Source organism: Polypterus senegalus, chromosome 13, assembly GCF_016835505.1.
Source record: "Polypterus senegalus isolate Bchr_013 chromosome 13, ASM1683550v1, whole genome shotgun sequence".
Taxonomy (NCBI): Eukaryota; Metazoa; Chordata; class Cladistia; order Polypteriformes; family Polypteridae; genus Polypterus; species Polypterus senegalus.
Window position 1 is genome coordinate 20,513,791 of NC_053166.1, and position 144,179 is coordinate 20,657,969.

The window sequence follows — 144,179 nt, forward strand, 5'->3', positions numbered from 1 at the left end:
CTGGAATCTGCTGCCTAAGGCAACTTCAGCCACGTTATATTATAAAACGGCATCAAAGGCAAATTTAATGTACATTACTAATACATGGAAATTACATTATATTATTAGAGTTATTTTTGAATAGGACTTAATGTTACAAACATATGAAATATGATAACAAAATTTTTGATGAAGTGACTAGAAAACTGAAAACTTTTAAATCAGAAAACAAAGTGTAAAAATACACCTGAATGTTATGGCTCGTGTACATACTCTTTATGTGTATGTGTATATATAATATGTGCACTACCTTTTAAATTTTAAAACACCCCCTCTTTTCCAGTTTAACCAGTTCAGTTCAGGTTTAGTGAATAACCTGACATGGTACAAAGCAAGTGACTTCTTGTTTTCTAGTGTTTTGGCCAATCTGCTATTAGAAGTTGAATTGAATTCAGTTCACACTATAGCCTTCCTGCTCCAGAGACCTGGTTGTGTGAAGTATGCTTGCTCTCTTAGTGTGCAGTGGATTTTCTCCAGGTACTCCAAAGATGCATCCATTAAGTGATGATACTACACAAGAATGCACTGGCACCATGTTTAGAACTGGTTCCTACTTTGTGTGTAATAATGCCTGTATTATCATTTAGTTTTTGAGACTTACCAAGAATGTTTATTGGGCTCATCCACTCTGTCCACTGAAGATTAACGCACACATAGTGAATCTATCTCAACAACGTCTCGACCAAACAGTGTCTTACCTTTAACACAATTGTTCTAATTATTGAGGAGTGACCTCAATCGCCTTGAAAACTCCGTGAATGAGAACATAGCAATACTAACTCACACTTTTACATTTACTTATTAAGCTGATGCCTTTATCCAGGGCAACTTACAAAATTTATGATACAATTATTTCAGTCATTCTACGTAAAAACAAAGGATTGAAAATATAAAAATAATATGGTATTTAATAATGTATAACAATTTACATTTACTTATTTGGCTGACGCCTTTATTCAAGGTGACTTGCAACATTTCTGATACAATTGGTTACATTTCTTTTGGTTTTCCAAATGGAGTACTGGCAGGTCATGTGACTAGTTTCAGGTCACTTAGTGTCAGTAGCGAGATTTGAAGCCATATCCTTTGGGTTTGAAGTCCAAAGCCTTAACTACTACACTGCACTGCCTGAATAATTCCAAACAGTACCAAATAGATGAAAATATAATAGGAAATAAACCATATAGCAAAGTCTGGATATAAACAGTCTTAGAAAAGCCTACTGAAAATCAGAATTGTCAAGGGGTGGATTTTGTCCTGGGCAGCTTTTGGTTTAGTGATCAGTTATTCACAGATTACATTTTCTGACTTTCAAATCAGATGGTCTCATGTCTCTTGATCGCTTATGTTACTTCCTATGTCACCCTCCTGCTGTTGTTTTTCTTTTTCTTTTTTGGTCCCTTAGACGAGCAACAATATACAAACCGGATTCCAAAAAAGTTGGGACACTATACAAATCGTGAATAAAAACTGAATGCAATGATGTGGAGGTGCCAACTTCTAATATTTTATTCAGAATAGAACATAAATCACGGAACAAAAGTTTAAACTGAGAAAATGTATCATTTTAAGGGAAAAATATGTTGATTCAGAATTTCATGGTGTCAACAAATCCCAAAAAAGTTGGGACAAGGCCATTTTCACCACTGTGTGGCATCTCCCCTTCTTCTTACAACACTCAACAGACGTCTGGGGACCGAGGAGACCAGTTTCTCAAGTTTAGAAATAGGAATGCTCTCCCATTCTTGTCTAATACAGGCCTCTAACTGTTCAATCATCTTGGGCCTTCTTTGTCGCACCTTCTTCTTTATGATGCGCCAAATGTTCTCTATAGGTGAAAGATCTGGACTGCAGACTGGCCATTTCAGTACCCGGATCCTTCTCCTACGCAGCCATGATGTTGTGATTGATGCAGAATGTGGTCTGGCATTATCTTGTTGAAAAATGCAGGGTCTTCCCTGAAAGAGATGACGTCTGGATGGGAGCATATGTTGTTCTAGAACCTGAATATATTTTTCTGCATTGATGGTGCCTTTCCAGACATGCAAGCTGCCCATGCCACACGCACTCATGCAACCCCATACCATCAGAGATGCAGGCTTCTGAACTGAGCGTTGATAACAACTTGGGTTGTCCTTGTCCTCTTTGGTCCGGATGACATGGCGTCCCAGATTTCCAAAAGAACTTCGAATCGTGACTCGTCTGACCACAGAACAGTCTTCCATTTTGCCACACTCCATTTTAAATGATCCCTGGCCCAGTGACAACGCCTGAGCTTGTGGATCTTGCTTAGAAATGGCTTCTTCTTTGCACTGTAGAGTTTCAGCTGGCAACGCGGATGGCACGGTGGATTGTGTTCACTGACAATGGTTTCTGGAAGTATTCCTGAGCCCATTCTGTGATTTCCTTTACAGTAGCATTCCTGTTTGTGGTGCAGTGTCGTTTAAGGGCCCGGAGATCACGGGCATCCAGTATGGTTTTACGGCCTTGACCCTTACGCACAGAGATTGTTCCAGATTCTCTGAATCTTCGGATGATGTTATGCACAGTTGATGATGATAGATGCAAAGTCTTTGCAATTTTTCGCTGGGTAACACCTTTCTGATATTGCTCCACTATCTTTCTGCAACATTGTGGGAATTGGTGATCCTCTACCCATCTTGGCTTCTGAGGGACACTGCCACTCTGAGAAGCTCTTTTTATACCCAATCATGTTGCCAATTTACCTAATTAGTGTTTATTGGTCTTCCAGCTCTTCGTTATTTTCAAATTTACTTTTTCCAGCCTCTAATTGTTACTTGTCCCAACTTTTTTTGGGATTTGTTGACACCGTGAAATTTTGAATCAACATATTTTTCCTTTAAAAGGATTAAACGTTTGATCTGTCATCTACGTTCTATTACAAATAAAATATTGACATTTGCCATCTCCACATCATTGCATTCAGTTTTTATTCACAATTTGTTTAGTGTTCCTACTTTTTTGGAATCTGGTTTGTATTTATGATAAATGCATACAGGACGTTGCAGGACATGTGACATTGCACACATTTGATTGACTATCTTGTTCTGATGATGAATGACTCTGATCAAAGTGTTTGATCTTTTAAGTACATCCACACTTTCTCAAGCTGTAACCTAATTCTGTAATTCTTAGCCCTAAGCCATCCATCTGTTCCCAGGATATACATTAAATAAAACAGGTTCTGTGGCATCTCTACTAATTTCCCATTCCCACATCATAAAATAATTGGAAGAGAAAACTACTGGACGAAATGTATGCATTTCTGGTACAATACAAAGGGACACTTGCAATGCCTGTTATCGAAGACCTGTAAATTCAGTTCATCCTGGTACGTACTGTGTGAGCAGAATAGATAGATAGATAGATACTTTATTAATATCCATCCATCCATCAATTTTCCAACCCACTGAATCCAAACACAGGGTCAATCCCAGCCAACACAGGGCACAAGGCAGGAGCCAATCCCAGGCGGGGTGCCAACCCACTGCAGGACACACACAAACGCACCCACACACCAAGCACACATTAGGGCCAATTTAGAATCGCCAATCCACCTAACCTGCATGTCTTTGGACTGTGGGAAAAACCCACGCAGACACGGGGAGAACATGCAAACACCACACAGGTAGAACCTGGGAAGCGAACCCAGGTCTCCTAACTGCGAGACAGCAGCGCTACCACTGCGCCACCGTGCCTCCCATATGAGCAGAATAATTAAAGTTTTAATATAAACAGTCTGCAGTGCAAAAACTGAAGATATTCCACACCAGCAAAGATCTCCTATGTCAAAATAAGAGGTTTCATAAAATTAATAAAATAATTCCTTTACTTTTTCTGAGAAATGTTAAATGCCATTTGCATTGATGTCATTGATTACTTTCCGCAGACAGCACATGCATGTTCTGATGGAAATTCACTTAATGGTATACCGCTGAAAAAGAAAAGAGTTTTTGTTAATACTTTATTCTTGCCGGTGAGTTTAATTGCTCATTTTATTAGAATTTTACACATAATCTTATATATTACATTTACAATAATAAAACACAATTATGTCGACTGTAAAGAACATTTTATTCTGTCGTGCTCTTAGTCAAGGCACTTTGCATGATTCTGAGAGGATACATTGAGATTAGACCGGAGTTGCATTTGTTATTTGAGTTTTCCAACTCCATGAGTGTATTTGAACTTGACTGCCATTTTGATTGAACTAATGCAGGCCTGACATGTTGTTTTGGTATTTGTGTTCTAACATGAAATATAACGGTGTCCACATTAATTTTGTTCTTCACTTTTCCAAATATCCTTTGACAGGTTATCCATCATATTTCAAATATTTCAGAAATGAACCAGCATTGTTTTATTGGTCACAAAGATGAACAGCATCCCATGTGCGGGTATCCATACAGTGCTTATTGGAATCGCTGCTGTCAGTTCTCGGCAGAAGGTAATCATTTAAAATTCTTTGGTTCTGTGTTTTAGCTGAAGATGAGGTCTCGTAAATAAATACAGTAAAAATCCGGTGATCAGTTGGCATATGTTTCATAACTCAATAAATGCAAGTCCTATTCCTCTTGAGTCCAGCATAATTTAGCTATGAAAGAGTTACTGCTCTCTTTAATATTATAGGATCCTTGGCAGTTAACAGGCACAGCCTCTTTATTTCCAAGACAAATCTAGACATCGTTATCATAATTAAGAGCTTTGTCTCAAATGTCATAAGCTAAGGAACAAATCACCTTCTGTCTGAATTTTTCGCTGCCATCATTCTTCAAGTGTCCTTGGGTGGCATGTCTTTGCTGTCGTTTCAGAATTTTCACAATTACTTAGCTTGTCGATGAAAACCCACAATCCATTCAGTTAACTTCGTATACCTTCATGTATTCTGGTAGGCACTGACAGACATAGTGGCTAAAATAATCCCCAGGCTTGCATTTTTTGTTTGGAGTTCGGCAGGGCAATCTATAACAACTGAGAAAAATGAAGAGAAAAGAAAAACAAGTTAATTTTCCAATTGTTTCTAAATATTCACCTTTTTTGGTTTTAGAGTATTTTAGGTTTATGGTCTAACAGAACAATTTAAAATCAAATTCATTCTCTAAGAAAGTTTGCTGTATAGCATTTATGCAGACTCCACCCCTTGAAAGTTTTTTACATTTTATTGTTATACAACATTGAATCACATTGGATTTTTAACAATGATCAACAAAAAGACTCTTTAATGTCAATGTGAAAGCACATCTCTGCAAAGTGGTCTAAATTTGCCAGTAGCCCTACAACAGGCACTTCAGAAGATGTCATCCACCTGAAGCTAAGCCTGTTCAGGCCCGGCCAGTTCTTTGATGAGAGACCATCTAGGAAAAGCTTGGGATGCTGCTAGAAGAGATGTTGGTGAGGCCAGCAGGGGTCGCTTACCCTGTGGTCTGTGTGTGGATCCCAATGCCACAGTGCAGTGACGGGGACATTGTGCTGTAAACATGGAGATGTCCTTCGGATGAGACGTAAAACCAAGGTCCTGACTCTCTGTGGTCAAATAGAGTGCAAAGAGTAGGGTGTTTCCCGATGTTCTGGACAAAATGCCCATCACTACCTGGTCACTCTGGTCTCTTAATCACCCTCCCCACTAGCTAACTATCTCGTTCACCCCTTCACCACCTAATAACAAATGTATGGAGAGCGTACTGGTGCAAAATGGCCACCATCGCACTATCTTGGTGGATACTGCAGATTGGTGGTGGTTGAAGAGGCTCCCCACCCCTTGTGTAAAGCACTTCGACTGTCTTAAAAAGTGGTTTATAAATGCAACGACTTCTAAATGAATTACAAATAGCCGATAAGAACAGTGGGCTCCAATATTATTCACATTTCCTCTTTCCATCATTTTTATTATGAATTTTGCACACACTATCTCCTGGAATGGAAAATCCAATGCATTTTATTAGTCCATGCGACGGACACCTTGGAACAGACATGTTGCCAGTGATGAGCGTGATGTAGACTGCACGTACACTCTGTTGAATTAATTTTGCTTAGACATTTCTACATTTTGATTTAAATGTAGCCCAGATAACATTTTACTGTCAATTGATTGTACACCTGACCATTTTCATACAAAAAAACATGATGTAAAAACTCTTTGGGTGAGTTGAAGTGCACCCTGAGCTTCGAGAGGCTCAGTGCTCATCTGCGCTTGGTACGTATTTACAATAACCAGACTAACTTTTGGGTTTAGCTCCATTGTAGTGTTCCTCAGAGCTGCAAACTAACAGCAGACAAAGATTAAGTGCAGTTGTTGTGTTTTTCTTGGAGTCGGAGAACGGGAACAAAGTTGCATACTAATTTAAACCACTATCTCATGAGCAGGTTTAACACACTTGGTAACGGTGAGTAATGTTGAAATCCGCATGCTCCAGACAGACTGTTCTAAGGCAGTATAGCTACGAAAACAGCTTAGACATTAATGAATATCTAAAAGTGACAATTGCATTGATATAAAATTATTCTTGTAGAAAAGAACCAAGAATTTGTATTCTGCTAAATTGCTAAGTTGTCTTGCTTTTTATATCCAGTTAAATATTTTTGTGCTGTCAGATTTTTCCCACACTTGTGCACGTCACTGTCCTGGCACAGAGTTTCAGCTTGGCTCATTTCATCTTCTTGGTGACAGTAGGGTCAAGGCCCTCGGTTTTACTGAGGGACATTCATGTCGCTTTAGAAAGTGCGTCTGTTGTAGGTGTTGCCTTGGAAATCACTAATATGGTGAGTTATTGCATTTTTAAGGTCTCTTTGGAAAATACAAGTTGCAATTGAGCAGCTGTTTTGTTTTGACCCCGAGTTTAAATGATCACGTTATCCACCATTTATCTCCTGCCATGCTGCCTTAAAAGGAGTCTCACTGAAAAAGGAACTCGGTCATAACATTGGTGACATACGAGGCGGTGGTCATACTGGGAGTAAAAAAAAAAAAAATAAACATGCCAGTTGAATTCTAAGAAAAGGGGGGCCACTGCTGAGTTCATGAAAGTTGGTATCAAAAGCTGCAGCTTGAAACATCTCATTCTTTCTACATAATACAGCTTGAGCAAACCGATGACTGAAGATGGTGGCTAAAGCATGGAGCCGATGGCCATAGTGAAAAATGAATTGTTGTCTTCTGGAGGACTCAAGCAGTTGAACAGATTAATTAATTTATAAGATGGTATTCAGATCCGGCAGCCGAAAAGTGAACATAATATGCCATGCTGGCACTGCAATTATTTCTTTCATTTGCTTTTTCAAGCCGTTGGTGACAGCTTTTGCAAACACTTTTACACTCTGGAGAAAAGGGGAATGTGGTTCAGTAGGAGTACAAAAGCGTAAATGAGAGGGAAGGTGGTGGAAGGGTGCGACTGCAAGGAGAAGAGGTGGTGAAGGTAGACAAGTAGACAAATTTAAATACTTGGGTTCAACAGTCTGAAACAATGGCGAGTGCAGCAGAGAGGTGAAGAAGAGAGTGCAGGCAGGTTGAACTGGGTGGAGAAGATTAGTAATAGAAGAGTAACAGCAAGAATGAAAGGGAACGTCTATAAAACAGTAGTGAGGCCAGCTATGTTGCATGGATTGGAGGCGGTGGTAATGACCAGGAGACAGAGCTGGAAGTGGCAGAGTTGAAGCTGTTACGATTTTCGCTCAGAGTAATGAGGTTAGACAGGATTAGGAATGAGTATATCAGAGGGACAACACAGGTGAGACAGATTGATGATCAAGTCAGAGAGGCTGAATTGAGATGGTTTGGGCACATGCAGAGGAGAGAAAAGAATGTTAAGGATGGAACCGTCAGGCAAGAGGAAAAGAGGAAAGCCAAAGACGAGGTTTATGAATGTGTTGAGGGAGGACATGAAGGCATGCAGTGTGGCTGAAAAAGATGTAAAAGACAGGAAGAGATGGAGATGGATCATCTTCTGTAGCAACCCCTGAAGTGGAGGAGCTGACGGGATTTACAATGAGACTTGTTATACAAGATGGCTTCCATAGCTGCTCTGTAAAGCTCTTTATAATACTGCTAACGTTAAGTGCTATGTGTGTGTGTGTGTATATATATATAGTGTAATCCAACGTCCGTCTGTCTGTATGTCTGTCCCTTTTTCACGAGATAACTACTTAACAAATTTAGACCTGTTTTTTTCTATAATTTGCTTGAACATTCTAGTTGATTTTGTGATTTCTCTCACCGAGCTAAGTATCATAGTTCGCTTGCGGCACCAATTTATTTGTGCAAATCTGAGAGACATGCAGCGGGCCGAGGTGGTATGCTTCTAAGCCCTCCTCAGTCACATGCCAGCCTCCATTCGAGTCGCTGTACCTCTTGCCACGTGTTGCAGTGTGCTTTGCCTCCACTTAGCTAGCGATACCTGACCGTTTGACGTTTTGGAGAGAGATCAGAGCGATGTGTGTTTTAGAGGGTTCCTGCTCATTGCCAGAGATATCACGGTCAACCGCTCTTCTCCCCATGCAGAGGGCGCTCTCCCATCAGAGCTGAACACATTCAGATACAGTGGCAACGTTTGACATTGGACTGTACCTACCTCCTGCTTGGCCAGAATTACATTTTTATTTTTTAATTGATTTTTAAAGTTTGTCCTGTCTCACCACTATGTGGGCGGAACTGCAGGGGACAGCTAGTAAAAATGAAAATAAAGTGCTTTAAAAATAGTTGGAGCATTTGAAGAGTGCAGTTATAATTCCATAATAATTGATTATTGTTATGCAAAGTCTCTTATGCAAGTGTTCAAAAATGAAAGACATAATCAGATATATTGCCTGGCAGGGTCATGTTAAAATTTGTTTTTTAAGTGTGCTGGTGGTCTTAACAGAAGACACACTATGTAAATAAATGAGGGGTTGGCTGAATCAATTTCAGAATCAATCGACATTCCATCCTCTTTAACAGTTCTTTAAAACTCTTTTCTTTACTTTCCCTCTGCTTTCAGAAGTTCTTCAATGGCAAGAAAAAGTCTGAACCCTTTAGAAATAACCTCATTTACATATGTATAATTTATCTTAAAAGATTGTCTGATCTTCATCTAAGTTACAAAAATAAACAAGTGCAATCTTTTTTAACTGATAACGTATAAAGTATTGCATTGTTCTTGAACATATTGAATAAATCATTCACAGGCATAGGTTGGAAAAATTACATCAACCCCTAGGCTGAAGACTTAAGCAGACGCTAACTGGAGTCTGGTGTTAGCAAACATGGAGTCCATTCAATGAATCAAGACTGGAGGTGTAGTTTAGAGCTTCTTTGACAAATACAAAAAGACTCAAAACATTTGAGTTTGCTAAACACAAGAAACATCCGCTGATATGAAGGACTCCTTGCAAAAAACAGATCTCAGAAGGTATACAATCAAGAATGGTGGATTTGTTACAAAATCATTTAAATGAGTTTAGATAGTCATCAGTCCACCATTAGACAACCTGTTGTAAGAGACGGCTGGCACACCCCTAAGATGGAAGGACGGGGGAAGGCAGCCTTTCTAGGATACTGCCTTCCCCAAGATGCTAGATGGCAGCTCACCTGGACTGCAGTGGTACCCCGGATTCCTGCAGGGCACTATCTATGGGACATGGAGTTTGGACACACAGCCCTGCTGGGTGCCACCAGGAGGAGTTGTCAAAGGACCTGGGAACGTATTCTTTCCCTATAGGTACTTCCAGGCTGAAGAAAATCCCGGTTCTTTATTAGACCTGGAAGTGCCAGCCATTCACTTTGGTCAGAAGGACAGAAGCACTTCTGGGTCATAGACTGTTTAAAGGACTGATAGGAACCCAAGCCGAGCCTGAGTCGGGAGGAGATGGACAACGCTTGCTGGGATTTGTGGAGGAGAGAGAATATTGTGTTTGTTGCTGAGTTGTGTGTTTATTGTGGCTGTAGTGCTTTGGAGGCACCGGAAAGGAAGAAAATAATTTTAAAATATCTTCTTGGTGCTTTTACCCTGTGTCGTGCATGTGTGTCTGCTGGGTTTAAGGGGCAACAGCGACCCCTAGTGTCCACACTGTATATAAATGGAGATGACTTAGTGCTGTGGCTGCTCTCGTTAGAAGTGGCCACACTATCAAGATTGACTTGAAGGGCACAATGCAGAATGCTCTGTAATGTTAAAAGGAACCCCAGGATTATCAGCTAAATGCTTGACAAAGGCATGGTGTCCGTAGCAAGACAGCAAGGAGGAAGGCACTGCTCTCCACAAAAAAAAAATCACTGCATGCCCGAAGCTTACCAAAGATCATCTTGATACTCCACAGTGCTATTAGGAAAAACGTTTTGTGGACTGATGGAATTAAAGTTGAATTGCTCAGGGAGAATACGCAGTAGTATGTAAGGGCATACCAGCAGGAAAACACCATCCCAAAGGCAAAGTATGGTGGAGGAAGCAACATGATTTGGGGCCTGGGTGGTTTGCCATTAATTGAGAGGAACGTGATTTCCCAAGCTTATCAAGGAATCCTACAGAATAATGGCAGGGTGTCGGTGCAACCATGCTGAAGCCGAACCACTATGGGATAGGTTCCCTGAAGTTAAAATGTAATACTAGTACCCTAATCCTAAAAAGATTTTTAATAGATATTCCTAACCCTTACCCTTATCCTAACCCTTAGAATTATGGGCCCTGATGTTAAGATTTTACTTTTGGGATCAAATATTCATTGTTAGATATTTTATTATTTATTAATTTTCATATTTTAGGGCCAGTGAAAAAAATATATATTATTATCCTTTGTTGTTACTCTCATTTTAATTTTTAAACTTTAAAATTTTGATTGCCTGCCTTTGAAATTTTTTTGTACCTTTTCCTGGTGGTGTACCTTAGTTAATTAGGTTTTATTTATTTAACTTTATTACTAGAGAGACAAGTCAAAATATAAATATATTTAATAATTAACTGGGATTTAGTGAGCCAAGGCCACCCTGTCCAGCATGTTGTTCCCCTAACCCTAAAATCTTACCCCAATTTGACAAAATGGCTTCAAAAAAAGACAATCCAGCCAGCTGGAGCCCAGACCTCAACCTAATGGAGATACTGTGGAATGACCTCAAGAGAGCAAATAAATATTTCTGTAACAAAGAATGGTCCAAAATTCCTCCTGAATGTTGTGCAGCTACTAAAAACTCATGTTGGCAGTTATTGCTACAAAAGGATCAAACAGTTATTTAATTCAAACGTTCAGCTACTTTTTCCACAGCACACTTTGAGTGTTCAATAAAGACATGGAAGATTATAATTTTTTGTGTGTTATTAGTGTAAGAAAATTGCTTTTGTCTATATTTGCAACTTAGATGAAGATCAAGTGACATTTTATGACCAATTAATTCGGAAAACCAAAGTGTTCATATACCCTTTCTTACCACTGTTCCAGAATTGTTAGAATAGAGAATATCTCAAATATTGATAAATCTAAAAAATGAAAACAAAAAGACAGCATGGATGGTAGCATAGAACTATCTCAGGTGTCCATCTCCAACAATGGATGATACTCAACTTCCATCACAGTGAAATTACACTGTGAAGATGAAAAACGCTATAACGCCTCATGACTGTTTGTGACCATGTTTTTTTATAAAAAAAAATTCAGAATAAAAATGAAAAACTTTGTATCATCTACTGAAACATTGATTTATTCATGTTAAATGTTTCTGCTCCTTCTAAAGTCCAAGTGTGGTGGAACGTACCTGCAGTTTTTGTGGTTGAATTTCTTCCCTTGTAACCTACAGCTGTCACTGTTTTCTTGACACTCACACTGACACGTCTCTGCATTGGATTTCCAACCCTTTGGACAGCTGCTCCTGCAGACACACTCGCAATTTTCCTCATCCCATCTCTGACCCGCTGGGCAGCCTTCGGGTCCTGGAGTCTCCAGGCACACACACTTGCACAAGGACTCGTCAAAGTGTCGTTGCCGGCCTTCGCACATGGCTTGTGTCACTCCATTTTCACATACACACTCGCAGTTCTCTTCATCAAATATCATATTGTGCCCACAGAAGTTATACCCGAGTGTGTTCTTGATACCTGCAGGAAAGGGAAAGGTACATCATGTGTGTAGTGTCAGAATTAATTGATGATGGTACAAGAAGTCAGGATCCACATCTATTTTTGTGATCATTTTCTAATGAAACAATAAATATGAAGGCAAGTCAGTTAAGAAGAGGACAGTGACCATTTGGCACTCCTGCCACCCCAACCTTCCCTGCCTCTGACAACCATACCCAATCCCACTAGTTAGAACCTAGGAGCAAAAAAACACTGAAGACTGATGTATAGGTAAAAGGGGAAAAAGCAATAGTGGGGAACTAATGGCGCTTTTCCACTGCATAGTATGGCACAGCACGGTTCAGTACAGCTCAGCTTGGTTCGGCTCAGTTTGCGTTTCGACTGCAGTTTAGTACCGCTTTAGAGTGGGCGGGATTATTCACGTGTCGTTATAGTTGCGCTGCCTCTACTGCTCGCTCTTCATTTTTTTTTAACTTGTCCCTACACTGTTTGTAAGTCCGATGGTAGCAATGTGCGCCCAAGAGCTTAGCGACCTCCTGAAAAACTTTTTCATTCCGCGTCGCCACATCCAGCTCTCGCTGGATCCGCTCCTCGGCTACCAACGAGAGGAACGTCTGTACTTCCTCAATAGACCACGAAACAGCCATTTTTGGTTAAAACAAAATGGTGCGTCCGAACCTTCGCTGGCCGTGCTAAAAATCTAGCGGGTCTGTTGTGTCTCGTGTCGCAAGTTCAGTGACGCAGTAATGACGATTTTCTCAGGCCAATCAGTGACCAGCTGAGTTTACAAGTCACGTTTTGGTAACGGTTCGGTGCACTTGGAACCTCGGTTGAGGTGGTACTAAAAAAAGGACCAGGTACTGTTCCCAGTGGAAAACCCCCCAAAAGTGAGCTGAACTGAACCGTGTCGTGCCGTACTATGCAGTGGAAAAGCGCCTTAATAGGGAACTAATCCCACTGCTCAAGCAGGCTAGAAGAATGTAAAGAACAATCTCAATGGGACCCAGCCAACCAGGTTGTAGTTGTCTGATCCAAAGCTGATCAATTCTCAGTGTATTTTCCTGAGGCATGATTGATTCGGCATGAGGTGAGGTCAGGGACTTTGAGTCTGAATGCACCCTGCTCATGACCTCAGTTGTGGAAATGGCTGCTAAAAGCTGTGGTCTTAAAGTGGTCAAGTCATCTCATGATGGTAACCTGAGGACCCAGTGGAGGAAACCAGAGATGAGGGAAGCTGTCAGCCTGAAGAGAATCTCATTGGGACTTTGACAACTAGGTTCTAGTTGACTAAGCCAAGGCAGACCAATTCTCAATGGATTTAATTGAAGCACGATTGATTCGGCATGAGTGAGATCAGGGACCTTGATTCCGAGTAGACCCTGCTCAAGACAGGTGTGTTTTTTTTTTTTTTGTTTTTTCTGTCCACCCTGGCCATCGGACCTTACACTTATTCTATGTTAATTAATGTTGACTTATTTTATTTTCTTACTATTTCTTTTATTTTTCTATTCTTCATTATGTAAAACACTTTGAGCTACTTTTTGTATGAAAATCCATCCATCCATTTTCCAACCCGCTGAATCTGAACACAGGGTCACGGGGGTCTGCTGGAGCCAATCCCAGCCAACACAGGGCACAAGGCAGGAACCAATCCCGGTTCAGGACACACACACGCCCACACACCAAGCACACACTAGGGCCAATTTAGAATTGCCAATCCACCTAACTTGCATGTCTTTGGACTGTGGGAGAAAACCGGAGCACCCGGAGGAAACCCACAAAGACACGGGGAGAACATGCAAACTCCACGCAGGCGAGGCAGCAGCACTACCACTGCGCCACATGCCACCCTTGTATGAAAATCTGCTATATAAATAAATGTTGTTATTGTTGTTAAAAGCTGTGCTCTTAAAGTGGTTAAGACAGCTCACAGAAGTAACCCAAGGATCTGATGGAGGAAACCAGAGGTGGGGGAACCTGTTAGACTGAAGAAGGTGACCTTCAGGGAAGTGCTGTTTGTGGGATCTCCTAACTCTGTTGAGAGGTACCAACAGGCTAAGAAGACTGCTGCAAAAGTGGTTGTGGAAGCAAAAGAACAAGCATAGGAGGAGTTTGGAGAGGCCATGTAGAAAGACTATCAGGTGGCCTTAAGGTTGTTCTGGCCATCAGTTTGATACCTCAGGAGAGGAAGGTGTGACCTTGCCCAGACTGTGTTAAGTAGGTATGGGAAGGTGCTGAACTTCTCAGGAGAAATTGTACATCTGTGGATGGAACTCCTCAACATAGTGGGCATGCCCTTCTATCAGGAAGCAACATTGGATACGTGCAATGGAGGGGATCCCATCACCATTGGCGAAGTCACTGTGGTAGTAAGGCAGCTGGGGTGGGATGAAATCCGAGTGGAGATGTTGAAAACACTGGAAATTGTTGGGATAGTGTGGTTAACGCATCTATTCAATGTTGCACGGAAGGCAGGTAAAGAACCCTTGGGAAGGCAAAATGGTGTGGGAGTCCCCATATTTGAGAAAGGGGGCCAGAGGGTTCATAGTCCTCACCCTCCCAGGTAAGGTATTTACAAGGATGCTGGAGGGAAGAATCTGTCAAATGATTGAGCCAAAAATATAGAAGGAACAACGTAGATTCCATCCTAGCCATGGAAGAGTAGACCAGCTCTTCTCACCGGCACAGTTGCTGAAGGGTGCATGGAAGTATGATAGCCCAGTCTACATGTGTTTTGTAGATTTGGAAAAAGCATACAACTGTGCCTCTCTACCTGCATTGTGGGGGGGTTGCAGGAATATGTGGTAACAGGGCTGCTCTTGTGTGTTGTTCATTATTTATATGAATTTATATCAGCTACTAGATGTCAAGTTTAAAAAACAATATACAAACAGGTATCACTAGCTAAGCGGAGGCAAGGAGCTCTCCAAAATATTGCCAGAGGTAAACTGATTTGAACGGAGGCTGGCGCATGAGTGAGGAGGGCCCTGCCTAGCACCCCACTCCAGATGTCACGCTTCACCTTCCCCTTAGCCCACAGCCTGTCTCTTGGATTAACACAAATAAATCACTCCTGCAAGCAAAATTATGATACTTAGTGCAATCAGAGAAGTTGCAAAATCAACCGGAATGTTCAAGCAAATTATAGAAAAAAACACGATCTAAATCTGTTAAATAATTCTCTTATGACACATGAGGACAAAGATCTTACCTTCTGGAGAAGCATCCTCTTGGTCTGATGAATCCAAGATCGAAATGTTTGGCCTTAATGAACATTGTTATGTTTGGAGGAAAAATGGGGAGGCTTGCAAGCCAAAGAACACCATCCCAACCATAAAGCATTGGGGTGGGAGCATCACGTTGTGGGGGTGCTTTGCTGCATGAGGGACAGGTGCACTCTACAAAATAGATGGCTTCATGAGAAAGGAAAATGATAGAGATGTACTGCAGCAACATTTCAAGAGCTCAGCAAGGAAGATGAAGCTCAGTCTCTCAGTGGGTCTTCCAAATGGACAAGGACCGCAAGCAGACCTCCAATGTTGTGGCAAAATGGCTTAAGGACAACAAGGTCAAAGTATTGGAGTAGCCATCACAAAGCCCTGACCTCAATGGGATTGAAAACTTGTGGGCAGAACTGAAAAAGCGTGTATGAGCAAGGAGGCCTATGAACCTGTACCAGTTACAGCAGTTCTGTCTGGAGGAATGGGCCAAAATTCCAGCAGCTTTTTGTAAGAAGCTTGTGGAAGGATACCTAAAATGTTTGGCTCAAGTTAAACAATTTAAAGGCAATGCAACCATATATTAACAAAGTGAATGTAAACATGTGATCCACGGGAATTGTGATATCATCAAGAAAATGTAAATACTCTGTGAACATTGTTGGAAGATATTACTGTTTCCCTGCACAAAGTAGACATCTTAAACAATATGCCCGTGTTATCGGCCTCACAGTCTAGGGGAAATGGACCAGGTACAAGCCACTGTAGCTACAGGGTATAGCCACAGCAATATGGTGAAAAGCATAAAAGAAACAGGCCGCAGTCCCGAGTCTCAGACCATACTTCTCTGTTCTGCTTTATTCTCCTTTTACCAGAAATATATAAATTCTTCAGTTTCTGCATAGATCAGCATGGCAATCAGTGAAACAATGGTGCAAGCCAATTTCCGCCTCTAGAACAAATGGTGTAAACGCATTTACTTTGGTTCAACAATGGTATTGTGGCCAGCTGCCAGAAAGTACTTGATTAGAAACCAGAACTCACTAATTTTCAAAGGAAGCAGACAGTTCTGTTATCACCACATTGTGTGTGGATGAGATACGTAATCAAATTACACTAAGCAACACACAGAAATGTCATTTTCTTTAGAATACTGAATTCTAGCCCATTACACTCGCTTTATAATTTGTTAATATAAAATCTGTGGAGTTGGTTATAAAGTGAGTTTGAAATAATTCATCCTAAGTGTATGACATCAACTGTATTTGATCTTGAGCAACTCAGAAGGGGTAAGGAGTGGGAAGGAAGGATAATATGGGGCAGCTATACTGTACCGTTCGTGGGGGTGTGACAGCAAAGTGATCAGCCACAGATACCATAGGACTGCCTGTAGTGGACAGCATGAGTACAGAGCAGTAGCAGAAGCCACACTCACCTGTTTTCATAGCTGGCAAGGCAGGTTCACCATCTGACACACACTTACAGACACTAGTATCCCAAAGCTGACCGTCAGGGCAGGACGCATCCGTCTCACTGCACCTAGGAAAAGAGAGAAAGACAGAGACGTACAGAGTCTTACACAACAGAACTAATGGAGATGTTCTATCTGTATAGTTTTGCGGGGCCAGATTTGATTCTTAAACAAGAACGCACATCTGGGTACAATCCTTTAAAAAAGTTGTAGTTAACTGTGGCAAAATCCTGTGCTGCAAAGGCTCCACTCACAGGGCTTCTTCCTAAAACACTTGTGCCCCCAGTTTCTCTAGTCCATGTGTTTTAAACCGCTGCCAGGGTTTCACTGAACAAAAGACTTGATGCTGAGAGAAAATAAAAAGCTGAAAATTGCTGTTATCCATTCATGAGCTCAGTAGCACAAGGTATCTTAGTAATTAATTTGTATGTTTTATGGAACTCTGCAACAGTAGAGAGAGCTACTTGGATGCAGGGTTTTTTGTTCTTTATTTTGCCTTATACAATTTCTTGTATTAAGAATTTGTTTGTTTTCGCACAGCCCTTGGGGTCAGAGCACAGGGTCAGCCATTGTACAGCGTCCCTGGAGAAACTGCAGTTTAAGGGCCTTGCTCAAGGGCCCAGCAGAGCAGAATCTCATCCATCCATCCATCCATCCTCTTCCGCTTATCCGAGGTCAGGTCGCGTGGGCAGCAGCTTAAGCAGAGAGGCCCAGACTTCCCTCTCCCCGGCCACTTCTTCCAGCTCTACTCCTCCTTGAACCGTCACCTTATCGTGGTGGAGGGGTTTGCGTGTCCCAATGATCCTAGGAGCTATGTTGCCTGGGGCGTTATGCCCCTGGTAGGGCCACCCAAGGCAAACTGGTCCTTGGTGAGGGATGAGACAAAGAGCGGTTCAATAAACCTCTGATGAAGAATAAAAACCTTGGACGACGTTTTCCCTTGCCCGGACGTGGGTCACCAGGGCCCCCCTCTGGAGCCAGGCCTGGAGGTGGGGCTCGATGGCGAGCGCCTGGTGGCCGGGCCTGCACCCATGGGCTCAGCCGGGCACAGCCCGAAGAGGTAACGTGGGTCCTCCTCCCCATGGGCTCACCACCTATGGGAGGGGCCAAGGAGGTTGGGTGCAGTGTGAGTTGGGTGGTGACCGAAGGCGGTCTGATCCTCGGCTACAGAAACTGGCTCTTGAGCAGAATCTCTTCTGGCAGTAATGGGGACTCGAACCGGCAACCTTTCAGATGTGTTTGAGACATTCTTCTGCCTGCTATGATATCATTTTGTCATTTCGACTATTGACTACTGATTATGGATACACAACGTGTTTAAACACTGGCTATTTTGTTGTGGCATGTTTGCATTTCCTGTTAGACAGTAATGTTAATTTCTTCAGTTATTTGTTTAGTCGTGCAGTCTGAAGGTGGATGTTGTGCAGCATCATCTGTGCATTTACTTGGCGTCGTTAGGCAGATTTATTGATTCCGGTGTTTTGAGTCCTGAATTCTGCACCTCCTGTGACTCTTCATTATCAGCTCTCTTAACGACATTCCCTTTTGACGGAGTATGATGCACCATTTACTTCAAATGCATATTTCGCACTTCATATTTTCATGCATATAGCGGCCAATTCTTTCAGGCTTACATGGACTCCAACACTATCGCTGTAATGTTGAACAACAGAGAGCATAAACAGCACCTGCCACAAGGTATTGTTCACGTTTGATGCCAGTGAATGCCAATAAATAACCTGATACCACAGAAATGCTTTTCTCTTGCATTTGTTTATGTTTATTTTTAACATGCTTTCCACACAAACACAACACACGTATGTTTAATGGGGGTCTTTTTAGGAGTCTTTTTGGCTGTACAGATTGTGTTGTAATCAAACGCTTGGTCTTTTTTGGATCAGGTTAATGAGAGCACTTCTGCTGTTTGTAGTTCAAAATCCCACCCCTACTTTGAGTGCCACTTTCATGAGGCATGGGATTGGTTTAGGAATGCGACACTCAGAGAGCCATTGAAATGGTCCCACCAAGTTTTAAGCAAAATTCACTCATGGGTTGTCTCCAAACCTATATGGTATACGTCTGGCTTCAGCGACACTACTATCTGTATGAAGTGCCATCACTGGCAACGTTTATATCTCGTGGATGTTCTACGGTGTAGCGGTGCCACATAGTTAGTGTTTAAATGTCAGTTCTGTGCGTGTCTCGTTTCATTGTCCCATTGACTGTGTGTATGTGTATCAGTTAATGTTGTCCCCGTAAAGGAGGACGGATGATGGGAGGAGTTCACAACCGCTAATCTGGAAAGCACCTGTGTGTCAGATCAATCAATTACTGCCGTCACTGACTATTTAAGGAGAAAAGAAGGAGACGAAGGGAGAGAGAGAGAGAGAGAGAAGGAGGAGAACCAATACCGCATTCACGAATACAACCTGCCTGCCTGCCGGCCGATTCATTTTCATTGCGCTTTGATCCAGTTTGTTTTTCATTCATCCGGACTGGCTTTCAACCTGCTTGCCGCTAAAGACCCCGGGGTCGAATCATCATTCGCCACACGCCGAGGAATCACGGTGAGGTTGTTCCAAACGCCGGGAAATACAAACACTACAATTGCCGCTAATCAGTACCCGTATTCAGGACATTTATTCACGTTCGGACTCAAGTTCACGATCATTCTGTTTGCTAGTCATTTGTCGTTTGTGTGGTGTGTGTTATATGTTACGTGGACAAGGGAGGGGATTTGTATATATATTTTCGGTGTTGCTTTGGGTTTGTTGGGGTGGAGGAATAATTGGGTGTGCTTTTGTCTTGTGGCGTGTCTTGTCTCATTTAATACATTTATTCCTGTTTAATTTTACATTCTGCCTATTGTGTCTTTGCATTACAAACCGTCGATTGTGGGGAAAGTTTATCTGTGTAGGAGTACGGCTTGACAGGAAAGGCTTCTCAGTAAATTATCCAGGCCACAGGTCTTGGAGGTGTAGCTGCCGGCTGGGAATAAGGGGTCGGCCGTTACAACGGTATGTCCCTGTTCATTTTTCTTCATCCACTTTTCCTCTCCTTTTGCCTTTACTGACCCAGCCTGTTAACCCTTAGGGGTCGTGAACTAGGAGTCCCAAAGCAAAAACCCCAGCTAGACACAAAAGGAGCCTTGTAGGATCTTTATACATTAAACCAGGGGTGCCTAACTCCGATCCTGGAGAGCCACAGTGGCTACGGGTTTTCATTCAAACCATTTTCTTAATCTCTGGCTACTTTTTGCTACTAATTAACTTCATTTAAGTTATTTGCTATTTAAAACTCAGACCCTTTAAATCAGGGCTGAGCAACGTCGGCGCTGGAGGGCCATAGTGGCTTCAGGTTTTGGTTTCAGCCCAGTTGCTTCATGGAAAACTATTCATTGCTGATGAAGCTCTTATTGCTTTGCTGAAATGACATTTTAATACTTCATTTTAGTTGTCTTGCTTGTTAAGATTTTGAGCACTTAATTGCTTATTTTAGCCATAAACAGCTGTATTCTTTGTTTTAACTGCTCCTTATTAGCAATAAGATGCAAATGACAGCAGTTCTCCATCGAGCTTATCTCCATTTCCACCCGTGTGTATTTGTCATTCACTATTTGGTTTAATTAAGTACTCAGAAGGAAACTGAAGAGAAAGTGAAGAACTTTAAATTTACTCATTCGTTTTTAGGCTTCAAATGACTTGGATGATACATGCATCATTAGAAAGAAAAAATATCTATGATTTAATAATGAACTGACGATGAGATCTGTTATTGGTGCTTCTAATTAAGCAACTGGGTTGGAACAAAAACCTGCAGCCACTGCGGCCCTGCAATAAAAGATTTATTCCATCCATCCCCTAACCAGCTATATCCTAACTACAGGGTCACGGGTGTCTGCTGGAGCCAATCCCAGCCAACAAGGCAGGAAACAAACCCAGGGCAGGGTGCCAGCCAACCACAGGGCACACACACACCAAGCACACACTAGGGACAATTTAGAATCACCAATGCACCTAACCTGCATGTCTTTGGACCGTGGGAGGAAACTGGGGCACCAGGAGGAAACCCACGCAGACACGGGGTGAACATGCAAACTCCACACAGGGAGGACCTGGGAAGCGAACCCGGGTCTCCTAACTGCGAGGCAGCAATGCTACCCACTGCGCCACCATGCTGCCCAAAAGATTTATTATTCAGCAAAATAAAACAAAACTGTTCAATACCAATGACACTACATGGAGCACAATGACACAAAATGGAGTTGTCTAAAACAATAAGGCAATCCAATGTAAACAACGTCCCAAAACAAGAATTCAAGTCAGAAATCCAATAATTCACAACAAGCACAGAAAAAGGCAGAACTCAGCATCTCCACAGTGTGTTCATATTGGACCACCAGAAAGGGTGGGAGACCCTCCAGATTTACAGGGTGGAGGATAGTTCTTGGTAGTGGTTGGCAGGTGGCCTCACTTCTTGGACGAAAATGCAGCACATAATTAATAAAAGAACCATTAATATAAAAAACTGGCTCTGCATAGAGCAAAAAGGACAAAACAAGAGACAAAACTCTGGCTGAGATATAAAATAAGGCTGTCTTTCTTAGATTGTATTTTTTTTATCACGACTCAATCTTGCCCATCTTATAATAAGTGAAACCGTGGGAATAGAATCCATGGATAGTGAGAATTTATGGTACATCAATAATACATAATATATAGATTAACTGCTTGATGACAGTCTCATTTTATAAACAGGATATCAATTTGAAAAAAAGAGAGACTGATGCAATTCTTAAAATACAGATCACTGAAATCCCAAACTGATTTTTATAACTTTATCTTTATGAACTTAGAAACAATTTCTTTTAAATCCATTGTTAGGGTTAGTTCACTCTCTACTGATAGGGTTCTCAAATTGACATGAATTGCGTAGATATGTTAGTGGCAACGTTTGAAAAGAAGGTGTTGTGTAAAATGCCTAGGAAATCTATGGAATGCGTGACGTTTTTAGGCAAAGCGTGAAATGTCTGTGTAGCGGACTAAAAAACCCAGCTAAGATTCACACCGTCGTTATGACGATGATTTATTTATTTTTTCTGTGGGGATCCCAGAAACACACCCAGCCTTGGCCCGACTCACACACACTACCTCACAGAGACAAAAAAGCAACTGCTAATAAAACAGAAATTAAAAAATGTATTCAACAATAATAGCACTGTGGTGGGCTGGAGCCCTGCCCGGGGTTTGTTTCCTGCCTTGCGCCCTTTGTTGGCTGGGATTGGCTCCAGCAGACCCCTGTGACCCTTTAGTTAGGATATAGCAGGTTGGATAATGGAGGGATGGATTAAACAATAATAAATTAAATATATGCAAAATACAATGATCCCACACCAATTCCCCTTATGGCAACTTACAATAAACACAAATTCAACCATAACAAACCACTAACAACAACCACACACTATAAAGTCCATGAAAATGGCAACACATGAAATGATCATCACGCTGTATGTGAATGTAAAGGTAAGTTCTAACAGTATTTCCTGATGAGATGATGACGTGTGAATGGGATCAGGAGCATTCCTTTCTTCGTGGGGCAACAAGAAATCCTCAGACAGTCAGCAGGAAGACACCAGACAGTCCATACTCCCAAAACAGGAGAGAATCCGGGACAAGACAAGAATCCATAGGTAGAAAAACGGGAAGGCAAACAGACAGGCAACTCCAGACACAAAACACAAAAGACTTCCCCCTCTGTAGAACTGGCTCCGCCTCCTTGTCCCCAGCAGCCCCTGCACCCTCAGCAGATGACCAGTCAGAGTCACTGCAGGGACTGTTGGGAGTTGAAGTTTCATTCCCCAGTAGCACCGCTACACTTTAATATGCTATAGACTTTCCCTAGAGATTGTAGAGAATTCCTAGGCATTATACAGAATGACAAATACTATTTAGGTAAATTATGAAATCAGCTGACAAACTAGTATTAACTACTGATAGAACATAGATATTGCAAATATTTAATTTTGTCATAAAATATTTTGCAAAATTGCATAATTATACAGCGCACCTATGAAAATAATTAGAAGAAACATTGGTCACTAGTGGAACTGTTTTATTCTTTGTCAGTTTGCCTTTTGGAATTGCATAGAATTCCTAGGAAACGTTTGAAATTTTAATTGTTTCATATTTTTTTTTTGATCGTTTCATATTTTGACGTCCCATTTTCATCATTTTATAGATTTCCTAGCCATTCTACACAATGCTTTATTTCACACATTGACGGTAACAGATACAATATGTACAGCATATAGGCTCAGTTATGGGTTGAAATCTGGACATGCTGGAGGTGGCAGAGGAGGAGAGAATGAAGACAAAAATGATGGCCATTATGAGAATTGCCGCACATTGAAGACTTTGAAGACTTTCAGCCAACTAATTATTCAACAGAAGTGCACCAAGTAATACTATTGATGCTCCTTCATGCTTACGTTGTGTGAAAGCTGACCCAGACACACACAGACGGACATCTTAAGTTCACCCAACACACCGTTTATTTACAATATTTACAAGTTTGTAGTGCATCAACCCCAGTGCCTCTTGCACCTATTCCCCCAAAGTCCAGGGCTCACAGTCTCTGTGCCTTCTCTTCCTGGCCACCTCCAGTCCTCTCCCCAGCTCTGTCTCGCTACCTCCCGACATCCACCCATGACTGGAGGGAGACGGCCCCTCTTATGGGAACCCGGATGGGTTCCAGCTGCCTCCCGGCAATTAGAGTTGGCCACACCCCTGTGTGGCAGAAGTGCCGCCTGCGCACCCGGAAGCCGTCCGGGTGTCCCCTGTCGTCTTCCCCCGGCACTTCCTGGTGTGGCGGAAGTGCCGGGCTTTCGGGATAAATAGGCACTGGGGCGCCGCCAGGCGGTGCCCACGGGTCCCTACAGGGCTGGGCTTCCAAGCCCTCTACCCGCGGCCCCCAACATAACCAGGACGGATGCCCCCTCGCGGTCTGGAGGAGGCAGAAGCCCTCCTCTCGTCCTCCACAGTTGGCAATATACCTTAATAATGCCTCACCTGGACTCCTCTTTTATCTTTAACTCTTTTGTGTTTTTTAGGGGCACCAGGAGTTTGGATTATTGTTTTTTGTTATATTGTTTTTGTGAAAAGCTAAATTGGGTTGAAATTCTGGCTTGGTCAGGTCACTCTCTATGTGGGCTTTTACATTTATATTTTATTTCTTAACAGATGCTTTTATTGAGTTTCAGAATGTATGTACTTTATGTATATATGGTAATTGTTTGATTCTTTGCATGGAGCTAACCTGTAGTAAGGAGCACTGTGAGAAGCTGTGTAGAAGTTAGGGTCTTCACTTCTGGGACTCACGACTGTGTTTATCAAGGGAAGTCAATCCACATTCTCCTTGTCATCTGCTATATCCTGGAATCCATTGGAGAAGCATTTACAAAACAGAAAATTAAGTGAAATATGCAGATGCTTACGATAAGCAATCTAGTGCAATTATCTGCATTACTTCTCAAACCAACTTAAACCAATCCAAGGTCACAGAGAGTTTGTTTTTTTTTTTTTATTGGGAGCGTCGGATGGAAGGCAGGGATCTGCCACGGACATTGCAACTCCCACATGTGCACATTCCCATAATTACACTCACACCGGACTGATTGACCTGTATGTGTTTGTAGATGTGGGAGGAAAACCCCCAAAAGACTCCTTCAGGCAAAGGGAGAGCATGCAGACTCCACAGGGACAGTGGCAGGGCAGAAAAATAAAACCCAGGACACATGATCCATGAATCAGAAGAGGTAACCTCACCATTAAGCTACCTGGGTATACATATTTTGAAAGGGTGAAAGTTAAACAAAATTAATGCCTTTTTTTCCACAGACATTAACTGCAGCCTGTGTAATTATGCTCTAAAGCTCTTAAATCCCTGGGCATTAGCTCGGAAGTGAGAGAAATCAAATGTGGCAATGAGTAGGAGCTTCCTGGATTTAAAGGCTCAGTGAATGTCTTCATCAAATCGTTTAGGAAAGACAGCTCTTTGTGACATCAGAGACCTTCTCCCTAATGTGCTGTTTATTAAATTTCCATCAGATGAGTTCTATAGAAGAGTTTAAGTGTGGTGAGTATAGCGGTTTTCACTTTTGAGGGAGAGCTGTAGGCAGTGGTTTTTATCAGCTTCTGGGAATGAACATTAAAAAAATGTAATGAGACGGAGCCATTCAGACCAGCAAAGCTTGGCAATCTATCCATCCATCTCTCCATCCATCCATCTTTATCCTGAGCAGGGTTACAGGGAAGCTGGGAACTCTTCCAAAATGACGTCAAATTGAGTTTTGAATGTCTCTGGAGTTCTTCCACCCACCACACTACTTGGTAACTTATTCCAATTGTCCACTCCCAAATGTTTGTGCGAAACTTACCCTTAACAAGTGTCCAACTCAATTTAAAGTAACATCTGGGATCCATTGGACTAATTCCTTTCATACTTTTGAACACTTCAGTCATGTCACCCATCTTAATCTCCATTATCTTAAATGGAAAAGGTTCAGCACTTTCAATCTGTCCTCATAACTCATCCCCTGCACTCCTGGTTGCTCTTCTTTAGACTTCTTCTACAGGTGTTATGTCTTTTTTTTATAGTCTGTGGACCAAAACTGCACACAGTACTCCAGATGAGGTCTCACCAATGTGTTTTAAAGCTCATTGCTAATTAAACAATGTAGTCCCCTGCTAATTATCACATAGGGCTGTAAAATCAGAAATCAGACTCAGTTCCCACCACTGATTCACTATGAGTGGGTTACATAATCTGCTAGTGTTCTGATTGTAGAAACAGTAGCTAAGTTGTAAATTAAAGCCCCATTTAAAGCCAAGCTTGTAATAACCTCCTAAATAAGCAGCATAGCATAGCTGCTTTATAGCATAAATATATAAATATATATTTAAGAATATAAATAACAAAATGGTTAAACTTGCAGATGATACCAAGCTAGGTGGATAAGCAGATAATCTTAAATCCGTTGAATCATTACAGTAGGACTTGGATACCATTCAGGCTTGGGTAGATTTGTGACCGATTAAATTTAATGCAAGTAAATGGAAAATACTGCATGTAGGAAGTAAAAATGTAAGATCTAAATACACAATAGGGGGTTTTGTTATGAGGAGGATTTAGGCGTCGTAGTGGTCTCGACACTATCAACTGCCAGACTGTGTTCAGACAAAGGCTAACAGAATGTCAGGTTATATAACGCCTCGATGTGTGGAGTACAAGTCACAGGAGGTTCTTCTCAAACTTTATAACACACTGGTGAGGCCTCATCCGGAGTACTGGGTGCAGTTTTGGTCTCCAGGCTACAAAAAGAACATAACAGCGCTAGAAAAAGTCCAGAGAAGAGCGACTAGGCTGATTCCAGGTCTACAGGGGATGAGCTGTAAGAAAAGATTAAAAGAGCTGAGCCTTAACAGTTTAAGCAAAAGAAGATTAGGAGGAGACCTGACCAAAGTGTAAACCAGAGACACATTGAATAAGGGATCAAGTAGTGTGGTAGATGGTAGAACTTCAACTTGATGTTATTTTGGAAGAATTAAGTGGATAGAACTGGTGAGCTTCATTGGGCCGAATGGCCTGTTCTCGTCTAGATTGTTCTAATGTGTGTAATGGTTAGGGTTAGGTTTAGGGTTAGCATACATCAGACAGGCACAGGGTTGCCCCATGAATCGTGCTTGGTCCTCTACTCTTTTCTCTATACATAACTTCACTGAGCCCCATCATCCAATCCCATGGTTTGTCATTTCAGTGCTAAGCTGAAGACACACACCTGTCATTTCCTCTTGAGAACAACACAATCTCAGCTAGACTCTCTGCATGTCTACCTGATATTCCAGCCAAGAAGAAGGAGCACCAATTATATCTCAACCTGGCAAAGTCTTAGCTTCTTGTTACCCCAACCAGCTAGTTTGTTCAACTCCCTATCTGTGTACAGCTTGGCTCAATGTCACTAACACCTGAGAAGTCAGTACGCAACCTTGGGATGATGACGGATTAGCACCTATCTTTCTTTGACCATATTTCAACTGTCTGTCATTCTGGCAGAGTCACTCTGTACAACATCTGTAAGATAAGCCCTTTTGTGACTGAATGTGTAGTACAGTGTCTGGTCCAGGAATTGGTCTTGTCACATCTAGAATACTGAAACTCACTACTAGCAGGAGGACTGGCATGTGCCATCAAGCCACTGCAGTTGACCCAAAATGCAACAGCCAGTCCTGTATTCAACCAGTCAAGATGGATGCATGTCACTCCCCTCTTTAATTTGCTTCATTGGCTTATTGCAGCAGCACACATCAAGTTCAAATCCCTGATGCTTGCCTGCAGAGTATTCAATGGGTCAGCACCTGTATATGTGGAGACATTGGTGGGGTGCTATGCTTCTTCTTGCCCACACACATCTGCCAGTGAAAAGCATCTAATGATGCCACTTCTGAGTAGTATCAAATCTCAATTCAGACTCTTTTCCCATGATGCTCATAGTTTGGGGGAATGAGCTGCCCACCTCCATCTAATCTGCTGATGCCCTTAATGTGTTTAAGAGATGATTGAAAATCCTATTTTTCTGTAAATATCTGTCAAATTGTTAATTAATTGTTTATGCTTTGTCTGTTATATTATTAATTGATCATTTTCTTGGTATGCCAGCTTTATATTTCATCACTTGCGGTGGTTGACATTTGTAATGTGCCCTGCAATGCTTGTTTAAAACAGTCCTTAGACTGATGCTTACTCGATTATGTTGACCTTACTTTGGATAAAAGCACCTTCTAAACAAACAGATTTAAATGTAAAGGTATTCATTCATTCATTTTTCAAGCTAGGTCATGGCTCTTGGTAATGAAACCCGTAAGGCCTTTTTCCCAGCCACACTTGCAAACTCATACTGTGGGATCCCAGGACGTTCCCAGGCCATCTGGGAGATATACTCCTCCCAGAGAACTCTGGGTGTTCCCTGGGGTCTATTCCTAGCTGGTTGTGCCTGTAATAAAAGGGGGTCCATATCAGATGCTCAAATCGTGCCAATTGGCTTTTGTCAATGTGGAGGGTCAGTCAGAAATGTAAATGTAGCTGCAAGCAAATAATCCAAGCGACAAAAAAGGGAAGGTGAAGCCACACTTACTGGACGGAACTGTCCTCAGCACTTCTTCTAATTACGGAGCGGGAGGGATGACTGGTTTCACTTCGTAGTCTGCAGCTGCACTCAGTGTGATTGACGAAACTGATGTCAATGACCTGTCCTGGCTGGAAATTTGTGTGCTCCAGCACCTAAAAGAGAAACGACAGACACAAAATATTATTGATGAAATCTCAGAATACGTTGTTGGATTTATTTTCATGTTGCAATAAATCATTTTTCAAACCCTACTTACAGTGCCCATAAAAATGTATTCAACCCCTTGGAGGTTTTCACATTTTATTGATATAAAACATTGAATCCCAGTGGATTTAATGTGGCATTTTAGACACTGATCAACAGAAATTTAATGTGAAAACAGTTCTCTGTAAAGTGGTCTAAATTAATTAGAAACATAAAACACAAGATAATCGATTGTTTAAGTGTGTAACTCTTGTTATATGGTACACCTAAATCATGACAAGGGCAATCGACTGGTTTTAGAAGTCACAGGATAATTTCAATGGAGACCCTGTCTGGAGTGTCAGTTGAGTATGGTATAAATGCACCTGTCAGTATGTAGAGGGGCCAACTTATAGTTAGTCAGCATGGTGGCCTAATCTACACAATGAAGACAAAAGAGCTCAAGGGCAGCAGTGAGCAGAAGCACGAGTGGCATCTCACATATGCATGTAGTCTATTTATAAGCACCAGAAAAGAACAGTCATAAAACAAATCAAATCTATCACTAAAGTCCAACTGGGGTAAAAGCCGACATCCGACGAGAAGAAGTAACCAACAGTCGATCACCCAGCGGGAGGTGAAAGCTTAAAGCCGATGGTTTCTTAGCGATTCACCTGAACACAGAAAGCACCAATGCTACTGCAGACAGGGCTAAAAATGAACTTGCCGCTGAATGTAAGTTCCATCCATTCTCTGTCCATTGAGGGCGCAGTTGTATGTTGTGTATTCTGTAGCATTTACAGTTCAGGTTCAGACAGCATCACTGCCAAAAATGCTTCGTTAATTTAGAGTTGGTGAGGAAAATATGCGATTTGGGGGATCAAGTTAGGAACTTGATAGAGATGACTGTATTATTATTGTTATTAGGTGCTATCAACTCAGGTTTACGGCCTAGCGACTTGATGAATTAAAGCTCTAAAAAGAAGTCGGTTATGTTCTAGTCTGCCGAGGTCCTCCAGAGTCATCCCTATGGTTGTCGTCAACATGTCCAGCCATCTGGTTACAGGTCGCAGTCTTCTTCCCAAATGTGATGTCCTTCTCCAGTGATCTCACTCTTCTGATGCTGTAACCAAAATAAGACTTCATCATTTGGGCTTCAAGTGACATAGCCAGATTGATCACTTCTAAAACCAATTTGATAGTTCTTCAGGAGGTCCATGACACACGTAGAATCCTTCTTCATTCTGGCTTGTTTCTTTAGAGGACCGTGGGCTTCGGCCGTTAACCGGAAATGGTTGAGAGGAGGGCAGGACCCCCTCTATCGACTTGAAAAAATCTCTTGGCAATAGTCTCGTCTCTTCTCAAGATTTTCTTTTATAATAGAGAGACAATTTGGATCAGCTAACATCAAATTTTAATAAGACCTTGAGAGAGGCTTTGAAGTACAGTAGCTCCCCTTAAAACAAAAGTGATCAAAGCACATAGAAACTCACTCTGGTTTAATGAGAGCACTCGAGCTCTTAAATTACAGTGTCAAAACCTGAAGTGTAGATAGAGAACAACAAAGCTGTTGGTCTTTCTAACTGCATGGACAGAGAGTGTTAAGAAAATATAATTAAGCTCTCTTTAAAGACCACTATTTTAAATAATAGGTAACAATAATAAACTCTTAGTGTATTGTTTAGAGCAGTGGCTAATCTAACAAATGAGAATTACAGTGCAAAGTACCAACAAGGTGCTATATAAATAACACAGGCCTGCAAAATTCAATGACTTGAAAATTGTCTTCAATATTTCAACTGTTCCTAATGTTTTTTGGGGCGCTGAATTAAAAAATAACATCCATTTTTTCCCCAAAATGTAAGGTTTTCCCACAAAATGCAAGGAAAAAATCTATAAAAAATGCTCCAAACACTGATAAGAATTTATTCATTCTTCATTTACATGACTAATTCCTTTCAAATTTTATGAATAATCTCTGTTGTAAATTACTTTGAAGATGAACATCTAAAACAGAATCAGTAAAACTTGAAAAATAGAATACAACAGTATTAAAAAAATAGGTTTCTATACATGCACTCAATGATGTTTTCGCAGTCCTTTAAAACTTCTCTTCAGGCTTCTCCTTCAATGTTTTTGCCCACAGTTTCTCGCTGCAGTAATCATGCTAACGTTCCCCCGGCCCGGTTCCTCATTTCCATTTCTTTGATATCCTGATGGAACCGATCGCCTTGCTCTTCACTCACCGCACCCAAGAACTCAGGGAAGTAGTCCAAATGAGAATGGAGGAAATGCAGCTTGCGGCTCATTGAACAACCCAGTTCTTCTAATTTTGTCAACAAGTTTTCAACGATGGACTCAAAGTCTGGGTCTTTATGGTTACCATGGCCAAGTTGAATATGGCAACTTGTGAGAAAGCCTTGCGTGATGGGAAAAAATGGATGTCATTTTTGGATTCAGCACCTCAAGAAACATAAGAATCAGTGAAAACTTTGGAAACATTTTTTCCATGGCAGGTCTCTGTAATATGTACTGTTATTATTACCAACAGACATTAGCAGTACAGACTTGATCTTCTTCTTCTTTCAGCTGTTCTTGTTTCCTGTTAGGGGTTGTCACATCGGATCATCTTCTTCCATATCTTCCTGTCTACTTCATCTTGTTCTGTTACACCAATCACCTGCATGTCCTCTCTCACCACATCCATAAAACCTTCTCTTAGACCTTCCTTTTCTCCTCTTCCCTGTCAGCTCTATCCTTAACATCCTTCTCCCAATATACCCAGCATCTCTCCTCTGCACATGTCCAAACCAAGGCCTCTCTGACTTTGTCTCCCAACCGTCCAACTTGAGCTGACCCTCTAATGTCCTCATTTCTAATCCTATCCATCCTCGTCACGCCCAATGCAAAAGCAGTACAGACTTGACTAAATTGTTTAATGGGAAAATCAAAAAAATAAGATCCCAGATGTCAGCATCACAATGCAGACCTAATACTAGCTTGGCAAACCCTGTCTCGCCTTTCATACACCACTTTAGAAATTTTAATCTTGTAACAGAACAGGAAGTCTTAACTTTAATTTCTAAAATGAAACCTACTACTTATTCCTTAGATCAAGTGCCAACAAAATTAGTAAAAAGGGCAATGGATGTTCTTGAAGCACCTATTGTTATCATTATCAGTGGTTCATTATTGCAAGGCGCAGTACCTGATACACTAAAATTTTCAGCTGTCAAACCATTACTTAAATAGTCAGATCTAGACCTGCATACACTTAATAATTACAGACCCGTTTCAAATGTACCCTTTCTCCCTAAAATACTTGAAAAAGTAGTCGCCAATCAGCTTCAATCTCACCTTACACATCACAATTTATTTAATTAATTCCAGTCTGGCTTCTGCACCGGTTATACTACATAAATTGCACTAACATGTGTTGTGAAGGACATTCTGATATTCTCTGATGAAGGAAATTCCACTGTAATTACAGTGGTGTGAAAAACTATTTGCCCCCTTCCTGATTTCTTATTCTTTTGCATGTTTGTCACACAAAATGTTTCTGATCATCAAACACATTTAAACATTAGTCAAATATAACACAAGTAAACACAAAATGCAGTTTTTAAATGATGGTTTTTATTATTTAGGGAGAAAAAAAATCAAAACCTACATGGCCCTGTGTGAAAAAGTAATTGCCCCTTGTTAAAAAATAACGTAACTGTGATGTATCACACCTGAGTTCAATTTCCGTAGCCACCCCCAGGCCTGATTACTGCCACACCTGTTTCAATCAAGAAATCACTTAAATAGGAGCTGCCTGACACAGAGAAGTAAACCAAAAGCACCTCAAAAGCTAGACATCATGCCAAGATCCAAAGAAATTCAGGAACAAATGAGAACAGAAGTAATTGAGATCTATCAGTCTGGTAAAGGTTATAAAGCCATTTCTAAAGCTTTGGGACTCCAGCGAACCACAGTGAGAGCCATTATCCACAAATGGCAAAAACATGGAACAGTGGTGAACCTTCCCAGGAGTGGTCGGCCGACCAAAATTACCCCAAGAGCGCAGAGACGACTCATCCGAGAGGTCACAAAAGACCCCAGGACAACGTCTGAAGAACTGCAGGCCTCACTTGCCTCAATTAAGGTCAGTGTTCACGACTCCACCATAAGAAAGAGACTGGGCAAAACGGCCTGCATGGCAGATTTCCAAGACGAAACCACTGTTAAGCAAAAAGAACATTAGGGCTCGTCTCAATTTTGCTAAGAAACATCTCAATGATTGCCAAGACTTTTGGGAAAATACCTTGTGGACTGATGAGACAAAAGTTGAACTTTTGGAAGGCAAATGTCCCTTACATCTGGCGTAAAAGGAACACAGCATTTCAGAAAAGAACATCATACCAACAGTAAAATATGGTGGTGGTAGTGTGATGGTCTGGGGTTGTTTTGCTGCTTCAGGACCTGAAAGGCTTGCTGTGATAGATGGAACCATGAATTCTACTGTCTACCAAAAAATCCTGAAGGAGAATGTCCGGCCATCTGTTCGTCAACTCAAGCTGAAGCGATCTTGGGTGCTGCAACAGGACAATGACCCAAAATACACCAGCAAATCCACCTCTGAATGGCTGAAGAAAAACAAACTGAAGACTTTGGAGTGGCCTAGTCAAAGTCCTGACCTGAATCCAATTGAGATGCTATGGCATGACCTTAAAAAGGCGGTTCATGCTAGAAAACCCTCAAATAAAGCTGAATTACAACAATTCTGCAAAGATGAGTGGGCCAAAATTCCTCCAGAGCTGTAAAGACTCACTGCAAGTTATCACAAACGCTTGATTGCAGTTATTGCTGCTAAGGGTGGCCCAACCAGTTATTAGGTTCAGGGGGCAATTACTTTTTCACACAGGGCCATGTAGGTTTGGATTTTTTTTTTCTCCCTAAATAATAAAAACCATCATTTAAAAACTGAATTTTGTGTTTACTTGTGTTATATTTGACTAATAGTTAAATGTGTTTGATGATCAGAAACATTTTGTGTGACAAACATGCAAAAGAATAAGAAATCAGGAAGGGGGCAAATAGTTTTTCACACCACTGTATGTTGTTAGATTTAAGTGCAACATTTGACAGCACTGACCATTCTGTTTTACTACACAGACTGGAAACTGACATGTTTGTCAGTTCTTGCCTGGTTTAGTTTTTATTTATCAGATTGAATCCAGTACACACAAAAATGTGTCTTTGTTTGAATCTATGAATGCATTGCTAAGAGCAGAACCAAATCAAATGTAATTAAGTAATGATGAGAAATAACTTTATTTAATGTGTAATATTTAATTTTTTAATTTCAACTCTGTAAGTTACAAGTGAGATACGGTGTCCCAAAGGGCTCAGTACTGGGGCCTTTACTGTTTTCGCTTTACATGCTTCCACTGGGATCTATTAGAAAACAGAATGTTAATTTTCACTCGTATACAGATGACACCCAGTTATACCTTTCTTTTAGAACAAATGATGTTTCTCAGATGTTGTTGTTAAGATGTGTTAGTGAGTTAAAGGTTTGGATGGTTGAACACAGACGTAACTGAAGTGTTAATTATTGGAGAAAATGATTCTGATCGCAACAATATTTTGTCATTATTTAACTTATTTGGAATCCCCATTCGTTTTGCTGAATCAGTCCACAATCTCGACATTATGTAATACACACATAATATTTAAAGCTAATGTTACAATATTATTAAAAATATGCTTTTTTCATCTTCAAAACTAAGGGACTTCGCCCCCTGCTCATTTCACTCACCAACACCCAAGCCTACGCAACGCGCCAGCCACTTCGTGTCTCTGCCACTCGCATATGTGGATTTCACTTTCATCAAACAACAAATCTTTTAATTCTCGCAGATACGCCTCTTCACTGGGAAGAAATACTACTTTTCCCTGATGGCAACATGAATTAGATGATCTACAAGTCTACAACTTAAAAGTTTAAATCCAAATAATATATTCAATCTGTTTTCGCTGTTCTGTTATTTCAAACAGTAATAATTTCCGTTTGTTTGCGTTAATGCGATCTTTAATATAATTTTTTTGAAACTTTCGAAGTTTCGTACTTCAATTATCTCTAACCTGCTCTGCTTGTGTATTGCGCCAACGTTTTTGAACCTCTTTACGACTTCTACTTTGTCATCTACTCTTTGTCTTTTATTTCCGGCCCCGGGCGTGGTTAAATCTCTTGGCACAAAGTCTTGTCTCACTGGACATGAAAGTATCTCTCTAAAAAAGTCACGTCTCGTCCCAGGCTAAAAAGTCTCGTCCCAGGATTTTTTTTATATAATAGAAAAATTTTGGAAAATTAAGGTGTATTCTAAATATGCAGGATACGGAGAAAGTAATTAATGTATTCATTTCTAGTACTACTTCAATGCAGTGTTCACTGGCTGTTCAAATTGCTTTTTATATAGCATTGGGCCTTTGAGCAAGGCACTTAACTTGCAATTGCTCCATCTTGGATATGACGTTAACCTGCATCAAGTCCTGCAGGAGGGTCCTCTAACTTGCTAGTAAAACTCAGGGGTTGGTGGTACGATTGGCACTCAAGCCACTGTGAAAAACCTCACACTGTTCCAGTGTGGTCTAGGTGTCACCCGTTGCATGGGTCCCATTTTGAGGAGGCCCATCCAGGTAGATGTGTGGAACATCTTGTCTCTACAAGGCCACATAATCGGATTATTTGTGGAGAAATCTACCTCTGTTAATCAGGAGGATAAAAACCTAATTTCTCTAACTGGTATAAGGGTTTACATGGCAGTTTAGAAATCAGGTTTCTGTGAATAATCGCATGCTTCCAACCTTTCAGTTAAATCAAAATGCTGCTGCAAGAATTATTACAAAAACAAGAAAGTACAAACACATAATTCCAGTTCTTAAGTCCTTACAATGGCTCCTGGTTAATTTTACGCCAAATTTCACAGTCCTCCTTTTAACTTATAAAGCTTTAAATGGCCAAGGCCCTGCTTACTTATCTGAACTTATCGTGACTTACAAACCAGAGGGCACATTAAAATCTCAAGATGCCGGCCTGCTTATGATTCCAAGAATTAATAAAATATCAGTGGGAGGTCAAACTTTTAGTTACAGGACCCTGAAGCTGTGGAATGGTCTGCCAGCTACTATTAAAGGCGCCCATTTAGTCTCAGCATTAATTCCCAGCTGAAGACTCACGACTTCAGTTTAGCATACCCTGACTAGAGCTGCTGATTAGCTGTGCCTACTGTATCTCTGTTGTTAGTCATTAGTACTAAAATATAAATAGTATGTCATTTGTAAACTGTTACTAACACTCGCTTATTCTGTTTTTCTTCGTGGTATCCTCATGTGGCACTGCTGTACTGCCAAGCTGTTTGCCTACCATCTCAGATAAAGGAGCGCTGGGTCCTTTCATCTGATTTGCCGGCCCAGCACTTACTCGGCTGTAGAATGGCCAATAGCAGGGAGATGTTGGCTGAGGTCTCCAGAACTCTGACGGTTTTTGGCTTGTCTGACTCGTTTTCCATAACCTGGCAGTGGGTTCTATAATTAGCTGCTGGGCAGATCTTGCTTTTCTTCACAAATGTTTACTTTGTTTTTGGTATATTTGAGCAAATTTGTATCCACATATATTGTAGTTCTGTATTTAGAGAGTTATGTAAGCTCTTCCTGCATTTTGCTGTGTAGTTTGTAGTATTGTATTGTATTCCTGAGGTGCCTATGACAGATTACCTATCTAACTCTGTGAAGAGGATTACTTGTGTTATGTTTTGCGTGTTGTATTTACCCCATTTTTTGACCCCCATTACAAACCCAACATACATGGATGGAATTGCCCTTCTCAAGATTTCTTCTATTTTTTTCCCTACAAAAGATCATTATTTAGGGAGTTTTTTTTTTTTTTGTATTCTTAGGGAGTCAAGGCTTGGGGGCTATCAGAAACTAGGGTCTGTTAAAGCCCTGAGGCACTCCATGTGTGATTTTGGGCTATACAAGAAATACATTGTTGCTGTTGTCATCATCATAAACCTTGTGGCAGATGGCCGGGTCCCATGCCTGGCCAGGACACCCCTCCTACTTATGTTCCAGGGGAGCAGCCATGGGCTCCTCAGTATCTCCCCCGTGACGGTTGGTGGTAGCCTCCTTGGTTGACATTGGTGCCTCAGTTTCCCACAGGGTTCCATGGGAGATGGAGTTATCCACAACCCTGTGGGGATCTGGGATGGCCGCCTGGGGGTGCTGCATGGATCCTGGAGCCAACTCGGACACCTCTAAAGCCCCGCCCGGAGGTGCAATTAGCAACAGGTGATCAAGCACCTGGAGCACTTCCGAATGGGCTTTAAAAAGGGCCAGCATCCACCACTCATTAGCCAGAATCAGGAGGAAGAGGACGAGATTGCCTGGGAGGAGCGGTGGTGCCAGAGGAGAAGTGTTTTGTGTTGCCTTTAGTGCTTTTGGGACTGTGTATTGCCTGTGGGGTTCACGGGGAAGACGTGCCCCAAAGGTGAAGAAAAATAAAAGTCTTTGTGCTTTTACACATGCCTCTGGGTCAGTCTGTGCCAGGTCGGGTGCAATATAGCGCCTTTTACCACAACCTGAAACCTAATAGTGCTGAGGTGGTGGTGAGGCGGCCTTCTGCTGCTATGCACCTAAAATTTGGAATAGCCTGCCAATAGGAATTCACCAGGCTAATACAGTGGAGCACTTTAAAAAACTGATAAAAACACATTACTTTAACATGGCCTTCTCATAACTTCACTGTAATCAAAATCCTGATACTCTGTAATTATCATAACTATTCATGGTGGCTCTAAAATCCGTACTAACCTCTACTGTCTCTTCTGTTTCCTTTTCCGGTATCCTTTTTTGGCTTGTGCCACCACCATCTACTCAAAGCACCGTGATGTTCCAACAGTGATGGATGGATTAAAAGCCAGAAGTCTGTATGACCATCACATCAAGTGACTTCGTGAGGACCCTAAATCCAAAGAGGACTGTTTCATTGATGTTAGGTAGAATGCCCAGAGGGGACTGGGCGGTCCTGTGGCCTGGAACCCCTGCAGATTTTTTTTTTTCTCCAGCCGTCTGGAGTTTTTTTTGTTTGTTTTTTCTGTCCACCCTGGCCATCGGACCTTACTCTTATTCTATGTTAACTATCCATCCATCCATCCATTTTCTAACCCGCTGAATCCGAATACAGGGTCACAGGGGTCTGCTGGAGCCAATCCCAGCCAACACAGGGCACAAGGCAGGAACCAATCCTGGGCAGGGTACCAACCCACCGCAGGACACACACAAACACACCCACACACCAAGCACACACTTGGGCCAATTTAGAATCGCCAATCCACCTAACTGGCATGTCTTTGGATTGTGGGAGGAAACCGGAGCGCCCGGAGGAAACCCACGCAGACACAGGGAGAACATGCAAACTCCACGCAGGGAGGACCCGGGAAGCGAACCCAGGTCTCCTAACTGCGAGGCAGCAGCACTACCACTGCGCCACCGTGCCGCCGATCTATGTTAACTAATGTTGTCTTATTTTAATTTCTTATTTTGCCTTTTATTTTTCTTTTCTTCATTATGTAAAGCACTTTGAGCTACTTTTTGTATGAAAATGTGCTATATAAATAAATGTTGTTGTTGTAATAGTGGATGTCCTCCGCAGAGCTCGCCTATCTGAGACATGTCCTTTTCGTGCCACACTTTGCACCGCATACTTTTTAAGTATTTTTCCGCTTACTCGATAGTCTGCATTTTGCTCAGAGAGCTTTGTTTGGTAAATAGACCAAAGAATTATGGAAAATGCGGCAGTATACAAAACACAACTGTAGTCAACCCTCAATGTTACTTTTTCAAAGAAAAAAAAATGTTTCTGGCTAATAAAAGAAGTTCCCGACACGTCCACAGGGTGTTTACTGACATTTAGTTTTCATGAATGTTTGCAGTGTGAAACGCAACTGAATGAAGTGGAAATTGAAACAACATAATGAAACATTCCCTTGATTAATAATAATAATAGTAATAATAATAAGACTTTTCACACTATTTAAAGCACTTTATATAAAGATTGGAGGGCCACTTTAACCACCACCAATGTGTAGCATCCACCTGGGTAATGCAATGACAACCATTTTTGCTCCAGTACGCTCACCATACATGAGCTGTTAGGTGGTGAAGGGGTAAGAGAGATAGCCAATTAGAAACTGAGAAATGATTGGGGTCCCGAATGGCACAGGCTGTGGTGGGCAATTTAGCCTGGACATCAGGATACACCCTACTGTTTACAAAGGGATCCTCTATGACCAGAGATAGAGTCGGGACCTTGATTTTACTTCTCATCTGAAGGATGCCACCATTTTACAGCATGATGTCCCCATCACTGCACAGACCACAGTGTAAGCGACTCCTAATGGCCTCACCAACACGTCTTCCAGCAGCAGCCCAAGCTTTTCTTAGTTGGTCTCCTATCCAAGTACTGGTTGGGCCTGAGCATGCTTACCTTCAGGTGGATGACCTGATCTGAAGTGCATGTGGTATGGACGCTGGCTGATTTGGAACCAAGCAAATGAAGCAGAAGTGTGAAGACACCTGACGTCTCCTTACCCTGTTAGCCGGCAGTGTTAATAGAAAGGCCTGCTTTGATATTGTAGAGTGTCACTGAGGTCAGGTGCAAGTGAAATCACCAGAGCTCAGACAAAAGAGATTGAATACTCCCAGAGAGTGTGAGCAGACAAAGCCCAGCAGGAACACCTGCCGAAGATCGGGTGACACCATTACAGTAAGAGGAAGGTCCTCCTTTGTCATTGCTGCCTAAAGGCGCCATAGTGGTGCATCAACATGTTTTTGTTTGGCTCCGTTTTTTGGAACAGGTACTGTATTTGGAGTTTGTGTATTGACATTTCAGCTCCATTGTCTGCACATTACAAAAAAAAATAAATTAAAAAAGAAAAGATAACCTGTTAGGGCTGATCGGTTGTGCTGTGCGCCATTTGGAAGATCATGTTTGTGTCTTAACTGTGAGAAGTGCCAGGATGTGATATCGCGGAGACGTCTATGAGAGAATTCCTTGCACTTGTGGGCTGAGCCCTTCACTCCTACAGTGGACTCGGGGCGTATTCAGACCCTTCTGCTTTTGGCACACTTTGTGTTGAACATTTAATTTGAAATGGAAACACGTTTGCCATTTGTCCCCATCAGTCTGCACTCAATAACACATAATGACAAAGTAAACACATGTACTCATAAAGGTTTGCAAATTTAATTAAAATCAATAACTGAAATCTTTCATTCCTAGAAGTATTCAGACCCTCAACTGTGGTCTGGTACCCCCATTTTGCTTTCATTCTCCTTGAGATGTCCCGAGAAGTTCATTGAATTCCACCTGTGGTGGCAAATTGAATTATTTGGATGTCATTTAAAAAGGCAAACACACACACACACACATATATGTATATAAGGTCCACAATTCACACTACATGTCAGGACAAAAACATTCAAGGAACTCTCTGCAGACCTCCATGATCAAATTGTGGTGAGGCACAGATCAGGACTAGAGGACAAAACCATCTGTATACCATTAAGTGTCCTCAGGGGCACAGGGGCTTCAATAACTGTGAAATGCAAGGCATCTGGAATCACAAAGACTCTTCCTAGGGTTGGCTGACCTTCCAAACTGAATAAGCAAGCAAGAAGTGCCTTGGTCATGGAGGTGACCAACAACCCAATGGTTACTCTAACAGAACTTGTTAAGGGAGACCCTGTCAGAAGGATGGCCCTCTCAGCAGCATTTCATCAATCAGTCATTTATAGCAGAGTAGCTGGAAGGAAGACATTCTTAAATTAATGGCATAAAGAACATGAGAAGAAAAGTTTCTCTGGAGTGATGAGACAAAGCATTAACTCTTCGGGCAAATGTCCAAGGACTATACCTGGTAAAGACCATCATCTGCCTGATACCATGCCTGAAGCTTTGTGGTGGCAGCATCATGCTATGGTGGTGCTTGTAAGTAAAATGCACAGGGAGACTGGTCAGAATTAATGAAAAGATGAAAACACCCAAATGCAGAGATGCTCTTGATGAAAACCTGCTCCATAGTGCATCCCACCTCAGAGTGGGGCAATGGTTCACCGTTCAGCATACCAATAACCTAAAGATTACCATCAAGAAAATGCTGAAGTGGCTTTGGCACCAGAGCTGGAAATGGACAGGTACTCATCAGTATGCAGTGCTGGAACTTCTAGTCATTTCCAGACAGAGTAAAAGCACCTTTATGCAAATCTTCACAGGGAACTCTCACCCTTGCTCTTTAACTGAGTGTTGAGGTATCCCGATGCTCAAAGCTTCACAGGGAACCTACCTCTCAATTCTTTGATCGAACATCACTGTATCACTTGTGACAGATGGCTGGGGCCCATGTATGGCCGGGACTTCCCTTCACCACATCTGCCAGGGGTACAAGTGTGGGAAACCCAGTATCTCCCCCTGGATGCTAGATGGCAGCGGTGCCTCGGACTCCCCCAGAGCTTCATGGGAGTTGGAGTTCCGTGCAGCTCTGTGGGGTTCTGCAGGTGCCGCCAAGGGGTGCTGCAACAGGAGCGACTGGTCCCTTTTGGGCACTGGTTTCGCCTTACCCGGAAGTGCAGACGGATGTCAGCGGTCAACCACCTGGAGCACTTCCGGGTGCCTGATAAAAGGGAGCCAGCGACTGCTATGTTAGGTAATTTGAGGCTGATAGATAGATAGATAGATAGATAGATAGATAGATAGATAGATAGATAGATAGATACTTTATTAATCCCAAGGGGAAATTCACATAATGATATTCAATGACAAACACTGAGGCCAGAAGTTAACTGCACAGTAGGCTTTTACTAAGAACGTTACATAACCGCTTGTCCAAGATATCTCTTAATCCCACTCTGGCGCCCCCTTCTGCCTGGGAATACTACCAATCATTGTTACATTTATTTCAATACATAACAGCGACCACCGCTCACCGGCCAGAGTCGGGTGGGAGGAGGACAAAGCTTGCTGAGGAGGAGTGGTGCTGCCAAGAGGAAGAAAGTGCTAAGTTTTTGTTGTACTGTGTTTGGGACTGTGTTGTGGCTGGAGCGATTACGGGAAAGATCATGTTTGTGTCTTAACTGTGAGAAGTGCCAGGATGTGATATGGCGGAGACGTCTATGAGAGAATTCATTGCACTTGTGGGCTGAGCCCTTCACTCCTACAGTGGACTCGGGGCGTATTCAGACCCTTCTGCTTTTGGCACGCTTTGTGTTGAACATTTAATTTGAAATGGAAACACGTTTGCCATTTGTCCCCATCAGTCCGCACTCAATAACACATAATGACAAAGCGAACACATGTACTCATAAAGGTTTGCAAATTTAATTATAATCAATAACTGAAATCTTTCATTCCTAGAAGTATTCTGACCCTCAACTGTGGTCTGGTACCCCCATTTTGCTTTCATTCTCCTTGAGATGTCCCGAGAAGTTCATTAAATTTCCACCTGTGGTGGCAAATTGAATTATTTGGATGTCATTTAAAAAGGCAAACACACACACACACACACACACACGTATATAAGGTCCACAATTCACACTACATGTCAGGACAAAAACATTCAAGGAACTCTGGGGAAGAAAGTGCTAAGTGCTTGTTGTACTGTGTTTGGGACTGTGTTGTGGCTGGAGGGATTACGGGGAAGACGTGCCCTCCAGCTGAAGAAAGAAATAAATAGTTTTGTTCATTTTACCCATGCCTCCCGTGTCCAATCTGTGTCAGGACGGGCATTATATAGCGCCTTTCTTACACACCATAATCAGAGCTCTGCTAGCAGTTTGATTCTACTACTAGAATTGTTCAGGACTGGTCTTGAGTGGGCCTTACAAAGCACAGACATAAACGTCATAGAAATGTTCTATTCAAATCGTGGCCCATGGGGCACACATGTAGACCAGAGAAGCAACCTCCGGGTAGCCCAGCCCGTAGTCTCTCCGGAAACGCAGAGAAAAACTAAGAAAAACGCATTTTGTGAGACTTCAGAAATTCCCACAGTAGTACACACCATGAATGCAATACCAGCATAGCCGAGCAACATTCAACACACAATGCAACACGTTGCTGTGTGTCTATAAGTGTTTTAAGTAGTGAGAACAACGCCATGTAAATATAAAGAATTATTATTATATCACCAAAATATTTCTTTTATTTCAAAAAGGGAAACAAATGTAATTGCCAATACTGTGCACTATTTTGTTTTATGCACTTTGAGATGTGCCAAGGTCAGATATGATGCACTTTTTTGATGTACCGGTGTCAGCCGTGATCAAATTTAAAAGGGAAACAATGACTAAACATTACCTGTTTTTCAATACATTCATTCGTGTTGGTTTAAAATTTGTTATTACCTGCTGCTTTCCGGCCGCTGGAAATGTCTGGCCCAGCTAAATTTCTTGGTATAAAAGTCTGGCCCAACTGAATTTGTAATTGAATAGCCCTGCCATAGCAACATCCGTGGAGAGACCTGAAGATGGAGGTTTATGAAAACTCCCCATCCAATCTAACAGCACCAATGAACTGCCCAAATCCAGGTGTGCAAAGATTGTAGAGGGTCGCCCACGAAGATGTGATGCTGACATTGCTGCCAAAGGGGCTTCTACAACGTACAGTACCAGTTTAAGGGTCTGAATCCTATGAGTGAGAGATTTCTCTCTTTGATTTATAATAAATTTGCAAACCTTTCTGAAAACATGTTTCACTTTGTCATTATATATTACTGGGTGTAGATTGATGAGCAAAAATGGTGTTAATTTTGTTAATTTGAAATTAAATCTACAACACTGCCTCACAGTTAGGAGACCCGGGTTCGCTTCCCGGGTCCTCCCTGCGTGGAGTTTGCATGTTCTCCCCGTGTCTGCGTGGGTTTCCTCCCACAGTCCAAAGACATGCAGGTTACGTGCATTGGCGATCCTAAATTGTCCCTGGTGTGTGCCATGTGGTGGGCTGGCGCCCTGCCCGGGGTTTGTCTCCTGCCTTGTGCCCTGTGTTGGCTGAGATTGGTTTCAGCAGACCCCTGTGACCCTGTAGTTAGGATATAGTGGATTGGATAATGGGTCAATATTGCTGCTACTTCTTTGTCTTGTCTCGTTTGTGTTTTAATTATAAATTTAAATTTTAATTCTATTTTTAATTTATTATTTGCACTTCATGTTGTTACACTGTGGACCCTGAGCTTCGTAATTTTGTCTATCTGTATACTTGTATATGGTTGAGATGACAATAAAGTTCGCTTTGACTTTTGATACTCTTGTGCTTAAGAAACGCTTGTCTAAACCAGGGGTCCTCAATCACGGGTCCTGGAGAGCCGCAGTGGCTGCAGGTTTTTGCTCCAACCCAGTTGCTTAATAAAAAGCACTTATTGCTAAAGTAACACTTCTGCTTCACTTTAGTGATTTTGGGCCCTTATTGCTTAATTTTGTCTTAAACAGCTATTTTAATTGCTCCTTATTATCAATAACATGCAAATGACAAGAGAGAGCAGCATTTCTCCATTTAGCTTATTTACATTTACACCTGTGTGTATTTATCTGCACTACTGGGTTTAATTAAATACTTGGAAGAAAAATGAAGAGAAAAAAGTGAAGGACTGAGAATTACTCGTCCATTTTAGCCTTCAAATCATTTGCATGATAGAAAGGGAAAGAAAATCTAGGATATGAGAATGACCTGACATAGCAGAGTTAATTTAATTTCATAGCTTGTTAGTGCTTTATTGGCAAGAATTGCTTTGTAATTAAGCAACCAGGTCAGAACAAAAACCTGCAGCCACTGCGGCTCTCCAGGACTGGGATTGAGGACCCCTGGCTAAGCAATTACTGGATTGAATTTCAATTACTTCACACATAAAAACCTTCAAATTGTTTCTTTAGCTGTATATTTTAACTTTACTATTTCTAATACACTTTGCCTCCTATTTGATTGTTCTTCTACTGCTAAAATATTATCTTTTGGTTAACTTTCTCATCTCAAAGTGCTTCGAAACTTTTCTAACTTTCTTGTTACCCATTACCCTCTTGTGCTCATAAGCCCCCCGGTTAGCTCTGCACTTATTTGTCTCACATGTATAGTAGATGCTTTTTCGTTTTACAATTTCTTTCTTAACCTCCATATTCCTGAACTGTGGAGCTCTCTAAAATCTCCTAGTGCTTCTACATTTTGGAATTCATTCTTATTGTTAGCCTTTCCCCCCAACTCTAAATCATTTCACCATCCATCTAAAGTCCTTTCTGTTGATCCCAGTTCCCCTCCCTAAGTTACTGATGGTTTTGAGTCCCATTATACCCAGCATTCCTGTGTTCATCTTCCATGAAGTCTACACTTTACGTTTCTTCCTCTACTAAGTTCTCATTGAAGATCATCCACCTGGACGTACTTACGGTTTTGCTAATGAAGCTGTAACTTGTGTTGGTGCAGTGCAGGGCCTCATTGTCACAGCACCCTCCACAGCGATGAACCAGGACACACGATGGCTTGTAAAACTTATTGGTGATTTGAGGGAACTCCCTGGAGATATCAAGGCAGACCTCCCTTGGGGTGCATCGGGTCTTCTCATATTCCAACATGATGTCTGTAAGGAAAAAATGCAATCCATTAGCTCAGCGTTTCTCAGCTTTTAAGTATTTGTGACCCGAGTTTTCATTATAGTGTTAATCGCACCCCATCTAACGTTTTTTGGAAAGAAGCCCACTAATACCAATTTGTTCTTTTTTAATTAATGATATATCATAGATGTTTATTTTATTATACCTACAGTGGTGTGAAAAACTATTTGCCCCCTTCCTGATTTCTTATTCTTTTGCATGTTTGTCACACAAAATGTTTCTGATCATCAAACACATTTAACCATTAGTCAAATATAACACAAGTAAACACAAAATGCAGTTTTTAAATGATGGTTTTTATTATTTAGAGAGAAGAAAAAATCTAAATCTACATGGCCCTGTGTGAAAAAGTAATTGCCCCCTTGTTAAAAAATAACCTAACTGTGGTGTATCACACCTGAGTTCAATTTCCGTAGCCACCCCCAGTTACTGCCACACCTGTTTCAATCAAGAAATCACTTAAATAGGAGCTGCCTGACACAGAGAAGTAGACCAAAAGCACCTCAAAAGCTAGACATCATGCCAAGATCCAAAGAAATTCAGGAACAAATGAGAACAGAAGTAATTGAGATCTATCAGTCTGGTAAAGGTTATAAAGCCATTTCTAAAGCTTTGGGACTCCAGTGAACCACAGTGAGAGCCATTATCCACAAATGGCAAAAACATGGAACAGTGGTGAACCTTCCCAGGAGTGACTAAAATTACCCCAAGAGCGCAGAGACGACTCATCCGAGAGGTCACAAAAGACCCCAGGACAACGTCTAAAGAACTGCAGGCCTCACTTGCCTCAATTAAGGTCAGTGTTCACGACTCCACCATAAAAAAGAGACTGGGCAAAAACGGCCTGCATGGCAGATTTCCAAGACGCAAACCACTGTTAAGCAAAAGAACATTAGGGCTCATCTCAATTTTGCTAAGAAACATCTCAATGATTGCCAAGACTTTTGGGAAAATACCTTGTGGACTGATGAGACAAAAGTTGAACTTTTGGAAGGCAAATGTCCCGTTACATCTGGCGTAAAAGGAACACAGCATTTCAGAAAAAGAACATCATACCAACAGTAAAATATGGTGGTGGTAGTGTGATGGTCTGGGGTTGTTTTGCTGCTTCAGGACCTGGAAGGCTTGCTGTGATAGATGGAACCATGAATTCTACTGTCTACCAAAAATCCTGAAGGAGAATGTCCGCCATCTGTTCATCAACTCAAGCTGAAGCGATCTTGGGTGCTGCAACAGGACAATGACCCAAAACACACCAGCAAATCCACCTCTGAATGGCTGAAGAAAAACAAAATGAAGACTTTGGAGTGGCCTAGTCAAAGTCCTGACCTGAATCCAATTGAGATGCTATGGCATGACCTTAAAAAGGCGGTTCATGCTAGAAAACCCTCAAATAAAGCTGAATTACAACAATTCTGCAAAGATGAGTGGGCCAAAATTCCTCCAGAGCGCTGTAAAAGACTCACTGCAAGTTATCGCAAACGCTTGATTGCAGTTATTGCTGCTAAGGGTGGCCCAACCAGTTATTAGGTTCAGGGGCAATTACTTTTCACACAGGCCATGTAGGTTTGGATTTTTTTCTCCCTAAATAATAAAACCATCATTTAAAAACTGCATTTTGTGTTTACTTGTGTTATATTTGACTATTTAAATGTGTTTGATGATTAGAAACATTTTGTGTGACAAACATGCAAAAGAATAAGAAATCAGGAAGGGGGCAAATAGTTTTTCACACCACTGTACTTAACTTTTATCGACATTTACCTAACTCTATATTTATTTTTCTAGTATCAGAATGTAGTTTAAGTTAATTTGTTTTGGTTTCAATAGATGTATTTTTCATATTTTCAATTCTTGTTTTCTTTTTTTCACACCTTCGGACCCCTCTTTTTGTTACTTCGCGCCCCCCTAGGGGGGCCCGCCCCACAGGTTGAGAACCACTGTATTAGCTGAAGTTGCTAGGCAGGATTCACACAATGCCACCATGATGTGTGGAATAGCATTTGCTGTATGTGTCAAATGCTTCAGGGCACGCATTCATTTTTTGATCTCCTTTGGTCAAGTAGAGCATTGTGGTGGCAGGAACCAATCTTGGACAGAATGGCAAGCAAATAAAGCCATTATTATTCATTATTATAAAAAAGAAATCAACTGAAATGTATTTTATAATTATTTATATACAATGTTGGCTGTAAAGAATGAATGAGTTTGGGTGCATGAATGAGTATGCCCTGCAATTGACTGGCACTGTCCTTGTCACAGCAAATTAAATTTGGTACAAAACTGTCTTTTTGCATCACCTTTGGGGGTCAAATCAAGCAATTTTTTTAAAAAAAAATACACACCTCAACAATTCATTCTTTCATTTTTCTAATCTGCTTATCCAGTGTAGGGTTACAGGGCCGCTGGAGCCTTTCCCAGCAAATACTGGGGGCAAGGCAGGAGTAACAGCTGGATAGACTAACAGTTTATCACAGGGTGAACACACACAGAGGCCAGTTTAGCAAAGACATTCCACCTAACCCACATGTCTTTAGACCACAGGAGGTGTAAATGCCACCCGGACTGGCCAGGACAGGGGATGGTTCCTTACCCGGGCAGGAAACTCTCAGCTAGCAGACAGACATCCCAGCCAGGGAGGAGAAGGGGATCAGACCCGGAAGAGAGAGAAAGAAAGGATAGATGGGCAGCCCACAAGAAGGAGAAGATGTCATTGGGGGTTTTTTATGCCCCCAGCACGCTAGATGGCAGTGGCACTGGAAATCGGTGCTCAGTGGAAAGCCAGCAGAGCAGCCCTGCTGGGGTCACTGGGTACCACAAAAGGGCGCTGCAGGGAGACAAGCTCTCTGCTGTAATGGACTTTCACATGATGTGGAAGTGCTGCCATCAGTCAGTAGCCCTGGCACCGGAAGTACTCCCGGGTCCTTAATAAAATGGACCGCACTCCCTTATCCAGATAAGTTAGAGCAGGGAGGAAGAAAGGCAACACTCAACTGGAGGAGGTTCAGTTCGGTGGTAAGGAGAGGGGATTATTATGAATTGTGGAGAGAGGAACCTATGCTTGTGCTACTTTGTGGTATTGTGGAAGGAATACGGTTGAATAAGCCATCCTTTATTTGCACCTGGGACTCTTTGTGTGTTTGTGTTGGGGGGTTTGGGCCATTGATGCCCTGGTTTCCATCACAAAGGGACCTGGAGCACCCAGAGGAAACTTTTTATTGTATTTATATCTTTGTGTTTTCTGGTTGTTTTTTTGTTAACTAGGAAGTATTATGTGTCTAGTTTTTTATGTTATGTCTGTCATTTTGTTAACTATGTACTGTGTCTTTAAATATCAGTATGTTCCTTGTGCTTTGTGGGTGGAGCCCCAAGAGGCGGGGCCAGCCTGACGTCACTCCTGCTGAGCCCTCACTCCACATACTTAAGGCCACAACTGATTCTTTCACTATCTCCAAATTAGAAATTTTGCTAAAGAGAATCTGCCCAATTTTCCTCACCTCCCACATATTTCTATTCCAGAAGAAATACTGATCAGTCTTGAGAACTCAGACAGCATTTCTATAATATATAAAAACATTATAAAGTCCCTTCCTTTCAAAGATCCCAGAGTACAGCAGGAGAAGGATCTCTCACTCAGCATCTCAGAAACAGAGTGGAAGGCAGCAATGCACAGAATTCACTCGAACTTCATATGAGCAAGCATCCAATTATTCAACTTAAAATCTTCCATCGAGCACATCTATCTCGCTTAAAATTGCCCAAAATGTTCCAACACGTGAATGTTGCAATCGAGCTCCAACATCACTGGGCCACATGTTTTGGGCCTGCGCCAAATTAACATCATTGTGGACCAAAATCTTTAAATGCCTTTCAGACAGCCTTGGTGTCACAATCCCTCCTAATCTACTAACAGCTGTGTTTGGTGGGCTTCCAGATGGGCTTAAAATGGAGAAGGACAAGCGAACTGAAATTTCCTTTACTACACTATTAGCACTTAGACTTATCTTGGTCAACTGGAAGAATCCTAACTCACCTCTGTTAAGTCAGTGGGTAACTCATGTTTTATGCTGTTTGAAATTGGAATAAATCTAATTCTCACTTAGAGAATCTGTGCAAAACTTTCTTAAAACCTGGCAGGATCTAATCAATAACATTTTAAAATAAGTTGGGGAAAGGGATTTTCTTCCCTTTTTTTCCCCTACTCTTAATATTTTACTCTGTCTGTTGTCCTAGCTCTCTTTTTAATGGGTGGCGGTTGATTTGAATTTATTTTTGTCAAGTTTCACTTGCTTGTATAGAATGTTACTTGTATTTAATAAATGATAACATGTAAAAAAAAGGCCAGAATTGACAAAGCTAAAGAAAGAGTGTGTGGCTGCAGTAGTTAATAAGTACATGCAAGTTAAATGTTATGAGTGTCTGATGGTTCAAAAAATCTGGAGCTTCAGTATTTATAGCATTACTTCAGATTTACCTTAAGAAAAGCTTTTCTGATAATAAATTAGTCTTCACATCAGAACTAGTTACTGCTCTTTTAGGGTTAGGATGAGTTGAAGATGTAGGCCCAGATTCATGCCAGTGTCCTCTGATTCATTATCAGCTCTAAGCAGCAGGTCAGAAGGACGGCCAGATATTATATTGGATATTGGGCAGCAAATATGGAATCCACAGGGTCTTGATGTATGTGTGTGCATTACTTGTGTGTTACAGCTCATGTGGGGGTGAAGTGAAATCAGATTGTTGATATCCATGCCAAACCGTCTCTGAGGAAGGAACAAGATCATTGATGTAGCAGGGCCTTTACAAAAAAGGGAGGCAAAATCTGTGATGAAGAAATCCATTAGGGAAATCAATGGGATGAAGAAAGAAAAGGAATATACAAGTAATCCCTCGCTATATCGCGCTTTGACTTTCGCGGTTTCGCTCTATCGCGGATTTTAAATGAAAGCATAACTAAATATATAACGCGGATTTTTGCGGGTTCTGCGGACAATGTGTCTTTTTACTTCCTGTACATGCTTCCTCAGTTGGTTTGCCCAGTTGATTTTATACAAGGGACGCTATTGGCAGATGAATGAGAAGCTAACCAATCAGAGCACGCAGTTAAGTTCTCCTGACTGAGAAGCTAACCAATCAGAGCACGCAGTTAAGTTCTCCTGACTGAGAAGCTAACCAATCAGAGCACGCAGTTAAGTTCCTGCTTACTGAATGCAGTGTTAACCAGGAAGTCTCGTCTCGCTCATTCAGCATCAACGTGTTTCGCTGTGTGAAGAGTTGTCCTCTTTTGTGTTTATCTTTGTGCATAGTCAAGCCCTTCATTATGGCTCCAAAACGATCTGCTACTGCTTCAGGGGCCGTGCCCAAGCGCCAACGGAAGATGTTAACGATTGCCGAAAAGGTAAACGTTTTGGATTTGTTGAAGGCTACGATTCTTTTTATTTAAAAAGTAGGAAAGGAATATAAGATCTACGGCCGCAGTGTCCTTTTAACCAGGGTGCAAAACGAGTTGTAAGTGGATGTAATAAGGCAGTAGTCTGGATGGAATCTGCTTTAGGGATTTGGATTGAAGACTGCCAGAAGAAGAACAACGGCAGTGCTACACAATCGCCTGAAGTGGCTCCTTTAAGGGCTGTAACGCTCTCCTTTGTTGTGCAGTAAAATAAAGCTCATTGTTATCGGACAAGTCATCGTGACATTGTTGGTGAGTAACCATAATTAATTTTCTACTTACAGTACTTAGTACATGTACGTACGTTTAGTGTCACTGTACACACATTTACTGTATACAATTTTTCTTGCATTGTACGTATTTATTGCTGGTGGCATGTCTATCGTAATGGCTGTAACATGTGATATCGGAGACACTCAATATCTTTAAAATAATATTTAGGTTTTACTATATATAAACAGTGTGTTTACATACATAATTTCAATGAATCTTACCTAATATCTAAGAGAATACAAAGAGATTATGCTGTATAACTCTGCGGGGAATATTTATAAACTGTGGGAGAGTTTATAAGGGCTTAAAATATATAAAAATAACCATAGAAACATATGGTTTCTACTTCGCGGATTTTCACCTATCGCGGGGGGGTCTGGAACGCAACCCCCGTGATCGAGGAGGGATTACTGTACCTGTTTAACCACAAAAAGTAAAGTGGGAAATCAGTGGCTGGGTGGGAATAATAGAAAGGAAGAAGTAATACCAGCAAGGCTTTGAACTGGACATTCTGGACTACTATAACACGTTATGTAAAATTAACAGACATGAGACGGGTTACTGCAGAAACTACAATAAGACAAAGACTGCACAGCATTATTTTATGTAGATGAAGATCATATGAGATCTAGCAAACATACTTTATGGCTAAGGTGAAGGAGTAGGGCAGCGGTTCTCAAACTGTGGGGTACGCCCCCCTGGGGGGGCACTGAGGCTATACAAGGGAGGCATCAAATAAATGAACAAGACATCAAAATTAATTTTTTACATTTTTATTTCAAATTTAAATTTGCAAGCATATAATCACAACAAATGCATTATAACCAAAATTAAAATAAAACATTTCTAAGACATAGATCTAATGACTAACTGACGAGCGGCGCTGCTGCTGCTGCTTTTATAGTCGAGTATTTTCAATCCAGAAATCGGTATTGGTATCTGTTGCGAACATTCAGGTAGCAGTAGATCAGGTGTTGGCAGCGTAGCCAATACAGCATTGCCAAAGTGAGTTAAATAATTTACTGCATATTGGGTTATTTTCATGATACAACTAACAGCGGTATAATATTTGTCGGACGAAAATACGTTCGTCTCGCGCAGATTGACTTCATTGGTGTCCTCGTTTACGAGATTTTTAAAAATCAAAACATATTTAATCGTTTCTTTACATAAAAAAACAATTAAATAAGAATAAATTATTTATTCTTTGCTTTTGGGATTAGAATTACTAACAAAAACCACACAATGCATTTTAACAGTTAAGGTACTTTAAAAAAATTAATTACAAATATTTCATTGAAGTTAGCCGAACACATGCAAATCTTATGGAAGTAAAAGTGATAGGATACCGCGACACTGCACGAGTATCAAACCTTTGTTAGTTGTATCGTGGGTTATTCTCATTTATTTTATATTATGCAGGGGGTGCAGAATTATTCCAGGTAGAAAAGGGGGGACGTGAAATATGAAAGTTTGAGAACCGCTGGAGTAGTGGGATCCACAGATGTCTCTAGAGTGTCACTTGTCGTCACGAAATACACGTGTGTCTATTTAGACTTTTTGAAACAGATTGGGCTTTACATATCATATAACGGTGTCTTGCTTCACACTCCAGCTCAACAGGTGGTGGTAGTGCAACTTAAGCTGATCTGCCAACTGCCATCAAACACAAGAAGAAGAAGAACAGGAGAACAAACTAATGTGAATGACTTTTGTGAGTATTACCACTTCTTTGTTTCTGCTTTGATCATTTTTCTCGGGTTATTGGATTCTGTTTTCTGGATTATGCATTGGGACTTTGGTTGCTTAGGGCAATACCATTTTGGCTATTTTTGCTCTTTGAGTATTTTGCTTGGTCCTTCTTGTTTTTTCTAATAAATGCCATTTTTTAAAGATTTCTTAACAGAAAGTGTGTCACCTAGTGGTTAAGGGATTGTCTCTTTAATCCCATTACTGTCGATTTAGGCGCTTTCCCACCACAGGAACTTTGTTTTCTTGAACCGATTAGTTTCTGTACAATGTAGGCCCAAGGCCACTTGAGGTCCCAGGCAACTTTTGTGTTTTGTGTTCCCACTGCATAACAGAAACTGTAACCTTTACGCGAAATATGTGACGTACAAAGGAGAGTAATGAGGTGGTGCCAAATGAAGCATGTTCAGGAGTTGAAGGGGGGCCACCCCCTTATTACTTCGACCCACTCTGGGCTTCAAGGTAAACCTCCCCCATTTATTGCTTCGATGTACTGTATGGCGTGCCACTCCAAGGAGGCAGCTATGAAGAGTGATGCAGTGTGAATGCGGTGAAATCGGCAGTTCATGTGGGACCCCCCTCCAAACTTATTGCTTCAAAGAAATCATGACTTCACGGGAGAAATGATTGCTTTGATGCAGTGCATGGTATGATGCCCCAAGAAGGCAGCTCTGAAGAGTGAGGTGCTAATGTGATGCGATTGGGAGTTCATGTAGGACCCTCCAAACTTATTGCTTCATAGCATTCTGGATTTCATGGGGAACCGTCCACACTTTTTGATTCAATTCGGTGTATGGCATGGGGCATCAGAGAGGCAGCTATGAAGAGTGATGTGGTGTGAAGTAAGGCGTGATCAGGAGTTTATTTGGAACCCTCCAAACTTATTGCTTCAAAGGGGGAGATTATCTCTTTGATGTGGTGTAAGACATGGTGCTCCATGGAGGCGGTTATAAAGAGTGATGTGGTGCAAAGTGTGGTGCACCAGCTTCACCAAAAACTCTCCTCCAAAATCCAATCTACTAACAGACTTGTAAGATGGTGCCAGTGATTGTTATCAACCAATCAGCACAAGTCATCACCTGAGCCCCACCCACAATGGTTCCTGGTTGAACAAAAAGTACATACCCTGGAGTGGGAACTTAAAAAAAAAGCACCAGAAACTACCTACAAGGACCTACAAATGGCTCGAGTTGCTGTGGTGGGGAATGTTACGAAGGTTCCTGAAGTGCCTTGTCCTGAAATAGACTGGCACTCCAGCAGGGTTGCTTTTCTGTCTTGCACCCAGTGCTCCCTAGGGAGGCTCCACACAATTTACAACCCTGAAATTCACTAAGCAGGTTTGTCTTATGTTAGAACTTTGTACCTGAACACCCACAACCCTGAAATGGATCAAGTGAGTCTGAGAACTTTATGCTTAAACCTGGTCCTTGGAAAGCACCTTGGCATGGTGTTTACTATGGAAAGGCTCCATGTATAACAATGGCTGCCATTGTCTTGTACCTGTATAATGAGTTCCGTCTCAAGGTACTTTAAATAGATTTATTTACACTTTTTTCTTTCTTTTGCAGTGTGTAATAAGTTGCTCAATGTCAATCCAATGAGTCACTGACGATGACTGAACCAGCAGGATGAATTGGAATCTGAGGTGTGCATTACTCACTCTGTAAATTACATCATCCATTCATTTTTATCTACCTCTCTTCCACTTTTTCATTTTTATTAATACTATAAAACGTTCATTCATTTAATAACTTAACCTAGTTTTTAAAAATGACTGTATTTTCTATTTTTAATTCTCTTCTTTTATCCTGTGAAATGATCTGCATGAAAATTGTAGTGGCAATGTGGAAGTGCATTGGTTAGCGTTGCTACTGACAGATCCAGCAGCCTAGAATGGAACTGTGCATTAAGCTGGTAACCAACTGTACATATAAGTTTAAGTTTTTAAGTTTTTATACGAGGGATGTTCAAATTGTTTCCGCACTTTTATATTTTCATTGGAAACTGTGAAAGTGGGAGGAGTAGTAATTGGGCATTAAAAAGTTGGTATGACGCTAGGAAATTGCATCGCAAATGAAGGAGACTATGTAGGAAAGTGATGTCATTTGTTTGTGAAATTCTTAATAATTAGAGTTTAAAAAAGTGTGGAAACTTTTTGAACGACCCTCATGTTTATTAAACTTATTTTACACAACCCACCTTGACCATAAAATAAATAACCGTTCTAAAACAAGAGAAGTTAAACCAAAAATCTACACTATGTAATAAAACACTATGGTGTGTGTGTGTGTGTGCAGTTCCCCCAGGCAATCTGATTGGTCAGTTTGGCTTTGGTGACATGGTTGAAAGAGGAAGTGCGAGTGTGAGACACATGAGGAAGACTGAAGGTGTAGTAGGATTGCTGAGAGTGATGGGAAGTAAAGAAGAAGGCAGCTCGAAATGACAGAGTCTGAGAAGCAGGGTTTATGGGAATGTGTGCAAAAGAGGATGCGCCAGTCAAGAGCTGTTCAGACACACAGGGATACTGAGGATAGGTGCCTGTCAATCCATTAGGTGCTATCATCTGAGGGGCTCCATTTATGAAACGCAAGGGATGCACGCAGACCAGAAATGTCGTCAAACTCAGATGATACACAGTGGGAGTCACTGTCCGCTGGGCACAGTTTATGGAAGCACACATACATGAAGTGGTGTGTGACCCTTTACATCCGTGGTATATACAGAAAGGTACACTGTTTGTGCTGTTAAAGGGACAGGAGCTCCAGACACGGAGGAGAGAAAGGGACATGAAACTCTAATAACACCATTGGTGATGTCTCTCAGCCACCTCTAGTGCTCCATACATACCGGTGTCAACCAGCACTAGATGAAGGTACATGTAGGGCAATAGACAACAAATAATTTTTTATTTCTTTGACAGGAAACGTGGCTAGTAAAACATAAAACACAACAAAGACAGTAGAGGAACCAATTGTGATGCTCTATGTAAGAAAGGTCAGAGCAGACTATACTTTCTGAGAAGGTTGCCATCCTTCAACATCTGCAGTAAGATACTGCAGATGTTCTACCAGACAGTTGTGGCGAGTGCCCTCTTCTACGCGGTGGTGTGCTGGGGTGGCAGAATAAAGATGAAAGACGCCTCACGCCTGGACAAACTTGTTAAGAAGGCAGGCTCTACTGTAGGATTAAAGTTGAACAGTTTAACATCTGTGGCAGAGCGAGGGGCACTAAGCAAACTCCTGTCAATCATGAAGAATCCACTGAACAGGATCATCTCCAGACAGAGGAGTAGCTTCAGTGACAGACTTTTGTCACTGTCCTGCTCTACTGACAGACTGAGGAGATCGTTCAGACCCCATACTATGAGACTCTTCAATTCCACCCGGGGGAGTAAATGCTAACATTAATTATATTTTAATTTTTTAAATTTTTATTACTATTTAATTTAATATTGTTTCTTTGTATCAGTATACTGCTGCTGGATTATGTGAATTTCCCCTTGGGATTAATAAAGTATCTATCTATCTATCTATCTATCTATCTATCTATCTATCTATCTATCTATCTATCTATCTATCTATCTATCTATCTATCTATCTAATTAAAAGCCTTTACATTTTTTTAATACAAGGTGTTTAATGAAGTGGACGAGTGTAGAATGCAGCTAAGCTCACAAGAAATTCAGGCACATTGCAGTAAAGCGATAAAACCCAAGGCTACGTCCACACCATCACATTTTCATTTAAAAATAGTCCATAATAGTCCATAATGGAAATTTCACATTATTTACAAGATGAATCCTAGTCCATACTGAAACACCTGAAAACGCATAATATATAATGGAGACCTTCGCCTTACGATGGGCATGCACGCATTGGCAGCAAACACCTTGTGAAAATCAAATTCTCGTGGGCTTTGTACATTTTTAGTACTTTCGGCGTGCTTTTTAGACTCTGATAGCGTATTCACAGCATAGAAAAAGAAATGCATTAATGTGATGATGACAGCTGAAAGTGACAGTTTTCAGTTTATATTGTCATTAAGTAAAAACAAAGCAAATGTCAAAGTGACACTGAAAAAAATAGTGTTTAGCTCTGTGTTTATTCATGACATAAGCGGAGTCATGTAACGTGATGTCATATAATGTGACACCAGATTTACTCACAGCTTTTATTATACAAATAAAATGTGATCAGAATCTTCACTGTCACCATAAAAAGAGTGTTTGACTAATTAGATATTCATAGCTTTCACAAACACAGAGTTAAAGATGCTAAGATTTGCATTGGGTGTGACGAGGATGGACAGGATTAGAAATGGGGACATTAGAGGGTCAGCTCAAGTTGGACGTTTGGGAGACAAAGTCAGAGAGGCGAGATTGCGTTGGTTTGGACATGTGCAGAGGAGAGATGCTGGGTATACTGGGAGGAGGATGCTAAGGATGCAAATGGCCCACCTGCCAAGTTGTTTTCCCTGCATATGGTAAAGTCATCCCTGATGCAGGATTGCAGGAATCATGGGAAAGAGGGGTCATTTCATTGGATTGGCTGGCCCAGTGCTATTTCAGCCGTGGAATGGCCAAATGGGGGAGGCAGCTTGATGGATGAGGTCTCCAGGACTCTAAAAATATCCAAATCTTATTATGTGATATCATCTACTGTTAAATTCTGCTCCGTACTTCTAAAATGTTTATTTTTATACTGTATTGAGGATTTGTTCTGTTCTGTGTATTGTACTGTATTGTATTGTATTGACCCCCTTCTTTTGACACCCACTGCACGCCCAACCTACCTGGAAAGGGGTCTGTCTTTGAACTGCCTTTTCCAAGGTTTCTTCCATTTTTCCCTACAAGGTTTTTTGGGAGTTGTCTTCTTAGAGAGTCAAGGCTGGGGGGCTGTCAAGAGGCAGGGCCTGTTAAAGCCCATTATGGCACTTCCTGTGTGATTTTGGGCTATACAAAAATAAACTGTATTGTATTGTATTGTAAGGATAGAGCTGCCAGTGAAGAGGAAAAGAGGAATTCCTCAGAGAAGGTTTATGGATGTGGTGAGAGAGGACATGCAGGTGAGGAGTGTGACAGAACAAGATGCAGAGGACAGAAAGATATGGAAGAAGATGATCCGCTGTGGCAACACTTAACGGGAGCAGAAGAAGAAGAGGTATTCACAAGCACAGTACATCTTACTGAATTAATAAAAGGGTAGCACTTTAGTTCAGGTTCTGCAGAAACACATCTATTATTCAATTACGGTTGTGTATCATCAAAGGCTTATTAGCATACAAAACATCGGTAAAGTGGCTGTTCATCTGTGCAATGTGGCCTACTAAAATGACTTCACTTTGGAGTGGTCAGAGGTGGCTTCAGTGAGGCAGATGGCTTTTGATATTACGTATGTCAGTACAAGATCTGTGGATCCTCCATATTCACAATTATGCCAACATATCAAAGGCTCTTAATGTGCCACACTGCACAGAGATGAATAAACACTTACTGATGCTTTGTTAATATTAATAAGCCTTTGTTATATAGTGGTATATGCATTTTGGAGTACCTAAGGTAAAGTGTTGCCAATACAAATAAAATAAAACTTTACAGAGCCGAAGCCTTCTGCATGAGATATGGGGACAGCTTAGCTATTAGCTAAATTAATGAGCTTGACGGACTGAATGGCCTCCTCTCATTGGTCAGATTCCTTACAGTCCCCTCCATAATGTTTGGGACAAAGACACATTTTTCCTTGATTTGCCTCTCTGTTCCACAGTTTAAAATGACAGTCATTTTAATTAAAGTCCACATTGCGGACTTTCATTTAAGTAGATTTGCAGACATTTTGGTCAAGCAAAACGTTTTCTACATGATCCTCTATTTCAGGGCACCATAATGTTTGGACACAGCAATGGCTGGTCTATTAAAGCCATCATATGTAGGACTTTGTTGTGTATCCCTCACATGCAATGACTGCTTTGAGTCTGCGATTCATAGATATCAGCAGGTGTTGAGGGTCTTCTCTGCTGATGCTATACCAAGCCTCAAATGCAGCCATCTTCGGCTCAAGTTTGTTTCGAGGGCTTGTTCCCTTAGTTTATAGTTTTTAGCTTTTAAAAACTCCTGTGTTGCCTCAGCAGGATGTTTGCCTCATTATCTTGTTGTAGGATGAAGTGCCATCCAGTGAGTTTGGAGGCCTATACTGGATCTTGAGCAAATCAGATGTTTCTCCATACCTCAGAATTCATTGTGCCACTGCTGTTAGCAGTTTCATCATCAATGAACAGAAGTGTGCCAGGACCTGTGGTAGCCATACATGCCCAAGCTGCAACACCCCCAGCACCGCCATGTTTAACAGATGAGGTGGTCTGCTTTGGATCTCAGACAGTTCCATTTCATCTCCACACTTTGTTTTTGCCATCAGGTTCATTGTTGTCTCGTCTCTCCACAAGACCGTTTTCCAGAATTCTGCAGGCTCTTTGAAGTCGTTTTTCACAAATTGCAATCTGGCCATCCTGTTTTTGTGGTCTGCAACTTGCAGTGTGTCCTCTGTATTTCTATTCATGAAGTCTTTTGCTGATAGTCGTCTCTGACACACACACATCGCCCCCTGAAGACTGAGTATGATCTTTCACACAGGTGTTTGGGGGCTTTTTCTTTACCATAGTGAGGATGCTTCTGTCATAAGCAGTGCAGGTCTTCCTTGGTCAACTGGTCCCTTTGCAATTACTGGCTCACCAGTGTGTTCTTTCTTCTTCATGATATTCCAGACTTGATTTAGGCCATGCCCGAGGATCTGATCAGGATGCCTCCTGGACACCTCCATGGTGAGGTGTTCCGGGCACGTCCAACCGGGAGGAGGCCCCGGGGAAGACCCAGGACACGCTGGAGGGACTATGTCTCCCGGCTGGCCTGGGAACGCTGGGATTCTCCCAGAAGAGCTGGAAGAAGTGGCGGGGAGAGGGAAGTCTGGGCCTCTCTGCTTAAGCTGCTGCCCCCGCGACCCGACCTCGGATAAGCGGAAGAGGATGGATGGATGGATGGATTTAGGCCAAGTATGATATAAACATTGAATAATCTTGCTGATGCTACTCATAACTTGCTACCTAAGTGTCTCAATGAAGTTATAAAAACCTAACCACTTTACTCTCCAGTTTAGATCTTCATTTCAAATCGTTTCTGTGAAGCTAAAGTCATGTGAAAGTGACAATGTCTTGCCTGGGTCTGGAGAATGGCTGATCATAAATTAAGAAGCAAGTAGCCCGATGATACTTGAAAATCAATACAACTAGATCAACAGATCATTTCGCTGTGTAAAAGCAGCACTGGAGTTTTCATCAAAATGAATACCATGGAACGTGTGATCCACAAGGCAGAAGGGAGTGGGCCAGATGCTGTATGTCATTTTTTTTATATTTCTCTGAATCTGGCAGTTGTGCCAGATGTTTTTGTAGAGATGATGTAAAACCCTTAAAAGGCAATATGCTGATAGTCAAGACTAGGAAAAGCTCTCTTATCTCAACTTTGCACGGCTCACCCCAGGCTCCACCTTCACAAAATGTATCTGGAGATAAGTGGTGAATTTTGAGTAACCCCATGAAATGCCCTGTGTCTCTGAGCACTTACTTTTTATGGCCTCTGGAGTTAAGCCCCTAGCAAATATTGCTGCTTCCTTCATGTTGCCCCACGGGTAGTTCCACTCAGCAGCTTCGCTGGGCATCCTGTCTGCCTTCCTGCGCAGGCACTGCTGTATGAGATGGTGTTCAGGGTAGAGGAGATCCACCAGCTCTCTGACCCTCAAGATGTAGGGCTCCAGGTGGCTCTGAAAGAACAAAAATTGAGCAGATTTAGCATCCCACCAGCTTCTAATCATTTCACAGCATGGGTGTAAGTAGGTTGTGCCCAACAGACTCAAGCAAAAGCGGGTGGCACCACCACTGGGTGTGTGACTATATCCACCGATTTCATTGGTGTACCTGTATATTCTATTCATCTGCAAGGCAGGAGCCCTTCTCGTTCAGGGTGCCATCTTCAAATATTCATAACATCCATGGACACATTTTCAACGTAGTACCTGCTACTTCTTTGCACAATAATCATCTGTTTCAGCCCTCTCAGATGTAATAATAATAATACTTTATTTATAGAGCACCATATCATACATTTATACGCAACTCAATGTGCTTTCCACAGATTAATCAACAATAACAATAAGGATATACCATAGTTACTTGGAAATTCTTATCTATACTATTAAAAGGCAAAGCCCTCACTCACTCACTGACTCATCACTAATTCTCCAACTTCCCGTGTAGGTAGAAGGCTAATTTGGCAGGCTCATGGAGCGCATCCTCTGTTTTCGGCAAGCACCCTGTTATCATTGCGGTCAAGTGAGATGACACTCCGTTAATTGCGGCTTGTTTTGTGAGGTGGAAAGGAAGGTGCCAAGACAGAAAACAATGATCACATAAACTTCAAAGTTGCTGGACAAGATGGGTCTGTGGTTCAATTCAAGATCAAAAGGCATAAACTAGTGAGTAAGCTTATGAAAGCTTATTGTGAGCGACAGGGTTTGTCAATGAGACAGATACGATTTCGGTTCGATGGACAGCCAAATAATGAAACGGACACACCTGCACAGTTGGAAATGGAAGATGAAGACACAATTGACGTGTTTCAACAACAGACTGGGGGGTCTCTACTGAAAAACATCCACGTAAACATTACTGTTTGGGAACTCTTCCTGCAACATCGCACAAAATTCAGTTCAGAGTTAGAGGTTTTCATTTCTACTTAACTACTGTTGTATAGTGTTTCCATTTTGGACATATAGCCTCAGTTTTGACACGCCAGTCTAATCATTTAGAATGTTGCCCATGTTATCTTGGACCAGACCTATAAAGGATGAGGTTAGGGGAGAAATGCTTTGGCCCCCCCCATCTCTTTTTCACTGCTTCTTGGGCTATTAAGGTAGCTGATGGCACCTTATTTGAATTGGCTGCTCAGTAAAATGTTTCTTTCCGTGGTGATTGAGGTTTACTGGTTGTCCAAATCGCTTTATCAATCAGAGCAAATTTTATATCTTTTTAGATATATTATATATAGTAGTCATTTTATATATACTTTGTCTTTAATAGTTTAAGGCTGTACAAACAAAAAAAGTATGGGATTTTAGTCAAACATCTGTACTGTTTAATAAATCTCTTGCTTCAATAAAATTCCTATCTTTTTTTAAAAAAAACGAGGGGGCTCCTCCCCCTGCTTGCTTCGCTTGCCCACCCCCCGCGTGTGGTTTACCGGATATACAATTTAAAGAGATTGTTATTTTCATGGGAATTGTTACATATGCATTATTTTCACTTTTACCTTAAAAACTTTTGTAAAAACAATACTTGTCTACAATACTTATTTCTGGCTTCATGCGTAGTTACATCTCTTTCTTGCCAGATGTATAACGCTGCTCACGTTGTGAAGTGGGGGCAGCTGAACACACGCTAAGGATATGCTGTCTGCTGCCTTTCTGCTGCTGGTGAGCTGCCTGTTCTGCTTGTCGCATGTTGTTGTTTTAAGAGTTGGGAGCACATGATGCGTGTCTGCCAAATGCAATCCAACAACTGCTAGGTTAGATGTCTGTGGACTTGTTTTAAAAGATGGCTCACTGCCTTGTCTCGCGTGACGTTGTAAAAACAATAATTGTCCTTTATTTCCGGCCCCAGCCGTGGTTAAATCTCTTTCTTGCAGGATGTATAACGCTGTTTGTGTTTTGAGGGGGGAGGCAGCTGCTGTCGCACTGCCCTTCGATCATTTTAAAGCCTGGACAGCCGCTGTCCTTTTTGCCACTTCGTGTCTCTGCTGCTCGCGTTGTGATCACTTCTCTGTAATCATAAATATACACCTGACCGAATTGTGTTTTCTTTGAAATTAAACTTGTCGTTGCTTTAACTGTTGCGGGTCCACAGATTCTCATAGTGTATGTTCCATTATTGTGTAAATCTACGTTTTGTGCATTGAATGATGCGAAACGACTTTGTTTTCTGCTCTTTGCCTTTTATTTCTGACCTCGCTTTGTCCTGCTATTGTTTCAATTAAACCTGGTCCTGATGATTAATTTCCTTTTGTTTGCGGTAACGCGATCTTTTAGTTGTCGACATTTTATTTATAACGTATTGTCGTTTATACGCTTTATATGCACTGAGACCCCTGTATCTGTGTGTGCTGCTTCCCTTTACACTACTGATTTTTGTGGCTGGCCGTGCTCTGATATTGCTTGTAAGTAGGGTGTGTCTTGCAAAAATCTCATGTTCTATATACCTGTGATCTTTCGTCTCGCGGGTCTTTAATTTGTCTTCCGTGATCTTAACGTGAAGATCACATATCGTCTCCTAGTCATTCCCTTCCACAGGATTTTTTTTTTAGAATAGAGAGAAACAAAAACAGAAGCTGGTTGGAACAAAACCCTGCAGCCACAGTGTGTCCCCAGGACTGGGTTTGGGAAGCACTGGCGTATTCTGTAATGTCACTGGCGTATAATACAAAGCGATAACCTCCTCAATGGAGAGTAGCTCCAGAGGTCCACAGCTTGACTCTTTTGGGGTTATTGTTGTTTTGTGAATTTTTATTATTATTAGACCTTTATTTATATTGGAAACCAATCAAATGGTATACCTTTGCCATTAAATTAAATTTAATGCATAGGCTAGAAAATGATGAAGGGCTTACACCCACCGTGCTCGCTTGGTTTAGTTCTTATTTATCAAATCGATTCCAGTATGTACAGAAATGTGCAGACAGTACTCCATCATTATACACAGAAGTTCAATATGGTGTCCCGCAGGGCTCAGTACTGGGACCTTTACTGTTTTCACTTTACATGCTTCCACTGGGATCTCTCATTTGGAAACATAATGTTAATTTTCACTCGTATGCAGATGACACCCAGTTATACCTTTCATTTAAATCAAATGAAGTTTCTCCGATGTTGTCTTTAATTAGTTGTGTTAGTGAATTAAAGGAATGGATGAATGAGAACTACTTGTCTTTAAATACAGATAAAACAGAGATGTTAATTGTTGGAGGGAATGACGCTGATCACAGCAATATTTTGTCATCATTTAACTCAGTTGGAATCCCAATTAATTTTACTGAATCAGCCCACAATCTCAGAATTATTTTTGACTCTAGCATGTCATTTAAAGTGCATATTACAAACTGTCTAAATCATGTTTCTTCCATCTTAAAAATGTTCGGAAATTAAGGCGCTTTCTAAATAAACAGGATTCTGAGAAATTAATACATGTATTTATTTCTAGTAGGATTAACTTCTGCAATGTGGTGTTCACTGGACGTTCAAACTGGTCTTTATACAGCCTCCAGTTAATCCAAAATGCTGCTGCAAGAATTATTACAAGAACAAGAAAATACAAACACATAACTCCAGTTCTCAAATCTTACACTGGCTCCTGGTTAAGTTTAGGGCAGATTTCAAAATCCTCCTTTTAACATATAAAGCCTTAAATGGCCAAGGTCCAGCTTACTTGTCTGAACTTATCACGACTTACTAACCTGAGCGCACATTAAGATCTCAAAATGCTGATCTGCTTATGATTCCAAGAATTTATAAAGTAGCAGTGGGAGGTCGAGCTTTTAGTTACAGGGCCCCTAAACTGTGCAATGGTTTGCCTGCCACTATAAGAGATGTCCCTTTGGTCCCAGCTGTTAAATCCCGGCTGAAGACTCACTATTTTAGTTTAGCACACCCTGACTAGAGCTGCTGATTAACTGCACAGACTGCATCTCTGTTGTTAGTCATTAGCACTAAAACATAAGTAACATGATAGTTAGAATTTGTTACTAACCCCCACCTATTCTGTTTCTCTTCTCTGTACTCAAATGTGGCACTTGGTGCCACGGCCCACCTGCCAAGTTGTTTTGCCTGCCTAAGGTAAAGTCATCCCCGATGGAGGAGCACAGGAATCATGGGAAAGAGGGGTCCTTTCATCGGATTGGCTGGCCCGGCGCTGTTTCAGCTGTGCTGTTTCTAAACAAATCCAAATCATATTATGTGATATCATCTACTTTTCAATTCTGCTGCATACTTCTAAAATTTTTATTTGTATACTATATTGAGGATTTGTTCTGTACATTGTATTGTATTTATTGTACAGTATTGACCCCCTTCTTTTTGACACCCACTGCATGCCCAACCTACCTGGAAAGGGGTCTCTCTGTGAACTGCCTTTCCCAAGGTTTCTTCCATTTTTTTCCCTACAAGGTTTTTTGTTGTATTGTATTGTATTGTATTAAATACCATTAATGTCCAAACCTCTGAATTGCCCTCTATATTGCAGCAATTCTCCCAGTAAGCAGTTTTTCCAAATTTCAGCTCATCCAGACACACGTGAGGTCATCCATAGCTCAACGATGTCTAAACAGGTTGGCTATCATCAGTGCCAACTCAGTCCTCGCACAGAAGCGGTTGTCTGATGACCTCATAGATGACTTTGCCTTCAAAAAGTGTAGATGTGCTGTTGCGATATGCCGCCAAGAAACTGAAGAAACCTCTAGTGTAAACATTCACTTTCAAGTTTTGATCAATAAAAAAAAGTGTATTTGTTTATCCGTAATGTATTTATATACTTATTGATCAAATTGAAGCTGTTGTAAGAAATACTAATGTAATGGATTCATAGGGTTGCCAGATTAGAAAATTAGAAATACAGGACACTCTTAGAATCTCGCTCTACATATTACTATTGTAGATGCCACATGGGCTGGATGGGCATCCCGGCCAGAAGAGGGAATGATTTCTTACCCGGACGGGAGGACCAAAAGGGATGGGCAGGCAGCCCACTAGGAAAGAAAGACACAGACAGAAACTTTTTATTCCCCCAGCACACAAGATGGCAGCAGTCTCGGATGTTGGTGCCCCCTAGGAAACCAGCAAGGCATGCTGGGAGATGTAGTTTGGCAAGGCAGACCTGCTGGAATCACTGGGGGCCACGAGAGGGTGTTGCAGGGAGACAAGCTCCCTGTTCTGATGGACTTCTGTGTGACCTGGCAGTGCTTCCATCGGGCAATCGCCCTGGCACCGGAAATACTCCTGGGTCTGTCATAAAAGGGACTGCACTCCCTTATCCAGATGAGTCGGAGCTGGGAGGTAGAGGAGCAACGCTTGAGTGGAGGAGGGCAGTGCAGTAGGAAGAAATATTTAAAGGAAAAGAAACTGGTATTTTGTGCTTTTGGTGCCATGTAAAAGAACATTTAGTAAATAAATGAACATTTTATTTGAACCTGGGACTGTGCGTGTGTGTTCGTGTTAGGGTTAAGGCGGCTATCTATCACACTATATATATATATAAATGTATATATATATATATATATATATATATATATATATATATATATATATATATATATATATATATATATATATATATATAAATGTATACATGCCCCTACACACCCAGACCAAAATATTATATAAAAGTAGAGACATCAGTTAAAAACAAAAAGCAAGGATTTTAATGGGTTATGAGGAAAATAAAAGTAAAATCATTTGAAAATGACTTAATACAAGCTAAAAAAAAAAATCTGTAAAAGTGAAATCATTTGAAAATATGTATTTAATACAGACAACAGCTAGAGAAATATTATTATTTAATAGAGGCAGTTAGAAAAAAAGTGGGCCTTGGCAAGTAGTAACACCACACTTTGTTGACCGTCATTGGATGTTATAATGCTGATCCAGAACTGCAGAGCAGCGCGGCTGGAGACCAAAACGGTGAGAGTGTCGCTGTCCTCAGCCAACCACAGTAACTGAACAAGCTGCAAGCAGGCAGCAGACACGAGTTTCCTCGTTACATTTGGGTTATTTTCATCAAGAGAATCTGAGAAATGAATGTATAATTGCTTGTAAAGTTACAACTAAGTACCGTAAGGTAGTAAAAATATATACGGGACAGGGGACAAAATTATCAAATATGGGACATGGCCCGTGTATAAGGGACGTCTGGCAACCCTATGGATTCAGGAAGGGGAGAGCCGGGGTGGGTGTGGAGCTAGGAAGGGGGGATTCCAAGAAGATTCTGCCCACGGCCCCAGTTTGGGCGGTTACAGCTAGCAGATTAAGAAAACCTGACCTGAGTGCGGCTTTAAAATTGTGAGCCATTGGTATTTTGAAAATGTGGTGTCGTTTATTTGCAGTGATTTGCAGTATGGAGTGTGTTATGGATCTAAATAAATGCAGCTTCTTTCTGGAACCTTCATGTGGATGGGTCTCTTTTAGGAACCAAAACATGGTTGTGTCATCGCTCTGAAGAACCACCTTTAGTTTTAAGTGTGCACTTATAGTTCTAAGCGCGTAGTGCATTAAAAAATAAAATCTAATTTAAACGTAACATAATGGCATAAAAGTAACAGTAAACATTTCAAGCCCGAGGCCAGCGATTGTATTACTCATGCCGTATATCCGTTTGCCTGTGTCAAGTGTAACTGGAATCCTTTATTTTTTTTTTTACTTTTACTATCTTATACAAATTAATTAAGTCGTGCCTCCAAGGATCTCAGCTACTGAACTCGTTATTTAATTCATTTTACAGGAAATGTAATTAAGAAAAAAAAAAAAATCCCCGAGTTAATCTTATGCTTTATCCTTGCCAGATCACTTTCCTGAAATCGCCCTTTCCTTTTTTCCCCCTACAGCATTCCCATTCCTTGCAAGTTGTATTCCCTAAATGGTTGTTACGGTAAAACAAATCCGCCGCGTGCCAGCCTCGCTCTTCTGTATAAAATGACTAAACGGATCCTCCTGCGCTTCATTTCTCGGCGTGCCAGGGCTTGAAGCGCTCCGTCTCAGTATCAACAAAGGAAACGCTTTGACAAGAATGTTTATTTGCATCTAATTTCAGAAAAGATTCACCATAAAAAAAATTACACACCTGGAATTTCAGCTGCCGTGAGATACGGAAAAAGTAAAGCGGCAGACTCAGCAACTCGTTCATTTTGACCGATTTCTTTACCATGATCGGTGACATTCTGATTCGGACGCTTTTCTTAGGTCTCGTTCCGTCCAGTCCCACTGTGTATTGCTGGAACCGACGTGAGCACGTCATATATTTATAACTGATAAAAGAAATGTGCTTATAGCGCCTTGAGTACATCACGTATCCATCCATCCATTTTCCAAACCCGCTTATTTAGCGCATGGTCGCGGGAGTCAACGCAAGCAAACATGGACGCCTTCACAGAGTAACCATAAACACGCACACCCACAAACTTACTGGGGCCAGTTTGGTTTCGGAAATTCACCTAACCTGCATGACTTTGGACTGTGAGAAGAAACCAGGGCACCAGGAGGAAACCCAGACAGACATGCGGGGTACATCGATGACGTGAACCCCACATAGTGAAACATAAAGCGTGCCACTGCCAGAGCAGTTCTTCAGAGCGGTACCATTGGACTGGAGTATCCAACTGTTAACCTGGATGGCTGCAGTGGCTGCAGGATCCCATTCTAACCACTTTAATAATAATAATAATAATAATAATAATACATTTTATTTATATAGCGCCTTTAATATGCTCAAGGCACAGTAATTTTCTTAATTACTGACCAGTTTTTTGCTGATTTATTTATGTATGTATGTATGTATATTTATTTATTTATTTATTTTGCCTTATTTTTTAACTGAGGGTGATTCGTTTAGAGTCCAGTGCTTCCTGTCTTGATATAGGGTTGCGAGACATGGACGCTATCCAGTGACCTGAGACGAAGACTGGACTCCTTTAGTACTGTGTCTCTCCGGGGAGTCCTTGGGTACCGTTGGTTTGACTTTGTGTTGCTCATAGAGTCCCGAATTGGGCGCATTACCCGTATTCTGATGGAGCGTCAGTTACGGCACTACGGCCATGTGGCACGATTCCCAGAGGGTGATCCGGTTTGTAAGATCCTGTGATTGCTGGGGACCCGAGTGGCTGGACCAGGCCAAGGGGTCGCCCACGTAACACCTGGCTGCAGCAGATAGAGGGTCATTTCCGGAGGGTGGGACTGGACTGTGCGTCTGCCTGGGGGGTTGCAAACCAGGATCCCGAGTTGTTTCGTCGTGTAGTGGGCGCGGCAACGCACTGTACCGGTGCATGCTCCCCAACTTGACTTGACTTGGTGATTCGTTGGTGCAGTAGCAGATGGCGCCAGTCCATTGCAGGGTGGACGCACACACTCACAAACTCACATTGCACACTCCAGGGCCAATTTAGCACCTCTATTCCAAATAACCCACATGTCTTTGGACTGTGGGAGGAAAATGTGAGAGCTTGGAGAAAAAGCCCGCAAACAGAAGGAGAACACGGAAACTCCACGCAGGGAGGACACGGAATGTGAAACCTGGTCACTTTACTGCAAGACAGCAGTGCTGCCACTGCGTCCCCGTGCCGCCCTCAATAATGATATTCGAAGTTAAATTCATAGAGGGCACCTGTCATTTAAAGTTTCCAGTGTTTCTCAAACTTTCCGGTTGTCGTGACCCACCCTCCACCTTGGTAAATCGAGAGAGATCGTTAAGCGGGGCTGTGAATCAGACACGATTGTGGTAGAAACAAACCGCTACCGTTATAAACATTTGCAACTTACCACCCACCGCCTCCAGGCCGAAACCCAGTAACTGATAAACACTGATTTAAACAATTTTTATTGCCAAAACGGAGTGAACTAATGACATTTAGTGAAGGTCAATGCCGGTCTAAGCCCATTTGGAGCACAGAGCCCTAGACGGGGTGGATGGGCTTCGCCCCTTGATGCCCTTAGCGGGAAGTCGGAATTATTAAGACTTCGACGACCCGCATTCCACCTCGGTGTCCGGTACGCGCGCCCCTTCAGTTGCACAAACGGCGCCCCTTTGTGTATATATCGCGGACTTTAAGGATCGTGCGCACTTTTACTGTCATACACGGCGCCCACTCAGTATCATCAGTGTACGACGAACGGGTGGATTTTTTTCTTTTTTGTTCAACTTTTGTGTCCCCTAACTTTACATAAATGGCGCCCTTCTGATGACGGCGCTAATTAATTGACCGGTTTTTGGTGAAGCTCATACTACAATGAATGCAACGAAAACTGAGGAGAGTTCAGTCGATTTGCAGCAGCAGACTGGCCGCATGTGCGACAGTGAGGGAATGAGAATTCGCTGCCGTCTCGTGTACGTCTCAGTGCAAGTGCCTTACCTGAGCGCATGCGCGACTCACCCTGTCATAGACGATACGCGCTGACTGAACCAGTAGGAGTAAAGCCACTCCACGCCCTTAAGGTTGATTTCATTCACAAAGCTGTTAATGGTTTATTTGCCTGTCAGGGCACAGCAGGACTCATACGCGGGGTGTCTCCTGTGCACACCCAAAGTAGCATTCATGTGGATGACAGAATTTAGTAGCAGATTGATCTAAAGCTAGAAAGAGCGAGGGTGGGCTTGTCGGGTTTGTTAAAGTGATCGCTTCACAGATGCAGCCTAAAGGTAAACTTCCTACTGGAATAAACTAACAATCAATGCGAGAACTCATACGCACACACTGCATTGCTACTTCAGTAAAAGCTGCGTGCTTCTTCTAGTTATAAAATTCAAACAAAAGGGTCATTTCAACAAATGAAATAGCAGTAGCGAATAATTGCGATGATTTTATCCGCCGCGACTTAAAATAACTATCTCATATTTCAGGTGCTTCCAATTTTGACATAATACTGGATCGTGAAATTGTTGTGGTTAAAAATCTAACTCCTTAGCCACTAGATGGCCTAAACTGACTATCGGAATCAATCCATTCATTTTCTTTACCAGCTTCTCTTCTTTGGGGCCTCAGGACGTGAAGCATACACTCTTAGGGTGTCAAAGTTGTTCTTTAGAGCGATGCCATACAAGGTTAGTAATGCCAACATGAAGGTTCCAGAAATATTTTTTTTTACATTTATTTAGATCCATAACATGCTCCAGAAGTAACCATGAACTGATGATAACAAATATGAGAAATATCAATGGGTTCCTGATTTTAAAAGGACTCTTACTGCATGTGTACAATATGTTCAGGTTTGATTGCTCTGTCAGTATCCTGCTGGTTAGCCTACTATACGTGAAATGCTTCTGTTTTTTTCCACAAATTAGGAACCTTTTCAAATCCTAAAGAACCCATTTCAAGTACAGATAACACTTCTTAGGATGAAATGCAGCTGAATCAGGCCAGAAGTAGACCTCATAATGTCTACTCTAAGAGGAACCCCAATAATGAAACTCCTGCTGGTTCACCCGTCCCATCCTAATACTCTACTCCATCTCTCCCACTGGCCTCCTTCCGTCAGTCACCTAACCTGCTCACTTCACAGAGGAGAGCCACTCTCTTCACCAGGGACTTGGAGCTGTAACGGGAACTGCTGGAGTCACTCGCAAATATGTCACCAACAATATCCTATATCTGGTCCCTCAGTAAATTCAGTGTTAAGTTAGAGGTCTTTTGCTGGCTAAAAATCGGTAGTGTCCAGCAAACTACACCGGTGAAACAGGGAGATGGCCACCAGACTTTTTGCAGGGGGCATTTTCAAATCCGAAATCATAGCCAAACTGATTTCTCCGTTTGTGTTCCTTCACAGGACTTCAAAGACACTTTTCAAAGAAAAAACAGAAGAAGCTCAGCTCATTCTCAGCCTGGGATCACACATTTCACCAGGACTCAATGACTGACTAACTTTTCAATGTCTTCCTGATGGCATCTTTTCCCCACCTACTCTCACCTTTTCTTCTTTCACCTGCTGTGGCTTCGTTCTCTTCCTTCTGTGTTATTTGCTCTTTCATTTTCACTTGTACTCCTGAAAGCTATGCAGTCTGAATCTTTAAACTTCTTTTCTATTCAGTGTGGAAGTAAACTTTAATTTTTTGAAAAGGTTCTTTGTCAAGCAATGGTTCTTCGGGGAACAACACATCACAGTATTTGCCATTAAGGAGTCATTGTTTTAAGAGTGTATCCCATCAGTATCAGGTCCAACTCAATAAAAAACAATTCCTAAACTATGGCGGCAGTCTGGCTCAGGGGTCACTCGCAAAAAAAAAAAAAAAGACACGTCCAGTAAGTCGCCCAAGATGGACAATCAAGTGAGTGAAGATTCATGTTCATATTTGTGCAGTTCCAGCCCAGGTAAGCTGATCCATCTCACACGGCGATCAATGCATTGAACAATCAAGTTATAACATTATACAATGTTGTTTTAGTGAGTACACTGTAAAATCGTGTTACATTAACTCTCTTAATTTTTTTAAAAGTATATATATGGAATCATTGTTTCCATATGTACAACTTAAGTGTTGATTTAATGCTGACAATTCTGCTGAGCATCACCTGTCCATAATATTCACCTGTTTATAGATATTTTATACATTGCTCAGAGTTAGATGATCAACAAACCATTATGTCTTATAATGAGCAGCTTTCCAAACTGATTTACATTTAAAGGGCCACCATTTCCATGTTTCGATAACGCACACTGGCAAGTTAACCGACTCTCAAAGTGACAATACAGAGGTCAGTGCCTGTTGGCTTACATTCTAGCGCCTCTTCAGCTATGGGATTTCCCCCTCCTGCCTGAGTCACCGCCCGGTAGTGGCACTACAATCTTAGAAATGCTGGCTCTGTAATGGCACTTTATGGTCCTTTACTGGAGTGTGTGGTTCCTTATTGAGCAATTGCTTGACAAAGCACTATTTTATTCTGGGATGGGTTCTTCATATGAAGTAGGTCCTTTGTAAGCTGAATAACTTCCTAATATGTAAGAAAAAAAAAATCTTTAATGTATGGTTGGCTGTATAGAACTGATAAGTACAGATTATAAAAACCTGTTTGGTTGTCTGCAGTGTGAATCCTTTAAAAGTATAACCCCACTGGTATTTCAATAATCTGTTATCATCTATTCCTGGTTATTTACTGTTTGAAGCCCATTACAGATCTAATAAATAAAGGGAAATTTCTAGAACCTTCATATGGAGGCATCTTTTGGGAAACTATGGTATTGCTATGAAGAACCACTCTGGCACCTACTTTTAAGTATGTATATTGAAATTAACGGGTTTACATTTATTTACATTTATATGTCCATAACATATCTATCTATCTATTACTAATTGACCTGCGCTATACGTTAGCCAATTCACATCTCTGCCGCTCGCATTGTGAAGAGGGGGGCTGAACACACCCCAAGGAGATGTGGTAGCTCCTCCGAAACCCCCTCTTAATGGAGATACATCCATCCATCCATCCATCCATTATCCAACCCGCTATATCCTAACTACAGGGTCACGGGGATCTACTGAAGCCAATCCCAGCAAACTCAGGGCGCCAGGCAGGAAACAAACCCCGGGCAGGGTGCCAGCCCACCGCAGTAAACGGAGATAAAATGGGAAACAAATACAGTTTTATTTTTTTACCTCATCTTTGCTTGATCAGCTGCTGGAATAAGAATCTGAAAATCTAACAACTCACATTAAACTTCAATACATTCTAAAAAGAATGACACCAAACATACTGTATATACTTAGGTTTTAAAATAAGCTCGATTTAAAGTGTGACAAAAAATGTGACATAAAAACGTCACATAAAATCGTTGCACTTTAAGAATTAGGATTTTATATATAGAGAGTAGATATAAAATATACATATATGTATATTTATATATAACATTTATATGTATATAACATACAAATCTATCTATCCTGCCTTGCGCCCTGTGTTGGCTGGGATTGGCTCCAGCAGACCCCCGTGACCCTGTGTTTAGATATAGCGAGTTGGATAATGGATCTATCTATCTATCTATATATATATATATATATATATATATATATATGTATATATAATATTTATATGTACATAACATACATATCTATCTCTCTGTATATGTATATATTATATATAATATATATAATGTATATATATAATATTTATATGTACATAACATAAAATATCTATCTATGCATTTCAGTAGCAAATATTGTTCAGGAACCTTAACACACTTTCCGCAGTATAACCACCAAATGCTTTGCCCCTTGACGTATTTTTGCAAGCTTGACTTTTTTCCTTCATATGTTGTGTTGAAACAGCTGGAGGTCAGGATTTTTTTAGTGTTTCTATTTGACAATCAAAAATAAATTAACTTTATTGGCATTGACATCGCATTGTACGTTGTTTGAAACACTTGCAGAAGAATTCCTTTAAAATCTTGCATCTAACGGTAAAATATACACATATAAAGAATGAATATCTCTTTTTCATCTTAGTCAGCAATAAATAAGGAATCTTAAGAAAAAGTAAAAATGGTGTATACTGTGCACAAACGTAAAGCCTTCTTTTAATTTCAGTGCATCTTACACACGTCTTACAACACAATCCATCCATTTCCAAACCCGCTTAGTCTGCGAAGAGTTGACATTTGTTCTTTATTTAATACACAGCACAGCAGCAGGTACTTGACAGATCGAGGACACCTGAACTTAACCCATTTGATTACATGCAGCAAGAGTCCTTTCAAAATCAGGAGCCCCTTTGTATTTCAGACATTTGTTCTCAACAATTCATGGCTATTTCCAGAACCTGTTACGGATCTAATAAAAGTTCCTTCTGCGCCCTTCATGTGAATGGTTGTTTCGATATTCAGAAAATGGTTTCTCTGTGGCATCGTTTTGAACAACTATTTTGGCACCTTCACTTTTAAGAGTGCGTTAACCACTGCGCTGTCTTGAACACATTACATTATGTCTGAATACAGATGTCCCCACAGATATTCAAGCGAAACCAAGTCTCTGCATTTCCTGTATTTAATGAAACCTGCATTTACCAGTCCACATTAACAGAGAAGGCGAGTCTTTCCTAATCCTAACCTGTTGATGCCACCCATCTCATGGTGTGATATTCCCATGACAACAGGGTACAGTCGGCAGTTACGTTTTTGTTTATTTGTTCTCTCCGTCCATTTTTCTTTATTTATTTAATATTACACTTACATCTCTATTTATTTAATATTAACAGTTGGTATTGAAAAGCAGAATGAATCATTTGAAAAGAATAGCAGACGCGCTTACCTGTATTTCGTCAGCGTCTTGGTAGTAGTCGTAATAATCCTGCCCCGATTCATTCTGAAAGCTTGATGATATGAGACAGAGGGTCCAGACAGCAATATGAATTCTGCACATGCTTTACGGGAACACAACAATCCATGGAATAAAAGTTTAATAACACCTTTCCTTTCTACAAGTCTGATGCTTCAGTAGTTTTTTTGTTTGTTTGTTTGTTTTTTTTTTGTTTAGTTTAGTTTTTTGTATTTTCCTGTCAGCGCACTTCATTCATTGGAAGTCAGTGGCTGCGAACTTCCTCTGTCTTGTGCTTTAAAGTGAGTGAGAGAGCGCGCGCGCGAGAGAGAGTGTGTGTGTGTGTGAGAGAGAGAGAGAGAGAGAGAGAGAGAGAGAGAGCGAGAGCGAGCCCACGCCTGGCGATTGACGGACACCCGCGCCGCGAGAGGAGCGGGCGAGGTCTGCCATTCACGGAAGGGGCCAGCCTTCTGGGAGGGGTGCTACTTCAAAATTTTTTTTGGGCTGTTTACCTTTCACTACTAGGTGAACATGTTCAAACATTTCAAGCATTTTTTTTACTTATCTTGTCTCGTTTTGCTGAATTAGTTCCTGTAAGTCTGCAGTCCAGTTTATGATGCTGAGAAGTGAGAGCGGCTAACAAACAGAGCGAGTCTGTGGACGATATCTCAGTTTCAAAACATACAGTCTTACTCAGTCAGTTCAATTTTAGTGTCCCAAGACGGACATTTGGTTTGTCAGCAGGACATAACACTACACACACATTACAAAGGGCACAGTCATAAATCAGAAACTTAAAACAATTGAATAAAATTAAGTTATGAGCTTAATACTTAACGGTGAAACATTTGATCAAGCATATTAGTCATAAAAATTAACAACCACCATTTTCACTTGACTAATGAATGATGCAAATGCTAACTGTTCACGTGCGATTTTTTGCTGGTGGATATTTATTAAAATTGAACTTATTTAGAAAATCAGTAGCAGGTGGAACGAATGAGGACATAAACTGGTCGCTTTTGATCCTTGGAACCTTGAACTTGTGACCTGATGGTAATAACTGAAATTGAGAATCTAGTGAGGGAGTCCTGTCTGACAAAATGCACTCTACTTACCATAACTTGCTAATTAAACAGTTAAGTCAAGTGGCTTTATTGTCACCATACTGCAGCATATACTGTTTTAAAAATCAAGGTGCTAGAGCGGTTCTCCAGAGCGATGCCATAGCGGATCCATCCACATGAATGATCCAGAACACACCTTTATTTATTTAGATGCTCTCCATACAGTGAATAATCATGGTCAAATTGTAATAGCCTTGTGAAATAGAAATCATGATTTTAAAAGGCGTCATCCCCTCACCGTCTTTATCAAGGTACTCGACACTGGGCCGAGAGAGGGCGCTGTCGCTAACATGCACTTCTACCTTCTCTCCCCACAGCACAGAGAAACCGCCCAGTGAGGACACTTAACCCCGCCCCTTCTAGTACGTATGTTATAAGTGGCCCAGCTACCCATAAAGAGGCGTCATTTACAAACAGAGCAAAACGCAAGACGGGGCTCCAACGACTAACTATCATTTCCGTGACAAAAACCCAAATTACTTTTGTTGTTTATTTTGCTCAAGTGGGCTGCTTACTGAAGTCCAGAGGCATATTTTTTGTTGGACATTTCATTATTAAATGGGACGACCCCGCTGGTATCTCAATTATTCCCCCATTTTGAGACCTGTCATTTCTGCACATGGCCTCAAAGGCTTTTTGCAGCATACATCTAATAACACAGGCTAAGTCCAGGTTTTCTTAATCTGTTATTGCCCTGCAGCCTACCATATATAAATATGTTAAGTTTTTTTTCTTTTCAAACTTTTTTCCAAGCTCAAAGACCAACTTCAAATTCAACGAACCTGCCCCAGAATGAAATGGTGCTTTATCAAGCAATGGATCTACAAATAACCACACAACCCAGTAAAGAAGCATAAAGTGCCATTAAAGCCGACTATACTTCCTTAGAAAGTTGGCATCCTTCAACATCTGCAATAAGATGCTGCAGATGTTCTACCAGACGGTTGTGGCGAGTGCCCTCTTCTATGCGGTGGTGTGCTGGGGAGGCAGCATAAAGATGAAGGATGCCTAAAACCTGGACGAAATTGTTAGGAAGGCAGGATCTATTGTAAGAATGAAGCTGGACAATTTAACATCTGTGGCAGAGCGACGGGCGCTGAGCAGACTCCTGTCAATCATGGAGAATCCACTGCATCCACTGAACAGGATCATCTCCAGGCAGAGGAGCAGCTTCAGCGACAGACTGCTGTCACCATCCTGCTCCACTGACAGACTGAGGAGATCGTTCCTCCAACACACTATGCCACTCTTCAATTCCACCCGAGGGGTAAATGCTAACATTATTCAAAGTTATAGTCTGCTTTTACATGCATTTTTTATTACTATTTAATTTAATATTGTTTTTTTGTATCAGTATAGTGCTGCTGGATTATATGAATTTCCCCTTGGGATTAATAAAGTATCTATCTATCTATCTATCTATCTATCTATCTATCTATCTATCTATCTATCTATTAAATAATGCCTTTCACATCCATCTATCTATCTATCTATCTATCTATCTATCTATCTATCTATCTATCTATCTATCTATCTATTAAATAATGCCTTTCACATCCATCTATCTATCTATCTATCTATCTATCTATCTATCTATCTATCTATCTATCTATCTATCTATCTATCTATCTATCTATTAAATAATGCCTTTCACATCCATCTGTCTATCTATCTATCTATCTATCTATCTATCTATCTATCTATCTATCTATCTATCTATCTATCTATCTATCTATCTATCTAAAGACCCAGTATTTTTAAGAGCGTGTCGTGGCTCATAATAATGTTCCTCAGGACCGTGGTGCAACATAAATACAGGAGAAATGCCAGGCAGGCGAAAAACTATACTATACTACAAATAGGTGAATAAATAAATAATAGATACATCCATCCATTTTCTAACCCGCTGAATCAGAATACAGGGTCACGGGGGTCTGCTGGAGCCAATCCCAGCCAACACAGGGCACAAGGCAGGAACCAATCCTGGGCAGGGTGCCAACCCACCGCAGGACACACACAAACACACCCACACACCAAGCACACACTAGGGCCAATTTAGAATCGCCAATCCACCTAACCGGCATGTCTTTGGATTGTGGGAGGAAACCGAGCGCCCGGAGGAAACCCACGCTGACACGGGGAGAACATGCAAACTCCACGCAGGGAGGACCCGGGAAGCGAACCCAGGTCTCCTAACTGCAAGGCAGCAGCGCTACCACTGCGCCACCGTGCCGCCCAATAGATACATTAATTAGATAATAGTTTTTTTAAATTTTATTGAAATTACACAACATTCCATAAAAATTGATCAATTTTACAAGAACAGGATTGAAAACAAATCAACCCCCACCCCTGAGAAAGAGAGCATAGGCAGCAGAATAAAACTTAAACCTAGTAAAAATAAATAAATAGATAAATGAATAAGGGAATATAGATAAATGGAGAAGAAAAAGAAATGGGGAGAGAAACTTCTTCCTCAGTGCTTTAAGAGCTTATTCTAAAATATTATTGATTAGATCCTGCCAGGTTTTGAAAATTTTCTGCACAGATCCTCTAAGTGAGAATTTGATTATTTCCAATTTTCAAATAATATAAAATATCAGTTACCCACTGACTTAGAAGAGATGAGTTAGGATTCTTCCAGTTTAGCAAGATAGTGTAGCGAAGGCAATCACAGTTTGTTTGTCCTTCTCCACTTTAAGGCCATCTGGAAGAACACCAACCACAGCTGTTAATGGGTTAGGAGGGATTGGGACACCAAGGCTGTCTGAAAGGCATTTAAAGATTTTGGTCCAGAATGATGTTAATTTGGTGCAGGTCCAAAACACGTGACCCAGTGAGGCTGGAACTTGACTGCAGCGTTTGTAGGTTGGATCTTGCCCTGGAAACATTCTGGACAGTTTTAAGCAGACAGATGTGCTCGATATATAATTTGGAGTTGAATAATTGTATGCTTTGCACATATGGAGCTCAAGTGAATTCTGTGCATTGCTACTTTCCACTCCTTTTCTGAGATGTTGAGTGAGAGATCCTTTTCCCACTGTCCTCTTGGATCTTTGAAAAGGGAGGAACTGTAAAATGGTTTTATATATTACAGAAATGCTGTCTAAGTCCTTGAAATTGAGCAATATTTTTTCCAGCATAGAGGGAGGTGGGAGATGAAGAAAATCGAGCAGGTTCTGTTCAACAAAGTTTCTAATTTGAAGATAGTAAAAGAAATGTGTTGATGGAAAGTTAAATTTGGAATGTAATTGTTCATAGGATGCAAAGAAGTTGTCTATGTACAGATCTCTAAGTGATTTAATCCCAAATGTTTTCCAGATATTAAAAACTGCATATCTTTGCGAGGGTTGAAAAAGGTGATTCTCGTGCAGAGGTGCCACCGATAAAGGATTCTCTATCTTAAACTGCTTCCTACATTGGTTCCATATTCTGAGTAAGTGAAGCTCAATTGGGTTGTTATTATATTGGTGATAACTTGCAATTATTGGGGCACAAAGCAGGGAATACAGTATAGAGAAGTACTGCAAGATTTTATTTCTATTGCAGACCAAGCCTGTATATGTTCATCTATTTGTGTCCATGTCCAGGATTTTATAGCTTGTATGTTTACAACCCAGTAGTAAAATTGAAAGTTAGATAGAGCCATGCCACCTTCTACCTTTGGCCTTTGTAGTGTTGCTCTTTGGATACGTGGATGTTTTGAATTACAAATAAGTGAGGTTATGGTTGAATCTAATTTCTTAAAAAACAATTTATTCATGTAAATAGGGATTTTTGAAATAAGAACAGAATCTTGGGAAGAATATTCATCTTAACAATGTTAATTCTTGCAGATAAAGTGAGATGAAGGGTTGACCATCTATGCAAGTCTTGCTTATTTTTTTCCATACAGATAGCAAAATTTTGTTGATAGAGAGCTTTATGTTTACTTGTAATGTTTACCCCTAGATATTTAAACTGATCTGCAACGATAAAAGGGAAGGTGTCCAATGTTATATTGTGTGCTTGAGAATTCACTAGAAAGAGCACACTTTAAGTCAAATTAATTCTGATACCAGAAATCTTTTGAAATTCTGTAAGTGCTGTTAGGAATGCAGGCACAGTATTTTGTGGGTCTGATATATACAGTACCATGTCATCTGCATATAGAGAAATTTTCTGTTTCTGATAATCCCCTTTATCTCATAAGCATTTCGACAGAGAACTGCCAATGGCTCAATGGCGACTGCAAAAAGCAGTGGTGTCAAGGGGCATCAATGTCTGCTACCACGTTCTACTTTAAAGTAGTCTGAATTAATGTTGTTAATACAAACTGAAGTTAGGATTGCTATACAGTAGTATGATCCACGCACAAATGTTCGGGCCAAACCTAAATTTCTCCAATGTGGTGAAAAGGTAGTTCCATTCAATCATATCAAATGCTTTTTCTGCATCCAAGGATCATAAAATCTCTGGGATGTTTGACTTTGGTGATGAGTATTATTATGACATTAAACAAGCATCGAAGATTGAACGCTAAGTGTCTGCCTTTAATAAATCTAGTTTGATCTTGTGATATTACCGAAGGCAGACTTTCTCCATCCTTTTAGCTAGGACTTTGGAGAGTATCTTAACATCATTATTCAGAAGTGATACTGGACTGTATGATGCACATTGTAATACGTTCTTATTTTTTTTTTAGGAAAGACGGTGATTAATGCTTGGCGAAAAGTTTGAGGTAGGATTTTATTGTTTCTAACTTCTGTGAATGTTGCTAATAGGAGCGGAGCTAGCTGAGTGGAGTACTTTTTATAAAATTCAGTAGGGTAGACACCAGGGCCTGCTGCTTTCCCACTTTGAAGTGACTTTGTAGCATCTAGTAATTCTAAAAGCACCAGAGGTTTATCCAATTCCACTGCACTAAGAGTATCTATTTGTGGTATCTCTAATGCATCCAGAAATGCATTATATTGTGTCTTGTCTTCTTTAAACTCAGTAGAATATAAGGATTTATGGTAGTCTCTAAATGTGTGCATTACATTTTTATGGTCAATGATTTTGTCTCCGTTTGTGTTGATTGCTGGGATTGCATTGCAAACTTCTTGCGTGTGGATTTGTTAAGCTAAACTCTTATTAGCTTTCTCTCCATGTTCATAGTAGTGATGTCTTGATTTATAAATAAGTTGTTCAGTTTCTGTAGTTGTCAAGAGGTTGAGTTCTGAATGCAGAGCCTGCCTTTTCCTATGAAGAGCCTCACCTGGCATGTTCTTGATCTATTCTAGTAATTTCGCTGGTTAGCTTTGATACCTGCTTGGTTTCCAATTTATTTCTGTGGGAAAGATATGAGATAATCTGTCCTCTTAAGAAGGCCATCAGCATTTCCCAGAGTATTACTGCAGAGACCTCTAAGGATGTATTTGTCTCTAGAAAAAAACTGATTTGTTTTGATATAAATTCTGTAAGGTTCTCATCTGCTAATAAAAGTGGGTTAAGGTGCCATCTGTGAGATGAGTATGTGGGGCATAATGATAATTTGACATACAGGTATATAGTTCATTCATTCAAAGTGCCATGCTAGCATCCTGACATAGGCGGCAGCTATGGCTTTGTTCTCATTTCTGTATTTGAGATTCCTCAATATGTCGAGTGTCTTCATTCCAGTTAATCGTTGTAGCCAGCCAAACAATGTTAATCACCAACGCCCCCTTGCCTGTTTACCATCTATCCATCTGGTCAATACTAATTCCTTTCATTTTTTTTTTCGCAACACATAGCCAACAAATTGAATTTGTTTTTTCACCATCACCTCTAGCAATTCCAGAGGCATTTCAGTTCTGTGCAACACCTCTACATTTGTAATCTTTTTAGTCCATGATATTTTCATCATCCTTCTGAGAAACCACATCTCCACTGCTTCTAATTGTGCCTCAGTAGCTTTGCTAATCGTCCAACTCTCACAACTATACAGAAGAGCTGACTAAACGTAACATTTCAATATTCGCTGTCGAATAGTTAGTGACATGCTTTTTGATAACAAAACCTGTTCCACCTTTTTGAAAGTGCTCTTAGCTATGGCAGTTTGGCGCTTTATCTTCTGGTCTGTTCTCACATCAGCTGCCAACATGCTTCCCAGACATATAAACTAATCCACCTGCTCCAGGGCTTCTCCTTTCACCAAAGTTTTACAGGTAGGACTAGTTGCTTTCTTCAAGAATGGCGGCACATAAGATTTCTTTCTTTTGATTTACAGACCCTTCTTATCACTTTCTTCTACTTTTGTTCTTCAGCAGCACTGTATCATCTGCATATCGCAAATTGTTTACCAACCTTTACTCCTTCAAGTTCTCTGATATACATACATTTCTGTATATAATGAAAAATGATCAGGAGTCAAGACACAACCTTGTCTTGTTCCTCTCTTCTCTTCTGTATACTCACTAATAAGTCCTAGATAGTAGTAATAAATCAATAATAAAAATAGCAAATAATAATAAAAAAAAAAACAAGTCTGTGTATTCTGTATGGCTTTTATTACAAACCCCGGGCTTCACTTTTTGTATAACCCTGAATTTGGAAACTGCGTTGGTAAATATGAACTAAGTGGCATGCTGTGTGAAAGGCGCTGTATAACCTAATGGTCAATGGAAAAAGGAATTTCTGTTAGATAGACAGAAACTTTATTAATCCCAAAGAAAATTGCAGAATTACAACAGCAGGCAAAAAAAGAACAAATACACTATATTGCCAAAAGTATTGGGACACCTGCCTTTACATACACATTAAATTTAATGTCATCCCATTCTTAATACATAGGCTTTAATGTGGCGTTGGCCCACCCTTTGCAGCTATAACAGCTTCAGCTCTTCTGGGAAGGCTTTCCACAAGGTGTAGCAGGGTGTTTATGGGATTTTTGGACCAGGAGAGTATTTGTGAGGTCAGGCACTGATGTTAGACGAAAAGGCCTCGCAGTCTTCGCACAAATTCATCCCAAAGTTGAGGTCAGGGCTTTGTGCAGGCCGGTCAAGTTCCTCCACACCAAACTCGCTCATCTATTTCTTTATAGACCTTGCTTTGCGCACTGGTGTGTGCGCAGTCATGTTACCATCCCCAAACTGTTCCCACAAAGTTGGGAGCATGAAATTGCCCAAAATGGCTTTGTACGCTGAACTGGAACTAAGGGGCGAAAACTCCAACTCCTGAAAAACAACCCCACACCATAATCATGGATAATAATGGATGTACTAGTAACAACCAAACAAGTAATGGACTTTTTTCAGGTTCGTGACCAAATATGGGTTCCCAAATTGTGTGCCCAAGGGAATGAAAAGTCAAAAAGAGATCTCCTTAATACCTTTCTGGTGTCTCCTAGACAAGAATGAGATCAGAAAGAAACAAAAGGAAGACATTTTCTTTGGTCTCATGCTTCTAAGATGTTTCTTCTGGAAAAAAATACCCCGGTGATCTCACAAGTGCTCTTGAGTTTCAGTTATAAGCTCAGGAAAGTCACAAAGTGGGCTCAGATTTTCCAAATAATCTTGACATTCTTTTTTCACACTTTGAATCTATTTGCATTGTGTGCGCTTTAATACCTGGTGATATGTATGGACAGTTGTTTGTTATAATAAAACACTTTATATCGACAATGAAAACTGTAGCCCTTGCTTCAGAATATTTTTATTAGTTGCTGTAATTTATATTGTTGAGCTTCAATTAGATCATACATCATTCTGGAAGAAAAAGTCTTGAAAGAGATTAGAAGTGTGACATTGCGTTTTTAGCTTTGGTTTAAATCCCACTGCTGACACCAAGTGACCATAAGAAATCACTTCATCTGCTTGGGTCCCAGACTGAAAAACAAAAAAAAATATAACCAACTGTATCTCAAGTGATAAAGGCGTCAGCCAAATCAATAAAAGGTAAGTTTAAAACAAGACTAAAAAGAGATCCCACAAAACCCAACATGCTCTTCAAACCAAAATTCTAATTTTTGACTCCATTTACCTCAACTGTATCTCATGTCTCCTTTTTGTCTAAAGCTATTTATCCTAAGGAATTTTAGGAGAAACATCTGTGACAACATTGATTCGTCAATGAAATGTAAATAAGAGTCTCATGAACCATCAAAGATCAAACTTCAAGCAGTAAAATTTTCCTATGGGATCCACCTGCAGCTAAGCATGTTTCAGCCTGGCCAGTGCATGGATGGGATACAATCTAGGAAAAGCTTGAGAAACTGCTGAAAGAGGTGTTGATGAGGACAGTGGAATGAGTGCTTACGCTGTAGTCTGTGTGGATCCAAATGCCCCAGTGCAGTGACAGGGACACTATGCTGTAAAAGTGGTGCCATCCTCTGGATGAGCCATAAAACCAAAGGTGTGACTATCTGTGATCATTAAAGATTTCTGGGCAACTTTCAGAAAGAGTAGGGAGTATCATGATATCCCAACTAAACTGCCCATCACGGCCTTTTCCATTCTGTCCCCCATGTCATCCTCTGTCCCTTATCTCTCTCATCCCTTCACAACATAATAACAAATGTGTGGTGAGTGGGCTGGTGCAATAATGGCTCCTGTCGCATCATCTAGATGGGTGTTACACACTAGTGATGGTTGAAGTGGTTCCCATAAATCTATGTAAAGCACTTTTAGTAACAAAAAAGTGCTATATAAATGTGACTGATTATTTATCCACATTAGGACCATTTTTTGGGGGCCAATGATGCCTTGATGTGCAAATCCCTATTGGGTGGCCTACATAGGGCTGGTATGTTTGCCCACACTGGATCTACTCTTGCCCAATTCTCAGTTTGTTTGCTGGGTTGGTTTTTGAAATTTGCAGAAGTCCAAATCATTCATAGAAAATGTCTGGCCATCTGTCTGGACTTATTAAGGTCTGAGTGCTCTGATTAAACTCCTTTAGAAAGTATGGCTACTGACATGGTGTTCAAGAAAGAAAGGCCATTGACAAAGTTTTGAAGATCACAATGAGGTGGAATATTTTACTGCAACACCAGAAGGAAAAAGTCTAGTGTATCAAAAATCTTCCAAAATGTTTCAAGAGGGACAAAGGGAAACATTGACTGTTTTTCAAAAAAAGACACCTTGGATGAATGTGGTATGTGATAATAGGCTTGTCTTAAAGATTACGTGAAAGAGGAAACAGAAAGATTGCAGTTCCCCCTACCTCTTCCATAAATGCCACCGGTTGCTGAGTTATCTTTTCGTAACATCCTCTTTCATCTGTTTGATAGTGGAAGCAAAGCACAGACGCTTACAGTAGATGCTGCCACTAACTCATGTGCAGACTTTCATTTCTTATTCTGCTCTTAAAACCAAGTACGTAGCTCAGTTAAACTTCAAGGATACTATTTAGAGGATCTAATAATAGAAACTGCACTTAAGGTACACCCTGAGGTCTTTACAGAAAACCAGCATGGTGAGCGAGAAGTTTTACACTAACCTATAACTTTATATACACAAAGGTGGTCCCGGGTCATTTGGTGACTTAGTTGAGGTCACAAAAGGCACTACACACGCACATGCATTCCCACACATTTCAAGGACTCTTAACTATACTCGGAAATGTTGGTATTGCACGCTGATTTATTAGCATTGACTATACTGACTTACAACAAATTCTCTCAGAACAAAAAGAATTGCCAAGTTCAGCAGTCTATCTCACCTGTTAGACAACAGTCTCTAGTCGAAAATGAATAAAATAGCAGACAGTGTGGCACAGAGGTTAAGGCTTTGGACTTTAAACTCCACAGTTGTGGGTCCAAATCCCACTACTAACACCATGTGACCATGAGCAAATCACTTCATCTGCCTGTGCTCTAATTGGAAAAACAAAAAGTAATGTCACCCATTGTACTTTACATGTAGTCAGTAACCTTTGATAAAGACATTAGCCAGAACTGTAAAACACAATAAATAAATACACAGACCTAACAACATACCTATAACACCTAAAATCCTCAAACATTTCCAAGTCGGACAGGTTAGATAAACTGCGTTCGCCCTGTGATGCACTGGGTCCTGTCCAGGTGCTGTTCCTGCTTTGCGCCCTATGATAGCTGGGATACACTCCGTCTGCCCCGCGTCTCTGCCCTGAATAGAGCTGACTAGAGGGACTGATGTTATACAGTATAAAGCATAAATATGTCTCTAATTGTAAATGAGGCAAAATGACAGCCTTTGCACTGTATATTATTTGCAGGGGGGGATCTTTCATAGGGGTGTTTAAAGAAAACATTCATGACAGTTGGTAGATATCATTTCACTGACTTGTAGAATGAAGGATCACAAAAAATAAAACAGACTTCTTGGCCATCACTTAGGCAGCCACTTAGTTTTTTTTTTACTGTTACTGACAGTAGCAGTAGTGGCAGCAGGAGTGTAGAACTGTGAAAGAGGCACAGGAGTGCAGTTTAGATGTGATCATGTGGATGGGGCAACTGGAGCACTCTGTGCAGAGGATGGGACTTTATCCCCCCTTTCTCTCTCTCACTGCTCAAAAAAAATTAAAGAAACACTTTGAAAACACGTCAGATCTCAATAGGAAAAATTCCTGATGGATATCTATATTGATCTGGACTGGGTAATGTGTTAGGATTGAAAGTATACCACATTGTTTAATGGAAATGAAAATCATCAACCTACAGAGGGCTGAATTCAAAGACACCCCGAAAATCAAAGTGAAAAAATGATAGTCCATTTGGCCAAAATTTCATTGCAGCAACTCCAAATCGTACTCAGTAGTTTGTATGGCCCCCATGTGCTTGTATGCATGCCTGACAACGTTGGGGGGGAAAGCATATTCCTAATGAGATGATGGATGGTGTCCTGGAGGATCTCCTCCCAGATATGGACCAGGGTATCACTGAGCTCCTGGACAGTCTGAGGTGCAACCTGGCGGCATTGGATTAACTGAAACATAATGTCCCACCCAGAGTTGTTCTATTGGGCTGAGGTCAGGTCAGCAGAGCATGGAGGACCAGTCAATGGTATCAATTCCTTCATCCTCCAGGAACTTCCTGAATACTCTCGCCACATGAGGCCGGGCATTGTCGTGCACCAGGAGGAACCCAGGAGCCACTGCACCAGCATAGGGTCTGACAATTGGTCCAAGGATTTCATCCCAATACCTAATGGCAGTCAAGGTGCCGTCGTCTAGCCTGTAGAGGTCTGTGCGTACCTCCATGGATAGGCCTCCCTAGACCATAACTGACCGACCACCAAACCGCTCATGCTGAACAATGTTACAGGCAGCATAATGTTCTCCACAGCTTCTCCAGACACTTTTATACCTGTCACATGTGCACAGGGTGAACTTGCTCTCATCCGTGAAAAGCACAGGGTGCCAGTGGTGGACCTGCCAATTCGGGTATTCTATGGCAAATGCCAATCAAGCTCCACGGTGTAAGGCAGTGAGCACAGGGCCCATTAGAGGAGATCGGGCTCTCAGGCCACCCTCATGAAGTCTGTTTGTGATTGTGTGGTCAGAGACATTCACACCAGTGGCCTGCCGCTGGATGTTGCTGGATTTTCCTCCTTGCCCAAAGGAGCAGATACTGGTCGTGCTGATGGGTTAAGAATCTTCTACGGCCCTGTCCCTCTCTCCTAGAGTAACTGCCTGTCTCCTGGAATCTCCTCCATGCCCTCGAGACTGTGCTGGGAGACACAGCAAATCTTCTGGCAATGGCATGTGTTGATGTGCCATCCTGGAGAAGTTGGACTACCTGTGCCACCTCAGAAAGGTACAGGTATCACCTCATGTTACCAGTAGTGACACTGACTTAGCCAAATGCAAAACGAGTGAAAAAACAGATGAGGAGGGAAAAATGACACCTGTTATACCATTCCTGTTTTGGGGGTCGTCTCACTGTTGCCCCTCTAGTGCACCTCTTGTTAATTTCATTAACACCAAAGCATTTGAAACTGATTAACAAGCCCCACTGCTACTTAACTGACCAGATCAATAGCCCACAAGTTTCACTGACTTCATGCTATACTCTGATTAAAAAGTGTACCTTAAATTTTTTGAGTAGTAATAATATTTACACTGCATATGTACAGTATGTGTATATATATATATATATATATATATATATATATATCATCACACGTGTGAGCATCTCTCTACAGGCTCTGTGGATGTACATAGTGACAAACTGGAAGGACAGGAGGTGTTATTACTGACATTTTCAACTCCTTCTCTCTCCATAGTGCTGAGAAAGCACTGAGTGAGGCCAACTGACTCCATCTCTTCCGCTTCACTCAATAACACCATAAGCTTCTCAGAAGGAGGTGTCATTTTTAGCAAAAGCCATCTGCCGGATAGAGCTCCGCTACAATGAGACCTAACTTGTGGCTAACCAGCCTAATTTCTTTATTTTGATTATCAGCCCTGTTTTGTGGGCCACATATGCTGAAGAGCATTATTTTTTTTTTATATAGTTTAGGATATTAAATGGGAGGACCTGATTAACACCACACCTTTTGTGGAGCTGTCATTTCTGCACCCAGGTACTATATACAGTATATATATATATATATATATAGTGGAGGACAGCCGGCTTCCCATGCCGGTCCTCACCCCCAGGCCGCCAGGAGGAGCTCTCCCGACAGCAGGATCGTGCCCCGAGGTCCAGCAGGGCCTTATGGACTTTGTAGTGTTTATACACAGCCCTGCTGGATACCTTGGGGACCACCAGGAGTCGCTGTGGGGGGGCTTATGGGCTCTGTGATGCCGTATGACCCAGGAGTACGTCACGGTCACGTGACGGGTAGAAATGTCGTGCTCCCGGGTTGAAGTAAAGATCTGATTGCCCTAACCCGGAAGGAATAAGGAACTGTGGACTGTTGGGACAGGAACACCTCCGGGTCAGGGGCTACAAAAGGACGATGCCTCAGTCCAGACGCTGAGCTGTGCTGGGAGGTAGAGGAGCAAAGTGTCTGGGCGAGGAGGAGTGATTATTGTGTTGAATTGGTGTATAATTAATGAGTAGTGTGGAAGGTGCTTGGTGCACTGTGTTAAAAGAAAATAAAAAGTCTTGGACTTTTACCTGGTGTCTGGAGTTGTACCTGAGGGTTCAATGGAGCACTAGCGCCCCCTACTGCCACAATATATAAATATATAAATGAAATTAAAAGGAGGGTTAAAGGTTATATCCATTACGAGAAGCAAAGAAGATAAAGGACACAACCTTTCGCTCTTTATTCCTTATCAGATGTGCAACAGAAAAGGAAATATAACATATGGTATATAAGGGAAGAAGGGAACAAAGCCAGGACACAATGACAGATTTAGGTATCGGCTACTTGGGACTGCATGGGGCACCTGCAGGCTGAACTGGTCAGTCCATTAGGGACTCCATTTATGTAACTGAAGGGGCGCATGCTCTGGACATTGAGAGGAGTCTCCCCATGATTATTGAAGTGTAGTAATACTGTTTGTGGGGCAGCGTTTATGAAAGGTAAGGAGTGCACACTCTGTAAATTTCTGCAGTATGTATGTGTGAGCTCTGGACACTGAGGGAGATTAAGACTCTGTGAAGATAGATGTGAATGAGATATTTGCATAGATTTGGTGGTGGATAGAAAGAGATCAAAGAAGGTTTAGGAAATATCAATCTGTTTAATGACCTGTGGGTAAGCTAGAGTGTTAGGGTGGAATGGGAGGATTCCAGTTTCATTATTGGGGTTCCTCTTAGAGTGGATGTTATGAGGTCTACTCCAAGTTCAATTGATTAAGTGGATTTTTTCAGATGACACCTGTTTTCGAATCCTGGCCTGTTAACTGACTTTATGATGTTTTTATTGTTCTTTCTTCTGATTTGCAATAGGAACTCCCTTTTCAACAGTCACATTTCAAAAAATATAAAAGGTGTTATCTTCATTCATGGTATCTTTGAAAGTATTTATGAGCCCTGATCAACTGGTGTCCCACCCAAATTTGTTTCTTGTCTTGCATCTGGTGTTGCTGGTAAATGGGCTGTGAAAGAGATAAAGCACATATAGCAAATTATTGGTTGAATGTTTTTTGTAGCTAGGATAACACATCAAGTTGCTTGTGGCAAACCTGAAAAAAATGCTGATGGGAAAAAAGAGTGAACAACCACTTCAGTTAGACAGATGAAAGAAAGAAAAGCAAAAAAAAAAAAAAAATAAATAAATAAATAAACTGGTGCAGCACGCCTCCTTATTAAAGAGGTACATGCAGTTCCAGTGTGCTGACAAAGCCCATCAATTTCAAAGAGCACACACTTCAGTAGTCACGAGTCTAAGCATGCCAGAGTCCACTTCAGTTATTTTTAAAATGGGAGAATAGATTCTTAATCTGCTACCATGAATCTTGAGCTATTAGATTCATAAGGTATCACACCAAATAATCATATAAAAATGAGACCACTGAGTCCACGAGCCTCACCTCGCTAGCTAATTGCTCAGTTCTTTCAGTATCTCCTCCTTCTCCTTCCCCTTCTCCTTGTCTTCTTATAAGATTCCAGGGTACCCACATCAAAAATAATGGCTTGACTCTTTTCCTACGCATAATTGTCTTGTAATACCCTGTGATGGATGGCAGGGCTGGGCAACCTGCTCCTTATTCTCGTTACAGGTCACATTGTCACCTGCAAACATCATTGTTGATAGGGACTCCTGTCTAATCTCGTCTGTCAACCTGTCCATCACCATTGTAAATAAGAAAGGGCTCAGGGCCGATCCCTGATGTAATCCCACCTCCACGTTTAATGCATCTGTCACTCCTGCTGCAGACCTCACCACTGTCTCACTTCCCTCATACACATCCTGTACCACTCTTACTTATCTGCCACTTCCGACTTCCTCATACAATACCACAGCTCCTCTCTCCTCACTCTGTCATATGCTTTCTCCAGGTCCACAAAGACACAATGTAACTATTTCTGGCCTTCTCTAAACTTCTCCATCAACATTCTTTGAGCAAACATCGCATCTGTGGTGCTCTTTCTTGACATGAAACCATACTGCTGCTCACTAATCATCACCTCCCTTCTTAACCGAGCTTCTACTACTCTTTCCCATAACTTTATACTGTGGCTGATCAATGTTATCCCTCTGCAGTTACTACAGCTCTGCACATCCCCCTTATTGTTAAAAATTGGTACCAATACACTTCTCTCCTCAGGCATCCTCTCACTTTCCAAGGTTGCATTTAAGAATCTGGTTAAAAACTCCATTGGCATCTCTCTTAAATACCGTAATGCTTCCACAAGTATGTCATCTGGACCAACAGCCTTTCCATTCTTTATCCTCTTCATAGCTGTCCTTACTTACTACCTTATTGCTAATCCATTGCACTTCCTGATTCATTGTCTCCACATCATCCAACATCTTCTCTCTCTCGTTCTCCTCATTAATCAGCTTCTTAAAGTACTCTTTCCATCTGCTCAACACACTCTCCTCACTTGTGAGTACGTTTCCATCTTTATCCTTTATCACTCTAACCTGCTGCACATCTTTCCCAGCTCGGTCCCTCTGTCTAGCCAATCAGTACAGGTCCTTTTCTCTCTTCTTAGTGTCCAAACTCTCATACAATTCATTATACGAGGGGGGACCCAAAAATAACCGGAATTTTGTTGTTGTTTGGTTGATACTTGTAGTACGTGGTTGGGCCGCTACGGCGATCTAGTTACACTCCTCACAAGTCAGTCTGCCAAGTGCCATCAGTCTGGAAGGTTGTGCTTGTGTTCAGTGAATTTTGTAAAAGTAGTTTTGTGCAAGCGTCGTTTTTTTACGATGGCCGATTATCGTGAGCAACGCGCGGCAGTGAAATTTTGTTTTCTTCTTGAAAAAAGTGTTGCAGAAACTATTATTATTGAAACGGTATGACAACCCTGAACCACCCACCCTACTCACCGGATTTAGCTCCCTGAGATTTCTTTTTGTTCCCTCGGATGAAAAAAGACTTGAAAGGAAGGCGTTTTGCTGACGTCGAAGAGGTAAAACAAGAAACGACCAGAGCATTTATGGGCATTACTTCAGACGAATTTAAAAAATGTTTCGAACAATGGAACAAACGATTAGATAAGTGTATTTCCGCCAATGGAGAGTACTTGGAAGGAGACTAATTGTAGTTTGTACAGAAAATTAAATTAAACACGTTTTAAAAATATGTCCGGTTATTTTTGGGTCCCCCCTTGTACGTCTTTTCTTTAGCGTTCGCCACCTCTCTCTTCATCTTGCTCCTTATCTCCTTGTACTCTTGTCTACTTTCTTCATCTCTCTGACTATCCCACTTCTTCTTTACCAACATTTTCATCTGTATACCATTCTGTACTTCCCCATTCCACCACCAGGTTTCCAAGCACCCTTCTAGCTTTCTCTCGTACCACTTCTGCTGTAGTTGCCCAGCTTTGCCTTACCTCCTCCCTGAAATTCACCTTACAGTCTTCCTTTTTTACCTTCTACCATTTGATGCTTGGCTCTGCCCTCACTCTCCTCCTCTTCTTCAACCCCAACATCATTCTACGGACCACCATCCTATGCTACCTAACTATGCTTTCCCCTGCCACCACTTTGCAGTCTCTAATCTCCTTCAGACTGACCCTCTTGCATAGGATATAACCCACCTGTGTTTATCTTCCTCCACTCTTGTACTCCACCCTGTCTTCCTCTCTCTTCTTAAAATATGCATTTACACAGCCATGTCTATCCTTTTCACAAAATCCACTACCATCTGACCTTCTAAATTTCTCTTCTTGAGACCATACCTGCCCATAATTTCCTCATCCTCTCTCTTCCCTGCAACAACGTGTCCATTCAAATCTGCTCCAATCACCACTTTCTCTCCCTTGGGTACACTTTCCACCTCTTCATCCAACTCACTCAAGAAATCTTCTTTCTCCTCCATCTTTGACCCAGCTTACGGGGCATATAAACTAATACCATTCATCAACACATCTTCAATTTATAGCTTCATAATCAGCACTCTGTCCAACACTCTTTTCATCCCCAAAATACTCTTGACATAATGTTCCTTCAGGATAACCCCTATCCCATTTCTCCTCCCACCAACACCATGGTAGAACAATTTGAACCTGCCTCCAATACACCTGGCCTTATTCTCCTTCCATCTGGTCTCTTGCACACACAATATATCAACCTTTCTTCTCTCCATCTTATTGGCTAACTCTCTCCCTTTACCAGTCATACTGCCAACACTTAAAGCTCCTATCCTCACTTCCACTCTCCTACCTTTCCTCCTCTGCTCCTGCCTCCAGACACGCCTTCCCCCTCTTCTTCTCTTTTGGCCAACAGTAGAGAAATTTTCACCCAGCACTCTGTGGGCTAACAGTACTGGTGGTGACCGATGTTAGCCTGGGCCTTGACCAATCTGCTATGGAAATGTGCATTGTTGTCTGCATATTGATCTGGTAAAATTTTACACCGGATGCCCTTCCTTCCCCACATTTACCCAGGCTGGGGACCGACATGAAGAAACACATTGGTCTGTACATCCCCCATGGCTGGGTTAATAATAATAATAATAATAATAATAATAATAATAATAACTAAATAGATAACTTAAATAATTTAATGTGAAAGAATTTGCAATAGGAAATTAATGTATTCCTAGATATTTATTTGAAATGAGTATGAATTGTTTGTCAGAAGCTCCTTTTTGATATCTCTGAAGTGGATCACATGATAAGCTTTCGATTAAGACCAAGATCACTGTTGCAGTCCTATTGGTTTGCTAGTAGTAGCATGACAATGAAGTTGTAGCAGTGCTACCACTAGAAGGACTCCATTTCCCAGCAGCCCTAAAGGGGATTGCCCTCATTGGATGTCTGAAATGGGCACAGGGGCTGCTGGGGACAAGAAGAGCCAGTGGGAAAGTTGAAAAGCGACCTGCAATGCAGCAAGAGGGGGATCTGTGTTCTGTGTATCCCGTGTGTCCCATCTTACATAAGCACTGTAAAGTCATTTGTACCCTGGATCATTTCTCGCAAGAAATAAATGGACTGTCTCATGCCTGCCTGTCGTGTGAATAATGGTGGATTAGTTGTCGAACACAAAACTCACCCTTCGCCACTCAGGACTACAGGTAGGACTGTTTAATTCATTCATTACGGAAGCTGTTCCTGGGATTGTCATCATCATCTTTACTCCATACCATTTCATCTGTTTCTGCCGCATTGGAACTGTATAAGGACATTGTTGTGAGTGTTTATTGTTGTGGTTGATTGTTTTGTTAAAATTGTGTCGCCGAAGGGGAAGGGGTGGGTTGTCTTATTTTTGTTGTTTGTATTTGATTTTCCATTTACTATATTATTTGTTCATTTGTTTGTTTCGTGCCTCTGTCTGTGAGTGTGTGCGGGTCAGGCCAGGGCTGGGTGCGTTCCTGGGATCCCCACCGAAAAAGTAAATAAATCACCATCCCATTGAAGGTGTGAATCTGAGCGACACTGGACTGCTACAGCATGACAGACAGATATAACCCATAGCTATTTATGTATATGAATTTTGTAAGGCGCTAGGGGTCGCTGTTGCCCCTTTAACCCCAACAGACAGACACTCAGGACACAAAGTAAAAGCACTAAGAAGATATTTAATTATTTTCTTCTCAATAATAGTGCCCTCAAAGCACCACATCCACAATATCACAGGGAAGTAATTCACTAGTCACCACAATACTCTCAATTCTCTCCTCTACACTTCCTAGCAAGCTTTGTCCACCTCCACCCGACTCTGGCATGCTTGATGAGTCTTCAGCCATCCTTTATATAGTTCTTGACCTGGAAGTGCTGGGAAATCAAGTGAGAGTAAGAGCAGAAGCATTTCCAGATCAGACGGAGAATTCAGGTTTTAATCAGCCCGGAAGTATTTTGGGGCTTCCGTCATTGTAATCCATTAGTACTTCCAGGCTACAAGAGAAGCAAGACTCCCCAGGTCATTTCACAGTTCCCCGTTGCATCACCCACGGTTTAATAGCATTTTTGATTCTGTCCCAACATTTTTGGAATTGCGGTTGTATAGAAAGACTAGTAACGACGCACTGCACGATAACATGCAGTGAATACACTTGACTGGAGCGTTCCTAGTTTTCATCTTTTTTCTCTGTATGTTTATCATTCATTTGCTCAGAGGTTGATGCGCTTGCCGCTTCCTGAGCAGCTCTTCTCTTCTCCACCCTAGCCGCCTGCTTCTTCTCTTCTTTCGTCGGCATCTTATAGCATTAAAACTGATTAAGTCAGTGTATGTGTTGCAATTGCTTAGTACATTTTTCTTAATTTTTCAGTTAAGCTGGCACTTAAGTCTTCAATCTGCCTCAAGAATGATTTAAGATATAAAGAGGTAGGGGAAAGTGATGGCGAAGGTTGAAGGGATGAGAACGGCACCCGTACACATGCACCGCATGGCCGCCCAACTGACTGCTGCCGAGCGTTCATTCTACAATTAAATTAAATAAAACTAAAAAGACGAATAACCTTGAATGTCAATCATCACCCCGAAAGCGGACAGTAGAGGTCACGTAGTATATGTGTACCAAATTTCAGGTCAATCAGTCAAACGGTTTGCAAGCTACAGGTGATGTAAAATCCTGGACGGACAAACGGACAGTCACGGTAGCATATTATATATACAGATTTACAATAAAATAAAATAAAAATAAAAAAGAGGAATAACCTTGAAGGTCAATCATCACCCCGAAAGCGGACAGTAGAGGTCACGTAGTATATGTGTACCAAATTTCAGGTCAATCAGTCAAACGATTTGCGAGCTACAGGTGATGTAAAATCCTGGACGGACAAACGGACAGTCACAGTAGCATATTATATATAAAGATTTACAATAAAATAAAATAAAAATATAAAGAGGAATAACCTTGAAGGTCAATCATCACCCGGAAAGCGGACAGTAGAGGTCACGTAGTATATGTGTACCAAATTTCAGGCCAATCAGTCAAACGGTTTGCAAGCTACAGGTGATTTAAAATCCTGGACAGACAAACAGACATCCACGGTAGCATATCTCTCTATTACATTAAAAATATCTTGGGAGACGAGACATTTTATCCTGCGGCAATATGTAATTTTTTGAAGAGACTTTTTTGAAATGAAGTCCCGCGAGACTTTTAACATGAGATTCTTTCAAGTCACGCCCTACTTACGTCAATTTTCAAACAAGACCATGGTCCTCTCACCTCTCAGTCTTGTGATTGCTTTTCTCAGATGCACTTCCTGTGCTCTTGGGTCTTATAAATTTTAATGTTTTCCTCACTTTAACTTTGCAATTAAAGAAGACGTATTATGTCCAAATCTTATTGAAGAATTTCATCACGAAGGGTTATCAAAAGAAAAAATAAGTACACGGGCATTCCTAGCACCTAGAAACAAGGTATTCAAATGAACAAACAAGACCACCTAGTGAGTGATGGTGTTTATTTTTCTTTTTTTCAATTCAAATATTTATACAGTTTATGAGAGTTTTACATTCTTTGATATCAACTGATAACCACAGAGGCTTTACTTGCTAAGAAGCTGAGAAGTGGAACCAGCTGTGCCATTTGGCCCAGGGATTAACTCACAGGCAGAGGGACCTCAGCTCAGCCAAGGGTCCCTGGTACATAAAAGCATAGATAGCATGTGTCGGAGAAGCTCATTGATGAAATGCATTTCTTAAACAAATCCGTGACACAAATTTCAAAAAAAGAAGTAATGAACTCTAGTGCAAGTATTTCCAATCAAAATATTTTTTTGTTTTCCCTTCTCCACAGTGTCAGGAGAATGTATCCTTCCGTCAAGTTAGAAGGCTGTAATTGAGCTACCATGGCACAGAAGTGTCTCAATGGCCTGACCACGCTCAGTATTAATTGGAAGCCAGGAAAGAAGCTATAAATCTTGATTCAATTTTTCTGTTTTTCCCCACTACTCTGAGGGTGATAAACAGACTAGAGGTTTACTGGAATTCATACCTTGGAAAAAAAAAATATGTCCATTATCTAGAGATAAATTGAGGACTGCAACCTGAAACAGTGCACTTCAGGAATCCATGAAACCTGAAAATGTCTTTTTCGAAAAAGTGGATCATTGAAAAGTCTTGTGATGCATGAAGATCAATGGTGAAATCTGAAGCTTCCCAAGGACAGTTTGTTGGAGGATATACTTAACATCTTACTGTAATGCAACGTTTCTTCATTATGGGCGTTGCCATGTTTAATTATGGTTACTTTGGTTTTGCAACACAATAATGACCAGGATTAGCCAAGATTGCAGATAATCACAAACAAAATCTCTGCATTAGTGTGCGCTTTGCTTTAAAGAGAACTCTGTGATTTTTTTGATGTACTTTGTTTATCCCTGAGGAGAAATTGCCTTTTTGTATGATTTTTGGGGGTCAGAGCACAGGGTCAGCCATTGTACAGAGCTCCCTGGAGCAATTTTCAGGCTAAGGGCCCTGCTCAAGGGCCCAATGGAGTAGGATCCCTGCTGGCGGTCAGTGGCAATTAATTGCTTTGTTTTAATTTTTCTATCTGGCAGCAAATTTCACTGAAAACAAACCACATGGATGTAAATGACCAGGGAAGTACACCGACCCCGAAACGAGATACCTCTACCTTCACCGCAATGGCACATCATGATAGCCAAAATTAGGGCTGTGGTAAATATTTGTTTTAAAAAGTCAAATGTCTTTTATGGTTCCCGGTTCCTTTTTTTTTTTTTTGAGGAAGGTAACTGAAACTATAAGAAACCTAAAAATGATAATAAAATACTAGTAGCAGTATAAAAACCCTATGAATCATTATGCTTGTTTTATTGTTTGGTACTTTCCAATTTAAAATTGCTTATATCTATTTTTTTATCCATTCTTAAACCAAAGCAGAAAAATTTCATAACCAAGAAATAGTAAAGAGGTTCTATGGAATTCACGCTTCTCTAACATTTGCAAATAAGTTATTATCATGCAATCGAAACAAAATTTCTTGAAAGTGTGTTACATGTCCTGCTATATGTTGTGAGAAAATTAGATTATCATGAATAGAAACCAAGACATAAACTTCCAATAAATCTCAAAGTGTGTCATTTACACATCTTCTCTTGCTTCCCTTACACTCTTCCACACTTCTGTTGGAATTTCATCTGACCCTGTTGCCTTTCCATTTTTTCATTTTTTTCAGTGCCTCTCTTGTTTCCTTATAAATGTGTACAATCCCACTGTTCCTCCACTCCTCTGGCATTCTCTCCTGTTCATAGATCTTCTGTTTTAGATCCCACAACACATCTTCTCCCGCTTCTCCTAAACTCTTCCACACTTCTGTTGGAATTTCATCTGACCCTGTTGCCTTTCCATTTTTCATTCTTTTCAGTGCCTCCTTAAGTTCCTTCCTCCTTATTCGTGGTGCTAGCTCTTCATTTGGGGCTCCATCATCAAATACTACCCTTGAATTTCTTCATTCAACAGCTTTTGAAAGAACCTCTTCCATCTATTCTTGATCCTATCATGCTCACTCTAAAAGACCCTACCTTCCTCATCTTTCATGCGCTTTATCTGACTAAAATCCTTTCCAGCCTTGCTCCTAACCTTCACTATTCTATTGTTTCAGGTACTTTCCAGTTTAAATTGCTTATATCTGTTTTTTATCCATACTTTAACCAAAGCAGAAAATTTTCATAACCAAGAAACAGTAAAGAGGTTCTATGGAATTCACACTTCTCTAATATATACAAATAAGTCATTATCATGTAATTGAAAAAAAAATTCTTGGAAGTGTGTTGCATATTCCTCTAAGTGTAAATAAAATTATCATGAATAGAAACCAAGACATAAACTCCCAATAAATCTCAAAATTTACACCTGACTGAAAGCCATGTGGGGCATAATGATTTTAGCTCCAAGATCAAAGGGGCATAGTCAGAAATAACAATAGTGTTATACTTGCAAGATTTAGTCGTAGGCAAGAAATTGTTATCTATAAGGTAGCAATCATGCACTGGTGAGTAGAAGGAATAAGCTCTTGAGTTTGGGTTTAGAAACCCCCAGGGGTCTGATAAGTTGTTGTCAGTTATAAACTTTGTAATTATCTTTGCAGTGTTAGATGTCGTCCCCCCGGTGATAAAAGTCCTATCAAATAGTGGATTTTAAACACAATTAAAGTCTCCAGCCATTATGATTTTATGAGTGTTCACATTGGGAGTGGATGCTAATACATTTTGCATGAATTCCCTATCATCGACATTTGGTGCATAAACATTTATCAAAATCACTTTACAGTTAAATGAATTACCTATGACAATCACATATCTCCCTTCAGGATCAGAAATTACATCTGATGCTACAAACGAGACTGTTCTATGTATGAGAATTCCCACACCCCTAGTTTTCTTTTTAAAGCTGGAATGGAACATTTGGCCATCCAAACTGCTCCTCCCTTATTGGTGGTCTTTTCCCTAAGCCTTCCCTGTTTATCCCCTTCCCCCACTTTGATTGTATGTGACATCAGCTTTATTCCTCTATAGTTTCCTTATAAATGTGTACAATCCCACTGTTTCTCCACTCCTCTGGTATTCTCTCCTGTTCATAGATCTTCTGTTTTAGATCCTGCAACACATCTTCTCCCGCTTCTCCTACTCTTCTACACTTCTGTTGGATTTTCATCTGGCCCTGTTGCCTTTCCTTTTTTCATTTTTTTCAGTGCCTCTTTTAGTTCCTTCCTCCTTATTCTTGGTACTAGCTCTTCATCTGGGACTCCATCATCAAATACTACTATTAAATTTCTCCATTCAACAGCTTTTGAAAGAACCTCTTCCATCCATTCTTGATCCTATCTTTGTCACTTTAGACCACACCTTGCTCATCTTTCAAGTGCTTTATCTGACTAAAATCCTTTCCAGTCTTGCTCCTAACCTTCGTAATTCTAAAAATCTTTCTCTCCCCCTCCTTTGTGTCCAGTTTTTTATACACCCCCTCCAAAGCCTTGTGCCTGGGCTCTTGTCACTGCCCTTGTTGCCTCCTTATTTGTCTGCCTGTACATTTATCTGTCCTCCTTCTTCCCTGATTTGTACCATGTCTTATTTGCATCCTTCTTAGCCTTTGTGACATCCTGCACCTCTCCATTCCTCCACTATGCCAATGTGTCCCCAGATGGGCTCCTTCCTGTCATCTTACCCAACACCTCTTTACCGTGTCTTAATACAAATTTGCTGTTCTTCTGCCACCGTTCTTCCACAGTCTCAAATGACTGCACTTCATTTCAAACTTTCTCCCTATACCTGTTCTTAAAGCCTTCCTATTTTAATCTCCACCACTTTTATCTTCAATGCTGCTTGCTCTGGTTTAATTCTCCTGCTGATTCTGGTCTCCTAGTCCATCACCACCACTTTATTCTGCACTGCCAAACTTACAACCCTTTATCTCTTTCAAGTTAGATCATCTGCACATTAGAAGGTTGATCTGGCTTTCCTCTTTCTCCACTGCTGTCAGTCACAAGCCAATTTGCTTTCTTTTCAAAAAAATGTGTTAACTATTACCAAAATGGCAACATCTGTTATCCTCTCCTCTTCACCATCTCTCTCCCCTACACTCGACCCTTTGTGTACCCCCTCTATCATCTGTCTTCTCCTTCTTCTACCATTTAGATCACTATCAATAGTCACCTTTTCTCCCTCTTGTACCACCCTAACATCTTCATCCATTTGTGCCCAGAAAACATTCTTTTCCTCTTTCTCCAATCCACTTGAGGAGCACCTGTGCAAATGGAATCAACTGCAGTCTCACCAACGCTATAAAAGACACAGCTGCTCACATGAAAAACTAAGTGGTCATTAAGTAAAGTTCCTATCCAGGTAAGTCCAAATAAACTGTTATATGATTGTCACTTAGCAATATCTGAACCAGTAGCGCCATTAATTCTAACAGCAGATTGCTCGAGAAACATTAGGATGTAGAAAGAAGGTTTACAGTTAAGTTATAGGACAGAAAGTCAGGAGATTTCCAGGTTAAAGCTACAAATGTACCCAAACAGAGCAATCACTGCTGGAGAAAGGAAAGAAAAAAGCCGAAAGATCCAAAAGAAGGAAAACTTGAGGAGTAAATAAGATATAGGAGAGGACAGAAGAAAGAAATTATGACACAGCTTGCCATATCTTTACAGAACTGAGTCCACTAGTGAACTGATTTGTAATGGACAAAATGGCATTTTTAAAGGCAGATAGGGGTGCTGTCATCTGTACCAGAAACGGAAATGATGTAATTAGGACCGGAACCAGAATAGATGTTGTCAGGCCCATGCAGAATTCCCTGTAGTTGGTTTACAGAAGAAAAAGAGAAAGGATCAGTGCACTCTGCCATTCCCTGGACCAGCTTGGAATTACCCTCTTTCGAGCCCTTTAGCAGTCTCAAATGTGCATGTGTGTGACAAAATGCTTAGTCAAAAATGATCTCAGACTGAGGAGATATCAGAGTTCAGCAAGTTTATAACAAGCTGTTTTTGGTCTATTTGTAAATATATGGATTGATCTGAAGCACCTGTCTGATGGGAGAAGCTTAAACAAGTTACGTCCAGGATGAGTTATGTCCTTGATGATATTTATAGCCCTTCTCACGCAGCGAATCTTGCGTAGATGTTTAAGTGATGGCACTTCAGTGTCAATAATATCCTGTTCTGTTTTTATGTCCTGTTGCTGGGCTTTTTTGGGGGCTTTGGTGCAGCTGTTTTACCAAACTGTCATGCATTTAGTCAAAATGCTTTCTATGCTGCATCTGTAAAAGTTGACCAACAGCTTCTGTGGGAGGTTAGTTCTCCTTAAACTTCTCAGAAAGTAGAGGTGTTGTTGTGCTTTGCCTACTACCACTGAGGTATTGTCAGCCCAGGAGAGGTCGTCTATGATGGTGACTTCTAGAAACTTGAAGCTGGAGATTCTCTCTACAGCCTCTACTTTAATAGTTACTGGACTGTAAGTGGTCACTTTAGTGGTCCTAAAATCCATAGAGACTTCTTTGGTCTTTTTTTCATTCTCGTATACGAAGTATAAGGAAAGTATTGGAATCCCCTAAAAATTCGATTTCGAGATTTTGATAAATCTTTCGACATTTTAGACCTCCCTGAAATACCACTTTTAGAATTATGTTTGTCTGTCTGTCTGTGTGTGTGTATGTAAACACGATAACTTGAATACATTTTCACTTAGGTCAACCAAATTTTACATACAAGTATTAGGTACAAACCATAGATTTCTATCAACTTTTAAGCTATTTCCGCTAACCAGAAGTGGTACTTTACCGGAACACATACTCAATTTTGTTCTTTTTTTATTCATGTAGCTACAGAGTCCAATTTATTCAACTTTACTTTTATAATAATTGTTCAATATATTATTCATTTGATTTAATACTTTGTTGATGGTTCTTTAATGTAAATAATATAAAAATCATTGTCATGCAGTTTACTCCTCAAATATTCATCCCCATATCTGAGTATATGAGAAAAAGCCTATGGAAGACCACTCTCAATTTTTTGGTATTTAACTCCTAGTTGTTGACGTCACACCATTCTATCAGGTTCTGAAACTGGTCAAGAATAGGTGTGCCAGGCTTGTGGCATCATATTCAATAAGTCTTGCTGCCAAAGGTGCATCGACAAAGTATTGAGCATAGGCTGTGAATACTTATGTACATGTGATTTCTCAGTTTTTTTATTTTTAATAAATTTGCAAAAACCTCAAGTAAACTTTTTCACATTGTCATTATGGGGTGTTGTGTGTAGAATTCTGAGGAAAAAAATGAATTTAATCCATTTTGGAATAAGGCTGTAATATAACAACATGTGGAAAAAGTGATGTGAATACTTTCCGGATGCACTCTATCTATCTATCTATCTATCTATCTATCTATCTATCTATCTATCTATCTATCTATCTATCTATCTATCTATCAGGTTGTCACAATTTCTACATCAACTATAGTACTAGGTTGTTGTACCGTGTTAGCCATTTACATCTTGCCTGAAGAAGGGGCCTGAGTTGCCTCGAAAGCTTGCATATTGTAATCTTTTTAGTTAGCCAATAAAAGGTGTCATTTTGCTTGGCTTTTCTCTACATCAACTATATAAATCAGTAGTTTGTTCCAGATTCCTACAACTTTTTGAGTAAAGCAGTGCTTCCTATATTCAGTCCTAGATGCATTTCCCCTTAATTTCTTCTTGTATGGAGTTCATGATTCACCCTTTCATGAAGATCTTTCACAGCAGAGGTCTTTACATTGTTCATCTTTCCTCACAATGCATGTTGACGAACTGTACATTGACAATAAATACAATCTGAGAAAGTTTCACTCTGTTTTTTGTTTGCACAAAATAACTAATCCATTTGGCTCTTTTTTTGAGAAAAAATATCTGCATGCTACAGTTTGTCCTTAATAGCTGATCTTTCAGATCTTTTCACTAAATCTCTACATCAGTTTATTACAGTATTCCTTGACAAATGAAAATCTTTGATGGCAGCTGCGATTTCATTTTTGGTTTGGAAATCGCCAAACAGCCTCCTAGCATCTCCAGCCAACATTTCTTCTTTAATCTATATATCGGTGTATACCATTTTATGCTTACCCAGAACGTGGTTCAAAATGAATGGTTGTTTTGTGTATATTTTTGAAATGTCGTTCTGTGTTTCCCATTCTTGACTGGATGCTTTTGCATGCAGAGTGGATGCCCACTTTGAATGGGGAAGAATAAAACAATAATTGCACTCTTATTCCTTGTGGTAATAAGTTTTGAGTCTCTTAGCTTCACTCATTTCAGCTGAAATGCTACAATTATCAAACAGGCAATCAAATGTATCATGCTGTTGGCCCCTCTGTATGCACTATAGCAGGAGTACCTAAGTTAACATTCTTAGGTAACACAGAGCTCCCTCAACAAGAAACCAGGCAAGACAGACTTTTACTATGCACTCAACAAGGGTTAAACACACACAACAGCAGTAAAATATCTGAGATAGTTAAAATGGCCCATTTATTACTGTCTTTTTGTCAAACATTCCTGCAATCAACTGGCAAGCTCACTGGTGGACTTATTTGTTGTGTGCCCCCTAGTTACCATTTTAAGGTATTTCTATTTTCTCACAAACCCCAATATAACAATCTCAAAAGTTTCTACTAACATCCAGCCATCCATTATCCAACCCACTATATCCTAACTACAGGGTCACGGGGGTCTGCTGGAGCCAATCCCAGCCAACACAGGGCACAAGGCAGGAAACAAACCCTGGGCTTGGCGCCAGCCCACCGCAGGGCACACACACACCAAGCGCACACTAGGGACAATTTAGGATCATCAATGCACCTAACCTGCATGTCTTTGGACTGTGTGAGGAAACTGGTGTACCCGGAGGAAACCCACACAGATACGGGGAGAACATGCAAACTACACGCAGGGAGGACCCGGGAAGCGAACCCGGGTCTCCTAACTGCAAGGCAGCAGCACTACCCACTGCACCACTGTGCCACCCTTTCTACTAACATATAGTGATATTTGCAAAATGGGTCAAGATCCACATTAACCACAACATCTCTATCACCCTGGATCCAGTACAGTTTGCATAACAGTGCAACAAATTGGTGAATGATGCTATCTGCCTCTCCCTTCATACTGCTCTGTACAGAAAACCCCCATGCCAGGAGGCTATTCCACTAACTATAGCTCTGCTTTAACATCATTGTGTCTATCAGCCTGGTGATGAAGCTCAGAGACCTCGGTTTGAGCAGCTCCATCTGTGACTGGTTGTTTGACAAATTGCCTAAATGGCCTGTTCTCATCCAGATTGTTCTAATGCAAAGGTCCATACTCATTAAATAGGCACCAGTCAATGAGGACTGGCAACAAGAACTCTTCCAAACTCATTTTTAAATCAAGACATCATTACTATGAATATGGAGAGAAAGCTAATAAGCTCTTAGCTCAACAAATCCACAAGCAAGAAGTTCGCAATACAATCCCAGCAATCAGCAACACAAGCGGAGATAAAATTATCCATCCATCCATTATCCAACCCAATATATCCTAACTACAGGGTCACGGGGGTCTTCTGGAGGCAATCCCAGCCAACACAGGGCACAAGGCAGGAAACAAGACCCGGGTAGGGTGCCAGCCCACCGCAGGGCGTGCACACAAACTCACACCCACACAATTTAGAATCACCAATGCACCTAACCTGCATGTCTTTGGACTGTGGAAGGAAACCGGAGTACTTGAAGGAAACCCACGTAGACACGAGGAGAACATGCAAACTCCACGCAGGGAGGACCCAGGAAGAGAACCTGGGTCTCCTAACTACGAAGCAGCAGCACTACCACTGCGCCACCATGCCATCCAGATAAAATCATTGACCATAAAAATATAATGCAAACATTTAGGGACTACTATAAATTCTTATTTTCTACTGAGTTCAAAGAAGACAAGACACAATCTAATGCATTTCTGGATATATTACAGATATCACAAATAGACACTTTTATTGCAGAGGAACTGGATAAACCTCTGGTGCTATCAGAATTACTAGATGCTGTAAAGTCACTTCAGAGTGGGAAAGCAGCAGGCCTTGTTGGCTTCCCTGTAGAATTTTTAAGAAAATCTCCACTCAGATAGCTCCTTTCTTATTACAAACATTTACAGAAGCTAGAGACAATCAAATTCTACCTCAAACTTTTCGCCAAGCATTAATCACTGTCTTTCCTAAACAAAATAAAGACTTATTACAATGTGCATCATACAGACCAATTTCACTTCTGAATAATGATGTTAAGATACTCTCCAAAGTCTTAGCTAGAAGGATGGAGAAAGTGCTGCCTTCAGGTAATATCACAAGATCAAACTGGATTTATTAAAGACCGACACATCGCTTCCAATCTCTGACACCTGTTTAATGTAATATATTCACCTGCAAAGTCAAACACCCCAGAGATATTATTATCGTTGGATGCAGAAAAAGCATTTAATATGATTGAATGGAACTACCTTTTCACTACATTAGAGAAATTTGGGTTTGGCCCGAATATTTGTGCATGGATCAAAATACTGTATACCAATCAAGATGCTTCAGATTGTATTAACAGCATTTGTTCAGACTACTTTAAACTAGAAGGTGGTACCAGACAAGGATGCCCCTTGTTACCACTGCTATTTGCAATCGCCATTGAACCACTGGCAGTTCACTGTCGAAATGCTTATGAGATAAACTGAATTATCAGAGAAGGACTTGAACAGATAGTTTCTCTATATACAGATGATATGGTATTGTATATATCAGACCCACAAAATACAGTGCCTGCAGTCTTAACAGCATGTACAGAATTTCAAAAGATTTCTAGTCTCAGAATTAATTTGACTTAAAGTGTGCTCTTTCCAGTGAATTCTCAAGCACACAATATAAGATTGGACACCTTTCCTTTTATCGTTGCAGATCAGTTTAAATACCTATGAGTAAATATCACAAGTAAACATAAAGCTCTTTCTCAATAACATTTCGCCATCTGTTTCGAAAAAATTAAGCAAGACTTGCATAGATGGTCAACAATACATCTCACTCTAGCTGGAAGAATTAACATTGTTAAGATGAATATCATTCCTAAGCCTCTTTTTTATTTCAAAACATTCCAATATACATTAATAAATCATTCTTTAGGCAATTAGATTCAGCCATAACCTCATCCACATATCCAAAAAGCGACTCTACAAAGACCTAAGACAGAAGGTGGCATGGCCCTACCTAACTTTCAGTTTTATTACTGAGCAGCAAGCATACAAGCTATAAAAACCTGGACACAAACAGGTGAACATACACAGGCTTGGTCCGCAATAGAAATAAAATCCTGCAGTACTTCTTTATATCCCCTGCTTTGTGCCTCAATAAATGCAAATTATTGCCAATATACTAATAACCCAATTGTTCTTCACTCACTCAGAATATGGAACCAATGTAAAAAGCATTTTAAGATGGAGAATCTTTTATCTGCGGCACCTCTGCATGAGAACCACCTTTTTTAACCCTCGCAAACATATGTAGTTTTTAATATCTGGAAAACATCTGGGATTAAATTTCTTATAGATCTTTATATAGACAACATCTTTGCATCCTATGAACAATTACATTTTCCAGCAACACATTTCTTTCACTATCTTCAAATTAGAAACTTTGTTAAACAGAACCTGTTCGATTTTCCCCATCTGCTACCTTCCTCTATGCTGGAAAAAATATTGCTTAGTCTTGATGACTCAGACAGCATTTCTGCAATATATAAAAATATTGTATTCCCTCCCTTTCAAAGATCCAAGAGGACAATGGGAAAAGGATCTCTCACTCAACATATCAGAAAAGGAGTGGAAGGTAGCAATGCAGAGAATTCATTCGAGCTCCATATGCGCAAAGCATACAATTATTCAACTCATAATGATATATCAAGCACATCTGTCTTGCTTGAAATTGTCCAAAATGTTTCCAGGGCAAGATCCAACCTGCGAACGCTGCAATCAAGCTCCAGCCTCACTGGGTCACATGTTCTGGGCCTGCACCAAATTAACATCATTCTGGACAAAAATTTTTAAATGCCTTTCAGATAGCCCTGGTGTCACAATCCCTCCTAACCCATTAACAGCTGTGTTTGGTGTTCTTCGAGATGGGCTTAAAGTTGAGAACGAAAAATAAACTGTGATTGCTGTTACTACACTATTGGCACGCAGACTTATTTGATAAACTGGAAGAATCCCAACTCTCCTCTTTTAAGTCAGTGGGTAATTGATGTTTTATTTTACTTTAAATTGGAAAAAAATCATATTTTCACTTAGAGGATCTGTGCAGAACTTTTTCAAAACCTGGCAAGATCTAATAAATAATATTTTAGAATAAGCTCTTAAAGCAATGAGGAAGAAGATTCTCTTCCCAATTCTTTTTCTTCTCCATTTATCTGTAGCCGCCTATTAAATTCATCAATTTATTTATTTTTACTAGTTTTAAGTTTTATTCTGTTGGCTATGCTCTCTTTCTCAGGGGTGGGGGTTGATTTGTTTTCAATCCTATTTTTTTGTAAAAATTGATCTTTTTGAATGGAATGATTACAGTAAAATGAATAAAATAATAATAATAATAATAATAATAATAATAATAATAATAATAAAAAAATAACTTCTCCATACTATTAACTAACATCAGTGTTCTGCAAGGCTGCTACCTCAGCCTACTACATGGTCTATTCACCTATGACTGTGTCGCTAAACACGAGGGCGACAGCATCATCACATTTGTGGATTACACCACCATGATTAGTCTCATCATTAATGACGGTGAGGCTGCCTAGAGAAGGGAAGTAAAAGACCAGACTGTTTGGTGCCACAATAACAAATTCTTCCTGAAAGTTGACAAAACAATGGAGGTCACGGTTGACTTCAGCCAGAACAAAGACATGCATGTTCTCTCCAGATCAATGTTTCCCCTGTCCACAGTTTCATACCGTGTATTCAACCTGATGTCTGAGGGGAGGCTAAATCCAATATTTCTGATGACAGCCACCCAGGTCATCCATTGGTTTCACTTCTGCCTTTTGGAAAGAGCTACCAGAGCCACACCATTTGCTCCACATGCTTCAGGGGCAACTTCTTCCCCCAGGCCATAAGGTCCCCGAACTCTCAGTAACCTGATCTTACATGCTCTGTGTTATACCCCACATGCTGGTTTATGTGTAATTGTATAGGGTGGTCCAGATCTAATTATGCAATTTTCATTACGCTGTAACTTATTAAGTTTATTACATAGAAAAGCACCTGAAAAATCCCGGACCATCGAGAAATGTGCGAATTGACGATGTGAAGAATCGTCTTTGCGCCAAACTGGGATCAAAGCCATCCAGACGATCTGAATCTGCATAATTAGATCTGAACCACCCTATACTGTATGTTACATGTTGACTACCAACTACATTTTTTGCCCTCTACTGTTTAATATAATCTATATGTCTGTACAGATCTGTTGTACAGATGTTACCTGGAGTCTGCTATCCCATAAACAAAATGAGTAGTCAGACTGTGGAATATTGATGTTGTATAGATCTGGGGATACTCCATTCCATGAAAGTTGAACGACCATTTAACTTTAACTTTCATCACCTGTTTCAATATCATGATTATCTGCAGACAACGGGTCACAAGGCCCTAGAGCACAGCCATAACCCATCTGAAAGATGAAGGGATCATGAGAAGAGATGTAGTTGAGAGGCAAGCAATGATTGTAAAAGGGGGAGAGGAGTGTAAATAGGATGTGTTGCATGGGGACACATATAGAGTCTTGCTCATTATATCGCTTGTCACAGCAGACTATAGTAAAGGACTCTGTCTTCAAGGGGGGCCACTCCATTGACCCATGTACAGTTATCTGTGTTCAAAGGGGATGGTCATAAGTGTAACACAGACTGAAGTACATCACTATGGGAACAAAAATCAAATCAAATCTTGCATACCATCTTCAAAAACAGCTTATTGCACTCCTGACTGGAGGAACACTAACCAAATATCAAACCTTTTTAATGGAGAACCAAAAATCAAATTCAAAAAAGGACATGCAAAAAAATCTTTAAATCTGTGCAGTATAGTAAATAGATAATCCCTTTTCGACTCTTTTTCTGTTTCCAAACATAGCAATACTTCTGGTGGGTCAGAATTTGTGGGTGAGTATACTACATTAAATAGGTGCTGAAGGTTTGAGGCTGAGTGTCTGCTTTTGATAAATCCAGTTTGACATTATATTACTGAGGGAAATGCTTTCTCAATTCTTCTAAGACTTCCACTAGTGTCTTAATATCTTTATTCATCATAAACTACGTTATACTATTCCAGAAGCCTCAGTCCGCATTAATAACACAAACTCAATTAGTACAAATTGAACAAGGTACTTGACAAGTTTGCCCACTATCACTAATGCTTTTTGCATTAGCCATTGAACCATTGACTATTCATCTCTAAAATGAAGCAGAAGTACAAGGAATTTTAAGAAAAGGAGTTGAAAAGAATGTATCCTGTGGTGGGTTGGCACCCTGCCCAGGATTGGTTCCTGCCTTGTGCCCTGTGTTGGCTGGGATTGGCTCCGGCAGACCCCCGTGACCCTGTGTTCGGATTCAGCGGGTTAGAAAAGATGGATGGATGAAGAATGTATCAATATATGCAACTTTATATATCCGACCGCTGATCATCTCTACCTTTAGTCTTAAACATATTAGGAGAATTTCTTAGGATTTCTGGATTTAAAATTAATATAAATGAAAGTGTGCTTTTTCCAGACAAGTCTCTGTCACAGTATACTAGTTTGGATAGTTATTTGTTCATAATATCAAAACAGTTTAACCCTCTTTACCTAGCAGGCCAGTTTTTAAGTCAGCGGCATGGTGGTATATACTTGGAAGGCCAGTGTAATGGCCCAGCTACCTACTGTCATAAGGATGCTGGCCTGAATAATGTCCTATGCATATCTGTTACTCTATAGTACCCTACTCTCCTAATCTTTCAGTCCATTGCCTGAACTGGCTATATTAGGCTAGGCATAAGATATACTGCTGTCTAGTTGCTCTGTTAAGCTATTTATGCAAGTTATGCTACACTTTTTTTTGCTGCAGGTCAGTTTTGTTTTTGCTCTTAGGTTTTCAGAAAGAAAACGAAAAGGATTTCAGGTGTACTTTAACTTGGGAGCAACTGAAAACTATAGATGCGTAGTGTGAACAGAGAAGTACAAATGGGGTCTCTGGCCTCCCTGAACTTTCCTTAGGACATCTGATTTATGGTGTGATAGGTAAACTGCTCCAGTCAAACTGTCTACCTGTTACTGCCCTTGGAGCGAGTCGCACCACAACACGAGGTAATTGCTAGAAGTGAGAACCACATGGGGAAGAGGAGATACAGTGCAATTGATTGGAAAGCTGTGAAAATCATGTGACGTGTTCTTGTGCAATGTTTCAAACCCAACTGTTTTGAAGCATACCTGTATTACTCAAAGGTGCAGTTTTGGTGTAAGATACAATCTGTTGTTATAACATTGTGGGCTATCATATTGTCATCATACAATAAAGTCTTTCTTTTATAAATCACATTTTTTGTTTTTCATAATTGTTGAAAATTGCTGGGGGAACTCGGGTTATAGTGCTGAAATGCTAAGGAGGGCAGGCTTCAAAATGTTAAATATCTGGGGATAACAATCTCAAGTAAATGTAAAGATCTTCTTCAGTACAATTTTGAAAGTACTGTGGACAACATCAAAGAAGATGTTAACAGATGGTCCTCCCTCCATCTCACCTTAACAACTAGAACTGGCACTGCCAAAATTAACATCTTCCCTAATCTACTATATCTATCCCAGAGTATCCCTATGTACAAAAACAAATCAATCTTTAAGAAATTAGACTCAATTATAACATCATTCATCTGGATTCTGTAATGACCACGTATTCAAAAAGACAGCTCTACAAATATCTAAAGCAGAAGGTGGCATGGCACTACCTATCTTTCGGTTTTAATTTGGAGCAACAAACATACACACAATAATGTCTTGAGAATTGGCAGAAATTAATAATTCACATCAGTCTGGATTGAAATGGAAAAGAAACTCTGTTCTAAATCTTCCTTGTATGCCCTTCTCTGTGCTCCAGCCAATACTATCGACAATTTATCAGCAATCCAGGTGTCCACCAATTGTTTAAAATATTGAACCAATGCAGAACACATTGGTTTATAATCCCCTGGTTATTATCCCTCTCTCACAACAATCCATGGACACCTGAAGTAGACCAGGAGGATGAGATTATTTGGATGGATGATTACTTACCTGATGTGAAATAACATGTTCAAAGACTTTAAGGTTGAAATGGAAGTAGGAAAATGGCTCTGTACTCGGATAGTGAATCAGGGTCAAGTCCTGGTACTGTATCTCTAAAACAGGATTGAATAATGAAGTTTCACAAAGGATTTGCTTGTAACATTATAAATGATGGAATGAATAACTAGAAGGCATTCTTTTAACAAGTGAAGCAAGCATGGGATCCGGGGAGGAGACACTCTTTATGTAATTATTAATCCCTTTAGAAATTTCATAATTTGATAATAGAATAATTGGTAACAGAAGGTGATGTTAAAGGTAACATTTTAACCAAAGCTGAGAGGAGTACAGACATTAAATACTGACAATTTCATATTTAAAACAACAACCTTCATCTGAAAGAACTTTAGTTCTGGAATGGAAAAAGAAGTAGAGTTCTCTTCCATTCATCCATCTATATTTGTATACCTTCATGCAACATTTTAGTGTTTGGGGGCCTGGGACTATCTTGTAGCCCTAGAGACAAAGCAGGAACCAACTCTGAAAAAGATGCCGGGGTAAATTCACACACACGGGGCTGATTTAGAACTTTATATCTTTAGGAAGTAGGAGTAATACCTAGCTTTCTGGAATGAACCCATGTGGGCAGAAGGAGAAGCAGAACAAGCACCCCACTTAGAGTAAACTGGTTGTCAGACACTCATACAACTCTCATGGCCAGGTGAGCTAACTTGACGTTATTAGTTAATTAGACAGGCACATCTTTGACTGTTAGTGCAAAACTGGAGAACTCAGAGGAGAACAAACCTGAACAAGGGAAATGGCAAGTCAACACATATAGCAACCAGATTAAATAATCTTCAACGGGTATGTTCATAACAGAACATACAGTAAAAGTTTAGGTTTTTCCATTTTCAGATCCTATCCATCTTCCCATCTATCTTACAACCCAGTGTTTACCATTGTGGGTTGTTTTTGAGCTATAGCCAATATCAACAGCATTGTTTGCTAGTCACCAGCCTACTCTCGGCAGAATGCATTTGAACTTCAAACTCACTTAATTCTAACTTACTATACAGATCTTTGGGGTGTGAAAGGAAACCAAACTATTTGTCCACTTCAAACTTTAACCATTTTTGTTTGCCATGATAGAATCATTAATAGTCACTTAAAGCAAGAATTACCAGACACAAAAAGAGTTTCTTTCCTACTGGTAACACTCTGGTTAAACACAGTCTCTGTTTCTTCCTGATCTCAAAATTATTTTTAAGATGTAAAAGCTGTGAGGGACGAACTGGCATCCCAACCGGTGTGGACTCCATTCTCATACCTGGCCTGGAGGCCTTGATAACAGAAGGTCAGGGAGGGAATGACAGTATCTCCTACTCATGCCAGGACCTGGAAGTGGAAGGACATGACAGGGGCTACAGTGGGGCTGGCATTCTAATAGGCACTGAGTGATGGACTTGGGAATCATGAAGGACAGCAAAGTGGGTGATTGTCTGTTATGGGCAGAGCACCCCAGCTGTATACTGGGTGGCAGCATCTCATCTGGTGAAATTTATTATGGAGGCCTACAGGGCACTAAGAAACTCGTGGTCCCATGGGCCTGCCCTGTTAGGTTCTGTGCGGCCCGCCAGGTGGAGATGTCGGATATTGGCGATATAAGGATTGCTGTAGTCCAGCCTGACTTGGAAATGGTTCTCAGAGGCAATTGATTAAACAACAGAAGTACTCCTGGGTATTGAGTTAAAAAAGAGAGAGCCCTGCACTCAGGTCAGAGAGTCAGTGTTGGGAGGAAGAAGACAACACTCGCCTGAAGTAATTAAAGAGGTTTTAGAAAAGTAAGGAATGAAGGATTGTAATGCTGTGATTTGGGAGACCCTTGGGCAGGTACTTTGTTTAATAAAAATTCCTTCACTTGAACCCGGACTATCTGTGTATAGTTGAGTATGGAGTTTTGGGGCTCAGGGTCACCACCTACAGGCCACAAGGTTATAAAGTATTTTAATGGACATGAGTGCAGTTCTGTATTGTCAAAACATTTTATTTATTTGGGTTTTCAATCAATATATTTTTATTCTCTATGACTGTATATAATGTTGGGATGTTGTTGTGTACACTGGCATGCAAAAGTATTCAATCCCCTTGATTTTCTGCATGACAAATGTTTTGTACACATACAGTGGGATGGAAAAGTTTGGGCAACCTTGTTAATAGTCATTATTTTCCTGTATAAATCGTTGGTTGTTACGATAAAAAATGTCAGTTAAACATATCATATAGGAGACACACACAGTGATATTTGAGAAGTGAAATGAAGTTTATTGGATTTACAGAAAGTGTGCAATAATTGTTCAAACAAAATCAGGCAGGTGCATAAAGTTGGGCACCGTTATCATTTTATTGATTCCAAAACTTTTAGAACTAATTATTGGAACTCAAATTGGCTTGGTAAGCTCAGTGACCCCTGACCTACATACACAGGCGAATCCTATAATGAGAAAGAGTATTTAAGGGGGTCAATTGTAAGTTTCCCTCCTCCTGAGTAGCAACATGGGGGTCACAAAACAACTCTCAAATGACCTGAAGACAAAGATAGTTCACCATCATGGTTTAGGGGAAGGATACAGAAAGCTGTCCCAGAGATTGAAGCTGTCTGTTTCCACAGTTAAGAACATATTGAGGAAATGGAAGACCACAGGCTCAGTTCAAGTTAAGGCTCAAAGTGGCAGGCCAAAAAAGATTTCGGATAGACAGAAACAACGAATGGTGAGAACAGTCAGAGTCAACCCACAGACCAGCACCAAAGACCTACAACATCGTCTTGCAGCAGATGGAGTCACTGTGCATCGTTCAACCATTCGGCGCACTTTCCACAAGGAGATGCTGTATGCGAGAGTAATGCAGAGGAAGCACAAACAGAGCCGCTTGAGGTCTGCTCAAGCACATTTGGACAAGCCAGCTTCATTTTGGAATAAGGTGCTGTGGACTGATGAAACTAAAATGGAGTTATTTGGGCATAACAAGGGGTGTTATGCATGGAGGAAAAAGAACACAGCATTCCAAGAAAAACACCTGCTACCTCCAGTAAAATATGGTGGTGGTTCCATCATGCTGTGGGGCTGTGTGGCCAGTGCAGGGACTGGGAATCTTGTCAAAGTTGAGGGACGCATGGATTCCACTCAGTATCAGCAGATTCTGGAGACCAATGTCCAGGAATCAGTGACAAAGCTGAAGCTGCGCCGGGCTGGATCTTTCAACAAGACAACGACCCGAAACACTGCTCAAAATCCACTAAGGCATTCATGCAGAGGAACAAGTACAACGTTCTGGAATGGCCATCTCAGTCCCCAGACCTGAATAGAATTGAAAATCTGTGGTGTGAGTTAAAGAGAGCTGTCCATGCTCGGAAGCCATCAAACCTGAATGAACTAGAGATGTTTTGTAAAGAGGAATGGTCCAAAATACCTTCAACCACAATCCAGACTCTCATTGGAACCTACAGGAAGTGTTTAGAGGCTGTAATTTCTGCAAAAGGCGGATCTACTAAATATTGATTTCATTTCTTTTTTGTGGTGCCCAAATTTATGCACCTGCCTGATTTTGTTTGAACAATTATTGCACACTTTCTGTAAATCCAATAAACTTCATTTCACTTCTCAAATATCACTGTGTGTGTCTCCTATATGATATATTTCACTGACATTTTTTATCGTAACAACCAACGATTTATACAGGAAAATAATGACTATTAACAAGGTTGCCCAAACTTTTGCATCCCACTGTATTTATTCATTCTGTGTTTTTAATGTGAACTCTTATGCTCTAACAAAGTCAAAATAGACAATTTTCTGTAGATATTTAACTGAAGAAGAAAAACTCAAAAAAAGTTTGTGTTTGCATAGGTATTTTTACCCCTGTGCTTTGGAAGCTCCAGGTTTAAACAAATGACAAAGGAATCACAAACAGCACAAAGGTGACAGTTATTTGACAGTCATTATTAAACATAATTAAGCACTACTTGTGAGTCTTTGTATCTCTCTGGATATAAAGAAAACCCTTTGTAAAGGCCATAGTCTTTGTTGGACAATCATTGCAAAAATGAAGACCAAGGAACATTCTGATGATCTGAGTAACAGTTATTGAAATACATAATGAAGGAAATGGCTACAAAAATGTGAATGTCCCTTTAAGCACTGCTGGATTCACCATCAGAAAGTGGAAGGTTCATCACAGCACAGCACCCTGACTCTTACTAGAACAGGCCGTCCCTCAAAATTACACATCAGAGCAAGACGTCGGCTGGTGAGAGAGGCCACTAAGAATTCAAATGTCACTCTCAGAATTATGCAGTGCCCTTTGTCTGAAACTGGAGTGAAGGTGCAGGGATCCTCAATTTCGAGAGCTCTCCATAAAACAGGCCTCTACGGGAAGTGTAGCAAGAAAGAAGCCATTCTTTAAGAAGGTCCACATAAAAGCAGGTATGGAATTTGCTACAAAGCTTGAGAATGACCCAGTTAAGATGTGAGAGAAGGTTTTATGGTCAGATGAGACCAAAACAGAACTTTCTGGCCAGACTATAAAGAGGTATGTGTGGCGTAAAACTAACACTGCCCATGCCTCAAGAAAGACCATACCTATGGTGACATATGGTGGTGGCAGCATCATGCTATGGAGTTAACTGTGTTTACTTCTGTTAAGTGTATGAATATAACACCAAAAGTAAGGCACCTACAATGCCTGGTAATAAAGTTCAATTCTCTTCTATTCTGTACATTTTGTAAGTTCAAGGGGGCTGGTGATGCTTTTGTTAAGCATGTACTGTATGGTACAAACCACAGGATCATTCTCAAAGGCCGTTTTAATCCTTGGATGCTCTAATCAATGAGCCTTGAGATTTAACTGAGTGAAGTTTGGAGACCTACAGGGAGAGACAGAACTATAACTATCCGAGAATTAATGGGAGCATCGAACCTAAGGTCATGGCCGGTAAAATATTATAATTGGTAACCAGCTCAGATGTTGTAAGAGCAGAAGAATCCCAGGATGTGGGAGTTGGAGGTCATTTTTTAAAAATATCAATCACTTCTAGTCAAAGACTACAACAACTAAAGCGTGAAGTAATCTAACATTTCCAAATCAATGCTTTCGAAACTCTCATCTGTAGAGTAGATGTACAATTTGTCCATGAACAGGAAAATAAAGGGTAAATAAAGAGCTGCAGAAGGTTAAAAAAAAATTAATCAAGGGCCAGAAGTCAATCTCCAAAATGCAGTCAACTAAAGCAGTTATGAAGCAGATCTGATTTTAATTTCTAATGACGTTGTTCCTATATTTTCTGATGTTTTCGTATTCATTTTGGGATTTTTCAAAACCAAATTACCAAAATTTCTGTTTTGATAATAACTTCCTTTTTATTTTTAAGCAGGTTTTATTAGTGTTTTAAGAGAAAGAGAAAATAAAGGAGAATCAACCAAACAAAAAGGTACAACATCAAAAAGAGAATAAAATCTTCATCTTGTCAGCACCTACTGAACCCCGGCCTGTTTGGATATAGCACCACACATTCCATTTAGAACAAATTTAATAAGTGAAATAAGTGAGAAGAGAAATTAATACAAGCAGCTGTAATTTCTAAAATAGTATAAATATATATAACGCAATAGACTGACTGAATCACTCACTTAGTCATTGCGTTTACATGTGCTTCAATAACTTGGATATTCACAGAAACCTGATTTCTAAATTGTCATGTAATCCCTTACACCAGTTAGAGAAATCAGGTTATTAGCCTCCTGATTAACAGATTATATAGCAATGTAGAGACACAATGTTCCACGCACCTACTGTACCTGGATTGGCCGCCTCAAAATGGGACCTGAGTGCTGCTGTGCAGAAGACGATACCTCAGCACCACACAAGTTCTGGTCCCCAACAAGCCTGATCCCATTGGCTCTCCAGCGGTTTCGATTCTGCTAGGGATGAGGCTCCCGAGGACTTTCCCCCATCCCCTTCATAATGCGAATGGGTGGCTGCAGCAGAGCTACTCCCACAGAGAGCAGAAAGGAGTTCTGTGGTGGCTGGGGTGACAATCCTGCCACCAACCCCCAAGTTTTCTCTGCAACTTGGAGGACCACTCGCAGGGCCGGATTCAAATTAGTATCATACCCAGGACTTCGTGTCGAACAAGCAGACATATTACCTGCATTGTGTGGGAGTGTCAGTTGATGCTCTAGAGCACAGGTGTCAAACTCTGGTCCTGGAGGGCGGCAGTGGCTACAGGTTTTCATTCTAACCATCTTCTTCATTAGTGACCAGTTTTTGCTGTTAATTAACTTCTTTTGCTTTAGTTTTAATTAACTTGACTCCGGCCCCTTAGTTGTCTCTTTTTTAATTAGCAGCCAAACAATAATGTGACACAAAACGAGCTGCCACATGACCAGATCACCTGTGCCCATCACACAATATCTGAAAATAAAGTAAAAGTGAAGGTCTCAGTAAGGTTGATCTCTCAGGTCACCAAAACATTTTGACGAACAGAAAATCGACAGTTTTGGAAATGTCTACTGTGGCAGAATGAGAACAGCAACAGACCACAAAATTAAATAACAGGCTCAATTAATTAACCGCAAGAATCGGCATCTCATTAATAGATTGGTTGGAGTGAAACTGGTTGGAGTTTGAAATCCCAGTTTAGCTGCTCATCTGTTGTCTCGTTTCATGTCTCATTTCTGTTTGGCTGCCATTTCATGAAGAAACTAATCAATTCAGAGGGCGGAATCCTTAAAATCAGGGCTATTAAAATGAAAGGAAACGGAGTTAATTAGCAGTGAAAACTGGTCAATGATTAGGACAAGGGTTTGAATGAAAACCTGCAGCCACTGCAGCCCTCCAGGCCTGGAGTTTGACACCCCTGCTCTAGAGACATGTGGCGCAACTACCCGAGGGTGATCCAGCTCTTAGGATCCTCATTGCTGAGGACTTGAGTGTCTGGACCAGGTCAAGGGGATTCCCATGTAATGCCTGGCTGATGGCAGATAGATGGTCATTTCTGGAGGATGGGACTGAAGCACGTGTCACCTGATCCCAAGGTGTTTCGTCATGTAGTGGGTGAGGCAATGCACTGTAACCCCTGGGTTACTGTTAAGGTTTTTGTAGTGTGCGCATGTCTGTTGCACTCTGTCAGCCTCCACATGTATTCTTTGTGTTCTTTGCACTCGCTTTCAGCAGCTTCCACAAAATACATTTCTAGAGGCATACGTTCTGACGAATGCATTATTCCTTCGCCTGGCTGAAATAATCTGTCTCAGTATTTAATAAATAGCTTATTTACAGTAAGTCGATGAGCTGAACATACAATGCTAAACTCAGCAGCACAATCTCGAAAGCAACAGGGCTCATTTGCATAACCAAACAGAAAAGAGTTTGCTTTGTGCAATCCAGTAACTTTAATTTAAATAAACCGGTTTGAATTGAAATCTGGAAGGAAAATGGATGGGATGAGATAGTGGAGGATACAGTTTTACATTTATTTATATTACTTTCCAATGGCATTTTGTTTAGTGTCAGTACCACCATTTTGTATAGCAGTTGCTTCCACGTTGTTGTGAAGTGGTGCCTGCAGGTCATAACCTGTAATGTCCCCAGTGGAATGGAATAAAGACCAGCATGAAACATTTCTTGGTATCCAAGATAGCGGACGGTTTCCTTGACACTTAACATGTGATTTTTTTCTGTTTTGTTTTTCCTGGTAAAAGAATTTTAGCTATGACTTTTGACTTCAGTTTAGGGTTTTGTTTCATTTTTGATGACAGTGCATTTCAACCATTGCTTGATTATTTTGGCAACATTTCATCTCCTGTTCATTTGCTATTTAAATCAGCCCTCTTCCATTCAGAATAGAACACATCCAAAAATTAACTTTATAACTAGTAACATTAGTAAGCTCAAGGCTGTATGGAACTCTGGTAAAATCAAATAGCAGGACTTGGTAAAACAAAGACTTCAATCAGAAAGAAATCCTTGAAATGGCACAATGAGATACTCCAAAGAAGTAATAGGCTGAGTTGGAATTTCATTATCAGAGACTTTTTCTTGTTCCTCGTCTTTATCAAGTGTTCTGTCTTTAGATACATCTGAGGCACAATTCTCATCTCCGCTTTGCTCTGTCTTCAGCTGCTCTCTTTCTTTCTGAAAATTGTCTGCCATTGTCGTCCAGTTCTTTCCTTTTGATCTTCTCCCCAGAAATCTTCCCTCAATCAAATGTCACAAAAAATGTTTTGAAATTTGAATGGATTTCTTGAATCTGTTAATTAAATTGTGCGCCGTAGAGGGTGAAATGTCCAAAATTTTACTGATTTGTTTTTGATCAATGTTGTTCTCAAAGTGTTGAATTATTCAACTGATGCATTTGTTGTCATGTTGGCGAGCTTTGATCCATCGTCACTCTTGAAGGTCTGGGCCTTTTTTTTGGAGGCTCCTAATATACTAAGATATGATGGTCTCACCTGTTTCACATCACCTTGATATTTTAACTTGTCACATCGTTTTTTGTCCTAAATTACATTTGTCCCAACTGTTATCGACCGTGTTGTAGGCAACGTTTTCAGAATAAACGTAACATAAAAGCAATTCAGCTGATTAATTAAAACATGAAATACTCTGTATGTATATCGTTTTTGTTTGAGTAAATGTCCAAGTGAATGTACAAATCATTCCTTTTTGTTTGTATTATCATTCTTCATGTGGTCTTTGTATAAAAATTGTTGTCATTTCCACATGGTGCGACCACAATTGTATGCAAATACCCTGAAATGAAAGTCTACACTATGCACTTTAATCTGAATTGTTTGATTTTTCTACATCACAGTTTGTTTGAGAAATTCTAGTCTGGCTTCCTCACCACTCATATTACAGAAACAACACAATCGTGTGTGGTAAACAACATTCTGATATCCTCTGATGAAGGAAATTCCACCGGAATTATGTTGTAAGATTTAAGCACAATGTTTGACACCATTGATCACTCTGTTCCACTACAGAGGCTGGAAACTGACATGTTTGTCAGTCCTTCCCTGGTTTAGTTCTTATTTATCAAACTGATTGCAGTACAAACAGAAATGCCCTGACAGTACTCCATCATTATACTCAGAAGTTAAATATGGTGTCCCGCGGGGCACAGTGCTGGAACCTTTGCTGTTTTCACTTTACATGCTTCTACTGGGATTGGTTATTAGAAAACATAACATTAATTTTCACTCGTACACAGATGACACCCAGTTATACCTTTTATTTTTTTTAACCCAGATTACATTTCTCTGATGTTATCTTAAACTAGATGTGTAAGTGAGTTAAAGGAGTAGATGGATGAGAACTACTCGTCTTTGAACACAGATAAAACAGAGAAGTTAATTATTGGAGGAAATGATTGTGACTGCAACAATATTTTTTCATTATATAACTCGAATTAGCCCACAATCGAGGCATTATCTTTGACACTAGTGTGTCATTTAATGTGCATGTTACAGAACTGTCCAAAACTAGTTTTTTCTATCTTAAAAATATTGGAAGACTTAGACATTTTCTTCATATGCAGGATTTCTAGTGGGATTGACTACTGCAATTTGGTGTTCACTGGCTGTTCAAATTGTTCTTGATATAGCTTTCAGTTAATTCAAAATGCTGCTGGAAGAATTATTACAAGAACCAGCAAGTATGAACACATAACTCCAGTTCTTAAATACTTAAACTGGCTCCCGGTTACGTTTAGGGCACATTTCAAAATCCTCCTTTTAAATTTTAAAGTTTTAAATGGCCAAGGCCCTGCTTAGTTAACTGAACTTATCATTAATTACAAACCAGATCACACATTAAGATCTCAAGATGCTGGCCTCCTTATGATTTCAAAGATTAATAAAATAACAGTGAGAGGGTTGAGCTTTTACTTACAGGGCGCTGAAGCTGTGGAACAGTCTGCCTGATATCATAAAAAGTGCTTCTTCATGGGGTGGAAGGAATGTTTCATCTGATTGATTTGGTTATTAAATGGCCAGTAGGGGGGAGGCAGCTAGTTGTCCGAGGTCTCCATAAATCCGAACAAATCTGTAACCTGTGATAGCTGTGTATTTAGTGAGTGATATAATCTATTTCTGCATTTTGCTTTGTAGTTTGTACTGTTGTACTATTGTGCAGTACTAGCAGTATTGTATTCTTGAGGGGTTAGGGGTTGCCACAGCAGATCATCTTTTTCCATATCTTTCTGTCTTCTACATCTTGCACTGTTACACCCATCACCTTCATGTCTTCACTCACCACATCCATAAACCTTCTCTTAGGCCTTCCTCTTGTCCTTTTACCTGGAAGCTCCATCCCTTGCATCCTTCTCCCAAAATACTCAGCATCTCTCCTCTGTACATGTCCAGCCCAGTGAAAGCTCACCTCTCTGACTTTGTCTCCCAACCATCCAACTTGAGCTGACCCTCTAATGTCCTCATTTCTAATCCTATCCATACTCGTCACACCCAATGCAAATCTTAGCACCTTTAACTCTGCCACCTCCAGCTCTGTCTCCTACTTTCTGGTCAGTGCCACCGTCTCCAGTCCATATAACATAGCTGGTCTCACTACCGTCCTGTAGACCTTCCCTTTCACTCTCGTTGATACCCGTCTGTCACAAATCACTCCTAACACTCTTCTCCACCCACTCCACCCCACCTGCACTCTCTTTTTCACCTCTTTTCCACAATCCCCATTACTCTGGAAAAAAAATCCTAATATGTATAGTAAAGCTAAAAAGTAGTAGGACACAAACAGATTAAGAATAATAATAAAATAATAATAAAAATAATACATTTTATTTACATAACATCTTTCCTATGCTCAAGTTGCTTAAGAAAAGCTGTACTTAGCCTGTGTTATTGTATCTATAAATCATAAACCCATTGGTATTTCACAAATCTGTAACCATCTATTTGTGCTTATTTACTGTATGGTGTCTGTTATGGATTTAAATAAATAATTATTTTTAGGATCTTCATGTGGATGGATGTTTTGGGAACCTAAAATGGTTCCCCTATGGTATCGCTCTGAAGAACCACTCCGGCACCTTAATTTTTAAGAGTGTGTGATGGCAGAATGAAATGGGTAGGGATACAAAATGTGAAACGAATTTCTTGACAATTGGTATTTTTATTGAAAACTGTAACTTTTGAGAGAAGTATAAATTAAGCAGGACTAAATTCCCTATAATCATGTTATCCATCAGGCACTTTTGACAGTTCCTTTCAGAAGTCGTGTATCTACAAGCATCTAGTGTGCACCTGGCATGTCCTGAGAACTACATGGCCATATACTGCATCCTAATGGCAGTTCAGGTCAGATGTGCTGATTAAAGCTCAGATGTTGTTCAGATTAAAAAGTGTCAGTAGATGTAAAAAAAATTGAGATCTTTTACAGATAAAGAAAGGCTGAATTAGGGTGTGGATCTATTTTTTAATGCATTCAGACTTGAACATCCTGGACGGATCAAGACAGCATGTGTTTCCTTTCAGTGAGGGTTGTTCTGAGTCATGGTGTCAAAATGATGTCCAGGTAAGGCTTCTTGGACCACCACAACATAACATTAGTAAAATAAGTCTCAAGCACACACACTCCTGAGAATTAAATCAAGCCTCATGAAAACAAATTCAGTTTTGCAGAAACAAGGACAAACATAGAACAATGTTTGCTTAGTGAGATCAGTCAGTCATTATCCAACCCGCTAAATTCTCACACAAGGTCACGGGGTCTGCTGGAGCCAATCCCAGCCAACACAAGGCACAACGCAGGAACAAATCCCGGGCAGGGCACCAGCCCACCGCAGTTCCATATCGATGCCAAACTTAGCTCGGACACCTGATTGACCCATGGCTCCTGAGCTCAAGCGATCCTTCAACCTCAGTCTCCCGAGAAGCCAGAATTACAGACACGCGCCACTGCGTCTGGCTGCTTAGTGAGATTTCTCGGGTAAATCTAATATACAATGAGGAAGGAAATGCAAATTGGAACTTTCTGTAGTCATCCACGATCAAATTGTGGTGATGCATAGATCAAGGCGAGGGGATAAAACTATCTATGAAGCTTTGAGTAATACCAGGTGTACAGTGGCCTCAATAATTATGAAATGCAAGAAGTCTGAAACCACCAGGACTCCTAGAGCTGGCCAAACTGAATAACTGGGCAAGAAGGGCCTTGGTCTTGGAGGTGACCAAGAACCCAATGGTTAGGGCTGCCAACCGTCCTCATTTTTTACGTGCCATGGACTCTCCTGGGGCCTCATGCATAAAAGGTGCGTACGCAAAGAAATGTTGTGTAAGAACGTTTCCACGTTAAAATCGTGATGCATAAAACCTACACTTGGCATAAAGCCACGCACTTTTCCACGGTACTTCATACCCTGTCAAGTTCTCCGCTCGGTTTTGCAGAATTGGCGACACCCAGCGTCAAAGCAGTGCTACTGTTCCTGTGTGGTTACTCTTTATTTCTTAGATCCACATTCCTTCTGTGGTTTTATAAATACACTTAAACTAACTGCATATTGTTTATTAGTGTAATGCATCTGATTGTAATTAACTTGTAACAATATAATGGTAGAGGGAACAGCCATAGTATTCCAAATACCATAACTGGTTTACCGTTGTTACTCTCACTGCTCCTTCTTCTTTTTCTTCTTTCAGCTCCTCCCATTAGGGGTTGCCACAGTGGATCATCTTTTTCCTTATTACTCTCACTGCACCACTCAGAGTATTTATATCACTGTATCTGAGTGGGGAATCACAGCAGCAGCTGATCGGAAAGAGAATTATCGGTATACAACATCAAGCCACGGCAAAACGCTTCAGAGACTTTCCTGTACGGACCTCGCGGTTCAGAAACAGTTTTATCCCAAGAACTTTAAACAGTCAATCAGTCCATCGAGTGCTCCTTGTAGAACTGTTTGTTCTTATAAGTACAATCACCTCACCGTAAACTTGCACTACAGTTATAATATTGCACAACCTGCGCCACTTTATAAAGCGCATATTTACATATGATGACGATATCGTTTTTAAGAAGAAATCCAGCAAAATATGTTGATTATATTATACAGATAAAACTTTAACTTCATTTAAATAATCTATATTGTTCATAATTAAACATGTGAGGACACGGTGCTGCAGTACTAGCTAGTTCACTTGTGCTGTATTCTTTCTGGGGCTGACGCAACACTGGAAGGATAGATGGATAGAATAATTAAACATGTGCTACAAAGATATTTCAATGTTCCTTAAAAATTTTCAAGAATCGTCGTTGTAAGCTTACAGATGGCTTAACGTCTATTACAGAGCTGACTGTGTGGCGATTGGGTATTTGGAAAAAGAAAAGTAAGCACAGGAATTGGAGGCTGGTACGTTTGAAAGAGACAGTACTGCTACAATAATTTCATCGAAGGTCGCGCACAATCACGCAACGTGTTCCCCTGTTTAATGACATGCTTTAACTCCTATTATCATAAAAAAGATATCACGTATACATCTCAGTATTTTAATTATTCAGAGAGCTGTAATATCACGAAGGTAATGGATTCTGTGTCCTGTCGGCGGAAGAGAATTCTGCTTTAAGAAGCAGGTAGTGATTCACACACATAGAGCGCATTGAAGATCAAATACAAAACAAAGCATTTAACGTGCTACTTTAATTACAATTTGAGAAACTGGTTAATTAAATGATTTTAAGATGAAGTTTATGATGTTCTACTTTAATGACAAAATAAACTAAGTAATTAAAGTGGAAATTTCGAGATTGAAGTTGACATTTCGTGCTTTTTTCCTACTGTGTGCCTTTTTTTCTCTGTACCCTAATAAGCTTTCATATGACACTCAGATGGTGGGCTACAACTCACCTTTTCACGGCAACTTTGATATGTGACTTCTTTTTTATTTCGGGCACCGTGCGACTTTGTGAATTTGAGCTTTCGAGTTTCTCAAACACGCTATGTCAGTCGATCTGCTTCCTTTTGTTGTTTATACCACTGTTTAAATCAAATAATAGTACATTTTTCTTTGCCTCCACTTGGTATTCGCTGAAATTCTTCCATTTTCACAGAAGCCTGAGCTTAAGGGCTATTTATATTGATTTGCATATTCAAAGAGGCATAATTCTGGGAGGAGTTGGGGCGGGACAGCAAGCGCGTGCACGAGTGTTACTTTTCACACTGATCAGGATTTATGTAGCGAACACACAGATTCCTGCATCTGGATTTTTCTGTGCGTAAGCACATTTCGGCTTTTGTGCTTACGTCATGTTATAGTGTGAATTCTACGCACGGCGTTATGCATGAGGCCCCAGGAGGAATTTATACAATTTTGAAAATGTCCAGAATTTTGGCTCCAAAAATCTGAAAATCTCCTTATCCTTGTCATTGGAAAAATTTGAAAGCCATACATCAATCAGCATTTGCAGAAGTAGTATGCATACTTTTGTCCCAGAATCTTCACTTCCTTTCTGGTAGTACACATATTGACAAAAATAGAAACAACCTTTTGTCTGTCCAACTTGGCTTTTTCACTTCATCTTTTGAATTCAGCTTTATCTTCTTGGTGGGTAGGCAGTTCATTATAAATGTTGTTCCTGTCATTATTTGTAATCCTAATTCACAGTAACTAAGTGATTTTATTCAAAATCTAAATTACATTTTCTTGTCTTGTATATGAGATCTTATTTTTGATTGTTCTTTCATGCGCTTGGTTAAAGAAGAAATTTCATACATCCAGGCACAGTCTGTTGTATTTAAGTGCAAGTAAAGGCTGCTTTTAAATATTTTTATGGAAAATATTGTTTTTACCACCTGTTGTTCCATATTCAAAATAATTATTGGGTTATTAGTTTGCCAGTGACTGTTATTGTGGCCATCTTTTCATAATTATAGTGATAAAACAGTTACTAAAGGTTTATAGCATTTTAAAAATCCATAAGACAGTATAAAGGCGTATTATGGCATCATAGGGAAAGGCGTCCTCAAAAGTCCGCATTTTTTGACCGAAATGTCCTCATTTCCAGAGAAAGAGAGTTGGCAGCCCTACAAATGGTCACTCTAACAGAGCTTCAGAAGTCTTCTGCTGAGATGGGAGAACCTGTTGGAAGGACGACCATTAATGGCAGACAGGTGAAGTGACTTGCTCGTGGTGTCGCAGTACATCAGGGTTTTTGTCCAAAGCCTTAACAGTCACAATGTCTTTACGAGTTAGTCGCATTACTTGCTTGTTCCAATGCTCTTTAAACAGCCATAATGTGCAATGGTCATGTGTAAGATTCTTTGGATGTGGAAGTGTCTGCTAAAATATAAATGTTAATGTGTAACTCCTTGCTTAGTAAAGGTAATGAAGCACAAAGGTTACTATAGTGAGGAGGCCTGCGGCTGCACTTAATTGTGGAGGATTGGCCGCAAGCCATGGATTCTTGCACTTGTAGTTTATTGTCACATGTTGCAATAATGATTCAGCATCTGTCACCTACTGAATGTAGTTTGCAGGAGGAAATCAGAGAATAGAAAAGACAATAGGAAGTAGTGCAAACACACACACAGGGGTGCATCTTTAATTCCCATTCAATGAAAACTCAAAATACAACAGCTGAAAACAAGCAAATTGTGTCGCTCCCAGGCCATGCATAACATAACATTCTCAACCCCTATTGATCTAATTCAGGGGTAGGGGATTCTGGAGCCTAACATGACAGCAATGGGCTCAAAGCAGGACCCAGCCCTGGATATGCTGCCTGTCCATTACAAGACCAACTCATGGACACTCATTCAAAGGGCCAGTTTGGAATGGCAGTGATGGAATTTAAATCTGAGATGCTGGATCTGTGAAACAATCACTAACCTCTGTGTTAAAGTACAGAGCCTTCAGAAAAGTTTCAAACTCCTTCTCTCCATCTGTTGGAATGAAAAATGCAGTGCATTACTTTTGAAATTCCAAATAGAATGCATTCTATTACTGGAAATGTGTATGATGCACCATCTGCTGGAATGAAAAATGCAATACATTTTGCTAATAATAAAATAATAAATAATTCTTTGCATTTATATAGCGCTTTTCTCACTACTCAAAGCGCTCAGCAATTGCAGGTTAAGGGCCTTGCTCAAGGGCCCAACAGAGCAGAATCCCTTTTGGCATTCACAGGATTCGAACCAGCAACCTTCTGATTGCCACTGCAGATCGCTAGCCTCAGAGCCACCACTCTGCCTAATGCAAATGTTTGTGATGCACCACTTTTTGGAATTAAAAATACAATGCATTTTATTACTACAAATATTTGCAACACGCCATCTGTTGGAATGACAGAGACAAACCAACTAGATGGACCTACAGACCACAGAACACACAGACATGTATGCTTTCATTAAGTTGGATTGTCTGCTAAATGATCTCATATCTGAGACAGCAGTCCATTTCCAGCCTTGCTTTGTGACACTCGCTGTCCTTTCTCATCGGCTCCTCTGGCCTTTGACACCAAATGGGTATAAGATGGAAAGAAGCAAACACATTTCATTCCTGGTTGCTTTTGGAATTTCCATCTTTGGTTCCTTTGGTCCACTTCAGTACAAATATTGACAGACGCATTTCTAGGCTGACCTGTTTATATGTTTTTAAAAAAAATCCCCAACCGCCAAATCCTACACTGCAGAATGTGTCCGAGTATCCAGAGTTGGAGGAAAACAGGACTGAATCTAGGCACTTTCCCAAGCAAATTCCTGACAGAAGTGACTTGGAAGGAACTTAAGAAAAAAAAAAAAACCCAGCATTTTAAAAAGGCAATCTGAAAATATTTTGGAGGAAAGGAGCTTCCAAAAAAAGAAAGCAAACATGTGTGAGCTTGTAGAGTAATCACAGTATTCGTTCATGAGATGGCTTTCTTTCTTGAAATGAGGCCGCTGTATTATGTGGAATTAATTTAACTGCTGGCTGAGGAGGAAGTTTAGACAAGATATGTCTCTTTCTTTTAGTTTTGGCTCTCAGATATTGAGGTCTTGTAAATCATTTTCTGTTTTGCTAGTGAAACTAAAACATATCTGGCACTAGAGCCGCTTACGAGTAGCGAGACCTACTGGCTACGGCAAAAGACTGCGAATGCAAGGCTACTGATTCAATGTGTGACTCTGAGCAGTTTACTTCACATGGTTGTGAATGTGAGAAATGAATTTGAGCTAAAGCTTATTGGAGCAAGACACTATAAAATAAAATTAGCTATACAAGTGGATTCTATCTGACTATAAAGAAATTACTTTAGTTGGCAAATTCACAAGACTGAAGAGACTAATATAGTAAAAGAATAACCTGTCTTTAATATATATATAGTGCTTTTCATAGCAAAAATCATTTCAAAATTATGTGCCATATACTGTATCATATACTGTATCATTCAGTGTCTACTTTAAACTGTGGATTCACCAAATATTGAGATCCCTTCACTTTCTGCACACTTTATTATGTTGTAAATTTAATTTTAAATAAAATAATTTACTATTTTTGCCCATCAATCGACAGGATGGTTAGGATTAGAAATGAGTACATTAGACGGTCAGCTCAAGCTGGACGGTTGGGAGATCTTACAGTCCCTAAGATCAACCTCAAAACGTTTTGTGAACTATTATAAAACTTAGCAGTGTCCCTGCTAGAAATACTCTCCTCATTTCTGCTGAGATTAATGTTAGTTTGGACATGGGCAGACGAGAGTTACTGAGAGTATTGGGAGAAGGGCGCCAAGGATAGAGCTGCCAGGGAAGAGGAAAAGAGGAAGGCCTAAGAGAAGGTTTATGGATGTGGTGAGAGAGGACATGCAGGTGATGAGTGTGACAGAACAAGATGGAAATGACAGGAAGATATGAAAGAAGATGATCCACTGTGGGTGGCATGGTGGCACAGTGGTAGTGCTGCTGCCTCGCAGTTAGGAGACCCAGATTCGCTTAATAGAGAGTTTGTATGTTGTTCCCGTGTCTGCGTGGGTTTCCTCCCACAGTCCAAAGACATGCAGATTAGGAGCGTTGGCGATCATAAATTGTCCTTGGTGTGTGTGTGTGTGTGTGTGCTCCTGCCCGGGATTTGTTTCTGCCTTGCACCCTCTTCTGGCTGGGATTGGCTCCAGCAGACCCCTGTGTTAGGATACAGTGGGTTGTAAGATGACTGACTGAGTGATCCGCTGTGACAGGAGCAGCCGGAAGAAGAAGAAGAATCGACACTCAATAAAAATGACAAAGTGAAAACATGTTTCCAGATAAGTCTGCAAATTTCTTGAAAATCAAAAATGGAAATCTCTCATTCATATAAGCATTCGGACCCTTTGCTGTGGCACACCAAATTGTGCTCAGGTGATCCTCTTTGCTTTAATTCTCCTTGAGATGTGTCCAGGATTATACTGGAGTCCACCTGTGCCCAACTGAATTGATTAGAAAGGCACACGCCTGTTTAGATAAAGTGCTACACATCACATTACATGTCAGGGCAAAAACCAAGACATGAAATTCAAGGAACTCTCTGTAGACATCCATGATCAAATGGTAGAGAGGAACTGATCAGCGCCAGGGGACAAAACCATTTGTAAAGTTTTGAGCAATCCCAAGAGCACAGTGACCTTGATAATTGTGAAACGGAAAAAGTTTGGAACCACCAAGGCTCTTCCTAGAGTTGGCCATCTGGTGACCAAGAAACCAATTGTTACATTAGCAGAGTTTCAGATGTCCTCTCAGCAGCACTCCATAAATCAGACATTAATAGCAGACTGGCTAGACAGAAGCCAGTCTTGACTAAAATGCATATGACAGCCATCCTGGACTCTGAGGGTATGATGGAAATGATTCTCTGGTCTGAGGAGACACAAAGATTAGCTAAATGGTAGCCACTCTTGACTAAAAGGCATATACAATTTAATACAATTTATTTTTGTATAGCCCAAAATCACACAGGAAGTGCCGCAATGGGCTTTAACAGGCCCTGCCTTTTGACAGCCCCCCAGCCTTGACTCTCTGAGAAGACAAGGAAAAACTCCCAATAAAAACCTTGTAGGGAAAAATGGAAGAAACCTCGGGAAAGGCAGTTCAAAGAGAGACCCCTTTCCAGGTAGGTTGGGCGTGCAGTGGGTATCAAAAGTAGGGGGGTCAATACAATACAATATACACAACAGAACAATTCCTTAAGACAGCATAATAAAAATTTTAGAATTACGGTTTAACAGTAGATGATATGACATAATTAGGTTTGGATATTTTTAGAGTCCTGGAGACCTCATCCATCTAGCTGCATCTCCATTTGGCCATGCCACGGCTGAAACATTGCTCCGATGAAAGGACCCCTCTTTCCCATGATTCCTGTGATCCTCCATCAGGGATGACTTTACCTTTGGCAGGCAAACAACTTGGCAGGTGGGCCGTGGCACCAATGGCCACATTTGGGTACCGAGAAAAGAAACAGAATAGGTGAGGGTTAGTATTCAAATATAATTATCATGTTACTTATGTTATAGTGCTAATGACTAACAACAGAGATGCAGTATGTACAGTTAATCAGCAGCTCTAGTCAGGATATGCTAAACTGAAGTAGTGAGTCTTCAGCCAGGATTTAAAGGCTGAGACTGAAGGGGCATCTCTTATGGAAGCAGGAAGACCATTCCACAGTTTAGGGGCCCTGTAACTAAAAGCTCGACCTCCCACTGTTATTTTATTAATCCTTGGAATCCTAAGCAGACCGGCATCTTGAGATCTTAATGTGCTCAGGTTTGTAAGTCATGATAAGTTCAGACAAGTAAGCCGGACCTTGGCCGTTTAATGCTTTATATGTTAAAAGGAGGATTTTGAAATCTGCCCTAAATTTAACTGGGAGCCAGTGTAAAGATTTAAGAACTGGAGTTATGTGTTCATATTTTCTTGTTCTTGTAATAATTCTTGCAGCGGCATTTTGGATTAACTGGAGGCTGTATAGAGAACAGTTTGAACAGCCAGTGAACACCGCATTGCAGTAGTCAATCCTACTAGAGATAAATGCATGAATTAATTTCTCACAATCCTGTTTATTTAGAAAGCGCCTTAATTTCCTAATATTTTTAAGATGGAAAAAACAGGTTTTGGACGACTTTGTAATATGCGCTTTAAATGACAGCCTTTCTGGACTCTTAGGGCATGATGAGAATGATTCACTGGTCTGAGGAGACACAAAGATTAGCCAGATGGTAGCCAGTCTTGAGTAAAAGGCCTATGACAGCTGTGGTAGATAGGGGGCGCTATTGCTCCCTTGAACCCCTGTCCAAGACTCCGGACACCAGATAAAAGTCCAAAAGTAGACTATATTTATTATCAACAGTGCACAAAGCACCCTCTCCTCCACAATACTCATTAACAATACACAATACACTACTCAATAATCAATCCACCACTCCCAGACGTGTTGCCCTCCTACCACCCAGCTCAGCTCACCGTCTGGGAGCTGCCACAGTCCTTTTATAGTCCGTGACCCGGAAGTGCTTCTGAACCCTCAGGCCATGTGACTTCTTAGCACTTCCGGGTCAGATCAAAATTCTTCTTTTTTTTTTTTTCACCCCGGAAGCACGTCTTTTACCTTGTCCGTGTGACTCAGACGTACTTCCGGGGCGTAGGGCAAATAATATTCTTTGCTCCTCCCTGCAGCTCCATTTAGCGGCCCCTGGGGTATCCAGCAGGGCTATGGATGAAAACTCTATTGTTCAGGATTCCCTGCTGGTCTTCAGGGCACCTCCATGCTGCAGGGAGGGCTCCATCTGGTGGCCTAGGGGTATTGGCCGGGATGACAAGCCGGCCATAGACCAAACAGCCCACTTGGACTGTGACAGCATGAGGAAAAAGATTCTTTGATCTGAGGAGACACACATTTAACTGTCTGGACAGGACTCCAACCACCATGTTTGGTGAAGACCTGTTTAATGTCATTCTTATGGTGAAGTATGGTAGTGGTAGCACCATGCTCTGGGGGTGCAGGGGCAGGGAGATTGGTTAGAATTGAAGAAAGGATGAATGTAGGAAATACAGAGAGTTCCTGGACAAAAACCTGGATCAGAGTACACATGACCTCAGACTAAGTTAGAACATTAGAAAGTTAGAACAATCTAGATAAGAGCAGGCCATTCAACCCAAAAAAGCTTGCTAGTTCTTTCCACTTAATCCTTTCAAAATAACATCAAGTCAAGTTTTGGTGGCCCCTGAAGTCCTTCTATCTACCACACTATTTGATCACTTATTCCAAGTTTCTATCATTCTCTGCGTAAAGAAAAACGTCCTGATGTTTGTGCCAAATGTACCCTTATCAAGTTTCCAGCTGTGTCCCCTTGTTCTTGATGAACTCATTTTAAAATAACAGTCTAGATCCACTGGACTAATTCCCTTCTTCATTTTACACACTTCATTCAGGTCTCATCTTAAGTTTCTTTTGCTTAAACTGTAAAGGCTTTTAATCTTTCGTCATAACTCGTCCCCTGCCCACCTGAAATCATCATAGTTGTTCTCCTCTGGACTTTTTCCAGTGCTTCTATGTATTTGTTTGCAGTGTGGAGACCAAACCTGTACACAGTTACTCCAGAAGAGGTCTCACCAGTGTCTTGTAAGGCTTGAGCAGGACCTACTTGGACGTGTACTCCACACATCAACCTGACATTCTGTTAGCCTTCTTAATGGCTTCTGAACACTGCCTGGCATTTGGTAGTGTCAAGTCCACTATGAGCCCTAAATGCTGTACTTTCAATTTTCAGGCCTCCCATTGTGTATTCAGACCTAACATTTTACTTCCTACATGTAATACTTTACATTTACTGACATTACATTTCATCTGCCACAAATCTGCCCAGACCTGTATGCTGCCCATGTCCCTATGTAACATTATCTGACAATCCACCTAGGTTGATATTACAGTATCTGCAAACTGAACCAGCTTATTATTTATATTGCAATCCACAGTTGAAAGTTTACCCTTCAGCAAGACAATGACCCAAGTCTCAGAGTGTCCTCGAGTGGCCAAGCCAAAGTCCAGACTGAAAGTCCATCTGTGGAGAGATCTGAAGATGATAGTTTACAGACTTTTCCTATCCAGACTAACAGAGTTTGTGAGGCTCTGCCAGGAAGAATTGGATAAACTGCCCCAATCCAGGAGTGCAACACTTATAGAGACATAGACTTGAAACTGCTGCTGAAAGGGCTTCTACAAAGTACTGAATTAAGAGTTTGAATACTTGTTTCAATGAAATCTTTAACTTTTCATTTTTAACAAATTTGCAAACCTTTCTGAAAACAAGTTTTTAAATTGCCATTATGGGTTACTGAGTGTAGACTGAGGGGCAAAAATTGAAAATGTTTCCATTTAAAATTAGACCTACAATGCAGTAATGCGTGCATAAAAACAAGAGGCTTAAAAGCTTTGTGCATCCTCTGTATGCAAACGTGAATATGCGATGTAAAGATTATCCGTGCTACAGGCAGAGATCATCAGAGATGGAAGCTGCCTCAAAAATGCTCATCAGAGAAACACTGCATCACTGGAACTGTCGGCCGCCTGAGTTAGTGCTGCCTCTTCAAATGCTAAATTGGTACCATTACAGCGTAAGTCCCTTTAGTCTTTTAAATTGTGAACATAGTTTAGAGATCATGAGGCCTGTGATGGGGAAGGAGGATGAACAGGCAGAGCGAGGAGATTTCTGGTAAAGTGGTTACTTAAAAAGTTTATCTAGTGACTTCATGGAGAGTACGAATGCAGTCACTTTGTAATTTACATAGTTCTGTCATATAAAAATAGTGTATACTTTATGTAATGCATTTAATAGCAAGAAATGGTAGAAATAACAATCAGTTCATTCAAGTTTAGTGCTTTCAAAGCTCAAATGACTGCAAAGAGCTTTATAAAATAGTACTTTAAATAGCACTTTATTAAAGTAAATATTATAAATCAGTGCAAATCTTGTGGCTAATGCTTGTGCCTCACAGAGCCAGCATCTTGAGACCCTCCCTCACACTAAACTGCACCGCTATCCTTACTCACACGTCGGTCACTTCCTGCATTGATTATTGTAATTCTCTTCTCTTTGGTATCCCACATAAGTCAGATTCTTCATAAAATCCAGCTTGTTCTTGCATTATAACTCTTCCATACAATGCATCACTTCATCTCTTAATCACCTTCATTGGCTTCCTGTAAAATTTTGCATTGATTTTAGAATTCTTTTACTTACCTTGAAAGCACTCCATAACCTTGCTCCATTATACCTCTCTGATCTCACACATTTCTATTAATCCAACCGCACTCTTTGGTCCTCCACATCTGGTCACCTCATCATCATCGCCCCTGCACGCCTGATCACCATGGGTTTAAGGGCATTTAGGCGTACTGCTCCTCGTCTCTGGAATTCTCTACCACCAAGAATTTGCGACACAAATTCCCTACCCCAGAGTTTCTCAACCTTTAAGTATTTGCGACCTGAGTTTTTATAACAGTTTTAATTGTGCCCCCCCAAACATTTCTTTGAAATGTACATGCATATTTTATTATACCTACTTAACTTTTATCGACATTTATCTAACTCTATTTATTGTTCTAGTATCAGAATGTAGTTTAAGTTAATTTGTTTTGGTTTCAACAGATGTTTTTTTCATATTTTTGATTCTTGTTTTCTTTTTTTCACATCTTCGCCCCCCTTTTTTGTTACTTCGTGCCCCCCTAGGGGGGCCCGTCCCACAGGTTGAGAACCACTGCCCTACCCATTTCAAATACTCACCAATTTACATGAGCTAACACTACGTGACCTTAGGCTGTATTCTTATTTGCTTTGTTTATTTTTAGTTCCATAGTTATATCTGTATGTATATGTGTGTTTACATGCATGTTCACTTATTGTTGGTTTTAAGATTTTATTGTTTGTACAGTGTTCTTGGGTGTTTAGACAGGTGCCTTTAAATAAAATGTATTATTATTATTTAGTGTTTGTTTCCTCTCACTTGATGTCTTTTCAGTTTTAGCTGGTAAATCCAGGCTACAAAAAGAAGCCAAAGTGATTTACCTTAACACCTTTCTAAGGATGTGTGCAGTGCCCATAAGTGTGATCTTTTGCACTTCACTAGCTGACGGGTGGCCTGGGAGCATCTTCAAACTTTCATTATGATCATTCTTTAATGTACCTAATGCTCCAACTATAACTGGCACAGTTCAAGATTTACAGTTCCACATCCTACTAATCTTGAATTCCAAATCCTTGTATTACTGATCTTCTCAGTTTCTTTTATTATTATTATTATTATTATTATTATTATTATTATTATTATGGCTGTGATAATTGGTCAAGGTGCTATCAGAAATAATTAATGTATCGGTCAACAAGTCCAAAGGTAGGTGGGAGAGTGCCTGACAATGGCAGACCTTCATGGTATGGGTGTCAGTATCACTCTCATCCTCTGAAGTTTCGTCCGAGAGATTATTCATCACATTCCCATTACCAACAGAATTTTTCTTTTCAAATTGGGAAGTACTTTTTACAGTTTGTTTTTTCTCAATCTGGGCTGCATTCTTGCCAGGCTGGTCCACCCTACCCCGAGAATCTGCCGGAAAAGCACATATAATAATAATAATAATAATAATAATAATAATACATCCATCCATTGTCTAACCCGCTGAATCTGAATACAGGGTCACAGGGGTCTGCTGGAGCCAATCCCAGCCAACACAGGGCACAAGGCAGGAACCAATCCTGGGCAGGATGCCAACCCACCACAGGACACACACAAACACACCCACACACCAAGGCCAATTTAGAAACGCCAATCCACCTAACCTGCATGTCTTTGGATTGTAGGAGGAAACCGGAGCGCCAGGAGGAAACCCACGCAGACACGGGGAGAACATGCAAACTCCACGCAGGGAGGACCCGGGAAGTGAACCCGGTCTCCTAACTGCGAGGCAGCAGCGCTGCCACTGCGCCACCGTGCCGCCCCATAATAATAGTAGTAGTAGTAGTAGTAGTAGTAGTAGTAGTAGTAGTAGTAGTAGTAGTAGTAGTAGTAGTAGTAGTAGTAGTAGTAGTAGTAGTAGTAGTAGTAGTTTTATTGTTGTTGCATTACAAGTCACAAGTAAAACATTGGCTATTTCAGGTAATAAAGAGTAACAGCACTTTGATACCCAGGATCATCATTATTATTATTATTAATAATAATAATAATAATAATAATAATAATAACATTAAAACAATAGTAGTAGTAGTATTAAAATTGTTTTTTATTGTTGTTGCATTACAAGTCACAAGTAAAACATTGGCTATTTCAGGTAATAAAGAGTAACAGCACTTTGATACCCAGGATCATCATTATTATTATTATTATTATTAATAATATAATAATAATAATAATAATAATAATAATAATAATAACATTAAAAACAATAGTAGTAGTAGTATTAAAATTGTTTTTTATTGTTGTTGCATTACAAGTCACAAGTAATACTTTGGCTATATCAGGTGATAAAGAGTAACAGCACTTTGATACCCAGGATTATTATTATTATTATTATTATTATTATTATTATTCAGTGTTTGTTTCCACTTGCATAATGTCTCTGTGGTTTTGGCTGGTAAAACCAGGCTACAACAAGAAAATGGTGGCTATGTATCCTAAATAGGCAAAAGCTAACATGAATGTTTCAGACGTCTTTTCAATTTTTTTCAGTGTGGAAGTAACCTTTACCTATTACACTAGACAATCTGTTCAAAAGTTTTGCTTCCTGAAAACATTTTGGTGATTATAATAGACAGCTTTAAGGTGAACACAAATATAACATCAGTCAGACATTTTCTAATTCGTTTAGAACTCGTACAAGGTCACAGAGAGTGCTGCAGTCAGTCCATTGCAAGGCAAACACACACACATTAGGGCCAGTTTGGCGTTGCCAATCCACCTAAACCTGCATATCTTTGGACTGTGGGAGGAAACCTACACAGACATGGGTAGAACATGTAGACTTCACGGAGGGAGGACCCTGTACACAAACCCTGGTCTCCTTACTATGGGGCTGCAGCACTACCACTGCGCCACCCAAATATAATTTTGGATTGACTGAATTACATAGGAATTTGGAGAAACATGAAACTAACTTTTCTCGAATTTAGTGTGTTTACTCACTTAATGATGTTGAATCACTGCATTAGTGTAATGGAGCTCAACATGTTTTGCTGTTGCTTTTTGTGTCTGAAGCTTCTTGTTTCAGTGTCCAGTAGTAGTCAGACACCATGGATGGATTCCACTTGCCCCAATGTAGCTTTTCCATCATCACGATGTTCCTGTGAGACCTTTCCCTGCATTCATTAAGATTAGAGGCAAGAAACCCATGTGTGATTGGAGAATATGAATCTTTAGCGACATGTTACATTTCATGGTGTTGTATGCTTGAAGAATGTTGTTAACCAACGGAACATAGTTTGGTGCTCAGTAGTGGCCAAGAAAATTCTCAACAACATCCATCCATCCATTATCCAATCCGCTATATCCTAACTACAGGGTCACGGTGGTCTGCTGGAGCCAATCCCAGCCAACACAGGGCGCAAGGCAGGAAATTCTCAACAACATCCTTGAATGTCTTCCATGCTATTTCCTCCAACCCCACTAGTAGATCTTCGAATGGCTTGTCTGATTTGTGGACCAACAAAGATGCTTTCCTTAATTTTGACATTAGTTATTCATGGAAACGTCTGTCTCAAATATTGAATTCCTAATAATTTCTTTATTATTGGTTTCACAATATTTTTCATCAATCCAAAGAAGAGGAGGCCAAAATATCTTTGCTGTGTCGACATGTGGTTTATGGCAGATCACACTTATCCACTCTGGACTGGCCAGTTCTTTTGAAAGTAATGAGACTCTTTAATATGGCTGCCCCATTCATTAATGAAATAACAACATTTGGGATATCTGATCTGCAGTCCTAGTGGCAATGCCACCACTGTTAGATCACCACAGATCTTCAATTTTCATATGTTGTACCGCATACGTGCAGAGAGTTCAAAAAGTATATAGACCCCTTCTCTTTCTGCACACCTTATTAAGTTGTGGATTGAATTTTTAAACGATATATTTGCTATTTTTTTATTATATAAATTTACAAGTTATAACCCATAACGACAAAGTGAAAATTTGTTTTCAGAATGCTTGACAAACTCATTTAAAAGCAAACACTGAAATCTCTCATTCACAGAAGCATTCAGACCCTTCATTCAGTACTTTGTAGAAACTCCTTTGGCAGCAATTCCAGCTTTGCAGACCTGAAGTTGGTCAGTTTATCCCATTTTTCCTCACAAATCTCTCAAGATCCTTTAGATTTGAAGGTACAGTAAGTATCAGCATACTGCCATCTTTAGGTTTCTCAGCATATGTTCTATGGGTTTTCAGTCTGGGCATTGGTTGGACCCCTCAAGGTCTGTCAGAAACGTGTCCCAAAGCCACTCCATTATCGTCTTTGCAGTATGTTTCAGGTCATTATTGTGCTGAAAGGTGAACCGTCATGCTAGTATGAGGTGGTGTGCACTTTGGAGCAGGTTTCTTCAAGGACCTTACTGTATTTTCCTGCATCTCCCTGTTCCTGCTACTGAGAAGCAACCCCATTGCTTTATGATGCCACCAAAATGCTTCACCTAAGGTATGGCATTAGGTAGGTGATGAGCAGTAACTGGTCTTCACCAGACATTGTGCTTGGAGTTCAGCCCAAAGAGTTCAAGAATCTTATTCCTCATGCTCTCAGAGTACAAGCAAGTGATCATATGCCTTTTACTAAAGACTGGCTACCATCTAGCCAATCCATCATCAACACCAGATTGATGGAGTTGTGCTGAAATGGTCATCCTTCCAACAGGTTCACCCATCTCAGCAGTGTTCTTTTGAAGCTCTGTTACAGTGACCATTGAGTTCTTGGACACCTCCTGACCAAGGCCCATATTACAAAGTTGCACGGTGTGACTGGACAGCCAACGCTAGGAAGAGTCCTGATGGTTCCAGACTTCTTCTGTTTCACAATTATTGAGGTCCTGGGAGCACTCAAAGCATTAGCAATGCTTTTATCTCCTTGCATTGTTCACCACAATTTGATTATGGAGGTCTACAGAGACTATCAACTTTATGGTCTGGTTTTTATCCTTACTTGCAGTGTGAATTGTAGGACCTTATAGACACAGATACATGTATGCCTTTTAAAATGACATCAAATCAATTCAATTTGCCACAGGAGGGCTCCAGTCATGTTCTGGGCGCATCTCAAGGACAATTAAATAAAACAGGAGGCACCTGAGCAACAACTTGGAGTGCCACAGCAAAAGGTCTGAAAAATTATAGAATTGAGAGATTTCAGTTTAGAATCTCTGTCTATATAAAATCCAACATCTGTCTATATGTCTGTCTGCTTTTCATGAGAGAAAAACTTAACGGATTTAGATAGCGTTTTTTTTCTATAATTCGCTTGAACATTGAGGTTGGTTTTGCAACTTCTCTCATCATACTATGAATCATAGTTCGCATGCAGGAGCGACATATTAGTGCTAATACAAGACAGAGGGAAGAGGAAAACATGACGTCAGGAGTAGGGAGCTGGGCAGGGCGGAGCCGCTGGGGACGGCTAGTTTTTAATAAATTTACAAATGTTACTGGAAAACATGTTTTGACTTTGTCCTTATGGATTATTGAGTGTAGAGTGAGGTGTAAACAATGGCACTTGAAATTAAATGTATAACAGAATGAAGTATTCGCAAAGTAAAAGGGTCTGAATACTCTCTGAATCCACTGTATACTTATAACATGACTGGAAACCACAAAAAAGGTACGTGACCAGCAACCCAGAATTAATAAGATACACCCAAAAGGGCTGAGGATGCAAAATCGTCGTTGTTCAATGTTATTACACTACGATAGCAGGTTATGTGAACTGGCAGGCTGAATATAAACATAAAATTAAAGGAAACGAGTGCAAGAGTTAAACTTGGCGTTTTACAGGATGAAATGATTTTCCTTACATTCTGCATGAGGGATACTCTCGTTCTGTTGGTCTGTGTCAATCACTTCACCATGACATATATTTCGTTCTCTTGGTGCTTTTCAGATGGCAGAGCAAACATTAAGGAAACGCCCACGCAGTGAGGAGTCTCGTTGCCTGTCTTCCAGACAAGTGTGTGGACAATCCCACATTTTTGCTGTGACTCAGTCACGGTGGCGTGCGTGTCGCCACTGCAATCTCATTCCCTCACTCACACTTCCCGCTACTCAATGAGGATGCGGGAGAACGAGCGAGACGTGCGCTCCTGTGCGCGCACCCGGTTGCATCCACAGCGGAGGATAAAAACGTCCACTTTCTGCGCATGCACGACCGCGCTGTCTCTTTCATCTTGGCTTAGCGTGCCTATCAGTACTCTTTAATTTCAAGAGTGAGACGCAGACCTTTCTTTTACTCACCTATTTTACCCAAAGGGGATGGGGTTCTGTAAATTGCTCTGTGTTACTCGCTGCGTGTATCTTCTCATGTCTGTCAATTTTGTAAAATAATGATCAGTTCTAAATGTGGCGGAACTGAGCTGAAATAAGGTAAAGTAGATAGATAGATAGACAGATAGATAGATAGATAGATAGATAGATAGATAGATAGATAGATAGATAGATAGATAGAACTTTATTTGGGAAAATATGGCTTTTTACAGAAATTCTTTACATAAATAAATTACTAAATATACACACACTTTGATCTAAACACACACCATAATAACTATAAAGAAAGAAAATTAAAAAAGGAAAAGTTCTGACTTGGCTGTCCAAATCCCAGTGAAGCATTATGCTGACTTTGTGCTGTTGGTATACAGGAGCGCCAAGTCATTTTTCTTGACACACTTCTGCTCAATAATTTGTTGTCTGAAATTTCTCAGTGTTGGTGTGTCAGAGAAGATGTGCAGTATTGTTCATAATGGCACTCAGTTTTGTTTTAATTCTCTCTTTTTCTATGAGCTGCAGGGATGCCCAGAGTGTGTCCCATTACGGAGCCTGCCTTTTAATTAGCTTGTTGATTCAGCACACCACAATGAAGAAAATCTCACTGATCATCACAGAGTTATAGAAGATATGAAGGATGTCACTTCCCACATTAAAGGACGCAGTCTATTAAAGAAGAAGAGCTTGCTATGCCCTTTTCATATGTTCTGTGATCAGTCCAACCTGTTATTAATGTGGACCCCCAAGTACTTGTAGGAGGGGGATACCTATACACCCACTCCCTAAACAGGGACCAGACGAAGAGGCTCTTTGGTGCAGTGAAAGTCAATAACCAGTTCATTGGTGTTGCTGATGTTATGTTGTGGATGATTCTCTATGCACAAATTTCTCCACCTGACTCCTCTCCTCTGTCTCATCCCCCTTTATCAGTACCCCCTCTATAAGTACAGAATCGTTTCAGAATTTCTGCAATTGACATGACCTGCTGTTCTAGTGTAAAGAGTGAAGAGGAAAATAGACAGGCCTGTTCCTTGCAGTGCTCCAGATTCACTCATACAATCCTTGAGTCTCACAAACTGCTGCCTGCTCAACAGATAGTCCAGGACGCCACAGGCACATCCACCTGCAGATCTCTGAATTTACCCCTTAACAAGAGTGGCTGGATGGTACTCAAGGTGTCGAAGAAATATAATATTATCATCCTCGGCATGCCGCCAGTTTTATCCAGGTGAGAATAAGCCCATCCATCCATCCATTCTCCAACCCGCTGAATCCGAACACAGGGTCACGGGGGTCTGCCGGAACCAATCCCAGCCAACACAGGGCACAAGGCGGGAACCAATCCTGGGCAGGGTGCCAACCCACCGCAGTGAGAATAAGCCTTGTGTAGCAAATAGGTAATTGCATCCTACACTTAAATTTTTGTCCGATACAGTAAATAATGTGTCTACCTCATACAGTGTCATACACAGAGATGGAGTCACTGATAGTGTAAGATTAATTGACCTTTTGTGTCTTGCCCTCCTTGTGCAAGGTGTCAATGGTCGTCTTTTGGACAACTGTCAAGTCAGCAGTCTTCCCCATGATTGTGTAGCCTACAGAACTCGACTGAGAGACCATTTAAAGGCTTTTGAGTTAATTAGCTGATTAGAGTGTGGCACCAGGTGTCTTCAATATCGAACCTTCTCACAATATTCTAATCTTCCGAGATACTGAATTTGGGACTTTCATTAGTTGTCAGTTCTAATCATCAAAATTAAAAGAAATAAACATTTGAAATACATCAGTCTGTGTGTAATGAATGAATCTAATATACAAGTTTCACTTTTTGAATGGAATTACTGAAATAAATCAACTTTGTCATGATATTCTAATTTTATGACCGGCACCTGTACATATAAGAGGAATTATTATAAACTTACTGTAAGTATGGAAACAAAATAAAATAACATATATAACAAGAATTATCTCTAAGTAAGTTAACAGTGTAGGTATTTAGTCAGAGTAAAGTGGTTACAAGTGCACATACTTATCAGTTAAAGATTCACAGTAGTGGATGTCAGGTGTTGGCACAGTGTATTGTCATGTAGCATCCTTGTCTGTTAAGATGTCTGCTAGACCAGCTCATTAAATTTCAGAGCAGAGGTCCAAGACCATGTTGGCTGTTGGGTGACTCATAGAGCCTGATGGCCGAGGGTAGAAGTGATCTGACATAGCGCTCCTTGGAGAAGTGCAGTTGTCTCACTCTTTTAAGTGAAAACTTCATACAGGGACTGAGCGTCGTCATCCAGTGTCATAAGTAGCTTACTGAGTGGCCGTCTGTTCCACCACATCCTCCAACCTGCATCCTCAAGACTGACTAAGCCTAATTAGGCACCTTCATTATTTTTACACATGTTGTATGTTGCAGCCTTTCATTAAAATCAATTAAATTCATTTTTTTTTCCTTCATTAAACAACACTCAATATCCCAGAATGACAAAGTGAAAATAAGATATTAAAGTTTTTTGCAAATTTCTTAAAAAATAAAAACTGAAATAACACACTTCAGAACATTTGCTATGACACTTAAAATTTGTCTCGGGTGCATCCCATTCCATTGATCATCATTGAGATTTTTATAACACCTTGTGTTTGGAGGCCACTTGGGGTCATTTCAATTGATTGTACTGAACTGGAATGGTGTCTGGCTGTCTAAAGAAGGACCCACAGCTGAACAAAGCAACAAAGGAACTGGCCACACATCTTAAAGACAGGAATATTCTCGAGGTATAGATCTGGAGAAGGCTACAAATAATTCCCAAGAGCACAGTGGCCTCCATAAATCTTGATTACAAGAGGCTTAACAGAGCCATGACTTCTGCATCTGACTACAAACTGAGAAACAGGGAGAGGAGAGATATGGTTATAGAGGTGACTAAGAACCTAATGGTCACTCTGACTGAGCTCCAGAGAACTTGTGTGGAGGTTGGAGAAACGTCTGGAAGGACAACCACAACTGCAACAATTCACCGATCAGAACTCTTTGACAGAATGGCCAAACTGAAGCCTCTTTGCTGTAACTGACACATGGAATCCTTCATAGAGTTGGCAAGTAGGCACCTACCTAAAAGACTCTCAGACTGCAAGAAACAAGATTCTCTTGTCTGATCAAACTAAGATTAGTGTCTGGAGGAAAGCAGGCATCGCTCATCTTCTGTGAAATATTATTCCAACAGTGAAGCATGGCGATTACAACAGGAACAGGGACAGTAGACATGGTCAAGGGGAAGCTGATTGGGTAACCTTAACAAAAACCTGCTC

The 144,179-nt window shown here is 40.6% G+C and overlaps 1 protein-coding gene across 1 annotated transcript; it reads right to left on the bottom strand.

Annotated features, from left to right (window-relative positions):
- Positions 1–4,023: 4,023 nt before the first annotated feature.
- LOC120541917 (vascular endothelial growth factor C-like) lies at positions 4,024–74,747 on the bottom strand. The gene is made up of 7 exons (XM_039773896.1): positions 74,408–74,747; positions 59,934–60,129; positions 44,626–44,816; positions 27,976–28,121; positions 16,749–16,852; positions 11,774–12,113; positions 4,024–5,031 (listed from the first exon to the last, which is right to left on the bottom strand). The coding sequence occupies exons 1-7, from the start codon at positions 74,516–74,518 to the stop codon at positions 4,917–4,919; spliced, it is 1,203 nt and encodes a 400-aa protein (XP_039629830.1). The 5' UTR covers positions 74,519–74,747; the 3' UTR covers positions 4,024–4,916.
- Positions 74,748–144,179: the final 69,432 nt, after the last annotated feature.

What these genes read in the sequence shown, in the direction of transcription:
- LOC120541917 (XM_039773896.1), bottom strand. Translation starts at nt 74,518, where the DNA reads ATGTGCAGAATTCATATTGCTGTCTGGACCCTCTGTCTCATATCATCA. An exon ending in AACTCCAGAGGCCATAAAAA is followed by an intron (nt 44,817 to 59,933) that starts GTAAGTGCTCAG and finishes TTTTCCTTACAG; the next exon opens with ACATCATGTTGGAATATGAG. An exon ending in ACAGCTTCATTAGCAAAACC is followed by an intron (nt 28,122 to 44,625) that starts GTAAGTACGTCC and finishes TTTCTCTTTTAG; the next exon opens with GTGCTGGAGCACACAAATTT.